A 121,896-nucleotide genomic window follows, 5' to 3' on the forward strand; every position below is an offset into this window, starting at 1 on the left:
ATTGTCCCGCAATAAGACGCAGACGCGAGTGGAGTCTTCTGCGGTAAAGTTTATTGCGCGCACAAAGATGAGGAAGAGGAAGGGGGGGCCCCAACCCCGGCAGGCTTTCTACTCTTATGTGCTGACCGGCCCCGCCTCTGCCGATGATAGGTCGGCGTCATGATCACGCAGGGTCCTGGGCGACCGGATTCGTCAGTCCCCAGTGTTCACGTGCCGGCCACACCGCGGCTCACTGCGCATGCACTAGGCGCCTGCGCAGTACCGCGAAGGCTACGTGACTTCCACCACGCACGAAGGTGAAGGTGTGGTTTCTCCGGCCGGCGCCATTTTAGGCACAGCATGTGGCCAGTGCATACAGATGCGGCTTGCAACAATCATCCTTGACCATTTCCAAAAGTATGTTTACAAAGACTTAAGAAATGTGTGGAAGCAAAGAGAGTAGATGAATTGGAGTCTAGTTCTGAAGGGAGCTGGCATTTCCAGCTATTTGCTTTGGTGGACCCATTTGCCAGTTTGGCCTCAAAATATAAACAAACAAACAAACAAACCATATATTGTAGACTAACTTTAAATAGAATACTGTTTAATGAAAGACTTGTTGGACTCAAACCAGCACAGGATGATAGAAAATAAAAGGAATACGCTACATAATTATTACCCAAAAGCCATATAGCCATATTAATATCAAATGAAAAGGTTTATAGTAAGAAATGTTAAGAGACAGAAAAGATCAGTTTGTCAAAAAGACAATTATTTTACATTTTTATTCAATGAAGCCATCCTTAAATCTAACATAAAGTATGTGTTAATTGATCCAGAAGTAGACAGAGACAATCCAAAATAAAGTTGGAGACTTTAATACATCCTTGTCCAAAGTGACAGGAGCAAGGAGAAAACAAAAAAATAATAAAATCTTGGCTGATCTAAATCTAATATACACAGTTACCAAACCTTACACCCAGCAAACCATGGAACACACGCTGCTATTCAGGTTTCCGCGGAACAGACCATGTGTTGGGTCAAAAAAATTTCAGAGCACTAAGGACATACAGAAATAATTATCTGGACATGATAGAATTAAGTTTGAAATCAATAACATCAATAATCAATACGCATCAGCAATAAGCAGACATTCCTGACTTCCTTGACACACACATCAGGAAAATGAAACCAAAACGACACATTTCAGATATTTTGAAAGTTATGAAATAGAATTTCTGATCAAAGAGAAATATGTACCTTTTTAAATTTTATTGGAAAGTCCAATATACAGAGAGGAGGAGAGACAAAGAGGAAGCTCTTTTGTCTGATGATTCACTCCCCAAGTGGCCACAACGGCCTAGGCCGATCCAAAGCCAGGAGCCCAGAGCCTCTTCCAGGTCTCCCATGCGGATACAGGGTCCCAAGGCTTTGCACCATCCTCAACTGCTTCCCAGGCCACAAGCAGGGAGCTGGATGGGAAGTGGAGCTGCTGGGATTAGAATCGGCGCCCATATGGGATCCCGGCATGTTCAAGGCAAGAACGTTAGCTGCTAGGCCACCACATCGGGCCTGAAGTGTATACCTTTTAAAGAGCGTATTAGACAAACAAAAGCTGAAGTTCACTTATTTAAGCCTACTTCTTTTCTAAATAAATTCTACAAAATAAAGAAGCAAATTAAGTTCAAATAGAAGAAAAAAATAAAGCTAAAGCAAAAATCAGTGACACAGAAAACAAAGTTATAACAGAAACAAAAATCAAAAAAATCAACAAACTGAAAGCATAACCACTTTAGAAAACTGGATATTTCATGATATGGCAACTCCATTCCTGTGAGATACATCAAGAAAAATGAGTTTGTATGTACTTTGAAAGAAAATAAATGCAAAATGGACTAGATATGCCTAAAAATGTTTATCATGCTTAAAAATATCTGCATCCTTCATCCTAGTGCCCAGGCTTGATGCCCAGCTCTGGCTGCCTGCTAACATACACCCTGGGCAGCCACTGTGTGGCTCTGCAGCTGGGTTCTTGCGACCCGTCTGGGAGACCTGCAGTGAGTGCCCAGTTTGTGGCTGAAGCTCCGTTTGGTTCCCAGACACTTGAAAAGTGAGTCAACAGATGAAAACTCTCACTCTGTTTCTTTGTCTCCCCATCTCTCAAATAAGTGATTTATAGCAGAATTATTTATAGCAGCCATGAACAGAAACAACCCAATACCCTCTTTAGAAGATTGAATAAATAATTCACAGTATCTGATGATCTTTTTTTAAGAATACTATGTAGCAATGAAAAAGACTTCATGCAATAACATGACGAACCTCGCTGACATAATGCTGAGCAAAATTAACCAAATACAAAGGGTTCATGCTTGTGTTAGTTCACTGAAATGGAATTCCTGATCAAGCCAGGGCACTCCATGCTGCTAGAAGTCAGTGCTGTGTTTCCCAAGAAAGACTCAGTCTCAGCTGCAGGCAGCGCTATTGGCTAATGGCTTAGGCTGTCCCCCGTTTGGGGGAAGGAACCAGCAGCCAGGGCTGCCTGGAGCAGGGGCACAAAGATGGGGACATTCCAATGTGCCCCCATAGCCTGTGCCAACCGCAACGCGATGTCTCCTTGCACACTGCCCTGCTTCCCTCTCTACTTCCCATAGTTACGGAGCTCAAAAGTGCTCCACACGAAATGCATCCTGGATGCCGACTGCTGTCACAGCATCTACTTCTGTGAGAACTCGACTTGCAACATGAGGACACAGGAAGCCTGCTAAGGGGTCAAAAATACTCTGATTCGAGAGATTGGCCTGCAAGCGGGGACAGCCACATCTCCTATTAGAGAAGCTGCATTCCAGTCCTGACTCTGCTCTGGTCCCAGCGTCCTGATGTTGCAGCATCTGGGGAGAAGCAGGGGACGACTCAGGCAAGCAGGTGTCTGCCACCCACGGAGCAGACCTGACTTCCCTTCTCTCATCCCAGCTCTGGTTCCTGTGGGCATTTGCAGGGTGAACTAAGGACTTGGGGAAAGCACCCTCTATCTCTTTCTCTCAACCTCACAAACAGATAAAATACAATTAAAAAAATTTTTTTTAGTAGGAAGCAGGAAAATGGGATTGACTTAAACACGAAGCTGATCTCTAACTCAGTGGGCAGAGAGACACATCTGAAAGCGGCCAGTTTCCACTCTGCCTTAACCCTGGAACAAACAGAGAATTCTAACAGCTTAAGAAGATATGCAAGTAGGTTACTCCTTTTAAGTCAGGAAGGCTGGTTCAAAGTTCTTACGTGTATGACGCCATCAGACTGACCCTACACAGTCTTGCCACTACTTCTCTCTATTTCCAGAAGTCTGGTCTTGGGCATGTCAGGTACATAGACAAGATGGCATAAAGTTTCCAGCTGAAAATAAAAGGAGTTGGTGCCATGGCATAGTAAGTTAAGCCTCTGTCTGATGGGCCAGCATCGGTTTGAGTCGTAGCTGTTCCACTTCCCATCTAGTTCCTCGCTAATGTGCCTGGCAAAACAACAGAATATGACCAGAGTCCCTGGGTCCCGGCACCCACGTGGGAGAGCCAAAAGCTCCCGGCTTTGGACTGGCCCAGCTTTAGCCATTGTGGCCATTTGGGGAGTGAACCGGTAGATGGAAGATCTCAGTCTCTTTCAATAAATAAATAAGTTAAAAAAGAAAGCAGCAGAATGGACTGTGAGTTGAGGTCCCTGATGGTGTCGTCTCAGAACTCTGGCAAGCAGCTCTCCCCCAAGCAGCCAACGTGCGCATCCCTGCCCAAGCCCTACCAGCCCAAGCGAGGGGCTGCTCTCAGCCTCTCTGGCAAGTATTGCTTTTTTCTGGAGCCCCAGAAGTTGGCTTCCAGAAGGACGTGTGATCAGCTGAGCGTGGGCCATCAGTTGGTTCCTGGCTGTCTCCACATTGTCACCTGTTGAGCCATCCGCTGTCCTCTGGGAAAGAGGCTCGTCTGACTGTCACAAAAAGAACTGATGGGAATCGATATATGACTTCAACCCATATTGGAAAAAAAAAAAGTCAAGATTTTTAAAAAGGGTTACTTAATTTTTAAAGATTATTAATTTATTTGAAAGCAAACAGAGACAGAAAGACAGAGAGAGGCAGAGAGACAGAGAGACAGAGAGAAGACCTTCTGTCCGCTGATTCGTTCCCCAAAGGGGCTAGAGCAAAGCCAGAAGCCTGGAACTGCATCTGGGTCTCCTGTGTGGGTGGCAGGTGCTCACGCACTTGGGCAAATCTTCCATTGTCTTCCCAGGGGCATGGGCTGGGGAAGTGGAGAAACGGAGCAGCAGGGATTCAAACCTGTGCTGTGATAGATGCTGGCATTACAACCAGCTACTTAACCCACTGCTCCACACTGCCAGTGATGGTGGTCAGCATGCCCTATGTTAATGCGTAAACTGTGCTAAATTCCATTCGAAATATGCATAAAGCAGTCATTTTCAAAGGGCAATGAGAGTGCGCTCAGCACATCAAATATTTAAATTAAGTATAAACTACACACGTTAAAACAGGACGTACAGATCCGTCAGAGCGGGCTTCAACAGGAGGCCTCAGGACGCAGCACAAGTTGCCTTCCCTGCTAGCAGGGGAGCTCATTGCCTAATGAGTCATCAGAAAGTGAACTGGTGTCTTTTCAGTGGCTAAGTGCTTGGAGAGCTGGTGAGCGCTGGGCACCCATGTCAAGTCCGGGAGTCCATCACATAAAATTCGGTCGACTCAGCTCCCGCTGAGATCTTTTCCAGCTGGAATGTTCTGCAGCCAGTCTCCACGGAGATGCTGCTGTTTCTGCTCTTCTTTCTCCAAGCTCAGTCCAGCGGTGGCATTTGGTAAATCAAAACAGCAAGACAAAAATAAAAATAAACTTGTCTGGCTTTCTCTCTTGGAAGAAGGAAGAAAGATGACTGAGCTGGGGCCCAGGCAAAGCCGCCAGGGCCTCAGGGAATCTTGGAGCTGGTTGACATGCACTGTTTGTTTTCAATGGGAAATTACTCAAAATGTAATAAGGAAATATTTTGCTGAGTAAATAGATTCGTTTACATCTTGCGGCATGGACGGTTAGGAAGAATGCTGGCTTTTCAACTCAATTGGCTCAAAACCCTCACCAGAGAGAACGATTTCTCTTTTCAACAGGATTTCTGTCTTTCCTAGGGGTTCTTCCTCCTCTCTCTGAAATCAGATATTACCAGGCACTTGGAACCCAGCAAGGTAAAGAGTTCTCGGTTCCCTGGCGCTGGGCGCCGGGCAGCATATCCAACTGTGCCTCCTGGTTACACTCTGATCCTGCAGCTCCAAGAAATCAGCTTGTCTAACCCAGCCTGGGGGCTTCTGTAAGTAGCCTTGGGACCAGAGTAGGACAGAGATTGGGGTGCACCTGTGAGGTCCCAGGGCTTGCATTGGAAAGGGCACGATGGCTCCTGAGACAGACAAGAAAAAGGAGGGAATGTGGAAGAAGGAAAGACTTGGGTTGTGGACAGCGTTTGGCCAGAGAGCTCAACTGGGACACAGTGAGGGGCACTGGGATGTCAGGGGCAAATGCCAAGAGCATAGGGGATTGGCTGTAGATGAAAAGGGCAAGTTTCTCCACATTTCCTAGTGATAGCTCCTCCATGTAGAACTCAGCACTGCCTTCAATCTCATGTTTTATCAGGGTGTGGTTCTTTGAATGAAAATGCAAGTTCTGAAACTTCAATCGAGGGGTCTCCCCATGGGCTGTCATACCCGGCCTTTCCCAGAGGGCCCTTTGTTGTTGCCTTGCAGAAGGGATCTCCTGTCCCATGCTCAGGGGCCTTCTCTCTGCAGGACCCTGCTCGTCTCTGATTCCAGGAGTCCTCATCAGGGAAAAAGCACATTTTTTTAAAATAGCAATTTGGGGGTGGATGCTGTGGTCCAGTGGTTAGGCCACCATGGGGTGCCAGAATTCCACATCAAAATACCTGAGTTCAAGTTCTGCCTCGGTTTCCAATTCAGCTTCTTCCTCATGTGCAACCTCAGGATGCAGCAAATGGGGCTCAGGTACTTGGGTCTCTGTCACCCACCTGGGAGAACCAGATGGGATTCTTGGCTCCTTGCTTTTGAGGATTGGACCAGCAGATGGAAGACTCTCTCTCTCTCTCCCTCTCTCTCTCTCTCTGTCTTACACACACACATTTCTCTCTCACCTGACATGCTCACACACTGGCTATCCATTGACATGGCAATGGTCCTTCTAATTTCTCAACACCCTGGTTTACGACAGGGATGTGCAAGGTTACAGCCTTGTCTTCTCATATTCCGTTTCCTGGCCTATAACAACTGTGCCTACAGCAACACGCAGTTCAGGAACCGCTCCACAGGGGCTGGAGCTGTGACTCAACTGGTTAGGCTGCTATCTGTAGGACCAGAATCCCATATGGTCACCGGTTTGAGTCCTGGCTGCTCCATCTGTGATCCAACTCCTTACGAATGCACCTGGGAAAACAGCAGAAGAAGGCCCAAGTGCTTGAGCCCCTGCACCCAACGTGGTAAACTCAAAAACTCCTGGCTCTTGGCTTTGGCCTGGCCTAGCCCAGGCACTGTGGCCATTTGGGGAGTGGACCACTAGATAGAAGATCTCTCTTTCTCTGTCTCTCTCTCTCAATTCTGCCTCTCAAATTAACAGGTAAATCTTTGAAAATAAAAAGAACCAGGGCACATTCATGAAGTTTGTCATCTCGAGGGGACCTTACATGACAGATGGTGATGAAGGCTGAGAGTTAAACAGTGAAGCAGGGACAAGGGTTGGACACAGGGTGAAGTGTGATGTGGGCTGGCCAGGGGAAGGAGGCCTCACTGGAAAGGAGACTTTGGAGACACTGGAGAAAGTGGGAGCTGGAGTTTCAATGGAAGCCGCTGTCCGAGAAGGACTGCAGGTACCTGTCATTATTGCTGGAGTGGGCTGAACAAGATGGAATAGAAGACGATAATTTCCGTGTGGGCTGCATGGAGGGGAGGGGAAGAGCGTGTGGGGCCCCTTAGCTCATGGTGAGGATGGGGCAGAGTGCCAGTGGTCGGAGAGATTTGAATGGAGACTGTGTACAGAGTTGGGCTGTGGTCTAGATGAGCAGGCATGGAAGCCTATAAGCAGAGTGGGTGCAGTGCAGGTGATGGGAACAAATTTCAATTTGCCTTAAGGAAATACCGGTTGTACCATCCTCTGCTGTTTCCCAGAGCGTGCGTTGTCAGGAAGCTGGGTTGCAAGTAGGATACCTGTCAAACTTTTGCAAACCTGAAGGTTTCTGATAAGAAATCTGTGGATAAAATTAAGAAAGTCCTTGTATGTGTTTCATTTTTCTCTTCCTGAATTCAGCACAGTGATATTGCCTCTGGATGATTTGATCATAGCTGGTTTCAGTGTGGTTTTGAGTTACCACATGTGGTTTTTTATTTTTTTTGTAGGCAGCAAATAGATGGGTCTTATTTTTAATCCATTCGACTAGTCTGCATTGTCTAATTGGAGAACTTTGTTAACTGCAAGGTAACAACTTGGTCCTACCATTTTCCCATTAATATTCCTATCTTTCAGCTTTAGAGTTCCTTGCTACTTTTACTAGGTTTTCTATCTTCACATTCTTTCATCATGCTGATTATAGCTCTGTGTTTCTCTGTGCAGCACATCTTTGGAGGCTTCATTTGTAAGGCTGAACAGGTGCCAGCAAATTCTTTCGATTTCTGTTCGCTTCAGAAGGTCTATAATCTGCCTTCAGTTTTAAAGAGAGCTTTGCCGGATGCGGTATTGAGAGTTGGCAGTTTCTTTCTTTTAGGACCTGGATTACATCTCCACACTCTTTCCTATCCTATAGGGTTTCTGATGAGAAATTAACTGCTTGCTTATTCCTCTGAGGGTAATCCGGTCGTTGTCTCATGCACACTCTAGAATCTTACGTCTGACTGTTGGAAATGTGACTAGCATATTGTGGTAGAGATAGTATCTTACTGGCATTCTGGGTTTCCTATACTTGAAACTCTCCTTGTTTATCCACATCAGGAAAGTTTTCTACTATTATTTTTGCTGAAATAGTCACTTCTAATCCAGCAACTGGAACTCCATCCTGGTCTCCCTCATAGGTAGCAGACTCCCAAGTACTTAAGCCATTTCTGCTACTGTCCTGATTGGATTAGCCAGAAGCAGAAAAATCTGGATGCCCTAGAAGTGGCTTAACCTCCCATGCCACAGTGACAGTTCCTCTCTTCCGTGATTTCTTTGGGGGTGGTGATGGTTAAAAATAAATTAAAAATTTTTATGACCAGAAAGATAAGAGATTTCATGTATTCCATATTCTGAGAAAATAGCCATGGCGCCTCGTTTCCCTGCTTCCCTCAAGACCTCTTCCTTTGCGAATTATTAAGACATCACCTTTCAGCCTTTTAGCGGAAATCAAGTGAGATTTAAGACACTTGTTTTCACGTCTTCATCCAGACATGCTCATTCTTTTCTTTGAACAAAATGGACGAGACTTTCCTACTTCTTTGTATACCGTGTGGTTTTTGTTATTTAAAGATGTGATTGAATCACTGCGTGGTACTCAGGTGATCAAGTGGATCTCTTACCCTGGGTTTGCTATTTGGCTGGGGTTTTGCTGGTTTCTGTGTGTGTTTGAATGGTGTGGCTATCCCTGTGGTCAGACTGGCCTAAGGTACTGGACTTGGGGGTCCTCTTAGGTCTGCCCTGAGCCTCTTTCCTTCCCTGGACATGCGTTCTAAATTCTTTCTAAATTCTAAGACTTTCTAAATTCTTCCCATACACAGTTTGTCTAGGACATCCTCAGCTGGAAGTGTCTAACTGCGGAAAGCGGGAAAAGGAGAAATGAAGGTGGGAAAGCCAGGTCTGTGTCTTCACCCTCTCTCTCACAGCTGTGCCATCGGGCAGATGGGACTTGCAGCAACGGCTGCTTCTGTCATCAATTGTTAGCCCTTACAAGTCACTGTGGCACAGCTGATTGGCACAGAGCTGGGCGCAGAGCACCACCTGCAGAAATGGGCCGCCGACAGTTCCAAATCAGGGTCCGCCAAGGTCACTGCTGCCTGGCTGAAGAGCAGTTTTGGGTCTGCCGCCTTCCCTGCTGTCTTTCCTCTACTCCAAAGGTGTCTCAATGCACACAGCGTAAAGTACTGTAATACTGTTCTCACTGAGCCTTTTCAAGTTCTCCGTTGTTCAATCCTCATAACTAAAGCATCCGACACGCACTGTAACTGTTGTCTGTTTCAAAATGAAGAAACCAAGGTTCTGTGCCACATCAGTCCATGAGCTAGCAGGAACACAGGCCAATCCATGGCCAAGAGACCTTTAAGCATGGCACTGTGCTGCTTCTCTGTCTTGGCTCAGGTGTGCCAGGCACCCGGTGGCTCTTAGATTTGTCACTTTTATTTGTTTTGCTGCAGGATGTGCAAGATGGACAGAACTTGAAGTCACCTGGACTCTAGGGAGAAAACTTACCCTAGAAGGACCCGTCTTAAGTTCCGAAGGTGGCACCTCTAATGCCAGGGCTATATTTAAAACTTCTCTGTAAATCTAGGGCTGGTGTTGTGGTGCAGTGGACTAAGGCCCTTCCTGCAATGCTGGCATCCCACATGGACACCAATTCTACTCCCAGCCACTCTACATCCAATCCAGCTCCCTACTAACTCACCTGAGACAGCACTGGAAGATGGCCCAGGTCACTGGGACCCTGCCACCTGCAGGGGAAGCCTGGGTGGTGTTCACGGCTCTGACTCTCACCTGGTCCAGCCCCAACTTTTGCATTTACCTGGGGCTTGAACCAGTGGATGGATAATGTCCCTCTGTCTCTCCCTGCATCTGTAACTCTGTCTTTCAAATATTGAGAGCCTCAGAGACACGCAGATGGATTTTTGGGGACCACTGAATGTAGTACAAGATAGAGAATGTTTTCCAGGAGAAAAAAACTCGCCTCTCCTGCAACCGTTCAACCCTTTCTCCCATGGTGGCCTTGGCACTTTTCTCTCGGGAAGCTGAGTCAGTGACAGCACTGGCCTGGGTTTGCTGGGCTTTCCACTCCCGAGTGAGAAAGCTGTTGTAGATAGCAGGTGGTTGGGCCACATCATTCTCCCAACCGCTTTCCAGTTTGCAGGCTTCTAAGACCTCCATCTGGCTGCTGATTGGGTCCAGCCAATGGAGGGGGCAAAGGAAAGAGGAAGAAGCAGGTATTCCTCCCTCCCTGAAGTTGCATCACTTCCATCACCACTTTGTAACTTTGTAACCTGCCACCACTTGCAGGTCTCTGCCTCCAAGCCCCCACAGCTCACTTCTCACCGGATCCCTCCAGCTTTTCTTTCAGGAACACTGTACTCATCTGGGGCTTGGTGTCCTAAATAACGTGGCTGACTCCTTTATCTGGGCATCCTAACTGATTCTTGAATTGCCTTGTCCCCTGCGGGCACCAGCTGAATGCCAGGCCACAGCTCCCAGGGCTGCACCCAGGGTTGTCCTGTTATCTGCCACAGTTCCACCCGATCTGCTCTTGCTCATCCCCTGAGATTTCATCGCACCCACTGTGTTCCTCCAAGAGCACTTAGTTCCTGCTTCTATGAACTCTGACTCCTCCTTGTGTGACACTCTAGCCTGACCACCCATTACTGGCTCCTTGTCATTTGGACTTAGGTAAGACATTTCTTCAATGGATTAAAAAAAAAAAACCTTATTTTACTTATTCGAGAGACTAAAACAAAAAGAGAGATTGACCAGCAAAGAGAGGGATCTCCCATGTGCTGATTCACAAAGGTTGGGGCTGGGCTAGGGCTGGAGCCAAGAAACCATCACTGGGGTGGCTGGAATCCAATCGCCTGAGCCATCACTGTAACCTCCCACAGTCTGTGTGTTAGCCGGAAGCTGGAGCTGGGAGCCGTGGCTGGGCACTGGGTCAGACACTGAGCAACTATTTCCTTTTTCTTTCTTTTTTTTTTTTTCAAGATTCAATCATTTATTTTCATGGAAAAGGCAGATTTACAAAGAGAAGTAGAGAGAGGAATATTCTCAACCTGCTGGTTCACTTCTCAAATGGCTACAATGGCCAGAGTTGAGCTGATTTGATTCTAGGAGCCGAGAGCATATTCGGGATCACCCAAAGTGGCTGGCTGCAGGGCCCCCAAGGCTTTGGGTCATGCTCTGGTGGGAAGACTACAAGCAGGGAGCTGGCTAAGAAGTGCAGAAGTCTGGACATGAAGCAATGCTCACTGGGATGCCAGCACGTGGAGGTGAAGGGTTAGCCAGTTGAGCCAATGCAACAGCCTCAGATACTAGGTATCTTCATCAGTGTCTTAAAAAAGCTAAGCCAAAGGCCTACTCGTCCTCAGGAGGGTTCTTTTTAATTGATTTATTTTTCTTTAGGCAGAGTAACCCTCAGAGACAGAGTTCCATTCACTCCCCAGATGGTCATGATGTGGGGCTGGACCAGATTGAAGCCAAGAGCTGGGAGCATCATCCAGGTCTCCCACCTGAGTGACAAAGCCCCAAGCACTCAGGCCATCTTCCACTGCCTTCCCTGTCATGTTAATGGGGAGCCAGGTAAGAAACAGATCCGTCAGGGCTAGAACCCGTGCTCCTACGCAGGATGCTGGTGTGGCAACCAGCAGCCCAACCTGCTTCACCCAAACACACGGCTCCTGTAAGTGAAAGTTTTGAACCAAACAGTTGCAAACAGTGTAACTGCGGACTCTGCCCCAATTCATCCCATTCATCCCCCGTCAGCACAAGCTGAGATGGTTTTGACCATTCAGTTCTTGTTTGGTTCCTCTCACTCTCTGTCTCTCTCCCTCGTAGGAGGCCCCATGGCCAGCTCCTCACAGAACCTCAGCGGTGCTTCTGCCGGGGTGCTGCGTGAAGCCACGCTCTGCCGGAGGGTTGGCTGGGACACCTTGCTGAGAAAGGTTACCCTTGATGCTCGCAGCTGCAGGGGAGGCTGTTGTTGCCAAGGTGCCCAGAGAGGCTGTTTGATGTCCCTCAGGCGGGCTCTCTTGGAGACAGTCCCCACTGGGTCCTGGTCCTCCAGGGATCCTACTTTCCAAGCTCTGAGCTGGCCGCATTGCCTAGGGAAACAGCTTTGCTCGCCCTGCCAGGCAACTGTGAGCATAGGGCTGCCCTGGAACACAGGCGGGCTACCCATTACCCTTGCCAGGTATTTGAAAGTTGTGTTCCAATGCTAGGAAACTGCTGGCCTGTAAAATTATGAATAGGTGACACTCCCAGGCACCTGCTTCTCACACTCATCGTCTTTGTTATTTTTAATTTAACTAGTGAGATTCATTTATTTGAGAGACAGAGAGGAACAGCTTACAGCCCAAGGAGGGCTAGGATGCAGCTGCGAACCCTGAAGGCTTCCAGGTCTCCCATGTAGGTGGCAGGGACCCAACGCCCTGAGCCATCATCTGCTGCTTCCCAAGGCACTGCCTCCAAGAACTGGATATAACTCCCTGTTTAAAATGTCCAGAGTCGGGGTTGATATGTGGCTCAGCTAGTTAAGCTGCTGCCCAGGACTCTGATATGCCATATGAGTGACAGTTCAAGCTGGGGCTGTTCCACCTCCCATCAGCTCCCTGCTAATGTGCCTCGAAAAATGATAGAAAATGACCCATATGCTTGGGTCCCTGCCACCCACGTAGGAGACCTGGAATTCCTTCCTTGCTCCTAATTTCAGCCTGGCCTAGCTCTGGCCGCTTGTGGTCATCTGGGGAGTGAGTAGGCAGATAGAGAAGTTTTTTTTCTCTCTCTCTTTCTCTCTCTCTCTTTCTCTCTCTCTCAACTCTTCCGCTTTTCAAATAAATAATTAAATATTTAAATCAAAACCAAACAGTAAAAAAGAATTAAAGCAGCGGCATGGGTACCATTGTAGAAACCGTCTGGATGCTGCATACACTGTTTTGGGGGGACAACAATGGCAGACAAGGACAGGCAGGTGATATGACGCCGAGAACTTCAGCCCCACTTCCCTTGTGATGATGACGCAGGATGTGGCCGCGTCTGCCCGGATTGAAGGCATCCAGGAGCCTTCCTTCCAGGACATGATGCTGAATCACTGCCTCCTTTCTGAGAAGCCCTCAGGAGCCAGCTCAAAGCCAAGGCACTTTCTCCTTTGGGTGATGATGAAAGTATGGAAAATTCCAGACAGTGGATAGACAAAAGCCTCCTGATGACTGGCTTTGGAGTGTGTGTCATGTGCCGTTCTGTTTTTCAGGAGCAAATTTCCTTCCTCAGGAGGTTTTTTGCTTCAGCTAGCAAGCCAGTCCCCACCTGCGCCGCTGCCCAGCTGTGGCTCTGCCGGCACAGCCCTCACTTCCTGCCTCTGTCACCTGCTCCTGCTGAGCTGATAAATGCAATCACGGTCTCTTCCACAGGGCTCCCATGCACAGCACGGGAACCTGGAGTTCTGCACCATGAGCAGGTAGAAATCACTTTTGCATACACAGACCATATGAATGACAGCTGCATCTGCTTGACAGTGGCCATCTTCCCCAAAACTCTGAGCATAAGCTTGGGGGCTTACTGGCTCCCCATTAGGAGTAGCAGCTGCTTATCCATCACCAGTTTTTAAAAGTTTTGTTGTTGTTGTTGTTGTTGTTGTTGTTGTTGTTGTTGAAAAGCAGAGTTGCAGAGAGGGGAAAGACAAAAACTTCCATGTATGTTTCATTCCGCAAATAGCCAAAATGTCCAGAGCTGAGCTGATCCAAAGCCAGGAGCCAAGAGCTTCTTCTGGTTGTGCTTGTAGAGTCCCAAGGCTTTGGGCCATCCTCTGCTGCTTTTCCAGGCCATAAGCAAGGAGCTGGAGCAAAAGTGGAGCAGCCAGGGTAAGACCTGGTGCCTATGTAGGATGCCTGACCCACAGGCAGAGGCTTCACCTACTAAGCCATGGCATTGGACCTCAAATTTCTTGAAAGCAAAGACACTAAAAATTGACTTGCTTAGGAACTGAACAAGTTCTCTCAAAGTTGCTGGCTTCGTCTTGGTCTTTGCCCACGTGTCTGATACCACTCACCTCTGCTTGTCACTGGCATGGAGAGTTCAAGCAGGGGAGTGTAGAGGCTTTGCTGTCCAGGACATGGCCCACTGCCTTCTGCACCTGTCCCGTGTCTGCCTTGGTAGCAACATCTACTCCTGTTTCTCTGGTGTTTAGGTAAAGGAGGGATCTAGGCTTTAAATTGCTCGATTTAGGCCACACCACTGTTCCCCTTCCCTATCCATGGCTCCTATTTCTAGCTATGGAAAGGTCTTTGAAGGACGTAAGACTGGGTCAGAGATCAAAATGTCCCCAGATCAGTTGGTGCCTTGGTGCCCTGCTACAAGAAATGTGGCCTGGTCCCTGAGCAGATGAGGGGTCCCAGAGGTCCAAAGCCCTCCAGGGGCACCTTGGCTCAGCAAGGAAGATGCTCAGGGCAAGTGAGGGGAGTGGCAGGGAGAGAGAAATCTGGGCATGGAATCCCTACATGCATGTGTGGGTGTCTCATGTGTCTGAGTGTGTGCACGCATGTACGAGTGTGTGTGGTTTAATCTGAGAGGCAAAGAGACAGAGACAGAGATGATCTTCTACTGCCCAACAAGAGCCAGAATCACACCAGGCTGCAGCCAGGAGCCTGCAACTCTCCCGCATGAGGAACAGGGATCCAAGAGGAATCTCATTCCCCTCTATACTGGAATAATACTGAATGTGTCTTGTAAACATTTTTATTTATGCATTTGAAAGAGACAAAACAAGCAGATAAAGCTCCCATCTGTTGGCTTACGGTCCAAAAGCCTGCAACAGCTAGACCATGCCAAAGCAGGGACTTGGAAATTCAATCCAGGTTTTCCCCTGTGGATGGCAGGCAGCCAACGCCTGAGCCATGCCTGCTCTGCTGCTTCTCAGGATGCACAGTAGGAAGTTGGAATCAGGAGCAGAACTGGGACTTGAACCCAGGATGTGGTTGTCTTGAGTGACATCTGAACTGCTATGCTGTTAATAACAACTAGGTTTTGCACAAACCAAGAATACATACATGATGGACCACCCAAAGCCATGGAACTAACTGAAATATTTACCTCAAGACCCTCCATAGCTTGGGCTGGGGCGTAGAATTGCCACCTTAAGGGATCCAATCTTTCCTTCCCATAAGCCCTCCATCCCCTCAAGAAGTGGCCACACTTGAGCTTGAGCAGACTGGGAAGAATGGTGTGGTAGGGAGTTGCCTATATGAAGAGACAGCCCTGAGTCCATCTTAATTTCTGTTCATGCCTTAATGAAGAAGAATTTTTCCTAATTTGTGGTTATTTACAGCACTGTAAATCAAGCAAATGCCAGCACATTAAAAAAAAAAAATCAGACTCAAATAGCCAAATGCTTAACAGCAGCTCATAAAATGAGGCTTGGCAGTTGTTAGGTAGTTATGGTTAAATTGACTGTCCTTCAGGGAGTTAAGATATCCAAAAAGCAGAGGTAGTTAAGACTGTAGTGATAAATGGTTTGGGCTCGTTGGTTGAAGAAATTTTATGGCACACATTTAGGCTTACCCGCCTGTGAAAGGGTGAACAGGAAATAGAGGCCATTGCTTCTTCATAGCTACTCCATTCATTACCGACCTCAAGGGGGTCTCATGACACCCCAGGAAAGTCAAGATGGAGCCTTTTTGAACAAGCAAGTCATGTCTAGGTAATGTGATACTGTCAGGCAAAACAAGAAATAGTGAAATTGTTAGAGTTTTGTAGATCAAACAAGAGTACATCCATGAAGGTTTTAAAAAAAAAAATGAGCTATGAGAACAAAATTTTTAAGACCATCGTAAAGAAAACTAATAAGAATGCAATTTCCCCAGAGACTTCTGACGGAAGAGGGAGGTGTGGTATTCAGGCTTACTGTACTGTTTGGGACTCCTGCTGACAGCAGTGAGTACAGCGGAGTACAGCAGGGAGACAGAGGGTGGAGTTCCATCTTTCAGACTCAAGCACATAACAAGAACATTCTCTCTCCAGCGCAGTGAAGCGCTGATCAACTCAAGAGCTGATGCCCACATCTCCACGTTGCTCTCAGAGTCATCGAGAACAGATACCAAATCATCCGACTAATGCTCCTGACACAGATGGAGGCAGAGCTCATGCATCGGATGAACCACTCTGCAAGCTGGGGCTGGATCAGAACCCGGGTCTCCCCCAGGGCGAGCGGGGACCCAACCATCTGTGTCATCATCTACTGCCTCCCAGGAAGGAGGCCAGGAGTCCAACCCAGGCACACTGACAGGGGGAACAGCTGCATCCCAAGAGGAACCCAAGCCACTGCACCCGGCGCTCCCTGCCTCACACACACAAGGGTCAGAGGATGCACAGTGGAACTTGAATGTGAGCCTCAGAAAGGAGAAAGCAAGTGTAACAAGCAAGAAACCGCATGAAGACAGGATTTCTGACCATTTAACCCAAAAGTGTTAAATAAAAACTAGGTTTTGAGAAGCTAGTTCAAAGGGATAAATATTGCCATTAGCAGAGAGGGGGACTAATCCAAAGGTAGCCTGTCAAGGACAGGAAGGACATGGAAGAGAGTTAGAACAAGATTGAACACAAGATCCCAGGGATATGAAAATGCCCAGGCTGATGGTGTTGCATAGCAGCAAAGCTGTTACCTGTGATGCCAGCATCCCCTTTGGGTGCTGGTTCAAGACCTGGTTGCTCCATTTTCAATCCAGTTTCCTGCTAATGCACCTGCAAAAGCAGGAGAGGATGGCCTATGAGCTTGGAAGAAGCTCTTGGCTCCTGGTCCAGGCCTGGCTGTCAGACTCATTTGGGGTATGAGTCAATGGATGGAAGATTCCTCTTCCTCTCTTTCCATAATTTAACCTTTAAAAAAATACAATAAATCTTAGGAAAAAATAACGCAAAGAAAAGTTGATGTGAATAAAAAGTAGGTCTAAGGGATAGGTACAGAAGATATCACTAGAATTTTACTACAGTTCTGTTTAAATCCCTAAAGGCTCAACAGCATGGTAATTACAGCTGAGAGTGGAATCAATAAATAAAACAAATGGATACTTTTGAGAGAGACAGAAAAATTTAGATGGAATATATTTTCCTTAGGAATGGATTTGAATCTGAAAGTGCAATGTACACGGACTCGCTCAGACACAGCATGGTTAACTTGCTGGACTTTGTGTGTGGATAAAGAATTGTACAAGAACCTTCCCCAAGAGCCAGAAACCTGGCAGATAATGGATGCGGGAGGAGAAGAAGCCAGCATCAGAGGTTCAGCTAGTATCACAGGGCCAGGTGTTCGACTGCTATCGCACATGGCAGGGAACAGGCATGGGTTCAACCTGACGGGGTACAGGCTCCCACAAGCAGCAAAAGCTCCAAAACGTTGCTGACAAAGAACATCACTGAAGCCGAGAGCGGGAGAGGGGTCGCGCAGTGCACAGCAAACGTTCCAGCCATCGGCAGAGCGATGTTTTCAGGGACGCATTTAAGCAGCATAAATACTGGTGTTGTAAAATGGTCACGTGACATTTTCTTCTTTTTCTTTTCTTTTTTCTCAGAGATCCTCCAGCTTTAATTGGTTTTTACATTTTCACTATTATTATTCATTTTATGATACAGTTCCATATTTCCTTTTCCCCTCCCCAGTTCCCTTCCCCCCCCCCACCTAGTTCCTCTATATCATTACTAACATATAGTCTTCATACACAGTCATATGTCCATCATTGCGGGCATGGACAATGGCAGAGAGTCCAGAATCCTAAGGTCAAGATATAGCAAGCAGTTTCATTGTAAATCCATCTTTGTCTGGAGGCAGAAAAGCATACTACACTGCATCCTCACATCTGGATGTTAGTCTCCATTTCACAGTTACTGTATATCCCCTTATATGAAAAGTCATGATACAAAATCAACAGTAATGAGAAAAATAGAAATTTACAATGCCACGAAGTTAAATGACATGTTACTAGATATGACAGACTCCATTACACAACTACTGTACAGTCCCTTAAATGAAAAGTCACAAAACAAAATCAACATCAGAGGGGGAAAAGAAATTAACAACACCAGGAAGTTGAATAACATGCAATTAAATAACTAACGTGTAGCTGAAGAAATGAAAATCAAGAATCTTGATTTTAAAGAAAATGATGCTATTCTATGATCTACTAGTCATTGAATGATTTACCCAGAAGAAAGTATTTTGAAGAGATGAAACCAACAGAAAAACAACAAAACCCATGCAATATAGTTTCCACTGATCTCACTTGGTGAAGTGTGTCTCCTCCAGACAATAAACAGATGGGTTTTGCTTTTTAATCCAGTCTACTAATCTATGACGTTTGATTGAGTTTAAGCCATTTACATTCAGAGTTTAACATGTATGGGTGGTATATTGGTCCTGTCATTTTAGGAAAGGGTTGTTCATTGGTTTAGTCTTCTGTTGTCATTTTACTGGGATGTTCTTCACATTTGCCTTTGGTTTTGGTAGGTGCTATTTCTCTTCTCTGTCAAGAGAACATCTTGAAGTATCATTTGTAGGGCAGGTTTGAAAAAGGCAAATTCTTTTAGCTTTTATTTACTATGAAAGAATTTTATTTCATTTTCAAAGACGAAAGAAAGCTTTGCTGGATGTGTTATCCTAGGCCAACAATTTTTTTCTTTTAGAATCTGGAATATGTCACTCCATTCTCTTCTGGTCTGTAGAGTTTCCTGTGAGAGATTTCCTGTGAGTTTAATTGGCATTCCTTTATATGTCAATTGATTTTTTTGTGCACATTGAAGGATCTTTTCCTTATTTTCAATTGAAGAGAGCTTGATAATCATGTGTCTTGGTGAAGATTGCTTTTGATCAAGCCTGTTGGGAGTTCTGTGTCCCTCCTGGATCTTGTTTCCCAATTCTTTCTCCAGATTAGGGAAATTTTCCTTGATTATTTCTTTAAATACATTTGCAAACTCAGCTTCTCTTTCTGCACCTTCCAGGACTCCCATAACTCTTATATTTGGCCTCTTAATAGTGTCTTTCAATTCTAAAATACTTTTTTTGACCTGATTCAGCTCTGCTTCCAGCTTTTGTTTGTTTCTCCCTGATGACAGGAAATATTTTCCAATTCTGAGATTCTTTCTTCTGCTTGCTTCATTCTATTTTGGAGATTCTCAACTGTACTTTTAATTTGCTCTACTGTGTTCTTAATTTCTGATATATCAGCTTTGATTTGCTTTATTGCTTCCTTAAATTCTTTGAACTCTTGCATGAGCTTCTCATTTTTGATGAGAATCTTCAAAATGAGTCTTATGGATTCTGTGTCCCCCATTTTCTCGATGTCTTCCTGGGTTAACTCTGAGATTGGCATAGGGTTTTGCTCCTTTGCAGGGGAGTTTTCAGTAATATTCATTGTGCTTTTGTCTCTTCTTTCGCTCTTGATCATTGTACTTCTGGCTAGCGGGGTCTTCTCCTTGGGACAGGTTTCTAAGCTGTGTCACCCACAGGTCTACAATGTGAGTTTACTTATTGCAGTTGGTACATGGCTCTTTGCTTGCAGCCACTTATGCCACAACCTCCAGCGAGTTCCAGGTCTGGGTTCTTAGGTCAGATATCCACCGTGGTCTCCACAGCCCCAGCTCCTGGCTCATCAATCTGCACCTCCTATGATACCGTGTTGAGGCTGCACCATTGTCTCTGCAAACTTTCTTTCACTTCTGGTTGGATCAGGTCCCAGGATTAGAGAGACACCAGGTGTCCTATATAATTAGGTTGTTGTGGTGCTGATCTTGTTGGAACATGCTGGATGTTAGGTCTGGGTCCCACACAGACCTATTTTGACTGGTACGATCCCACAGTCAGTATTATTTTCCTGTGGGACCAGTGCAATCCATGGACTCGCAAGCTCAACACATGCACAGTTCACTGTTGTCCCCTGCAGTCCTAAAGCTATTGCCACAGTGTGCAAATTGGCGCCTGATGTACCACTACTACAGTTCTTGATCTGCTGGCCATCAGATCTGAGGGCTACCCAGTCCTGTCTTGGGTGGAACCTGTAGAATGTCACGTTGCTGCAGTTCACTGAGTCAGAAATGAGCTCACTCCCAGGTCACTGTATGCTCAGTCCTTTCCCTTGCCTTTGCCTCCTTATGCAAAATGGTGCCCAATTCAGCTCTAGGGGGCTGACTGGGCTGTGAAATCCACCCTGTTCTCGCACTGCCCGTCTAGTATCTGCTGCTCTGTCTCTGCTCCTGGTCAAATCAAATGGACCAGCAGGACGGACAGTTCTTTGTCTGGGTTCGCCTCCCAAGTTCCCAGTGAAAGTCCCTTCCCACCTGGTTGCTAGTGGAGTTCTGGCTGCTGGTGGAGTTCAGATCACAGGTTAGCTGAATGCCGCTGGAGTATCATTCACTGCAACACCACATTGCTGTGTCTGCTCCTTTCCTGTGTCTGTCAGTCTCCAGGTACCCCTCTGTTGTTCTGTTCTTTCCTACTTCCTGAAATATGTCCTCTCTGCTTCATCCTGATTAAATGTTTTTCCACCCATTTAAACGTGTCCTTACCCTATTCTGCCATGTTGATTCTCCTCTAGTTTTAGTCTTTGACATTCTTTTCTTAACCTTCTTTCTTTGAGACGCACATTGACACTCTTCCACTGCTGCGACTGTCAAGTCTAAACTGGTCGAGCTCAGAAGTCAGGAACTCCACCTGGGTCTCCCTACATGGGTGACAGGGACCCAAGGGCTCAGAGCATACCTGCCTTCCCAGGTATGTTAGCAGAGAGCTGGATCAGAGGGGATCAGCTGGGTCTCAAAGCAACACTGCAATGTGGGATGGTGGCACGTCAGGCCTTCATTTAACTAGTGGCAACATGGTGCATGCTCCAAGAAGAAACTTTGAGAAATGGGCATATACTGAGGACTGCACAAATAGTGCTTGTAGTGTGAGGCTCAGGAAATCATCCCTGTGAAAATGAGGGGCTGCCTGTGCATTCCAGCTCCCAAGTGTCTCAGAAGCAGAAGAGGAGGAGAGAAAGACAGGAAGGGAGATGACGTGATGGTTCTCTCTGTGGAACAGAATCTGGACTGCTGTCAAGTCTGCAGAGACAGCTCCCTGTTCTCAGAGAAAGCATGGCTTGTGCCAACAGAGGTCTCTGAGAAGAAGGTGGCAGCTCCTACTCCTCCGAGGACCGCTGGCTGAGCTGGGCTCTTTATCAAATTCTTCCCATGGGGGCCGTTAATGCAGCAGGGAGAGCAAAAAGGTCTGAGGCTGGTCTGTCACCTGACAGACAGTCTGCAAAAATGGGTCCCAAACCCTCTGCTTAGTACAGCCACAGGCTGTACCCCGAAGCCAGCCGTCAGCATGCAATGAAAGGGTGATGGAGCCAGCAACAGAGAAAAAGCATAGCAATACTCACACAAGCCAAAGTAGGTGATTTCTTCTGAAAGATGTGTTGGAGAAGGACCACACCTTAGCATAAGAAGAAACAGACTAATCCAACAAAGGAGTTCAACAACAGATTTTTTTTTTTTCTGGAAGATGCTTGATAAGTACACCAGTGCACACATAACATGTATATTCACACTCACAGGTGATGAGTCATCAAAATGTCATGGAAGGTGCACTTTATAAAACTGCACAGGGGCTGGCATGGGGCCTGTGAGCCAAGCATCCCATAGGCATGTCCGTTAGAGTCTTGGCTGCTTCACTTCTGGTCTCTGCTGGCTTATTCAGGAAGGAAGCAGAACATGGCCCGGGTCCTCGGGCCCCTGTAGGCCACTGCGTGCATGTGGAAGTCCCAGAGGCGGACTTCAGACTCACCCAGCCCTGGCCACTGTGGCCATTGGGGGAGTAATGGAAGATCTCTATCTGCAATGATAATTTGGCTGCTGAGTTCTTCCCTCGGTCTCTTACAGCAGAGGAAATGTAAAGGCCTTCTGTGCTAGTCCTCAGAACTTTCCTGGCTCTTTATTTTGGTTTGTTTTGTTTTAAAGGCAGATATATAGAGGAGGAGAGACTGCGAGGAAGATCTTCCATCTCCTGGTTCACTCCCCAAAGGCCGCAACTGTCAGAGCTGAGCCAATCTGAAATCAGAAGCCAGGAGTCTCTTCCAGGTCTCCCACGTGGGTGCAGGGTCCCAAGGCTTTGGGCCGTCCTCGACTGCTTTCCCAGGCCACAAGCAGGGAGCTGGAAGGGAAGTGGAGCAGCTGGGACATGAACCAGTGCCCCTATGGGATCCAGGCACATGAAAGGCGAGGATGTAGCCACTAGGCTATCGTGCCAGGCCCTTTCATCTCCATCAATATATACACAATACTTCATGTGGCCATCCCTACTCGCTTCAAAATTATGCTGGTATTTGTGGTGGCATGAATATGTACATTAGTTTACACTCAGTTTTTGTCCTCCATGTGATCACAAGTTTTAGTTTCCTTCATGTTTCCTATTCATTTTATGCTTGCTATTTATTTGTTATGTTCGTCTTCATAATTTTTCCGTTTTTGTAGCATCGTCACTATCATCTAGTTTTAGGCAAACCACTGATTTTCTTAAAATTCTTTTACATTTACTCATCTTTTAAATTTGAAAGATAGATTTACACACAGAAAGACAGAGAAAGAAAGAACTTCCATCACTGGTTCACTCCTCGAATGTCCGTAATGGCCGGAGCTGAGCTGATCTGAAGCTGGGAGCCAAGAGCTTCTGCTAAGTCTCCTATATGGGTGCGGGTGCCCGAGGACTTGAGCCAAACCCTGCTGCTTTAAAAAGGCCACAAGCAGGGAGCTGAGTTGGAAGTGGAGCAGCTGGAACACAAACCAGTGCCTATATGGGATGCTGGCACTTCAAGGTGAAGGATTAGCCTGTTGAACCACGGCACTGGCACCTAAAACTCCTTTCTTAAAAACCATCCAATTAGGACCTAGCATGGTAGCCTAATGACTAAAGTTCTCACGTTGCATGCACCAGGATCCCATAGGGGTACCGGTTCTAATCCCAGCAGCCCCACTTCCCATTCAGCTCCCTGCTTGTGCCCTGGGAAAGCAGTCGAAGACAGCCCTAAAGCCTTGGGACCCTGCACCCATGGAGGAGACCTGGAAGAAGGTCCTGGCTCCTGGCTTCAGATTGCTGCAGCTCCAGCCTTTGTGGCTTCTTGGGGAGTGAATCATCAGACAGAAGATCTTCCTCTCTGTCTCTCCTCCTCACTATGTATCTAACTTTGCAATAAAAATAAATAAATCTTTTTAAAAAAAAATCCAATTAGTATTCCAGCTTTAAATTAATTTTCTGGAGGTCTTCTGGTGTACAACCATATGTTTATCAGTAATGAAAAATTACCTATCCCTAATATTAATATTAATTTGGGGATTCTCTTATTTCTTTCTCTTTTTTTTAAGATTTACTTTTATTATTTTTTTATTGGAAAGGTGGATATACAGAGAGGAGAGACAGAGAGGAAGAGCTTCCGTCCGATGATTCACTCCCCAAGTGAGCGCAACGGCCGATGCTATGCCCATCCGAAGCCAGGAGACTCTTCCGGGTCTCCCACGCGGGTGCAGGGTCCCAAAGCTTTGGGCCGTCGTCAACTGCTTTCCCGGGCCACAGGCAGGGAGCTGGAAGAGAAGCGGGGCTGCCGGGATTAGAACCGGCGCCCATATGGGATCCCAGGCGTGCAAGGCGAGGACCTTAACCACTGAGCCACTGCGCCGGGTCCCTATTTCTTTCTCTTACCTTGTGGTATCTACCAATATTTTCAGAGTAAATTTTAATTACAGAGATGATAGTCCAATTGTGTATTCTTCTACATTAATGGGCTCGCTTACCAATTTTAAGTATTTATATCTTAACAGAAATATGGAATTAAAGGGTAAGTTCATCCCAATTTACAAAAGGTTTATGTATTTATTTTGAAAGTTAGAGCTAGACAGACAGAGAGAGAATCTTCCATCCACTGGTTCCTTTTTTCAGATGGCTGCGACAGCCAGGCCTGGATCGGGCGTTGCTCAGGAGCCAGAAGCTTCATCTGGACCTCCACGTACTTACAAGGACCCACGAGCTGGATCAGAAGCAAAGAAGCTGGGATGTGGCCAATCACAACACTAGAGATGAGTTTATCCTAAATCTATCAATCATAAAAACGGTAGAAAAGAGGGGTAAATCTTTCTGCAGTCTTGGCACTACCAATATCCTGGGTCCTGATGCAAGTGCTTCATAGCTAATACTAACAGGATCCTCCCAGCAACACTAGGAAATTGCTATGATCGTGCTCTGCGTTTCACGGCTGTGGAAACTGAGGCTGAGATGGAGGAAGTACCCAGCCCACGGTTCTAGAGAGAGTAAGCAAGAAGGAGCTGAGCAGCAGGGCACTGGTCTGTGCCCTGATACATGGAATCCCACTGCTTTACACTACAATCTCCCCCACACACCTGTGAGTGCGCCCAGCCCCGCACGTGCAGGGGCCTCCCCTATACACACACACACACACACACACACACACACACACACACCTGTGAGTGTGCCCAGGCCTACACATGCAAGGGCCTCCCCTACACACACACACACACACACACACACACACACACACACACACACACACACCTGAGTGTGCCCAGGCCTACACATGCAAGGGCCTCCCCTACACACACACACACACACACACACACACACACACACCTGTGAGTGTGCCCAGGCCTACACATGCAGGGGCCTCCCCTACACACGCACACACACACCTGAGTGTGCCCAGGCCTACACATGCAAGGGCCTCCCCTACACACACACACACACACACACACACACACACACACACACACACACACACACACCTGTGAGTGTGCCCAGGCCTACACATGCAGGGGCCTCCCCTACACACACACACACACACACACACACACATACATACACCTGTGAGTGTGCCCAGGCCTACACATGCAGGGGTCTCCCCTACACACACACACCTGTGTGTGTTCCCTGCCATGCACATCCAGGGGCCTCGTCTACACACACCACTCTTCAGCACTGTTGAATTTTTCTACAACTAATGTTAAGTGACATTTCTGATGGTTAGAACGCATCAGCTTGTTGCTGCAAACTCACCAATATTCTTATCTCAAAAGCAAAAAGTGCTTTGGGACCTGCACAGGGCCCAAGTTAAGCTACCGACTGTAACACCGACATCTCACATGGGTACTAGTCTGAGTCGCAATGGCTCTGCTTCCAGTCCAGCTCTCTGCTGATACCAATGGGAAAGCAGAGATGGATGAAGTCCTTGGCCCCTGCCATCTGTGTTGGAGGCTTGGATGGAATCCCAGGCTTCTGGTTCCTTATGACCTAGCCCATAGGAAGCAGACCAACAGAGATAAAACCCCATTGTCTAATTTTTCCTTTTAAAATGAGTAATGACTGTGGCCAATACCCAAATTTTCAGTCCATCTTCAAGACTGGTCTCAAAATGTCAAAGACAAAGTGGGTGGATCTGAAATCTATCCCTAAATGTGACAAAGTATAGGACCGTCACACCCTTGGGACTTCGATTTCCAAAGGGTAGACCAGGACACATATCTGACAATGCTGCAGGGCTTACAGCCTGCCCAGAAGCCCTAGTTCAGAGGACCAGGAAGGGCAGGCCACGGGGCCTTTTGACGTGCTGTGGCACCTTCATTGTGACTGCTGGCACAGTGCCACACGCAGCATGCAAAGCACTCTTACACGTTGTCCTGCTGGAACTCCAGCCAGATCCTGGAGAAGGTCTTCTTCCAAGAGACAAATTTTATTGATGCAAATGCTGGGCATGGATGACTAAAATCTGTAAAGAGAGCAGCAGCACTCTACACTGCGTTCCACATGGCCCATCTCCACTAGCGTCTGGTCGGCTCACTCTCACACGCTGTGTTTATTTGCACGGAGCTGGAGGAGTTTAAAAGCAGACCACGGCTGTTGCCACTGTTTGCTAAACACTGCTACTTGGAGCAGGCAGAAAATACAGATGGCAGTTTGAGCTTCTTAATAGTCATCCACAACACCAAGCAGGACAAAGCAGAGGAAATTGTTTATCCAAATGAAGGAAGTTACTGAATGCGCTGTGTTTTCTATCAGTCCATCTGCCCTTAACATTTGCTGTTACTTTACGCTTCCTCCAGGAAGTTCAAAATGATGGCAATAAAATGGCCTTCCTCAGAGTACACCCTAACTGGAGCTTTCACCGTTTCACCTTCCCCAGGCACCCCATTAAATGACTCACGGTTGGGGCAGACACTGTAGTACAGAAGGTTCAACCACCCTTTGGACACCTGCAAACCAGTCCAAGTTGCAGCAACACTGTGTCTCAGCCAGCTCCTCACGGATGTGCCTGGGAAGCACCAGCTGCGGCTCAAGTGCTTCAGGCCCTGCCACCCACCTGGGAGAACCTTAGGATGCTCAGGGCTCCTGCCTTTGGCCTGGATCAGACTGGGCTGTTGGATGAGGTGACTGAACCCATTAATGAAAGATCTCTCTCTTCCCCCCACCCCCATTTCTCTGTCCCTCTGTCTCCCAAATAAATGCATCTTTTTTAAAAGCGTAAAATAAATGGCTCGTGTCTCCTATTCCACTTTATATCTTTCTGGTACATAATTCTTGTATACAGGAGCTGTAATTATTGATACTACCAACCACTTACTGAGCACCTGTATCTGCCAGGGGGCTGTGGTAGGTGTTTCCTCTACTCTTTATCGTCTCAAATTTGCAACAGACTCCCCAGGTAATCTGTCTAGTTCAAAGCCAAAGGTTTCTCTCCAATACCAGACGTACTGGCGAGGACGCCTACTGTATCTGTTTCTGAGAGGAAAATGCAAGCATGTTCATTTTAAAGTTGTGCATTTTAGTAGTTGCATCAAGTGTTCCTAGGCCCTCCAAGGCAATGTTTGTTGGTCTCAGGTGATGAAATTCTAACCCAGTATGGTCCAGACCTCGCCTTATCCCACACCTCTCCCACCAAGGGGGATAGGAGCAAACAAACCCCCCCTCCCCCGTGTCCCACAGCTTTCCCCAACTCACTGCTATCCCAAAGGAAAACAAAATCCAAAAATCCAGAGGGCCATTGTGGTCTAGGAATGAACTTTTATTTCCAACTTGTCAAGAACTCTTGGCATGTCTTCATTTTATTAGCATGATTACATTTGGCAAAACCAGGGAGAGCGGTCATTCTCTTTGTCTACCACATAAAAAAAAACAAATTAAAGCCTTGGCTGCTGACTCAGCATCACGCAAGATTCTTTGAAAGGACTGGGAATTAAAAAAAAAAAAAAATGTCCAAAGCAGCAAAAAGATAAAATAAATTAAAAGTAATTTCAATGGCAGAAATCGCCAAGGATGTGCTAATTATAAAATCTTCTTCGATGTGTTTCTAGGCCAGACTCCATGCTTTGGCATTTAAAAACCGAATTCATCTGAGTTGTGGTCCTACACTGCCCGTCTGTGCTAGTGTGTGACACAAAACACATTTTGTTTCTTTTTCTTTCTTTTTTTTTTTTTTTTGGTAAAAGATGACAAAAATGAACCATGACTAATTCTAATAAACTACAAACAGCAATCATTCATCTAACGGAAATATGTTAGAAAAAAACACTTTTATTAAAATACTTAATACCAGAATAACTTACAATAGTATGAAAAAGAGTGAAGTATTTGTCCTTAGTCGTCGTGAGCATGCCCACACGTTTGGAAAAATTGTTTGGCAAAGATTTCCAAGCTTTTTTTTTTTTCCACCATTAACGTCTAATTATTTAAGGAATATAAACCAAAAACGCATACTTCACATCTCATCATACAGTCATAACTTACGTATCTTGCTTTGCATTGACTGTCACTGCAAACAGCCATTTAGAAAAAAAGTCAAAATATATATGTACAAAATATTTTATATCAAATTATCTTCATGACACTAAATAAACTCAACCCCCAAAGGCTATGTTACAAGACAAAGTGACCTACGATGCATATCAGAATGACATTGTCCAGACGTTAACTAGAGCAACCTTTGGTTTGAAAAATTTTGCTACCAAAAAAATGTCACCAGGCCCGCACCACCGGTTCCTCTTTCACACTCAACAAAAAACATTTTTCAGGTTTTTTTTTTTTTGTAATTCAAAATAGATGCCCGACCCAGAAAAAAAAAAAAAACTCACTCTAAAAAAATCAAATCCTTTTTTTCTATTTCTGCAGCGCATACACGCTGTTCTAGTTGGCGTCGCCACTGTTTAGGTTTCAAGTCTTGCCGAGCTGATCAGAATGTTATCATTTGACTGGCAAAGATCCCCTTCTGTGGGCACTGACGCTTCTTACTCGTAGTCTAATTTAGAAACAAAACGCTCATTCTTCGAATGCATGATTTCACTCAAGTTCCACTTCCGTGTCCTAGCTGGCAAAATTCAGAGGCCGCTCCAAGTTTTGCTTTCCGTATGTTTTAAATGTAAAAACCAATTGTATGCACGTATATGACTATTGGCCTAGAGATGCGTTTCTTTCATTGTCTTGTTCTCCTGGCAATACAAATTGTCCATCAGCAGTTTCAATTTGAACTGAACCAAACGAGAAAGTTCTTAGCCATTTCATATGAAAAAAAGTTTCCTTCATCAAAAAAAAAAAAATACAAAAACAAAAACAAAAAAAACCCCACAGAATTCCAATGCAAACAAGATTACAGCGTTAAAAATTAAACTCTCGTGTTTGGTTTTACAATGAAAACGTTCGGCTTTGTTTTGTTTTTGTTTTTTTCAAAAACTTCAGCCAAACCTGAGAAAGTGAAAAATCCAAATTAATTCCACAGCACGCTGTGGTCACAAAGTCCCCCGTGCTGTTGTACATTCGGCTGAAGGCATCGCTTCTCAGAGGCACACACCACGTAACCGTCATCTTGGAAATCCGCAACCTGTCAGAATCATGGGCCCCATACATGCATCAAATTCTCCCTGCCTGTCACTCAGCAAGGCATGTGGAGGAGCGTTTCCCAACAGCGTGGAAGTCTTCCAGGACGGGCGTTTTCCCATGGGCTGCCCAGATTTCCAAGCTGTCGTGAATATCCCAAGGGTTTTCGGCACTCTTGACAGTGCGAGGTCTGTCTGGGCTGACGCACACAGACAAAAAGCATACGCAGTTGGCATCTGGGACGAGGCAGCAAGGCACTTACTGGAACGGTAGCACAGACGTTTTATGCATAGTTTGAGTAACATAAATTAATACTTTCAATTAAAAGGAGGGTTTTTTTTTATAACTTATATGTCTTTTACAGAAGCAACAGAACGATATATTTAGGAAATGAAAAACAAAAAGAGGTTTTTTTCTAGAGAGTCACTGGGCTCTTCGGGATGAAGGCGGCCAGACCACAGGGGCTGAGGCCCTCAGAACGGCAGCACGGGCCCCAGCGGGACTCGCACAGTCTTGACCTCCGCGATGTGCGATGACTTCTGGATAATGCAGCTGGCAGTCCCCTGCGCGCTGTCCTTTCCCTGGGCCAGGTTGGTCAGGGCCATGGCTGCGTTGATCTCCTTCCAGTATGTGTCGTCCTTGTTGGGTCGCGTCCTGTTGGCTGCGCTGGATTGAAGCACAACAGAGAGGAAAACCATCAGACTCCTCATGGATCGCCCAGACACTGTCAGCCTGGACGAAGCACAAACGGCAAAGAAAGACATCTTGCTCACCTGTCACCCTTATTGGATCCATTTTCTGGCGTGTCTGTAAAGAGAAGCAAATATTCAATTATTTTTTTTCTCCCGCTTTTTTTTTTTGGTTTTGATCTCAAGAGTTTCACCATTGTGACCAGGAATAAATGATCATCAAGACAAATGGTGGATAATTTTTGTTTATGAAGATATGGCATTTTATATTAAGATGACAAATTTTTTTTTTTTTTGCCTTCTAAGGAGCAGCAGTTAGACAATAACTCCAAAGACTTTTGCAGATATTCAGAAACCTTAGCGCCATCTGCCAGGAAAAAATTGGGCCTTACTATACCGACCAGCCTACAGGCTGGAGAAGACACGCTGGGATCTGGCTTTTGCAGACCACTCACCTGCACGGTGACTCCAGACAGGTGATGAAGCTCCCTGCTATCTGAGAGTCGCTTTGCTCAAACTACAAAACAATGGGGTTTCTAGAACATCTGGAGGGCGGCTCTGGCTCAGGATTCCACAGGCATCACACCTTCACTGTAAGAGAAACCTGCAGGCACATCCCTCCATGGAGTTCATTAGCAACTGACCCCCCCCTCTGCTGGCAACGCAGAGCATCCTGGGATATCAGAAGAGCAGGGGAGTGGTCTTCAGGCTTGCAAGCCCGCCCCGTGCCACACCACTGCTGTAGCAGGTGCAACTGGGGATACGATCTCACTCCCTCACTTTCCATTTCTGCACTCTGCACACAAACCTTTCCCAACACTACAAAAACATAAAGATGGAGACAGGGTCTTTTTCATCTTTTAAAGTTTCTCTTAAAAAAAAAAAACCCTTTATTTCTTTGAAATGCAGAAAAAGAGAGATTGTTCATGTGTTGGTTTATTCGCAAATGTCTGCCCACAACGGGGGCTGGGCCAGGCCCAAACCAGGAACTCGGAAATCAGTCCAGGTCTCCCGCGTGGGCGGCAGGGGCTCGAGTCCTGAGGCATCATCTGTCGCCTCTCAGGGACACATTATAATCAGGAAGCTGGGGTCCAGAGCAGAGCAGGGCTTGAACCAGGCCCCCTCCTCCACCTCATGCGGCATGTAGGTATCCCAACCACTGTGCTTAGCAACTGTGGCCCGAGAGCGAGATCTCGACCTGGATTAGAGTTCTCTGGTTAGCTCTTTTGAGAATCAGATGAGAAAAACACCCCTGAACACTGGAGGGAGGCGTGTGGAGGGGTGGGGACAGCTCACCAATGCAGCCCAGCAACAGCGGTTGAGGCTGTCATACTCCAACAGCAGTCAGGGCTTGGTCCCTGCCTCCAACATCCTCGTTGTCATCCACACAGCAGTGACTTTGGCAGGCAGTGCCTTTGCAAAACCATCTTCTCTTCCCTTGTTTCTGCCTCCCGCAGTTGGATCTCTGCAGGCAGGCCTCTCCCCTCCTTCTCCCAGGGCTAGCGGAACAGCACATCCCTTCCTGGGCCAAGCCCCATGAGTCTTAAAGAAGCCCAGAGCAGGAGAATCTCCATGTGACCATAGCACTGAGGTATTCCCAGAAGTTCTGGGCCGTGGAGGTCAAAGGTCAGTTTATTTAGGAGGAAAAAAACCCAATAAAACACCATGCTTGCGAGGCAGCTCCAAAAAGCTAGCAGAAAATGAGTGTCATGAAATACAAAATACACGCAGGGTTTCCATATTTTGTTTCTTCACCAGAACAAACATCCTTTCATTCCAGGCTACCAGGAACTTTTTGAGGACTCCCCAAACAATGTAACCAGGGCCCTGTTTCTAAGGGAAGATGAACTTATTCCAGGACTCTGCGGATGAGACTGTTCTGCTTCCAAGTCCATCAGGCAGGCAGGGAACGGGAAAACCTGCCCATCTACCTTACGTGGAGCTGGCAGCACAGACTAGGAGATAATCCTTGGGCACTGTGAGCATGTTGCACAGTATTTCATGGAGGAATCCAGGGAGCATAAGACCAAAATCCTGCTAACAAGGAGAACACGGGCACTTGGTGAAGCAAGGACAAGATGTAGCGGTACCCAGTGGTATCCTCTGTGGGCCTGCCCCGAATGCAATGACAGTCATGCCTTCCATCTCCTCTCCCTGGGCATCCAGGCAGCACTTGATTTAGATTTTAGGAGGAAGCAGGTGGATCTGTCACCTTAGGATTTATAGTGAAAATTCCTAGCCCATCTCTCTCTCTCTCACACACACACACACACACACACACACACACACTCACACACACTTCGGCCTCTTCTGGTCAGCCTGCCTGGTTAGCTGTTTCTGATCATCGTGAAATGATAGCATCCCTCATGTAACAGGGGAGAAAACACAGCTACTTTTTTGTTTGTTTGTTTCCAGAGTTCTGACTGTTCTGCACTACAAAACACTGTCTCTATGCAGGGCGCCACGCTCAGTACTGTGTGCTTGGACTTGCTTAGCAAGTCCTTTGAACGTGGCTAGCCAAGTCTTTCCGTGTTGAGGACTGTTGTCTGTCAGTCTTTGCCTAGGAACGACAGGGACTAGATGCTCCCGAGACAGAGGACAACCCTGCAAGCCCAGCCAGTAACATTGGACACTTCATAGAGAAAAGAGAGGGAGGGAAAAAAAGAGTTGTTCCAATTTCAGCAATTTCATTGCTGAAGCGAAACAATAGATTATGCAGATATTCATCCAATGGGAAGACTTGGCAAATGGAGAGGCAGTCTCCTACAGATCCAATAACATAAGTCATAGAACACAATTGAACAAAGACTTTGAAAACCGATTCTTGGCCTTCAGAATCTTCAGGACTGACCCCAAAGAAAGGGATCAGATTCCACCCTCCTCAATCTGGACACTGGACCCCAAGAATGGAGCGAGCACCAAAGAGAGCCCGTGGAACATGGAGTGCATGGAGCAGGCAGAGATGCCCCCAGCACCTGCCTGCAGCTGCCACGTTCATCTGGCAGGAGTGGCAGGTGTTGCAGGTGAGGGGCAAGCTGGCGGTCGGGGGCTAACTCCTAGAACTTGTTCCACGGCAGCCAACTGTGAAATGACGAAGCTGGGCTTGCTCTCAGGGGCGGAAGTGACTGACACTTGGGTGCCTAAGCAACAACTCTGAAGTGTTTAAGCAGAGCCTGAGGCTCCCCTGAGGTTTGGGGATTCCTGAGTTTCCTTAATGCTAACAGTTCATTGTGGGTGTTGTCTCAGTCCTAAGAGGCAAATGAGTACCTCCTCCCCTGTCATCAGGTACAAGCTGGCTTCCTTTCCAGGAACAAGAAGGAAGAATTTCCCAAGAATGGAACATGAAGAAACATTTTGTCCTTTCATGAATACTCAATGCGGAGGGAAGGGCAGGCAGTAGAACTCAATGTTAGGAAAAGCTGACTCCAGTCCCCTCCCTTTCTTTGCGAGTAGGAATGCCTGTGTGCCAGCTCCCCAGGCTTTTCCTGCTGCTGTCTCTGGAGGCTGCCCATATGTCACTTCAGGATGCCATGGCACCTGACAGCATCCAAGAGCCACCTCCCTCCCGTAGGGCCATGATTCTTGGAGGTAGCAGCCAAGAGGCCACCAGCAGGCGAGGACCCTGGTGCAGTGAACCCTTTGTGCTTTCTGCACTGCAGACACCTGCTGACTGGGGAGTCATTTTCCTATCCCTCAGGCTGAGAGGTTCAGGACGTCGCAACTCTCTCATTAGAGAATTGGCATCATCCAAAGAGGACTCGGAAAATGGGCCTTACGGGGAAAAAAAAAAAGCATCTTACAAAATGGTTTCATGGGATGTTTGAAGGGGGGAAAAAAAGTGCTGGCTCTAAACCTAGTCCCAGGATCCATGTTTCAGCAGCAGTTTGCATCTAGGGTACCCCGATTTGGGGGCACAGGTCTCTGTTACCTAAGGCAACCACGTGACCTGAAGCCTTCTGCCCTTCAGATGTGGCAGCCAGGAGCACCCCCAAACAACGTGACAGGAGATGGCCTCTGAATGCTTGGGAAAAGCAGGCATGGGGCAGTGGGTGGTGGCTCCCAGGCACACCCCCACTTCACACAGGCCTTCCCACGGGGGTCGCGTGTGTCTCTTACCCTATTAGTAGCTTGGCTGGGCTGCCATGCCTTTTTAGATTCTCAGCTTTCAAAGCTCAGCTTCTCAGTCAATAATCAGAAGAGCAATAGGCTGGCAGGAATCAGGTCCTGAGCCCGCCAAAAGAACGTTTTAATACAAAAAATGAGAGAAAGAGAGAAAGAGAGAGAGAGAGAGAGAGAGAGTGGTTAGGAAAATCTCAGACATTGTGGAAACGCAAACCATGCTGGCATTGAAAGTGGGGCTACCCTCAGTTTGAACATGAGTTTCCTTATAAAGTGAAGTAGGGAAACATTAGATGGAAAACTCAGCTCGGCTGTAGCTCCCAAATAGCAGGCCGGGACTGTGTGGGTGAAATGTCCTTTCAGTGTCCACAAACGCGACTCAGAAGCACAATGCCTTGGATTCAGAGCATCTGCAGCTTACAACCAGACCCCGATGGGGCCAAATTTATCTGAAAGGTTTTTTTTTTTTTCCTCTCTCCCCTCTCCCAATTTTAATCAATAAGCCTCAGAATTAAGAATGTTTTAAAGCCTACCCCTTAAAAGCTAGTCACGGGCCCAGCGCGGTGGCGCAGTGGTTAAGGTCCTCGCCTTGCACGCCTAGGATCCCATATGGGCGCCGGTTCTAATCCCGGCAGCCCCGCTTCCCTTCCAGCTCCCTGCCTGTGGCCTGGGAAAGCAGTCGAGGACAGCCCAAAGCTTTGGGACCCTGCACCCGTATGGGAGACCCAGAAGACCCGGAAGAGGCTCCTGGCTTCGGATCGGCATAGCATCAGCCGTTGCGCTCACTTGGGGAGTGAATCATTGGACGGAAGATCTTCCTCTCTGTCTCTCCTCTCTGTATATCTGCCTTTCCGATAAAAATAAAATATATCTTTAAAAAAAAAAAAAAAAAAAGCTAGTCACAGCACTGAAATGTAAACACAATTAAGATTATCAGTATAGGGCCCGGAGCAGTGGTGCAAGTGGTTAAAGGTCCTCGCCTTGCACGCCCGGGATCCCATATGGGCGCCGGTTCTAATCCCGGCAGCCCCGCTTCCCTTCCAGCTCCCTGCCCGTGGCCCGGGAAAGCAGTCGAGGACGGCCCAAAGCTTTGGGAACCTGCACTCGCGTGGGAGACCCGGAAGAGGCTCCTGGCTTTGGACCGGCATAGTATCGGCCCGTTGCGCTCACTTGGGGAAAAAATAATAAAAATAAATCTTTAAAAAAAAAAGATTATCAGTATTTTTCTTGAATGAAATAACTGAAAAATCATGTCATGAATATTTTCCTAAATTAAAGCCAAAAGAGCACAAGGCAGGGCACGTGGGCATCATAAGAAGGCAAGAGGGCTGAGTGGCTATCAGAAGTGGTCCCTGAGGCAGTGCAGCCCTGGGTGAGAGAGGAAAGGCAGTGGGGATCGGCGGAGTGGAGGTGGGGAGGGGCTGCCCCGTTCAAAGACAGGCGAAGGAGGTGCGGTCGGCCTCCTGTGCCCACAGCTCCTGCACCTGCAACTTGACCATCAATAGACTGAAAGCATTAGAAAAACTAAAAGCAGGGAAGCACTGTAACGCCGGCATCCCAAGTGGGCACCAGTTCAGATCCCCTTGGCTGCTCCACTTGCGCTCCAGCTCCCTACTGAAGCACCTGGGGAAGCAGCAGAAGATGGCCCCAGTGCCTGGGTACCTGCGCCCACATGGGAGACTTGGATAGAATACCAGTCCTTGGCTTCAACCTGGCCTGTTCCCAGCCATTACACCCCTTTGGGGAGCAAAGCAGCAGATGTCAATCTGCCTTTCAAATAAATCTTTCAAAGCAGATTTCCCCCTGCACTGAACGTGCTGACTTTCTGGTCACTGTTGTCTACACCATCCAGTCCAGCAACCTCTCACACAGCGCTTGCATCGTCTGAGCGTGATTAGTCACGTGGAGGGGACTCTGGGTACACAGGAAGAGGCATGTGGATGCTACACAAATAACATGCTATTTGGCATCAAAGAGACTTGGGCATCCCAGGATAAGTGGCCCCTGTGGTGCACTTATCTTGCTTACCCATTGGGCTGGCCAAATTCCACTGCAGGCAAATGACAACCCTGTGGCTTGTGACCATGACCCAAGGCCATAGCCCCAGATGCCTGGGTACTGCACCAGGGGTGACAGGTGATGAACAGCACGTGTGGACACCCCGAAGCATCTGGGACACACCTGTCCATGGGATGACTGTAGGAAAGAACAGGACCCTGGCAGGAGAGGCAGTGTGGAACTTCACTGTAGTTTCGAAAACATTGCTTACTGCAGATCTGAGCCTCAGCCAAGCCTCCCAGGACTACTGTCCCCTTCCCAAGAGGGGACTTGGAAAAGCCTGTGGGAAAAGCAATTGCAAAAGGGACACTTTTCTGTAAAAAACAAACAAACAAAAAACCGATGGAACATCACGCTGGTTATTCTCCTCAGATGCATTTTCCATGAGGTTCAGAAGGCCCATGTGTCCCACCCAAGAGCTGCAGGCTGGGCTCTGGTGACCCTCACCTCCATGCGTGACTGCACCTATGACCGCATGCTTCCTTACTGCACAGCATAGCATGTGCTCTTCTTTAGTAAGAGAATTACATGGCTGCGCTGCAGAAAATTAACGCCAAAGCGTAAAATAGAAAATGGAAGGCATTATGGGGTTTATGGCCTTCCAAAGAGGTATTGCACCCCTCTTAAAAAAGTAGGAGCTGTGGTGTAGCATGTTAAGCCTCAGCTTGCAAGGCATGTAATCCAGAGGAGATCATCTGGTAGAGTATCAGCTGCTCCACCTCGGGTTCAACTTCCTGTTCACGTGCCTGGGAGGCAGCAAACGAGGACAGCTCAAGCACTTGGGCCCCTGCCACTCCCAGGGGAGCCCCAGCTGGAGTTCCAGTTTCCCAGCTTTGGTCTGACCCAGCCCTGGCCAGTGTACCCATCTTGGGAGTGAACAGTGAACAGATGCATGCTCTCTCTCCCTTTCAAATAAGTAAGTATATTTTTTTAAAATGGGGTTTTCTCTGTATGTGTATAATGTATTATTTTTCCCCATCTGCCACATCCTCTGACAGTAAGTAAGAAAGCTACCCACCCTTTGGCCTTCGCCGGCGTGGCACGGGTTTTCCAAGAACTCAAAACTTCACTCCATCCAATTTAAACCAGGATACTGAGGTAGACAAATGGTGCAGGGGGGTAATCTTTCAAATAGCAATTGTTAACATTTATTGAATGCTTGTTCTTGTGCCAGGAACCACTGTAGACAGTGACTATGAGACAGCTCACTGCACACATTCACCGTGACAATGCCACTTAGGGAGGTCCAGGAAGTGCTGAACCCATCCCCACAAGGGACTGTCGCAACTCCAGACCAACTGGCAGCCAAAGGCCATTTTGGTTTTTTTCAATGTTTACTTACTTTTATTTGTTCTCAAGACAGAGAAGGGTGCTGTGGTGTAGCAGTGGTAAGCCTCCTGTAAGGTCAGCATCCCAAGTGGGCAACACTTCAAGTCCTGGCTGTTCCACTTCCAGTCTGGCTCCCTGCTTATGGCCTCTAGGAAAGCAGTAGAAGATGTTCCAAGTGCTTGGGCTCCTGCGCCCACCTGGAGGAAACTCCTGCTTTTGACTTGTCTGAACCATGGCTCTTGCAGCCATTTTGAGAGTAACTGGCAGATGAAAGAGCTCTCTCGCTCTGTCTCCCTCTCTCTGTCCCCCTCTCTCTGTCATTCTGCCTCTTAAATAAACAAAAGACTCATTGGAAAAAAGAAAGCAAAGAAAGATATACAGAGAGAATGTCTTTGATATTCTAGTTTACTCCCCAAATGACCACAACAGCCAGAGCCAAAGAAAGGAAGCAGGAACTTCAGTGGGTCCCCCACCTGGGTGGTTCCTGCTAGCTCCAAGGATGCTACAGCAGGAAGCTGGGATGGAAGTAGAATAGCAGACTTGAACCCAAGGAGCCTGATATGGGACGCTGATACCCCAAGCAGAAGCTGAGCCCAGTCAGAAGGTCCTACTTTAAACCACTGCATTTCATTACTTCCAGATGTAACCTGACAAAGCCATGCAATGATGTATCATTCACCCACACAGCATTGGCAATAACTGTTAAAACCCTATTTTCTCTCTCACTCTCTCTCTTTCGTACTTTCTGCTAGGATTTTATTTATTTATAAATATTTATTTTATTTGAAAGGTACAATTCACGGAGAGGGTGACATGAGAAGACAAAGCTATTCCATTGGTTGATCTACTCCAAGATGGTCACAATGGCCAGGATGGGGTTCCTGGCTTCAACCGGGTCTCCCATGTGGGTGTGGCAGGGGCTCAAGCACTGGGCCATCTGCTGATGCTCTCCTAAATAAACTAGCAGGGAGATGGACCAGAAGAACAATGGGGACTCAAACCTACACCCACATGGGATGCTGACATTGTAAACTGTGGCTTAACCTGCTCCATCCCATGCCGGTCCCTTTGTTAGAATTTTAAGTCACAGGGCTAAAAAAAAAAATCCTATTTTTTCGTGATGATGATCACGACATGAAAGAACCTGTCTAAAGGGCAAAACAGGGTCCCTAGGCAAGCTCTTGAGCTCTCCCTTACATTTTGATTGGGAATCATGCTTCAGAAGAGGCAATGGCCCAATATTCCCTCTTGACAGCCCACAAGACAACGTTGGCAAGCAGTCCTCAGCAGCAGTTGCCTCATCGCCTCTAGAGGAAATTTGTGGCTACCCCCTCATTGGGGTAAAGGAAACGGATGGACATGCCCAGCACCAGCCAGCAGGATACTGTGAGGGGCGCTCAAAACTCCTACAAGATGTTGCAAAATTGGGTGTTTTCTGAAAACAATATTTCTTTGCCAAATAGAGTTAAGAGATCTTCCACCAGCTTGGTTGACTTCCTGAATGCCTGCAACAGCTGAGGCTGGGCCAGGCCAAAGCCAGAATGCCCAGGATTCTATCCAGGGTTTAGACGTGGGAGGCAGGGCCCCTAGTACCTGAGCCACCAACAGTTCCTTCCCAGTGATAAGAGCCAAGTCTGAGCTGAGAATGGAAATGTCTCTGAAAGTCAGCTAGCAGTCTTCTTGTCCCAGTCTCGCACCACTGAAATCCCAGCCCCTTCCATGTAGATCCAACCTGGCTGCAGATTCGTACCCTCACTCTCCCATCATGCCCTGGAGCCTTCATTCCTCTCCAGTAGGAAGGCTATCACACTTTCCTAGCATGGATCTCTGTGCTGAAGCCCTGCCCCAAACCTGCCTCAGGTGCCTATGCAGTTAGGGTGCCAGCCCTGACATAGTGATTGTATAAGGGCAGGAGATGCCACCATTTCCCTGTGGGTTCCAGCTGTTATCTCTAAGTCCTGCCAAACTTTTTGCACCTTACCTGATGCTGAAGTCTCCAACATCAAGCCAAGAACCTGCCGTTAACCCAGCTGGGCACTCAATCCCTACAACACTAGCACATCAGCAGGAAACTGGAGTCAAGCCCAGAGCAGGATTCCATACAGGACGCAGGTATCCCAAGCAGTAGCCAACCACCATGCCATCCACCCACCTGCGAAGCTGTGTCAACAGCGAGAACTGCAAGAGGCAATCCACTTTATCTTCCAGCACGGATCTCATTGCTTCCTCTTTTGTCATAAACCAGCTTAACTACTAATCCTGGGGCGTCAGAACATCCCAAGCTTTCAAGTTCATTTTAGAGTTATGAAAAAAATCTCCCCAAATGGGGCCCGGCGCGGTGGCGCAAGTGGTTAAAGGTCCTCGCCTTGCACGCCCGGGATCCCATATGGGCGCCGGTTCTAATCCCAGCAGCCCCGCTTCCCTTCCAGCTCCCTGCTTGTGGCCTGGGAAAGCAGTCGAGGACGGCCCAAAGCTTTGGGACCCTGCACCCGCGTGGGAGACCCGGAAGAGGCTCCTGGCTTCGGATCGGCATAGCATCGGCCCGTTGCGCTCACTTGGGGAGTGAATCATTGGACGGAAGATCTTCCTCTCTGTCTCTCCTCTCTGTATATCCGCCTTTCCAATGAAAAAATAATAAAAATAAATCTTTAAAAAAAAAATCTCCCCAAATGAAGCAGCGTTTCCTGCAGCCATGGCTTCCTCACCTGGCCCACAGTCTTCCTGTGACCCCTCCATGTCATAATGGCTCATGGCACCCACATGGCCTATAGCCATGGAGCCCCAACTTCAATTGCTTTTCTTGCATCCAGAGGCCATAGCCAGTGCCACTTGTGAATCTGTGCATGGGCACTGTGGAGGACTCATGGAAAGTTGGAATGAGAAGATAGGTTAACTTATTGCAAAAAAAAAAACAAAACTGAAACCCATATGTAATTCTTTCTCAGTACATATTTTCCATGAATGTTTTGGAGATCCCTCGCATGCATGAATTTTTAAAATTTCTGCACCGCTAAAATCATAATTATGTTTTCCATGAACTTCCTAAAGTGCCCTGTGAACGTGCTGCTGGCGTCTTATCCTTTAGGGAGCCTGCGTCTTGATGGCTTTTCCTCAAGGGTGTAAGTCTGGTGGATCTGATGGATGTCTCACGGTGTCGGCTCCGGTGGAAGATACAGCCGCTCCACCCTACTCTGTCTGGACCATGGGCCAAAGGTGCAGAAAGTGGGATTTGCAACTTAAAAGTAACTTTTCAGAACAAAGAGAATACCACCCAGTGATCCTGTTTCAATTCCCTTCAAATCTTTTTCTGGAAACACATTAAATATTCTCCATGCCAAATGACTTGGCTCCCTCCTCTCTTCTAAGATTGTCCCTCTGATCTCTGAAGCACCATCGTCGCCTGGCCTCAAGTCTTCCATCCGAAACCTCACTTTGAAGATCAAAATGCAGTTGCAGTCTACAGGGAAGACAGTGACTGTGGGTGACCGGAAACGGGGCGGTGGGGAGCAGGCCTAGAACCACTCATTCTTCTGTTGTCTGCTCTTGGTGTCTTAACCATTATGGTGGTCTGCAGAGAGTTAGAGAGCAAGAGTTGGAACCTGCTCTCCCACCTGGTCTGTGTGTGTGTGTGTGTGTGTGTGTGTGTGTGTGTGTGTGTGTGTTAGAGAAAGAGAGAGAGAGAGAGAGAGAGAGAGAGAGAGAGAGACCTGCAGAGCTTCATTTTGCTGGGACACTTGTAATAAGGAAATAACATTACCAGACCCTTGGGCTGCTTATCAGGACCACATGACTTAGTGTGTTGTACACCCTTACATGGCACCTGGGCATACATACCAGCACTGTACCAGGCCACTTACAAGTTGATGGGGCTCAGATGTTTGGTACAGTGGCCAAGATGCCTTTTGGGATGCCCACAGTGTTGAAGTACCTGGGTTTGAATCCAGCCCTGCTTCTGATGTAAGCTTTCTGCTCATTCATACCCTGGGAGACAATAAGTGATGGCTCATGTATTTGAGTTCTTATGTGGGAGACCCAGGTGATCTCCCGGCTACTGGCCCGGTCCTGGCTGTTGTGACCATTCGGAGGAGTGAATCAGGGGACGTGAGAGCTCTCTTTCTTTCACACACTGCCTTTCACATAATACCAAAACAAATCAGTTAGTGAGGAGGAAGTTTGGGGAGGAATAAGGGCAATCCAAGAGCCTATGGAATTATATAATACAAAATAAAGAAATAAAACCAATTAAGTTCATGGAAATGCATATTATAAAAAGACTACTTGGAAATGTCAGAACTTTTTGTAGCAAAACAAATTTTGCTTATTTTTTAAGATTTATTTTATTCGTATTGGAAAGTCAGATATACAGAGAAGAGAAGATACAAAAAGAAAATCTCCACTCTGACGGTTCACTCCCCAATTGGTTGCAATGGCCAGAGCTGAGCCAATCCAAAGCCAGGATCCAGGAGCCTCTTCCAGGTCTCCCATGGGGGTGCAGGGTCCCAAGGCTTTGGGCCATTCTCGACTGCTTTCCCAGGCCACAAGCAGAGAGCTAGATGGGAAACGGGGCTGCTGGGACACAAACTGGTGCTCATATGGGATCCCAGAATGTGCAAGGCCACTAGGTTACTGCGCTGGGCCATATATTTCACTTTTAATGGCATCCTTTCCCTAACTTGCTACAGAACGCTCATGTCATTCAGAAAAAAACAGACAACAATCCAGGGAAATTGGAAGGGCTCTTCAATAAATGCTGTTGGGACAACTGGCTGACAGCCCTGGAATTTAGACCCATATCTTTTACCATACACTAAGATCAAATCTAAACGGGTAAAAGACCTAAACCTACATCCAGATACCTTCAAACTTTTGGAAGAAAATGTTGGAAACACCATGCAAGATTTAAGTGCAGGCCCTGACTTTCCAAAAAGAAACACCAAAAACAATAGCAATCAAGGCCAAAATAAACAAACGGGACTACATCAAACTATAAAGCTTCTGCACAGCAAGGGAAACAATCAACAAAGTAAAAAAGCAACCCACAGAATGGTAGATCTTTGCACACTACATAGGTTATAGAGGGCTAATCTCCAGAATATACAAAGATCTCCAGAACAACCAAAACTACAGAACAAACAAACCAGTCATGAAATGGGCACGGGAAATGGGCAGACACTTTACAAAAGAACAAATCCAAACGGCAAACAAACATATGAAAAATGCTCAAGCTCCCTGGCAATAAGGGAAATCGAAATTAAGACAAGAATGAGGTAGCACCTAACGCCAGTAAGATTGGCTCACATACAAAAAACCACCAACAACACTCGCTGGCGAGGATGTGGGGAAAAGTGAATCCTACTCCACTGCTGGTGGGACTGCAGACTTGTGCAGCCTCTATGGAAATCAGTATGGAGAATACTCAAACAACTGAAAATCCACATACCATATGACCCAGCAATAGCACTTCTTGGAATATAGCCAAAACACCTGTTACACAAGGAACCAACATGCACCCTTATGTTCATAGCAGTACAATTAATAATTGCAAATACTTGGAAGCAACTGTAATGCCCATCAGCAGAAGACTGGATAGAGAAACTATGGTTCATCTACTCCATGAAATAATACTCAGCTATTAAAAAAAAAGAAAGAAATGCATTTCTTCGTGGCCAATTGGGCCTAATTGAAAACCATTATGCTAAGGGAAATGAGCCAATCCCAAAAGGTTAGATACCACATGTTTGTCTTAATTTAAGATGAAATGATATCAATCCTAAAAATAATACCTGTAAATTGTAATATTACACCCTCAAACTGCCTGTATCACACACAATAAGATATTGTGATGTAACCAATGAACCAATAATCAATGAGAGACAGACTGCTTATGATCTACATCAAAGAACTGAAAAGCCTGATATGCTTTTAATACCCTATATTATTCCGCAATGGGTTGGGAGAGCAGAGAAATCTTCCACCTTCTTAGAGTGTGTGAGGAAGATATTAAGTATAATCTATCAAGATTGTAACAGGTAACTTACAGACAGCAGACTCGAATCTGCGTTAGACATGAGCAAAAACTATAAAGACATACAGTGGGATCCAAGAGTGATCCTGACAGCCACTTAACAGGAAGTCATATGCACAGAGCAGGAGGGGACCCTAGGAGGACAGGAGGAGGCTTGTATCCCAACCCTGGAGACTCCAGGTACCTCACCAAGGACCATCAGTATGGGTACCAAGGATTATATCCCAACTGCCAAGGAGACCACAGGGAACTGGACTGCCCTCATAGGCCAAGAACTCTGAGGTCAATCGTTCCCTATTGGATCTCAAACACGGGATGGAAGAAGCCCAGAACCCTCCTCGTAGGGTCTAATGTCATCGGAACAACAGCCAGGAGCCCTAAGCGGTCCTCAGAAACAGAACAGTACACTTCCTTCGGGACTCAGGAGAGGAGCGTTTTCTGGTCCTAAACTAGCTCCAACTTTGGCTCCCCACCCTCTCTTGCAGTGACCGTCAGGGTCGCTCCGGAGCCCCCAAAATTAGATCAAATAGACAGAGACCAATAAAGAAAGCTTAGAACACAGAGGAAAAAGTCAGCTTGGACTACCATATACCTTACTAGGTAGGACACAAAGATCAGTTACTCCTCACTGAGGCATGGAAGATTTCTCTGTACACCCCTCCTAAAACTGTTCTGCTCCTCAATCGTTAACATACGGCTTGTTAGAGTTATAAGCCTGTTTGAACTATCTTAAAATTCAAGAAGTTCAGTAAAAATCACACTTGAATACTAAAAGCTGTTAAATATAAATATGAAGGAAAAAAAAGACACGATACAGCTGAATAGTACCTACCCTATAACCATTTTAAGGTTTATAGCAGTCGGTTATGTATAAATTAAAGTTGAGATGTCAATGAAATAGTCACAGGATGTGGTTAAGAATGTGCATTTTCTAACACATTGGTCACTCAGTACCACATCAATTAACTTCATGATGTTGTAAATTTCCATATTTCTTCCTGTTGTTGAATTTGTATTGTGGCTTTTCATTGGAGGGGATGATATTCTGCCAGCTCTACTCTCAGACCAGGGATGGACTCCCAATGGAACTGTTGAATTTATCTGGACAATAAGATGCTGGTCTCTCTGCATGATCCATGCCCGCAATGATGGAATTATGACTGGTTATAAGCTGTACTACTGTAATAATATAGAGGGAATCAATATGGGTGGAGGGCTTGGAGGAATCCCAGAGCCTATCAAACTGTGTCATAAAATGAAATAATAATTTTTAAAAAGCAGAAAAAAGAAAAATCAGCCTCTTCTCTCACTTTGTCTCTACAAGCAGAAAATGGGAATTGATACTGTCACCAAAAAAACTATTCAGTAATAAGAGATGTAATGTGAAAATCAAGAGGTAATAAGGGCAAACTACTGTAACTTTGGGCAAAGCCCACCAGCTCAGAATGGGTTCTGTATGCCAAATCTACCCTCTCCAAGAAAAAACTGCTGGTGAGGTGTTCCTCTCATGTTCAAGTGCTACCAGCTGTCAAGACCGAGTGCGCTGGGGCTGTAGGCTAGACCATCCCCCGATCCCAAGCATCGTGTAGATTTTACTACTGTGCTTTCCTCAAGGGAACACTGAAGATGTTTCCTCTCCGAAAGCCAGGTTTCTAGCTGAAGTCCCCCAAAGTGACTTGCCAGCTACGTGTGCGTAACTTCAGGGAGTGTTCCTGTGGGGTACGGAGAATCCACTGGGAGGACAGCTCCATCAGGGGCCAGCGCTGCAGCCTAGTGCGTTCAGTTGCTACTTGTAACGCCAGCATCCCAAACAGGCACTGGTTCATGACCCAGATGCTCCACTTCCAATCCAGCTCCCTGCTAATACACCTGCAACGAGCAGCAGAGGATGGCCCAAACGTCTGTGTTGCTATACTCCTGTGGGATACCTGGATGATGCTCTTGGTTCCTGGTTTGTGACTATTTGAGAAGTAAGCCAGTGACGAAATATATCTCTGTCTCTCATTCCCTCCCTCCCTTGGAGCTCTGATTTTATGTAAATAAAGAAGTAAATCTTTGAAGAAAAAAAAATCAATTCCCTCTTCTTATTTATTTTCATCTTATTCGCAAAGCAGAGAAACAAGAGAGAAATCTCCCATCCACTGGTTCACTCCCCCAATGCCTGCACTAGCCAAGGCCAGCCAGGCTGAAGCCAGGAACCCAGAGCTTTCGTGGGTCTCTCACGTTGCTTTTTTAAATTATTATTATCATTTCTATTATTTTATGGGAGAGGGGTAAAAGCATTCCTTTTGAAACAGCCCATCAGCCTACTGGTTCTAAAGCCTGTGAATACATGTGATTTGCCCCCCCCCTTTTTTTTTTTGGCTAAACCTTAATCCTGTCCTCACACCCGAAAACTTGCTGCTCACCCACCCAGGTCTTCAACAGCTCACAAGGCCCCTTCTGCCAAGACCGGCTCTCCAGCAGCCACACTGCCTCCCTCTAAGCTGATTTGCCTGATACATGTGCCAACTGAATGGCGTTATGCTATAAAGCAAGGGTACCACTTTTCTCAGCAGAGAGGCCTTCCGGATGAAAAAAAAAAAAAACGCGCCTTTGTAATCATCTGGGAGCTGGCTGGAAAGTCTGGCTCCACCCGTGATTTTCAGAATTTTCTCTATCTCTGAACGATAATCCGAAAGTCTTTTCTCTTTGATACAGAAACCGCAGTGTAGCTTTGCATTGGCTCCCGCGATAGCCATGCTTCTCAGAGATGACCCTTCCGACAGGGAGCCCGTGGTGTGAAATCTGTCTGGATACACACAGTTCCCGGGCTGTCTTTCTTTATCAATTTTACGTACATGATGAAGACCATCCCCAGTCCTTTCAACACTGCAGACACGCTCCAGTGTTCTTAGTAAACTGCAACTTTCAGTCTCTCCGCGGGGAGGTGACATTGTGGCACAGCGCGTTAAGTGACTGCCTGTGAGCTCCATTTGAGTCCTGGCTACTCCACATCTGGCTTTTTTTATTTTTTCAATTTCTTATTTTTGATGATGCTTATATCATCAAAGGGTGAGACCACTGTTCCTAAATCTTCCTCCCTCTTCCTCCTGTAACTGGAGGTAGGGGGGATATGGGAAGAAGCCATACCTAACTTCTCTGCCATCCCAGTATCCGGGTTTGGGGAATGGCCACCCGATGCCACCCTAGGGGCCCTGATACTCTGCTCTGAGGGTTTCACTCAAGTAGTTTCGATAGATCTGAAATGCTGTCGATCTTGCTGATCAAAAAGATGAGGAAATCCTTCCAAGATCCATTTGCTGACACAGTCCACCGCAGGGTCTTGATTCACCCAATTATTTGCTGTCAATGCTGGGCTGGGGTAGCTGGCTGCCACAGCTGATGCAGCTCCTTAACACAAACCTGGGAGAGCAGCAGAAAACAGCCCAAGTACCTGCGTCGCTGTCACCCACACGGGAAAGCCTGGTGGGAGACCCACAGCTGTGGGCTTTGGCCTGGCTGAGCTTCAACTGTTGTGGCCATTTGGCGGAGTTGAAATAGAAGATCTCTCTCTCTCTCTCTCTCTGTAACGTTGCCTCTCTGACAGGTAAACACATCATTAAAATACCAACATGCACTATTTGGCCTAGCACTGGCCCCGCTTCAGGGTTCTATGATTCTGAATTCAGAGACAGCACGGGCAGTGCTATGAACCTGTATGGGGGAGAGGGTGAACCCTGCATGGAGCTGAAGGACTCCGGAGGAGTTGGGGAGCACCAGACCCAGAGGTGAGGTGGCCAGGAGCGCCTCTCGTTACTCCTTCTGAACACAGGATACCACCACCAGGAGCCCCTCCACACTGGCGAAGCCAACCCCAAAATGAATGTGTCTCCAGGGAGAGAAAGAATACTCAGTACGGCTGCAGGCAGTGAAGCCCTGTTCTAGCTGAGAAGCCACACGTGGGTGACAGGGCAGCTCCTGCTAATGTGTGAAGCAGCAGCATTCTATTATTCTATTATTCCTTCCCTTTTTTACTTATTGCATATGTATTTATTAAACTCCAGTGGCATACAGACCCGACTCCATTGTTATCATCTGAATTTAGAATGGGGTCTGGGCTGGCGCAACGGCTCAATGAGCTCATCCTCCCCTTGAAAGCGATGGGAACCTGTACGGGCACCAGTTCATGTCCTGGTTGCTCCACTTCTGATCTAGCTCCCTGCTATTCAACAAAAAGACAGATGAACCAACTGCTTGGTTCCTTGCCACCCACGTGATCTTGAGATGCTGGATGAAGTCCCTGGTTCCTGGGTCTGGCCTTGCCCAACGCTGACCATAGCAGCCATTTCAGAGTGAGCCAGCAGACAGAAAACCTGTCTCTCCCTCTCTAATTCTGCTTTCAAATCAATCAATAAATCTTTAAAAAAAAAAAGAAAAAGAAAAAAATCCTCATATTTAAAATAAATATATCTAGAATATTAGAATTTTCAAAGCAAAAGGAGAGAAGGCAATAAGACATTTATCAAGGTAAATTGATTTGGGAGCGGGGGTGGGGAGGGAGGAAAACAAAAGCGTTTTCCATATCAGAAACCACCTGCTCACACAAACCTTGGCCTAAGGCCCAGGGTTGGTCCCAGTTCACAGAGCGGCGCCTGGCTTCTTGGCCCATGGTTGGGTTGTGAGTCCCACACAGCGACCGGAGCTGCATGCCACGCTCTGCAGGCAAGAGGCCCCTCCAAGTCACTCCTGACCCTGGGCTTTCCTGTCACTCCTGAGGTCTCTGACACAGCTCTCTAACGATCTTTAGTGACGAGGACTCTGTTTCCTGGGGCGGGAGGGGGCTTCTCAGAGGAGCAGCTTATTGGATTATTTAGGTCTCAGACATAGCCTGCCAACCCACACCAGAGCAAGCTGTTTGGTTGTCCTGACCCAGGAAGGGTCAAGGGAAGGCCAAGTGAGGAAGCTGCATGGTACAGAGATGGCAACCAACAATCCAGTGGGAATTCCTGGGGGGGTCCCATCACCGCAGCCGGAGGCGTAGGGAAATTCCCTATCAGGTTTCCAACTTGGGTTGGAACGCCAGCCTTCACCTCAAGTTGTTGATCCCACCTTCCTGGGAAAGGGAGATTGGATGTTTTTTAAAGGAAGCCCTGGAGAAGATGCTGCGTCAGAGCCTACGTCATGTGTCAGGAGTGCTTTTGTTCCAATCCCAGCTCTGTCCACGCACGTGGGGGACCTGGATGGCCTGGCCCAGTCCTAGTGGATGCAAGATCTCTCTCTCTTTCTCTGTCTCTCTCTCTCTCTCTCTCTCTCTCTCACACACACACACACACACACAACTTTTCCATGCATTTCTTTAAAATATACGTTTTTTTTTTTTTCCCAAGAAAATACTGTTAAAAACGGTTGACTCTACTTCAAAAATCGTTTTGTTAGCTATCTTGGCTTAATCTCGGATAGGCTACCACTAAAAATGCTTTGGGTCGGAGGGTTAGGACACTTTACCTGATCTGCATTATCGCTGCCAAGTTTTCACAATTTCTTTAAAGATTTAGTTTTTATTTTTATCTGAAATGTATAGTTAGAGAAGGAAAGAGACACAGTGAAAGGGAGATCTTCCCTCCACTGGTACACTCCTCAAATGTAGCTGGAACCGAGCACCTGGGTCTCCCATGTGAATACAGGGACCCAATGACTTAAGCCATCCTCCACTGCCTTCCCTGGCCACAAACACAGAGAACTGGATGGGAAGTGGAACAACCAGGAATCAAACTGGTGGTCATATGTGATGCCAGCACCACAGATGGAGGCTTAACCCACTATGCCATGTCCTGGCCTCAAGTTGATATAATTTTCACTATGGTAGGGCATGCTATGACAATTCAGGAACAGTCATTATGAACACAGACTTGGGAATAAAAGAGCCCAAGATTTTTGTTATCACACATCATGTAGTCTTTCAGAATCATTGCACACACACCTCCTCCTTCTGCCTGGACTAGCTTAGCGCATAACACACCATTATCCAATCTGTGTTTTCTGCTTTGAAAATGAGCCTGTTGGCAGTTCAGTACCGCTGTGATAGCAGGCTTTTTATTTTTGTTAATCTTCTAGGGTTTTTTTTTTTAATTTTTTAATCTTTCCTCTGGGAAAATAAGGCCACGAGTAGCAATCCACACGGGGTCATCAGAAACTAATTATCCAAGTGAACACAGCATTTCTTTCTAGGGTAGGAAAACAACTTTTTAAAGACAAATGAAAGCAAACTAAAGTTTCTACTCCTAGTGCAGAATATCTGGTTCAGGGCTTGGAAAGAGCAGAGCGTGGTTTTGGTATACACTGATACAGCGGATGGGCTGCAAAGAACTGCGTTATTTTTCATCTGTTTCTTATTCGTTGGATGAACAGTGGTGCCACACAGAGACATTCCTGACAGGGCCCACTAGGGACTTCATACTTCCAAACATCCCAGTACCCAGAACCCGTGGGCCAGAGGGCACTGTCACAGTTGGAAGTTCGTGTGCTTGAACTCAAACTCCCAGGGCTATGGTGGAGTGTAGGCAATAGCAGGTTCATGGCGCTCTTGTTTTCTGCACCCTCTGTCTCCTCTGTCCAACCTCAGCAGATCCCTTGAGACTGACTCTGCAGCTCTCATTACTCCGAGAAACTCATTTCTCTTCTTTATCCATCACCCAGACTGCAGGATTCCACTGTGAGCAACAGAAGGCAGGATATACTGAGAATTGAATGGCTCAAGATGCCATCTCAAAGCCACCCAGTAGATCCAGGGACACGAGTCTGGGCTGTGAGACCGATTTCTGGATCAGCCATTGGACAGTGAGGCCAAGCTGTTTCCTCCTCCAGAGCTTGAGGACCCTCCTGCCCTGGGACCGCCAGGCCATTGGATGACCAAGCATTGCACCCAACAGCTGCTGCTTGGAATGCTGGCCTCCTAGATTAGAGTACCAGTTCAAGTCCTGGCTTCCAACCCAGATTCCTGCTAATACACCTGGAGAAGCAGCAAAAGGTGGTCCAAGTGCTTGGGTCCCTGCCACTGCCATGGGAGACCTGATGAAGCTCCTGGCTCCTGGATTCGGCCTGGCCCAGCCCTAGCTACCGTCATTTGAGGAGCAAATCAGAGAATGCAAGATCTTTTCCTCCCCACACCCTGTCAGTCTTCCATTTGCATAAATAAATAAATCTTTTTTTAAAAAAAAGCAGATGTTGTAAGTCTAAAACCGTAAGGCTCCATATTGGAGACATAAGAAACATAATATTCAGGCAGGCATTTCTGTGGGCCTTATAAGAGACTGCAAACAGACTTGAACAGGAATAAAAGTAGTATAAAGAAAGAGGGAGACTGCATGAGTACTCCCAGTGAACTCAGAAAGAAAAAGAGCTCAGTGACTACCTAGTAAGCATTACACATTAAAGTACTTGCAAAGCTAGTTCATAAAAATGTGTAAATACTAATGTACTTGAAAGGCAGAGTGGCAGAGAAAGACTGAGAATCTTCTATTCCTGGTTTACTCCTCAAAAGGCCTAATGGCCATGGCTAGAGACTTTACCTGGTCTACCCCATGGGTGGCAGGGACCCAAGTCCTTGAGACCACCATCTCCTGCCTTCACAGGAGTGTTAGCAGGGAGCTGGAGAGGCAGGAGAGCAGCTGGGACTCAAACTGGTGCTTGACATGCCAAAACTGGTGCTCGCACATGCCAGTGTTGCAAGCAATGGCTTGGTTGCTGTAGCACAAAGCCAGCCCCCCACAGAAATTCACACACCAAAGAATGGCACGTGCATATCATGGTGTCACCAGCTGCTGTGAATAACCTAGGCATCTCTAAAAGGGAAACATTTGTTATTGTCGTCAGAAGGTATTGATGTAGACGGAGGGACAATGAGCAGAACCCAGTTTTTGGAACAAAGCAAGGCTCTGTTATTGCTTCTCTTTCTTATCCTTTGTCACATCTTTGGATGGCTTAGGGAGAAACGTCTTTTAATAATGACTAAAAATATGCAATCTTTCCAATTTTAAAATAAATGAGAGAAAGAGAGAGAAGGCAGCAGGCTGTGCAAAACACAAAAACAAAAACCAGACATGTCCAGAACAAGCCAGATCCACCGAGCCACACTTCCGGGGTTTGGTGATGGAACAAACCGTACACATACTCAAAAGTGACTTAGAAATTAGATCTCCGATTCTAAGCTTCTCCAGACACCCAGAAGGAGTCAGTGAATGAGCAAGCAGAAACAGAGTGGTTTTTGCCTTGAATCAAAGTATTACACAAAACAGCCTGGCTTGCACACATAGAAGTAAACAGACTGCACAAATTGCCTTTTTGTCTTCAGTAGCAACAGTATTGAAAAGCCTACATTCCTTGCAAGATTCCCATGTGCTTACACGCATGTGGTCTTGTCTCCCTCCCAGCTGGACATCAGGCAGGAGGATGTGAGATGGAACAGGCTAGCAATGAAGTCCTCTGAACCTGAAGACACACTCCAGCACCAGCACCCGCAATAACCTCCCTCTGGTGTTGGCCTGCAGGTTTCAGGGACTCTCCAGTCAGATGCTCCCCTCTACCCTCCCATCCCCCACCCCCGCCCAGTGGCCAGCAGGACTGTGCCACCCTGCTGAACACCCGGTCTGCACATGGGCCCAACCCAAGGGACTCAAAGACATCTACTGCACAGGGAAGGACAGCCAGGCCACCCACAATGAGAGCTGGACATCAGATCAACCACACATGAAGATGGAAGTTGTAGCCCCAGGGTGCTGCTTAGTCCCACAGACCTGGCGAGAAGAGGGGAGGCAGGAAAGGAGACACAGTTTTGAGAGTTTTCAAGGAACACAAAATCTTTCCTTTTTCTCAACTCTATCTAAAAACATTGTCCAATTCACTTCAATTGCTCGAAGTTGATAAAAAAAAAAAACATGCTGTATGATGGCCATTTGTTGGGCTATTTAAGGTTTCCACTCTTGGAAAGACAGGAAGATGCACATAATATTTTCTTTTCTCTTTTTTTAAGGATTTATTTATTTACGTCGGAAAGGCAGATGTTATATACAGAAGAAGAGAGATCTTCCATTCTCTGGTTCACCCCAAACAGCTACAAAGGTTGGAGCTAAGCTGATCCAAAGCCAGGAGCTTCTTTTAGGTCTCCCACAGACAGCAGGGTCCTAAGGCTTTGGGAGGCAGGGAGCTGGATGGGAAGTGGAGCAACTGGGACACAAACCATTTATGTAGCTATATTAGATCACTCTGACGGTCAGGTGCCACCAAAAGAGAACAGATTAGGGATGTGAGATAGAGAGACTCGGGTCTTTGCTTCTGTTTTCCTCAACTTAAACACAAATGTAAGAGCAGGCTGGCGCTGTGGCCGCCCGCACGCCAGCATCCAACATGCTCAGTGGTTTGAGTCTAGGCTGCCCCATTCCTTATCCAGCTCCCTGCTACCGCACCTGAGAATCAGAAGACAGGCTATGTACATGGGCTCCTGTCATCCACGGGGGAGACCTGGATGGAGTCCCAAGCTCCTGGCATTAACCTTGGCCCAGCTCCAACTACTGCAGCTTTTGAGGAGTGTACCAGCTGATGAAGATCTCTCTCCCTCTGTCACTCTGCCTTTCAGATAAATAAAAGCTTAAAAAGAAATTAGGACTGATGTAAAAAACCAGAAATATTGGAGCTACCAGGCCCCCCTTTGACTCAATGACAGCGATGGTTATTTCATAAAGGCTGCCTTTGTGGCGGTAGGTTTTGAAGACTTGCCCTGACCTGGAACAAATACCAAGTAACAAACACAATGCAATGGCTTCTGGGTTTGAATTGTCTAGTTGGGTCAAGGTCAGCAGTGTTACACTGTGTTGCTAGGGTGTGGTCAATTTTCAAAAACACAAAATCCACATATTCTGCGGCTGTCCGTTCTGCCACAGTGTGGGGACGGTCCCTTGGGTAGGCCGTTGTGCTTCTGCATGGTGAGGAGCCCCAACACAAGGCTGGGCTCAGCAGCCAGGACTGAAAGGTGACCCCAGAGCACCTCAGCAGCCAGTCCTCAGCTCTACCCAGGAGACCGGTGCGTGTGACAGCAATGTGTCCGGAAGCTTACACATCACTCACTCAGCTGTGCAGTCACAATCTTGTACTTGCTTGGAGACTGTGTTAAATGTGGAAGTCCTTACTCAAGACACAGTTCGGCGTCTGGATTTGGGGACTCTTTCTTGGAAGTGTTAAAAGCTTCTTCTCTCATTTGTCAATATGGGGCATGTCTCCCCAGTCTGAAAATCTGAACTCCTCCAAGCCCCTAAATCTTCAACTTTGTGAACCTTAATCTAATGCCCCAAATAGAAAGTTCTGTACCAGGAAACTTAGTCCTAGGCAGAGACAAGTTTAAAATATTTTGTAAAACTTCCACCAGGCTTCATGCATGGCAGGGATTCAGTGTTCTGATATGGCCGCCATCTGCTCCATGTAGATGTTCCCAAAATTCAAACCCCCCAACACCTTTGGTCTGAAGAATTTCTGATAAAGGATATTCAGGCTGCAAGAATTTTGCTATGAAGATTATCTTGTGTATAAGGACAGGTGTGTCCTTATCATGAAAAGAAACCCTTTCAATGCAAGTTACCTTGATGACTTTGTATGGCTGCTCATCCTAAACCAGCGTGTTTGGCACCCTTCAATTCTCAAGCTCAATGCTGTAGGAACGTGTGGGTTATTCCAAATGGGTCTGATTTCTGACAGTCACAGTTCTTCCCACTGCCTAGTCGACGGGGAAGAATGCTGGATTTCCCTTAAGAGTTTTGTTCTGTTAGTCGTTTCTGGATGCTTTTCGGGAGAAGGCGCAACCACATGACTGCATGTGACCTTACCCAAGCGAAACCAAACTGTCAGCTTCTGCATCCCACACGGGGGACTGCACTTTGTACACAGAACGTGCCTGCCACTGCCCTCCCAGGTAACTGAGGACCGGGTCCCTGTGAGAACAAAGGTGCTCTCCCTCTGTCTTCCGGGTGCCCACCCCCAGGGGAATGGGTCCTTGTGTCTGCTAACAAGAGGGGAGTTCTGAAGGTGCACCACCCCAAGACGACCACGCTGGGGAGCAGCAGGTGGGATGTCAGGCTGAGCAGACTGGTAATTGGTTTTAGTTGGGGGCCAGGATGGGGGAGGGGCAGAGGGCTGGGCACACAATTTGACTGGGGAGGGTGGAGTCTGAGAGCTCTTAGGGGAGGTGGGGGAAAGCTCTGAATAAGAAAGAAATGCAAATGCTACTTAGCAACATCCATGGGAGCGTTTTGATACCTCCTTCTCAAAGCAGTCCTTCTAAGCTGGAGCTTTAGTAGCCAATGGGAGGGAATTGGACTTTCTATGAATCTAACTGTAGAGTCACATCTTCACACAGATCTAAACATCCTCCCTTATGCTCAGTTAATGCTACTCAACATAGGTCAAGACGCAAAATAAACAGGATAAACGGTTTTGCGCAATGAATTATTTAAAAAGTTGTATTAGTCATATGCTCTTAATTCACGCTGAATTTGTGCTCACAGGGACGTGGACACCCAAAAGGTCAAAGGGAAAGTTTCCTTAAGGAAGAGAGAAAAAGAAAAGAGAGCAGGACCAAAGAAGCATCTGGAAGAGCGACAGATTCAAGGCAAATCTCTGCTAATCCATCATCCAGCCGCGTTCTCACGTCAAGTCCCAACTTTGGACAGAAAATATTTAATAGAAACTTGAGTCACAAAATGCTCTTAAATTCTAATCTTGGACTCCATACTCAGATAAAGAAAGAAGGCACTGGGTGAGTGAAATGACATGTGTGTTTTATTTTATTTTATTTTGTTTTGAAAGAGAAGGGGAAGAAAGCATTATTCACCTCCTGAGCATCCCGCTTGGAAGTCAGTGCCCACACGGGGGCGGGGGAGGGGAGGCTGCTTGGCTGTCATGGAGGACAGAGAGGGGGTGCTTTAAGGGTGGTTACACCCCGGGAGTCCTCTGCCCAGGGCCCCGAGGAGCTGTAGCCCCAGCCAGGCAAAAGGGCACTAAGGCACACATCACGGAATGAAAACAGCCCCTCTTGGCCAAGGGTTTCTTGTAAAAAGCAACCCTGTTTAGCCAGCTCCCACTGTGGCACTCTGTGGCTCGAGGTGGCTCTGTGCTGGGTGCATGCAGCAGCTTCATTTATCTTGCCTCAAAAAATTAGGAAATCATCACTTGTTAATTCCAAACAAAAAGAATTCTTTTTTTTTTTTCATTGAAAGCAGATTGTAGTAAAAAAAAAAAAATCAGCCTTCTCCAAGGTCACACGCTGTTGGCAGAGCTCAAGCAAACCTTGCAGTCCAGTGCTGCTTACGCTCAGCTGTGTTTACTTAAACTTAACCAGACAGAGTCTGCCTCTGATTACCCAGGCCCACAGATAGATATGACACAAACTTTTGGCGGGAATGACATTTGGTCTCCCTCATCTTGGAAAAATTCACTGCGTATCCTCAGCTTAAAACACCAAAATGACTCACAGGATTTGTTTTTGGCGGGTGGGGAGGGGGGCGGGGAACTGCAACAACAATCCCTTTCGTCTTTTTTTTTTTTAAGGGAGGAATCAGCTTGACCTTGATGGATTGGGGGTGACCCACTCACTGAGGATGGTACCACTTTGCAAGAGTTGGGTAACACTCACTTCAGTCTTTTCAATAACCATCACGATTTCCAGGAACGTTTGTAAACAAACTGTCACTTAAACAAAATAACTTTCCATCAACTTCTTTCTTTCTTTTTTTCTCCCTCTCGCTCTCTCTTTTTTTTTTTTTTTTTTTTTGCAATGAGTCTCCAGAACAGAACATGCATATAAAAATAACAGTTAAGTAAATTATTCCCAGAGCCTGCATCTCAGAGTCATGTTTACACTATCGCTGGAAACCAAAGGCTCCGTGTTTTACCACCGTGTCTTATCCTGCACACAAAATTGTGCTTTGGGGGTAATGTGAACCATTCCCAAGGCATGGAGTCTGGTCATATTTACCCAAGACTCGATTCTGGCCCATCGTGTTTACTCTGCTGGCCCTTCTGTTTATGAAACCAAACCGAAGCCTGTGAGAGCTGCACAGCGGGACACAATCTCTATGGTCCTTCCGCCAAGCCGTCAGCAGTCTCTTAACTGCATTTTGCTACCAGCCAGTGATACAGTAGGGAACTCCAGGGAGACGGCGTGTGTCTTCTGACAACACATGCCTGATGAGAAAAAATAGGAGTGTCACTTTTGTTATCCATTTTAATTCATACTATTCAAAAGGGTTTTCTCGCATCGAAACTAGCATCCCGCCATCCTTGATTCTTTTCTTTGCCACTCAATTAACGTAGTTTGGATAAAGTCTTTCATCTGCAATACTATGGAATAAGAGAAACTTCTAGAAGTTGGGGCTGTGCTGTTAAGGGGTTGCCTCTGGGCAGATTCATGAAAGTTATTCATAATTTGGTCCTAATTTGCTCCATTTGTATTCTATAATTAAATTAAGCTATAGTATAAATTAGGCTGCTGTAAACAATGACAGTGCTACTGCTGGGACAACTGTCACTTAATTGTAAGAGACCAAGTTCCCCCCCAAGATCCTCCCTTTGGAGAAATGCGCTTGCTGCCTCTCTGTCTCCCCTCTGTCACTCTCAAAGATGGTTGTACACACAAGTTGACTTCCACGATAATGCATTTAACCATGCCGACAGACACTAAAGTACCCTGGGCAAAATGGAGTTTGAATACAAATGCAAAAAGATTTTGCAAATCCAGGCTCAGTTTTTGCACGAGGTACATTTTACCAGGGACTTTGTGAAGACACCCACATCTGAGTGAGTCTCTAGATTTGAGGGTGTGTTGAGTGGGGCCACCGCATCTTCCCTTTTCATTCCACTTTCCATAAGCTTTCTGATGGGTCATGTTTCACCAGGCCTACATTGGTTCACACAGGCTCGTCCATTCCAGAGAGGCCGGATTCCTCAGCACCAAGGAGTAGTCATGAAACGGAATCCAGAAAAACGAGGCAGTATGAAATAGTCTCGCACATTCCCCAAGCCACCCAGAGTGGGGAGCCATGGGAAGAAAGAGGTGGCGGGGCCCGGGGGACAATCAGTTTTCCTGGCCCAAAGAACCACCTGCAGGGAGTGCCAGGCTCTCAGTGCAAGAGCACCTGCCCAGGGCAGGAACACTGTGGCACCCTCCTGCTTAGGGGACCTCAGGGGACAAGCAGGCCAATCCAAGACAGGCAGCTGTTGTTCCAACTCACAGCAACTTCAACCACGAGCTGGGTGGTTTCTCACAAAGGAAAAAGTCAATTTCCCAGTGTGATCAAGCTGGCCCCAAACACGGCACCCCGAAGAGGTTCCTTTCACAGTCCAGGCCACAAGGTAAGAAAGGAGAAACGGACCACCAGCCAGCTTTGCAGCCGGCAGCACATCCTGTCTCCCAAACCCTGGAATCAAGCTGAAGAACTTCAACGGGCACCCCCTACCCCCACGCCCAGAAGAATCAGCATGGGGAACATCTGCCATTGACACAAACTTACATGACCTTCTTACCGTCCACTAGAGCACCAGGAGGGGATAAAAACAAGCAAGCTCTCAACCAAAAATCTTGACCATTTCCCTGTATTTTCTGCTTTCATTTTTTTCCCAGAACTGAAACACCACAAATAACACCCCTCCCCACGCCCTCCTGCCCCCCCTCCACTTCCAGTTCAGTCAGGAAGCATGGGGGCACATAAACTTTTTATTTTTTTAAATTTCACTCTTTTACAAGAAGATGGCCAACATTTTCCTAGCCTTCCGGAAAGTTTCAGGTTTGGAATATATTTTGGTTAAATGTCAGCGAAGGAATTCGCTCATCGTTCAAAAAAACACTTTTCCTTTCCAAGCTTGGACTATACATGTAGAGGCTATGTTGTGAATGGAATTACAAAGAGGCTAGGAGCCGCAGGGGGAAATCCAGGCTTAAAAATTCCAGAAAGAGTGTGGTGGAGAAGCATTCCTCCAGAAAGGTGGGAGGAGCACAGGGCACCCACTGGACCAGCCCGCCTGAATTTCACAGCAGTTCCCCCTCCCAAATGTGGGGACTCCTTTTTTTAAAGATTTATTTATTTTTATTGGAAAGGCAGATATACAGAGTGGAGGAGGAGAGACAGAGAGGAAGATCTTCCATCCGATGATTTGCTTGCCAAATGACCGCAATAGCCAGTGCTATGCCAATCCGAAGCCAGGAGCCAGGAACTTCCTCCAGGTCTCCCACACGGGTGCAGGGTCCCAAGGCTTTGGGTCGTCCATCTCAGGCCACAAGCAGGGAGCTGGATGGGAAGCAAGGCTACCGGGATTAGAACCAGTGCCCATTTGGGATCAAGGCGAGGACTTTAGCTGCTAGGCCACCACGCCGAGCCCAGGTGGGGACTCTTGATCCCTATGTTTATACCAACTCTTCATTTACTAAACAGGTGAGTGAGGAAGATTCTGGACAACAGATCATGAACGTCTAAAACCACAATTGGAGTAGCCATGGATTGAAAGAAAGTGGACGTTTCACTGCAGAGGTCACTGGAGGTACAGGCTCCATGCCGTGAGCCATTTGCAAATAGTAGACTCCATATTGGCAAAAATGAGAAACACATGTATACCTGTGTATACGCATACAAAAACACAACAGGACAGAGAGCCCTGAGTGCAACAAGAAACCAGCAAAGACAAAAAAAGCTTGAGTAACACTTTGCTTAAAAATGTACAGGTCGGTCCTAGGTGGAACATCCAAAACCACCAGGGAAGCCGGAACTCACATACCCAGTTTCTGGATGAGATAATTCTACACCCTAAAGTACCTAAGTATATTTTATAAACAGTGCACAGTTTCATTGAGACCAACAAAGAGGCTTTATTTTGTGAATAGAGGACTTGGTTCTAAAGTGTATACACACACACACACACACCCTAACAAGCACAAACAGTTAGAAACGCTATGAAAAAAGAACAGTGAGGGGGAAGGTGAGTATAACCAGATATTAAACACATCCGAAAACCTCAAGGGTTAGAACAGCATAGCACTGGAATGTGAACAAAAGAAAATCAGCAGAGAACAGAAAGTCGAAGACAGTTCCTCTTAAGTTACGATGTTTCTAACCAGAGAGGGAGGAGAGACATGTCAGCAGTGTTAGGATAACTAAATGGAAAAAATAGTTAAACGTTTTCATCACACCATATTCTACCAATCCCTGAACTGACATACATTCCAAATATACAATGCAGAAACTGAGACTATAGAAATGCTAACTCACGATGGCCCTTTGGAGTTCTTGGAATGAGGAACTGCTTTATATCATTGATAATCTAGAAGTTGGCACCAGTGTGGTGATTCAACAGGCTAATCAGTCACATGTTATCACTAGCATCCGTATAGGTGGCAGTTCACGTCCTGGCTGTACCACTTCTGATCCAGTTCCGGGGGATGCACCAGGGAAAGCAGCGGAGGGCAGCTTAGTGCCTGTGCCCACATGGGAGACCCAGATGAGGCTCCTAGCACCAGGGAAAGCAGTGGAGGGCAGCTTAGTGCCTGTGCCCACATGGGAGACCCAGATGAGGCTCCTAGCACCAGGGAAAGCAGTGGAGGGCAGCTTAGTGCCTGTGCCCACGTGGGAGACCCAGATGAGGCTCCCAGCACCAGGGAAAGCAGTGGAGGGCAGCCTAGTGCCTGTGCCCACATGGGAGACCCAGATGAGGCTCCTAGCTCTGGCCAAACACAGCCCTAGCCATTGGGGCCATTTGGGAGGTGAATCAACAGATGAAGATTCTCTCTCTCTCTCTCTCTCTCTCCCTCTCTTTCTCTGTAACTGTACCTTTCAAATAAATAAATAAATCTTTAAAAAAAACCTGAAAGAAGAGAATACCTTCCATGTATTATTTTTCATTTTATGATATAGTTGCATAGGCCCTGGGATTTCCCTTATCCCTTCCTCACAGCCATTCCTCCCAAACACTGATTTTTCCTATATTATCACTATAGTATAGTTCTTCAAAAACAGTCATAAGTACAACATTGCTGACATGGACAATGACAGGCAGTCCAGCATCCTATTGTCAAGATGCAGTAAACAGTTTCATTGGGAGCCCATCTTTGATCTGGAAGTAGAGATGCATACTGCATTGTATCCTCACATCTGGATCTGATAGTCTCCATTACACAGTTACTCTACATCCCCTTAAAAGAAAATCAACAACAGCGAGAAAAATGGAAATTTACAATGCCACTAAGTCAAATAACACACTACTGAATAACTAATATGTCACTGAAGAAATGAAAAAGAAAATCAAGAACCTTCTTGAAGAAAATGATGCTCCAGTAAGACTTATGAGTCACTGAAGAATTTAATGAGAAAAAAAAAAAACTGTTTTTAAGAGATTAAACTTAAATAAAAATCCATGAGAAATTGTTCTTGCTGATCATTGTTGGTAAGATGTATCTCCTGTGGGCAACAAATAGATAGGTTTTATTTTTTAGTCTAGTTATTAATCTGTTTGATGGGTTTAAGTCATTTATATTCGGGGTTAATATGAATAGGTGGCAATTTGATCCTGTCATTTTAGGAATGGGTTGTTCATTGCTTGATTTAGTCTTCTGTTGTCATTTTACTGGGATGTTCTTCATGTTTGCCTTCGGTTTTGGTGGGTGCTATTCCTCTTCTCTGTCAAGAGAACATCTTGAAGTATCATTTGTAGGGCAGGTTTGGAAGAGGCATATTCTTTTAACTTTCTTCCCTGTGGAAGAATTTTATTTCATTTTCAAAGACAAAGGGAAGTTTTGCTGGGTACATTATTCTGGGCCTACAATTTTTTTTCTTTTAAAATCTGGAATATGTCACACCATTCTCTTCTGGTCTGTCGAGTTTTTTGTGAGAAGTCTCCTGTGACTCTAATTGCCATTCCTCTGTATGTAAACTGATTTTTTTTTTTCACAAGCACATTTAAGGATCTTTTCCTTACGTTCAATTGAAGAGAGCTTGATGATCATGTGTTGTGGTAAAGGTTGCTTTGGTCATCCTTTTGGGAGTTCTGTGCCTCTCCTGGATGCTGTCTCCCAATTCTTTCTCCAGATTTGAAAATTTTCATTTCTTATTTCAATTAAACACCTTATTAAACCGAGCTTCTCTTTCTGCACCTTCTGAAACTCCATATATTTTGGCCTGCTAATAGTGTCTCTTAATTCTTGAATACATTTGTTAGCTTGATCCAGCTCTACTTCCAGCTTTTTGTTACCCACTGTGACAAATAATATCCTCCAATTCTGAGATTCTTCTGCTTCCTTCATTCTATTATGAAGACTTTCTACTGACTTTTTATTTGCTCTATTGCTTCTTTCATTTCCAATAATTCAGCATATTTTTATTGTTTCAGTGCTGCTAGTTCCTGTGTGACACACTCCTTAAATTCCTTGAACTCCTGTATTAAGTGCTTCTCGTTGTTGATAATAAGCTTTGTAACAAGTGTTTTGAATTCTGTATTCCCCCATTTTCTTGATGTCTTCCTCAGTGAACTCTGAGGTTGGTAAAGAGTTTTGATCGTTTGCAGAAGAGTCTTCAGTAATATTCATTGTGCCTTTGTCTCTTCTTTTGCTCTTGATCATTGTACTTCTGGCTAGCGGGGTCTTTTCCTTGGGGCAGGTTTCTAAGCTGTGTCACCCACAGGTCCACAATTCGATTTTACTTATTGCAGTTGGTACACGATTCTTTCTTTGCAGTCAGCTGTGCCATTCCTTCCAGCCAGTTTCAGGTCTGGGTTCTTATGTCAGACTTCCACCATGATCTCTGTAGCCCCCAGCTCCTGGCTCACCACTCTCCAGCTCCTGTGATACTGTGTTGAGGCTGCACTGTTGTCTGTATAACCTTTCTCCCACGTCTGATTTGAGCAGTTCCCAGGATCTGGGAGACACCAGGTGTCCTAAATAGCTAAGTTGTTGGTGGTGCTGATCTTACTGGAACCTGCTGGCCATTATGCAAAAATCTACAACATACACTATCACATGAGGAAATTCACAGTAAAGTGTATTCATATAATCAATGTGAAGAAAGGTAATTAAAATTTTTTTGATATCTTGACAGAATACAAGCTGTTACTCTTTTTTTTTCTGGTTGTGAAATAAAATATGCAGTACATTCTATTCTGAGTTAAAGGCATAAATGGTCCTCTCTACTTTGAAATGGTTTCTAATAAGGCCTTCTCCAAATTTGTGGCAAGATGGACATGATATACAATTTACCATCTCAGGCCTTTTCTTTTCTTTTTTAAAATGTATTTATTTTTATTGGGAAGGCGGATACACAGAGAGGAGGAGAAACACAGAGGAAGATCTTCTGTCTGATGGTTCACTCCCCAAGTGAGCACAACGGACGGAGCTGAGCCAATCCGAAACCAGGATCCAGGAACCTCTTCCGGGTCTCCCACATAGGTGCAGGGTCTCAAGGATTTGGGCCGTCCTCAACTGCTGTCCCAGGCCACAAGCAGGGATGGGAAGTGGGGCTGCTGGGATTAGAACCGGTGAGCATATGGGATCCTGGCACGTGCAAGGTAAGGACTTTAACCACTAGGCTATCGTGCCAGGTCCTTTTCTAGCCCTTTTCAAGTGCACATTTCAGTGGCAGCATCATTGAAGTTTCTTCATCCTCCCACACTGAAGAGGAGCCCTTGTTAAGCAAGAAGTTCCCATCCCTTCCCACCTCCTTGCACCTCCATCGGTTAAATCTATGAGTCTGACTTTGACACCTCACCAGCTTAGTTCACTTCACGTATGATCGTGAAGCTTTTCTCATGCTATAGCATGTGTCAGAATTTGTTCTTAAGGTGGAATAGTGTTCTGCACAGGTAGGAATTTAGCACATGTTATTGTTAATGGACATTTGGGTTGCTTCCACCTTATGGCTAGTTTGAATAAAGCTGCTCTGAGTACAAGTGTACAGACTCTTGGGTCCCTGCTTCCAGTTGTTCTAGGTACATCATTAGACATGGAATCAACTGCATGACAAAGAAATTCAATTTTCCATGGCTGGCATGGTGTGTAGCACACTCATCCTCCACCTGTGGGGCCAGCACCCCATATGGATGCCTTTTGCTCTGCCTTTCCAATCAGAAAGAAAGAGAAAGAAAGAAAGAAAGAAAGAAAGAAAGAAAGAAAGAAAGAAAGAAAGAAAGAAAGAAAGAAAGAAAGAAAGAAAGAAAGAAAGAGAAGGAAAGAGAAAGAAAGAAAGAAAGAAAGAGAGAGAGAAAGAAAGAAAGAGAGAGAGAAAGAGAGAAAGAAAGAAAGAGAGAGAAAGAGAGAAAGAAAGAAAGAAAGAAAGAAAGAGAAAGAAAGGAAGAAAGAAAGAGAAAGAAAGAGAGAAAGAAAGAAAGAAAGAAAGAAAGAAAGAAAGAAAGGTAGAAAGAAAGAAAGAAAGAAAGGTAGAAAGAAAGAAAGAAAGAAAGAAAGAAAGAAAGAAAGAAAGAAAGAAAGAAAGAAAGAAAGAAAGAAAGAAAGGTAGAAAGAAAGAAACAGAATGGCCTTCTTAATGGGTCTCTCACTGTGTTTTTCATTTAAATTTTTGTAACAGTGAGTACACTTAGCCTCTATCCATGCATTTATTCCCTACTGATGTCCCTTTGGAGAAACGCTTTTTAAAGTTCTTCATCCATTTTAGCAGTTTTTCAGTTGTTGAGTTGAATGGTCCATTTTTATATGAAATTGGGGGAAATTTAAATTCACATTTTCTCTTCACTCTATCCAAGTCTCTACAGCTATGCAGTAAACGTTAACTACTTGTAACACATACTTAGAAGAAGGCCCCTGTAATACATGGTGCCGAGTCCTGTTCTTCTGTGCAGCATTTGGCATATTGCTTTGTTCAGTGTTTGTCTTCCTCCGTACACTGCCTATCCTAGTCACTGCATCAGCCCCAACAAGCACTGGAAAGGATGCTCAACTGTCAGATTACAAAATAATCATTTTGGAAAGCAAAGCAAAAAGGCAAGGGCCGAGGGACCCAGGGCTGGGCTTCCTGATGCATTCTGACTTGCAAGGATTCTGGGGAATTGAGCCTCAATGGGCCTTATCACTCACAGAACATGAAAGTTACGTTTTATGACTGCATCAGTGTATACATGTATGTACCCCAGGCTTGTTATATATATATATATATCTCATTGTTACAGGCATTCTTTTGAGAGAAATTGATGTGGAATCATCTTTAACGGTCCTTGGCATTGTGCTACTGCACCTGAAGAGAAGTTGCCAGAGAAACTTCTTCAAGGAGAAGAAGTACTGGCCTGCCGTGTCTGTTGGAGAAAGCAGGCAGGCCTCTGACACCAAATGCCATGGTGCTGGGTGATTGCAGGCAGCCTGGGGACTCCAGGAGACAGAAAAGCAGCACAAAATCCAACTGCTGCAGTTTGGCACAGCAACTGCCTGGGACACTGGCATCCCATATCCGAATGTCTAGACTCAAGTCCTGGCCGTGATCCTGACTCCAGCTTCCTTGCTGACACACTCAGGGACGCCACAGGTGGTGGCCCAAGTAATAAGGTCCCTGCCACTCATGTGGGAGACCTGGGTGTAACTGCAGGTTCCTTGCTTCAACTTGTGCCAGTCCTGCCTCCTGGCAATGCAGCTGTTCTTGCCTCTGTTGCTTCACCCCACCATACACGCTCCGCCTGTTACTGACTGCACCCCTTGTCATCGTTACAGCACAGGGTGGAAGCCAATTCTGAGACGCAAACTCAAGTTTTACGTTTCAGAGAAAAACATAGAGCTTTCCTTCCTCCCCACCTCCAATGTTCCTCTAGTTGATGCACGTTGAATTTTCAAGAGAGGTTTGTTTTTAAAAAGCATGTTTGTGTAAATAGAAGCTTCCATCCTATAAACACATTTACTCTGAAAGCCAAGTGCAACAAGTCACACACATGCAGATTAAATTAAACTTGTCTCTGCAGCTTTCTGTAAGAAAAGAACAATTTAAACCACAGGCAATCTCATAGATATATAGGCGTACGGCTGATGATTGCCTGCCTGTGTTTAAAGTTATGCTAATTTGAAATGCAGAGCTACAGAGATGGCCAGAGAGAGATGGAGACAGAGAACTTATTATTCTTCACATGCAATGCCTTCAATGCCTGCCGTGACCATAGCTGGACAAAGCCAAAGCCAGGCACCAGGAAGTTCCCCCTGGGTCTCCCACATGGGTGACAGGGCCCCAAGTATTTCTCTATCATCTGCTGTTCCCCAACATATCCATCAGCAGGAAGCTGGTCTGGAAGTGGAGGTAGATTTAATCCTAAGGACTCCAATTTGGGACGCAGGTCTCTAATCCTTGCAGTGAGGACTTCCTGCTTCCGCCTGTTTTGTCCTGCCTCAGTTCCCAGACCACCACACAGCCTTCAACCCTATAACTGACCCCCCAGAAATCCATAATGGCTTCTTGTGCACCATAGATCTATTGCACCACCCATTCACCCATGCATTTCAGATCCCTTTAATACACACACATCCAAAACCAGAGAGACTTAACATACCACATCATACGTGAAAGATACACAAGACAACCCATATGGTCAGGTGTCATAATTCAGAGTGCGACAAGCTTGATCTTTCCATCTTGTGAGAGGTCTGGAACCAGGAATAGGTGAAGAGTGAGCTGCTATGGGGATGTGGCTGGAGCCATCTGCAGCAAAGGCCTTGAAGGTAATGGAGCTTCCTGAAGGCTTGGAATACAACTTGATCTCCTTCCCTGTCACATAGAGCTGCAACAGGGTAATTCTGTAACTGACCTTCAACTGTCACCCATCTGGGTGGGGAGGGCCTTGTTACTGCAAGGCACTGTAGGTCTATTGAATTATGATGTGAGCCACAAGGGTATAGCTTACAATTTTGGGATGCATGCACTCAGAGTTGGAAGAAAAAGATAGTTATTTTTCACAGAAGATGTTCAGTCCACGATATGCAAGGGAGTCTAACATGTCATCCATGTAACCAAGACCAATGAGCTACTTTCCCACGTGTTTAAACAACCCGGTGGGACTACTTGCCTATCCCATGCCCAGCTGCCTTTCGTGATCATTGGCTGTCATCCTGGATAGCACAGCCCTAACTGACCTCTCGAGGCAGAATGGACACATGAACCACTCCACAGGGACCATTCTTTAGATCTCACAGAGACAAATGGCAGCCCAATGTGTCAAAAAAAAAAAAAACCACACAAATTCAAAACCAGTATTCCTGTAAGATCAGAGATGCCCAGAAATGTAGAGGTGGAAGCCATGACCCTTAGCTTCCGATTTCTAACCTCTGGTTCCTGCTCTCACAGTCCAGAGTCGTGACTCACTGCACTCAGGCACTTGAGTCCCCTCTTACCAGCGCATCTTTAGCACAAGATGCACATCTTACATTAGCACAAGAAGACAGCTTACCCTGATGTTGCCAATGCAATGAGTAACTCATCTCTCATGTGGACAGCACCTCCCCTTACTCACGGACCTCAGAATGTGGACAAGATTTAACCACAGGACCACAGAACTCAATAAATAAAGATGCACCTTGCCCAAAGATTCAGCCAGAACCACTCGACATGCAATCTACAAATTCCCTCAGGAGCCTCTTCAGACACAAACATGTCAATAATGAACCACAGGCAAGTGGGATCTGATGCTCAAATAAGATCTGTTATCGGGCCCGGCGCGGTGGCGCAAGTGCTTAAGGTCCTCGCCCGGGATCCCATATGGGCGCCGGTTCTAATCCCGGCAGCCCCGCTTCCCTTCCAGCTCCCTGCCTGTGGCCCAGGAAGGCAGTCGAGGACGGCCCAAAGCTTTGGGACCCTGCACCCACGTGGGAGACCCAGAAGAGGCTTCTGGCTTCGGAATGGCATAGCATCGGCCGTTGCGCTCACTTGGGGAGTGAATCATCGGATGGAAGATCTTCCTCTCTGTCTCTCCTCTCTGTATATCCACCTTTCCAATTAAAAAAAAAAATCATAAAAATAAATCTTAAAAAGAAAAAAATCTGTTCTCTTGGGAGCAAGCAATGTGGTGTGGCAGGGAAAGTCACTGCCAGCCCAGAAACCCTTTGGGTGGCTGCTCCAGTCCTGGCTGCTCCAACCCAATTTCAGCTCCCTACTAATGCATCTGGGAAAGCATCAGAGGATGGCTCCAGTGCTTGGGCCCCTGCACCACTCGGAAAGGCCTAGAAGAACCTCCTGGTTCCAGCCTGGCCCATCCCTGGTCATTGCAGCCATTTGAGGAGTGAACCAGCAGATGGAAGATCTTTCTCTGTCTCTCTGTAACTCTGTCTTTCAGATAAAGAAGTAAATATTTTTTTCAAAAGAACCATTCCATTTTACATTGCTGTTTTCTTATTCTTCTAGCTCTGTCCCTTCTCAAATGAACTCTTTTTTTTTTTAAAGATTTATTTTTATTATTATTATTTTTTTTATTGGAAAGGCGGATATACAGAGAGGAGAGACAGAGAGGAAGATCTTCCGTCCGATGATTCACTCCCCAAGTGAGCGCAACGGGCCGATACTATGCCGATCCGGGAGCCTCTTCCGGGTCTCCCACGTGGGTGCAGGGTCCCAAAGCTTTGGGCCGTCCTCGACTGCTTTCCCAGGCCACAGGCAGGGAGCTGGAAGGGAAGCGGGGCTGCCGGGATTAGAACCGGCGCCCATATGGGATCCCGGGCGTGCAAGGCGAGGACCTTTAACCACTTGTGCCACTGCGCCGGGCCCCAAATGAACTCTTTTAACAACTTTTTCTTCTATGTCATTCTAAGTCTTGATGCTTCTCCTTTAGATTTTCTTTCCTATTACTGCTTCTTCTCTCTCCTTGCTTTACCATTATTTGTTATGATATGGAATCATATTCACAACGGCTAATTTGATTTATCTCACACATAGTCTAAAGGTACCCACATTCAAATATTCAATGAGAAAAACCAACAGACCAGGGGCTGGCACTGTGGGACAGCAGATTAACCTGGCCTATGACATAGCCATCACATTGTAGCCTCAGATCCAGCCCAGGCTGCTCCATTTCCAACCCATCTCCCTGACAATTGTTTGGGAAGGCAGCAAAACAAGTTTGCATTAGCCAGGAAGTCCGATCTGGAGCCAGGATTTGAAACCAGATCCTCTCATCAGGGAGGCGGCATTTTACCACCACGCAGCATCACTCCACGCACCTCATTCTCCACAAAGGATAAGCAGCGGCTACACTAATAAACAGGAACCGAAGTTGTTTTGGTTGGAGTGGCTGGTTTTCCTGTTCTCTTTCTAGACTTTTTGCATGCCATCTGTTTTTCTAGGCCAGTTAAGGGAAGAGAATGAACAAGTCTACCAGCATGGGCTTCCACAGACCTCCACACAGCAGCTGTCCTGAGATACAACCTTGGAGTGGTCAGAACAGCACGTCTTCTAATCATCAACTCTGCTCCAAAAAGAAATCCTTCCGGGACTGGACTAACCCCACACGGTCCCTAAAGGCCTGGCATACTTGTGCTATCTCCCATAGGGACCACGGGGTATGGGCAAAACGGCTAGGATCAGAAGATCCTTGAAACCCCTAGAATTAGAGGTGGAAGTAAAGGGCCATGTACCCTCATAGGTGCCTGCAAGGAAACCCCTTAGCATGGCTCAGCATTCACGTGGATGATGGCTCAAGTCCACAGAGGTAGAGGAAATGAGGAGCTTAACAAGACTGGATGAAAGAGGCCACAGAATCCCCCATAGGTTGGCCGATGAGCACTTAAGAACAGGGGCACGCAGTGTCCAGGGACAGTCAGCACACTACTATGACCAATGATCCTCCTTCCTGCCTCACCACTGTCCACCAAGTCTACTGCATGGGAGAGCCTGGGGAGACTGCATATCCTCCTGGCCTGTCTGAATCAGTGAGAGGCACAAAAGAGGCCCATGCAAGCGCAGGCAAGGTGCCCTGGGGAAAGAGCTGCAGCTGGGGAAGGGAGCAGGACCACTCCCTCTGCAGTAAATACATACCCAAGGGGGCCGCACACACTCTCTGAACCCCTGGACATTTTCAATCTCCCAGAGCAGAGAGGCTCAGCTCATTCAGATCTTAAAGATCTGATGACACTGCCACAAGGGCCACCCAAACATCAGGGCAGGGAAGGACACAAGCATTTTTCTGGGGAAGGATCCAAAGCTGTTCACCCCATTTGAAAGCAGCCCACGTACCAACAGAATAACCGCTGGCTGCAGAGTTGCCATTTTAGAAGAAGCTGTATTCCATTAAAAAAAAAAATTTTTTTTTTTGAGTGCACTTCACCAGGATGGAAAACACAGTAAAAATCAAGTGGAAAGAGCCTAAACCAGGAGCTGAGCCCGAGCCACATTTTTTTTTTTTTTCTGACTGCATGGCAGAGCTGGGCGGCAGCCAGCGACTTCCGCACCACCTCCCACCCTGCTTGCAAGCCGGTGGCAATAACTGTCCTTATTTTTCATCTCACAGATCTGTAACCTGTAATGAGGATCAACTATAATAACCGATTTGCATGCACTTTCTGCAGATATTCTGATAGACAATCTGGCAGTAGCTCTCCTCATCTGAGACTGGAATTGTAAAGAATGGAAACAAACTTTGGATGACCTGCTTTCTCTGCCTGGTGAACAATGGCATGTTGTGTTCTAAAGGACATTTTTCTTGCACATCCAACCTGCGTAGTTTCATGGTGCTTGAGGACACCTTGACAGTTCTTTCTTTCCTTTTTTTTTTTTTTTGAAGATTTATTTATTTTTTTGAAAAGGCAGATCTAGGGCCCGGTGCGGTGGCACAAGTGGTTAAAGGTCCTCGCCTTGCACGCCCGGGATCCCATATGAGCGCCGGTTCTAATCCCGGCAGCCCCGCTTCCCTTCCAGCTCCCTGCCTGTGGCCTGGGAAAGCAGTCGAGGACGGCCCAAAGCTTTGGGAACCTGCACCCGCGTGGGAGACCCGGAAGAGGCTCCTGGCTTTGGATCGGCATAGTATCGGCCCGTTGCGCTCACTTGGGGAGTGAATCATCGGACGGAAGATCTTCCTCTCTGTCTCTCCTCTCTGTATATCCGTCTTTCCAATGAAAAAATAATAAAAATAAATCTTTAAAAAAAAAGAAAAGGCAGATCTACAAAGAGAAAGATTTTCCATCTGCTGGTTCACTCCCCAAATGGTTGCAATAGCTGCAGCTGAGCTGATCTGAAGCCAGAAGCCTCCTCCAAATCTCCTACACAAGTGAGGAATCCCAAAGCCTTTGGGCCATCCTCTGCTGCTTTCCCAGGCCACAAGCAGGGAGCCGAACAGGCAGTGCAGCAGTTGGGGCTAGAACCAATGCCTACCTGGGATGCCAGTGCTGAAAGGCAAGAGCATGAGCCTGTTGAGTCACTGCTCAGAACCCAACCATCTCTGCCTGGTGACTTTTGGGCCTCACAGCCCTTCCCTCCTGGAGCTGAAGACACCAGGGCTGGGTAAGGGCAGCAGAGCCCTTCTCGCCTCCTGCAGACATTTGGTCGTCCACAGGCGATGAAATCATCCACTGGTAGTTCCCCAGGGGAGGATTGGCTATAAGAAAACAGCTGGCCACGCTGCTCCTATGACATTCAGACAATCATGACCATTTCTGCCATGGTGACAGTTTGCAGTCAGTCTGGCACTTATGATTCCAACTGCAGCTTCTGCGGTTTAGAGAAAATGTATGCCCTGCAGTTCAGAGTGGTGCTTTCAAATGTTCTGTGCTATTTTAGTTCAAGGACAAGGTCTTCCAATGAAAAGAAAATGTTGGCTCTAATTACGGATCAGGAGGGAAAGTTGTTCAAGGCATGCTAGGGGAGCGGTCCTCTTCAGAGGGTGCATGTGAGGTATTTTGCAAAAAGTTGACTTCTTCTCTTAGATTCTCATTAGCACAGGAAGATCAAAAGCCCAGCGTTGACGCTCCCACACAAAGCAGCATTTTTGTGGTTCTTAGTCTGTAACCATCACACTCTGGGCTCTTATTTTCTACCGATTCCAGCTACAGTGTGTGAGCAGGACACAGTGTTTTCAGAGGCATTCCTGCTCACATAGCGACACAGCTAATACAAGGCAGATGATGGTATTGTTGGTTAAAGTGGGAGAACCCAGCAGTGGCACCACAATGTTCCTTCATGACCAGATTACCAGGAGACACCAAGTGTGGACACTGTCCTTAGGATAGACTCCATCGAAAACCTATGCTTGGGAAATTTCATCTGTTCCAAGGAAAATCAAGGTGCCACTTACTCACTGGGTTTATAGAGCACTGTGACGGAGATGCCTATGTCACACATGGACAAGCCGAAGCAGTGATGGAGGCTTAGACTCAGGGTAGAACAGCTCCTCCTGTCCCTGACAGGCTGGGAGCTCCTGACGCCTCGGTCCCAGAAGGACTCTGCCTGTGGCCCTGGTGTTTGCTCAGCAGATCTGCAGCACTGTTCAAAGCTCCCTCAAGTAAAGAGCCTGTTCACCAAATGGTTCACCAACTTCATCGCAGCTCCAGATGCCACAATTCTCGGGAGAACTGCGACAGGTGGAAGCTGGCCTCAAGCTAGCTGCTCTGCCAGGTTCCCGCATCCCCTCCATTCTCTCCTCACTCCACTGGTAGGCTGGCCTCTCTCTAGATCAATGTAAAAAGCAAAAACAAAAAAACCAAACAAACAAAACCCACTTTAATCTATTCCATTATTTGAATGCAGAGAAAGACATGTGAGATAGTGTTCACATTTGATGCCATGCCCACAACAGGCCACAGGGCCAAGAACTCCACCCAGGTCTCCCACATGGGTGGCAGGGACCCATGCACCTGACTCATCTGATGTTGCTACCCAGGTGTGCATGAACCAGAAGCTGGACTCAGAAAAGGGAGTCTGGAACTCAAACCCATGCACTCCAAGTGAGGATATAGCATCCAAGGTGTTAGGTAACTTAACTGTTATCCCAACCCATCACGCCAGTGCTACCCAATCCACTTGCTGGGATTCTAAGGCCAGGAGGCCATCGGCCTCCCTAACTACATGACAGTCCCATCCTTTAAGCATTGCCTCTACTCTCAGGCCCACTCTGGGGCTCCAAGGAAAACAATAAAAAACAAGATCGGAGAGCACAAACTCTAGACTGAGCCAGACATAAGCTTGCCATGGCTAACGAGCTTCTGAGATGAGGAAAGAATCAGGATGGCCCAAGGCAGCCCAGACAGCTCCCTTCAACTCCCCTCATGGCCAACGCCTTCCAGACTTAGATGGCTGACATCAGATGTGCAGGAGACAGAAGCCTACAGTTCTTTTTCATGTTTTTTTTTAAAGATCTATTTATTCATTTGAAAAGCAGAGGTACAGACAGGAAGAGATAGAAGGACATCTTTCATGTCCTGGTTCACTCTCCAAATGACAGCAGTGGCCAGAATTGGGCTGGGTTGGGCTGGGCCAAAGCCAGGAGACAGGAGTTTCTTCTGGCTTCCCTGTGAAGTACAGAGTTCCACACTCTTGGGCCATTCTCTGTTGTTTCCTCAGGCACATCTGCAGGGAGCTGGATCAAAAGAGGAGCATCTGGGACTTGAGCCAGTACCCATATGAGATGCTAGCACTGTAGGTAACAGCTCTATCCACTATACCACAGTGCCAGACCCTTACGTTTTGTTTTTAAGACTTATTTATTTGAAAGGCAGAGGGGATAGAGGGAGGACACTCACAAGAGAGAGAGCAGAAGCAAGCGAGAAGTCCTCCCACTATTGATTTATTCCCACATAAATGCAATGCTGAGGAAGCCCGGAGACTAGAGCTCCTTCTCGGTCTCTCCCATGTGAGTGCAGGAGCCCTGGCACCTGAACCAGCAGCTGCTCCTTTCACAGGCGTGTTAACTGGATCCGAACCTGTGCTGACACAGGATACTGCCATCACAGGTGGTGGCTTAAGCCTGCTGCACCACAATACCAGTCTGTTGCTTTTTTTGGGTGAGATTTATCTTAATTATTTGAAAAAGACAGGGGAGGGACATAGATATCTTCCTTCTGATGGTTCACTCTCCCAGATGTTTCAAAGGCCAGAGCTGAGTCAGGACAAAGCCAGCAGCCTGGAACTCCATCTGGGTCTCTCATGGGCGTGCTAAGGGCCCCAGCGTCTCCCACTGCCTTCCTAGGCACAATAACAGGAAACTGGATCACAGGAACAGTAGCCAGGACTCAAACCTACAATCTGATATGGAATGAAGGAGTCTCAAGCATTAGCTTAACTTGTTGCACAACATGAGCCCCAAGCTGGCAATTCCTGAACAAGATATGGACAATCATGATCCCTGGAGGACTGAAGCAGTGAAAGACCAACCCCGAGGGCTGGGGAGGAGTATAGCTGAGGACAGAGGTTCCACAGGGGATACAGGAAAAGGAACCAGCATGAATATTTCCAAAGAAATATGAAAGGGCCTTGCAAAGATGAACAATCACCATTACAACTATACCCAGTGGAGGAAAGGACCAGGGGATGTGGTCAGGGGCAAGGTGTTACAGTCAACCGTGCCCACAATGGAAAAGGACCAGGGATGGTCAAGAGTAAGGTGTTACAGTCAACTGTACCCACAGTGCAAAAGGACCAGGGATGGTCAAGAACAAGGTGTTACTATTAATGGCACCTGTGATGGAGTCTCGGCTCTGTAACCTCACACCTCACAGAAGCGCAGAATGCTTTTTCATCCCCAAATCAAGTCAGTAACACCCACAGTGGAGAGCTGCTAAGAGGTTTGAAGAAAGCATATGGCTCATTTGCTTACATGTGAAGATGCCTACTACAAGTTATGGGATAAAATACACCTAACTTGAAGGAAAGCAAAAGCAACCAGCTGTATAAAGAGGATATGTAAGGGGACAGACCTTCTGATGCAGAGGGTAAGCTGCCACTGGATGTCTCATATAGGGGACCTGGTCCCTGTCCTGGCTACTCAACTTCCAGTTTCCTGCTATTGCCTTGGAGGCACTGATCAACAAACAGCCCAAGTATTTGGGTTCTTGCCACCCAAATGGGAGACCCAGATACAGCTTTTGGCTCCTAGCTGTTGCCTGGTCTAGTCCTGACTGTCGTGAGCATTTGGGGAGTGAGCCAGTGGATAGAAGATCTCTGCCTGATTTGGTGTTTCAAATCAATCAATCAATCAATCAATCAATCAATCAATCAATCACTAGTTTCAAAAGGAGAATACATGTGTGTGTACCCATATGTAGATAATTAAGTGAGTTCCTGCTAACATACTTATGTAGGATTTTATTATGTTGTGTATAGATTATACACATTGAAAGGAACTGAAGAAGTAAATCTTTTTATACTTTAAAAGATTGCAGTGGTGATCATGTTTACTGTTTACACAATTAAGACCGAGTAAAAGTCCACTAAGTACCCTGGCTCCACACTGCAATGGGTTAGACAGAATTGTGTGGCCGTGACTCACACTTGTACACTCACCACCATTCTGTCACATGTGAAAAGAATTGATCAGATGTATTGAAAGTTGGCAACCATCAGGCTGGACTATGGCATTGCGAGTTACAGCCACCACCTGCCATGCTGGAGTCCATATGGGCCCAGTTTGTGTCCTGACTGCTCCATTTCCCACATAACTTGCTGAGAAAGTAATGGGACATGACCCAAGTGTCTGGGGGCCTTACCACCCTTCTGGGACACCTGGATGAAGCTGTTTGCCTTAACCTGGCCAAGCACTGGCTGTGGCAGGAATCTGGGAGTAAAGCAGCGAATGGAAGATTTCTCCCTCTGTTTGTAGCTCTCTCAAAATAAACAGATGTTTATGCAAAAACCAGCAAACATGGACCTTTAAGACATGGAGGTTGTGAAGCCAAGAGCCCTAAAACACTGAGCTCTCCTCTGGTTGCAGGCAGAAGGGTAATCAGATTCAAGCATGAACAAGACTCAACTACCTGTTCTTGGTTCCAACTGCAAGTGCCAGGTGCCATGGCATCACATGTTAAGCCTCTGCCTGGTACCTGCATCCCATGTGGGTGGTAGTTTGAGTCCCAGTTCGTCTAATTCTGATCCAGCTCCATACTAATGCCCTTGGGAAAGCAACAGAGGATGGCTCAAAAGCTTGAGCCCCTGCATCCATGAGAGAGACCTAGAGAAAGTTCCCAAATCCTGGCTTTGGTCTGGCCCAGTTCTGGCTACTGTGGCCACTTGGAGAGTGAGCTGGCAAATGAAGATCTCTCTCTCTCTCTCTGGATAATTCTGCCTTTCAAATAAAAAAAAAAAAAAACTTTTTTTTAAAAAAAGAAAAAGAAACTGCAAGGGCCAGGAAAAAGGGATGCTGCTTTTTTTCTGAAGCTGAGAGGTAAGACATGTGGACCTTCCACTTACCACCAGAAGGAGAGAAAGGTGCTGGGATCCCAGGGGGCGTTTCTGAGTGGGCTACTCACCAATGTCAACAATGGGACACCCTGTCATCTCAGCAGAGAATTCCACCATGACCTACAGAACTGTGAGATGACAGATGGGCGTCATTCTAGGCTGCAGAACTTGTGATTCTCTGAAATGCAGCAAACAGAAGACCACCGCATGACCCTGAGAACTGCTCTTGGTCTGCAGTGCTGGCCCTCAGTTTTGAACCTGACACCATTCGTGGACTGAAAAATGCTACTGGGCATTTGTGCTGCTGAATCTAAACTGTCCCTCCCTAGTGATGGCTCTGCCAGGCTGCCAGGCTGGGTTCTGAGAACCTGCATTACCAAAGTGTGCTAGTGTTTCCAGGAAAAGTTGTGCAGGGAAAACAATCAGAAAAGACACCCTTCGGGATTAATGAGCAATCAATATGTAACAGAACCTGGAGGAGGGCAAATGCCAGAAGAAAACATGGGGTGGGGGTGCAGAGGACCCCTAGACACTACAATGCAGAGTTGAGGGTACAGGCGAGAGGGCACAGGAACGGGGGTTCAGAAGTCAGCTCTCACCCCTAAGCTTGCTTCTCAGAGGATGATGCTGAAAAGCGCTGGCAACATTGTCCTCAGAGGGTGCAGAGGCACCACAAAGCAGCCAGAAACCACGGGGCGCACGCGCAGTGTCTGGGTGTGGAGAAAAACACCTGCCTGTCCCCATCGCCCACCTTTCCTGCACCCTAGACACTCCCCTCACCCTGCTTTCAAACCCCCGCAGACTACTTCCCAGGCAGGCAGTTCTCTAAGTTGTGCCTCGACACTTTCTCCAGGACCTGCCACAAGCAGGAGCCACTGCTGCCTGATGGGGATTAGCCGGTGATGCCCCAAGCGGATGGACCGCTTTATCCAGAGTGGCTTCTTGAGCCAGTGAAGCCCCAAGCGGACAGTGTGACTTCTCATTCTGATTCCCAAAACACAAATAATGGGATAGACGGGACTGAATCAAACTAAAGGTCTCTGCACTACAGAGAGAACAGTTATAAGTAAAAAAGAACAGCTGCCAACCACACAGCAGGCAAGGGGCTAGGGTCTGAAACAGACAAGGAACTCAGTGTAGTCAATGAGACAGCCCTATCACAGCTGGACAGAGGACATGGGCAGACATTAATGCAAAGATACCAACAGCCCAGTGATACTCGGGGTGGGGGGGGGGGGGGACACGAAGCTCAACATTTCTAATCACCACAGACATGCAAATTCAAACCATAAGAAGATATCCCCTTACACCTGCACAATTAGGAAAAAGGTGAAAGGTGAGTGTCAGCAAGGATGCAGAGGAAAGGCAGCCCCTATGCAGTCTTGGGAATTTTAAGATTGTATAGCCATTGTGGAAAATGGCATGCAGCTTCCTCCCTCAAAACAGCAAGGGATCAACAAATGACTACTCTGCCATCTCACCACTGGGCTTCTACCCAAAGGAACCGAGATCAGCATGTGAAAGAGAAGCCTGCATTCCCATGCTCATTGTAGCATTAGTCCCAAGAGCCAAGACGCAGGAAGAGCCTATCTATCCAGCAAGAGATGAACAGACAGTGAGGTGCGTACTCAACCTTAAAACACGCACGGGGATCATTTTTTTTTGCAACGTGGATAATTATATTAAGTAAAATAACCCAGGAACAGAGAGACAAATATTGCATGACCCCACTTACATGTGAAAAAGTCAAGGTCACAGGCACAGAGACCTGGGGTAGGGGACAAAGGGGAAATGCTGGGTCAATGGGTACAAACAAGGCTTCCATTAGACAAGAAGAGTCAGTCCTGGCATATTCTAGAAAGTTCTGGCAAGTTCTTAATGTTTCAAATCAGCTGAAAGTGACTCTCCAATATTTTCATAACCCCCCAAAAATGACAACTCCTTGTGATGGATCTGCTCGTGGCTTGATCTAGACATTGCACAATACATACAAGTATCAGAACATCACAACTGTGCCATAAAGACATGTAGCTTCTATCAACCAAAACTAAACGAGAAGGAAAAAAGAGTCTGCACCCCGTTTCCCCTGGTGATGGTGTGTGCTGAAATGATGTAGGAAGGTATCAGGCCTGGACACCTGCTGCTCACGCTCTGTCCAGCGGTGTGACAGGCCAGTGACGGGCAGCCAAGCCTTTCATCTTCTATTTCTTTATTTAAAGAATTTTATTTATCTTTATTGGACAGCCAGATATACTGAGAGGAGGAGAGTCAGAGAGAAAGATCTTCCATCCGATGAATCACTCCCTAAGAGGCCACAACTGCCAGAGCTGAGCCAATCCGAAGTCAAGAGCCCCTTCCGGGTCTCCCACGTGGCTGCTGGGTCTCAACACTTTGGACCATCCTCAACTGCTTTCCCAGGTCGCAAGCAGGGAGCTGGATGGAAAGTGGGGCTGCTGGGATTAGAACCGGCGCCCATATGGGATCCTGGTGCATGCAAGGTAAGAACTTTAGCCATTAGACTATCGCGCCAGGCCCCGATCTTGTGCTTCTAAGGATGTGGCAAAGCATTTTCTGTGGAAGCCGGGGAAAGGTCCTGCCAGTGTTATGGGTCCTGCTGGCTTCAGTGAAAGGCCCCTGCAGGCGCAGGACCGCAGAAAAGCTTGGTGCTAGGTCAAGGAGATCGCTGGTCCGGGCCGAGTCTCAGAAACAGTGGTCTGCTTCGAGTTCCTTACCACACAAGCAGTGCGCCTGACCAAGGTACAGCCACGTTTAGTAAGAAAACTCACAGGAAAAAAAAAAAAGTCTGGGGTTATTCTACCACTGCCCAGAAATATACAGGAGCGCCTCAAAAAAGTGCTGACCAAGTGAATTTATTTTGCTTTGGCATTAGTTTCTGTGGATCTAAAGATTTTTTAAAAACTGTGTTGTTCCCATAAGATGCAGTTCCTGTCAACTTCTTAAAGACCTCGAGTCTGCATACATTTCAAAAATCGTGTGCAGCAAAATAAATGCAGCTTTTTATTTCCTTCGCTTTCATTATCCAACTTTCTGAAAGACCTTCCTGGAAGTGTGGTGCAGTATTCAGTGAGCTCTGGCACAGGTACCGGGTGAAGGGAGAACCGGAACAAGGGCACTACGGCACACACGGTGCCTTACCGCAGAGGAGAAGGAAGGAGGGCAGAGAGAAGGATGCTAATGATGAAGCCACTTTCCAAATACACCAGATCTGCAAATTTAATGTGCACTTTGCTGGCAAGGTTCTACGAAATATGATAATTCAGTTTTTTATTTTGAAGCATGATATTAGTCAGCTGTATCTGCCATACCAGGTTAAAAATTATGAAAGCAACAAAAGGATAAAAAGGCAACACAAAGCCTAGGCTATTTAATGCTCTATTAATTGATAATTCTGTTCGTAGGAAAGACGGGTAAAAAGAGTGGAATTCTTAGCTCCTGGTTTTTACTTCAAATTGCCCAGCAGTACGCACTGAAACAAAGCTTGTTAAGTTTTCCACTGGAAAAGACAAAAAGAAATGAATTCTAACGGGCCCTACTCCACACTTGAACTCAATTTTTTAACTACTGAGAAAACAGTATCCATTTAGACTCCAGTTACATTTCAAGATGGTAATATTTATTATCTGTACAACCGCCAAGGCAAACTATATCATATTATCATAATTACAGGCATAGTTTTATTTGAATAAATTATATCGAATTCTTTATTTCAAACAAGCACTGTAGTTTAGGAAGCTCACCTCTCACAAGCTGACACATTTATGCACAAAAACTGTAAATTCCAGCAAATCTTCTGTTTCATTCTATGTATGGTGATTCTGTAATACTCAAAAGCTGTGTGTCGTTCTGAATGTGTGCAAATTCTTGCTGAAACAGCTTTCATGAGAAAAACATCAATTTCAAGTCCGTGTCACAGTACTCCCCTTCAAGGGCATACACGGAACCAACTCCATTTCTCCTTCAAAATCCCAATCCAAACTGCAGAATTGACATTTTAAACCAAATGCACGCCCTACGTTGAAAACAATAAGGAGTATCACAGCCAAGTCAGAAAAATCAAGACGCTCATCAAAGATAAGACACAGATGGCTTGAGTTGTTAGGGAAATGTAAACACGGAACCACAGCTCAACACGGGGGGAGGGAGAGCTGCTCCCCCACGCAGGGACGGAGCACTTAGCAAGTGAGGACCAGCGGGCCAGGGGAACGTTGGACAACTACAGACCTCGTGCCTGTTCAAGGAGCAGCACAAGGGCCAGGTTGCCTCTTTCAAGCCCCCATCCCACCCCCCATTCCATTAAGAGCCTGTTGGTTTCAAAGCTTAAAGCAGCTGGGGCTCCCAACAAAGACTTTAAAACTATCACCAAACAAACAAACAAACAAAAAGTGTGCACAGTAGGGGCTCAGGTCCCTCTGGTCTGCACCCCTCCCAAGAGCCAAGAGGAGCGACAAGATAAAAGCAGACAGGAAGATGTCAGGGACAGCAGAGGTGAGCGGTGGGGCAGTAGCTCATCCTGTATCAGACACCTGCATCCCATATCGAAGTTTAAGTCTCAGCTACTCAGTTTCAGATCCAGCTTCCTGCTAATGCATATCTTGGGAGTTAGCAGGTGATGGCCCAAGATTGCCATCCCCTTGTGGACGATGTCGAGGGAGTTTCTGGCTCCTGGCTTCAGCCTGGTTCCTTGTTGGGCTATTGCAGGCACCTAGGGAGTAAATCAACAGAAGCAGTATCTCCATCTCTGTGTGTGTGTATGTGTGTGTGCGCGCGCGCCAGTCTTTCAAATAAAAAGGAAAGTGAATACACACATTTAAAAGAAGAGAACATGTGTTGTGGCACAGCAAGTAAAGCCGCCAGTGCCCTCTGTAAATCTTGTCTGCTCTGTTTCTCATGCAGCCTACTGCCAATGCATCCTGGGAGGCAGGAGATGGTGGCTCAAGTGTCAGGGTCCTTGCCACTCAGGTGAGTAACCCAGATGGAGTTCCTGCCTCCCTGCTTTGGCCTGGCCCACCTCCAGCTACGGCAGCCATCAATGGGAGGTCTCTCCATGTCACTCTGACTTTCAAAAATAAATAAATAAAAATGTATTAGGAAAAGCTGAAAACAAAACCAGTAACCCAGAAGGTGAGGTTGAGGAAACTGCCACTAGAAGAGAGATGAAAAATGTGAGTGCAAAAAAACCCAGACATTCCAGGTCAAGGCCAGCTCTCTCAGGTGAAGGTTTTCAAACATCCACAATAGTGCAAGCACTAATCCTGATTTCATTTGCTCACAGAGCAGAAAAAAGATGGGAGATTTTCTAGATCATTCCAGAAGGGAAGAGCTCCAATACCAGAATTATGCAAGGGAGAGTATTAAAACTGTATGCAAGCCTCCCTGAAGGGCTTTGACACAAAATTATTAAATAAAATGTTCGTGAATGGAATCCAGAAATACACACGGAACAAGATTGTCCTAAGAATTCAAGGTGAGGGAAGCCTGAGGACGTGTGTTTCGGTAAATAGCATCAGTAGGCATTACAGAGCTCAGCTAATGCTGTCCCCCACAGTGCAGGAATAGCACTTGACAAATGAGGAACCTGTTGGGTGACGTGTGTGCTTGGGGGAAGATCCTTCTTCAGTAATGCAGGCATGAAAAAAGACTCCCTAAACTCGATGAAGTGATGCTTCCAGAGGCCTCCTGTGACATTTTCCTTCATCATGAAAGATAAGACAAATTCCCTTTAATGCTACGAATCAAGGTTGCTTTGACAGCATAAAAGGGAGAAGGAAGGGAATGAAGCGAAAGAAGGAGCGGAGAGTACAAAGTGGTTAATCTTTGCATCGGCTTGAGCATTCTGACCGTCTACCATATGGAAGAAAACTACACAACACGTAACAGCTGTCATGCACCTCGGTCCTAACAGAGCATATGATGGGCAGGACCTAATTACGGTAGAAATAACAAAACCAACGACCTAGTGAGAAATAGGTGACTCTTACATAAACTATAAAATCTGACTGGATGTCACAAAGATGACCTGACTCTATGGAGACATGTATTATGTTCCTGAGTGGGAAAAAAAACTCAATACACAGACAAAATATTCCCCCAAACTCACTTATTAATCCAATATAACCCCAGATTTATTAAAAGAAAAAAAATGATTGAGTTACACGGAGAGAAAGACAGAGATTTTTGCACCTGCTAGTTCACTCCCCAGATGGCTGCGTTGGCCAAGGATGGACCAGATCAAAGTCAGCAACCAGGAGCTTCCTCCAGGTTTCCTACATGACTGCAGGGCCCCAAATGCTCCGGCCACCTTCCACTGCTTTCCCAGGATTTGTAGAGGGCTGGATCAGAAGAATGCAGCAGGGAAATCAACTGGTACCCACACAGGATGCCACCATCATCGATGGTGACTTTATCTGCTATGCCACAATGCCAGCCCCACCAACACGAGTATATGCAAATAAAACTTGTCAATTTGGGTCTACCTGGAAAAGTAAATTCCAGAAGTAGATACTGGAAGGATCTGTCCTGCTGTAATTAGATAGAATTTGAAAAAATGGAATCACACACCCTGCCATAAATTAAAATAACACGATTACTAATAGCAATTTTCAAATTTGATAGAGGGGATAGCTTTTTGTGGCAGAGTAAATAAAGACACTGTCTGGGTCAATAACATCCCACATGGGTGCCAGCTCATGTTTTGGCTGTCCACTTCCCATCTGCTAGCTGTGAACAGCCTGGAAAAGCAGAAGAAGATGGCCCGTGTGTTTGGTGCACCTGCAGTCAGGTGGCCGACCCAGATGAACTCCTGGCTTCCATCTAGCCCCATGCTGCCTGTTGTAGCCAATTGAGGTGTGAACTAGCAGGTGAAAGATCTCAGTGCACTTGTGTCTTTTTTCAAAATAAACAAATCCTTTTATAAAATATTTATTTTGGGGGGGGAGACAGATTTACAGAGAAAAGGAGAGAGAGAAAGATCTTCCGACCGCTGGCTCACTCCCCAAGTGGCTGCAATGACTGGAGCTGAGCTGATCCAAAGCTAGGAGCCAGGAGCTTCTTCCAGGTCTCCCACATAGAAAGGTACAGGGTCCCAAGGCTTTGGGTGGTCCTCTGCTGCTTTCCTAGCCACAAGCAGGGGGCTGGATGGGAAGTGGAGCAGCTGGAACATGAACCGGCACCCATATGGGATCCCAGCATGTATAAGGCTAGAATTTAGCCAATAGGCTACCATGCTGGACCAAAATAAAAAAATCTTTTAAAAGTTTATGGAAAATAGGCACTAGAGTTCAGAAACAGATGCATGTGTAAAGTGAGTTAGTACAGAATGAAGACAGCATTTCAAGTCAATAAGACAAGTACTCAGCGAATCGTGTGAGCATACGTGACTACCCTTTTGGGTGCAAACAAAATTACTTCTTGCAATTTTCAGAGTAAATTATCAGGTCATATGTATTTAGCACACAATTAAAATTTGGGGGGGGGGAGAAATCTGGGAGCGTACTTTCATAATCTTAGGCCAGAGCATGATCAAAGGCACATCCGATTGAAGAGGCCACGGGCTGCTTTAAACACGGGCAACTTTGCTTGGCTCCTCAGCCACCCTATTTGAACCCACCCCCAGTAACGGCTCTTACTCAGAGCCTCAGTTCTGTTTCTAACAGAGATACTGGATACCATGCTTCTGATTACTCCTTTCCCTCCTAAAACATCCCTCGGTGCAGATTATCGCATCAGACATCCAACATCATAGCTGCAGAATCCGAGGCCCTGGTTAACAGAATCTCTCACCCTGTTCCCACAGACACGACTGGGTAGGGGGCTCCTGGGTTCTAAGGCATGGGCTCTGCTCTGTCTACACCACAACTGCCTGGGCACCTAATCTGCCATGGAGCTGTTTCATGCCAGGTCCAGGGATTAAGGGTAGAGAAAAGGGGGGGGCCCAGCTGAGTCATGTCCCAGGCACAGCCAAAGCGACAAGAATTTAGTTACAGTCAAAGGGCAGAGAAAAGCTGCACGGCTCTGGGTGCACCGGTCCCACCCCGTGCTACTAGGAACTACACTGAGAGGCAGCGAGCGGGCACAGCTGGTGGACACAGCGTGTTTCTCTGTGTGGCCAGCTTCTTCTCGAGGTTTTTCAGAGTGCTGTGTGTGTGTGAGAGAGGGGCTGGGGATTAGACACAATATTTGGGGGCTGCTAATATGTCATGAAATCATAAAGTTGAGCTTTTTATATTTTCCTAATGAGGGGAAAGTTATAACAACTATAAACTATATTTTACTGCTTCAACCCTCCTAGTAACCATGAAATGGTCCTCCAACATCTTTGAAGATCGTTGAGAACTGCTATTCCAGATGACTTACGTTTATACTTTTCCAAGCACAGTTTGAGAAAAAAAATACACAGACATTTAAAAAAATCTTCTATAAAGAGAAAAAAGCACACGGGTTAGATACACTGCAAGCCCCACGGGTTAGCGAATCAATCTGAATCGGGGCTGTATTTCTGGAAAAGCCTACAGCTCAGGAACCCAGGAGACATGATATAAACCAACGACAGTGTTACTGGCAAGGCTGTGAAACACCTCCTTGGTCTAGCTGGATGGTCAGTGGCAGCCCAGAAGAAACTTGCCATAGAGGGGGAAACACACACACACACACACAGCAGCAGCAAGAATAGATGCAACTAACAGGAAACCATTCTGCCACTCAACCCTGCCATGCCCTTGGCAAAGCTGCAAGGAGCCAAGTTCAGTATCACAACCATCCAGTTGCACGCAGGGACGGAGACATCACTGCACAGCTACTTGGCACCCAGCAACTCCTGGCTGGGGCTGTCAAGCTTAGAAATGAAAACCCAATGACATTCAAAGGAATTCTCACTTGTGCCAGCTAGCCATCCTCCTACCCCGAAACTATGTGACAAATGATCCTGAAAAACGTTTTTTTTTTTTCTTCCTTTCTTTCTTTTTTTTTTTTAAGTGCATCTGTTGTCTAAATCAGCATAGACACTGAAATGGCAGCTTCTGAATTCTGGCCCTCAGCAAAAGGGTACGTTTGAGCGTCATAATGAGAGTCTTGGCAGAACAAGGCATTCTTGCTTGAAATGCCCTGACACACCAAGAGACCTATCCGGCACAGGCCAAGGCCTGGCTCGGCAGAAGGGACAACCAGTCCTTCGGACGTGGGTGAGTACACGCGATTGCAAAGAGCAAACCGTTCCTTGGAATTCTCACTCCATGAATGCCTGTCTCTGTCTGCCTTTTAGGGTTTTAAAGGGTTTCATTTTCATCGGTGTTCTTTGTTTTTCCATTTTAATTTTATATCACCAAAAGATTCCTCTCCAAATCTTTATTGTAAAAAAAAAAAAAAAATGCTGTTCTCTTTACTTAAATGAAATTTGACCAAAGATTACATTTGTTTCATGTATAGCATTTGTACTGTCTACACACACACACACACACACACACACACAGAACTTCCAAAAGTTCAGGAAAAATGAAATTAAAAGAGAGTAATTTATTTGGATGCAAAATAATTTAAAATCTTTGCACACAAGGGGTCTTCGAAATAGTCATAAAAATGCCCATTATGAAAAAACTACGCAGGAACTTCAAAATACTGGCACCAAAATGAACTTTTCTTTGAGTTCCATGATTCCATGAATGTTAATTCCTAAACGTATTTGCAAGTCTGAGAGACCAAGACAGAAAGTGGTTCACTCGCCAAATGCTCAAACCAGGCATGGCTAGTGAGGCCACATCTGGGAGCTGGAGACTCAATGGAGGCCTCCCATCCAAGTAGCAAGGACTTGAGCCACTGCTTGCTCACTCCCAGGAAACACACGGCCACGGGGCTGGAATCAGAAGGGAACTCCAACCCACAGAGTCTGACACTGGGTACAGGTGTCCCGAGTGGTGCATTTGTTGCTGTGCCAAATGTCTGCTCTGATTTGGACATGAACTTTCAAGCAATTCTGTGCGCATGTGTGTGTAACAGTATCAAAAGAGAACACATTGCTTCTACCAAAATTGAAGTTCAGATCACTGCATGGAACATGTTTCAAAGTGAGGCCAATGAGCAACGGGCGGTTTTCTGCCTGTCTGCAGAGATTCCGGAAAACACAAGATGTGCTCGGGAGCACGAAGGCTGCTGTGCCAGTCCCAGGAGTGCTGCCTACATCTGGGGAACAGTGCAGTCTCAAGTTCAATGTTGATTCCCCCAGTGCCATCGCCACACTCACCCTGCACAACAGCGTCCTACAGGGCTGGGGAAACAGCTCATCACTGACTCACTTCCATCACTGGAGAGACTGAGCAGGGCTGGAAGCAGAGGCGTGAAGCTGTTACTTAAAGCTGAGGCACCTTTCCCAGAAACCCCTTGCAACCGGTCTGTTGTTCCAACTTCTGACTGCTTTGCAAGAACAGCTCTGAAGACCTCAGGGATACCCCCAGGCAGATGGGGCGGTACCTTTATGTAGGAGGACATTGTGACCCTGGAAGGTCAGCGAGCACAGGTTTGCAGTTCATTGGACAGTATTTGCATGACAACAACCGAATGGCTACCTTTGGTATAAACAGCATGTAAATGAGAACACCTGGTGGAATATACAAAACAAAAGGAATTCCAATCAAGAGAGGGAAACAGTACAGACTCTCAGTGTATAAAGTCTGAGGCCCCTAATAAACTTCGGCTTTGACCATCAGTCAGGGTCCACGCGTTATTATCGGCTCCGTGCACCAAGTCCGTCGCTGCGGGAAGCGACACCTTTAATCCTTTTCATAGCTCTTCTGTGCCCTCAAGTGTGTGCAACTTGTAGTATACTGCTGTCACGACTACACCCACACCTGCGCTCCAAGGACCCCGGCCTCTGGGATGCACTACCAGAGACGTGCTGTAAACCACGCCCGTTTCCTTGAACAACCAGAGAGGATGGTGCCTAGGGGCTGGGTGGCTTATTACAGTCTGCCATCTAGAACAGCAGCTTGTGTGAAGGCGCCTCCTCTGCAGCCACTAAAAGAGAAAGACATGATGAATGTACACACTCCCACAGCTAGGTCTCGCGGTGCGATGCTGCTCGTCTGAGTCAGTGGCAATAGCTGGAGCTGCCCTGAGCCACGCGTGTGGTGTTACCACAGACCGGGACTGCACTGCTGAGCCACACGACGACGCAATACACAGCTGGAAGGCAAAACACAGCCCCTCACACCATTCCCTGGCCTGTGAGATTAGGGGAGCCTCTGAAAGAGGATTCTTGTTTGTTTCTTTAAATCCCAGGCTACACACCTCTCATTACCCCGAGGCCGAGAGCAAATAGGCAACACAGCTGGCACAGGGAAGAGGGAGCAGAGATCTGTCAGACAGCTGTCCCTGAAACACGCCACCCTTCCTTGAAACGCAAAACCAGGGGGACACAGTCAAACGTTGTGCAGGCAGCTGGACGAACTGGACCTTATGACCTATTTGCTCTGTCAAAGCTCACAATTAGAAATTATGTCATCCCCCAAAAAAGACAGAAGACAGAACAGGTCAGCCAACCATCTCAGCTATATCTTGGCAATGAAATACGGGGCAAACAGAGACTTTATGATGGACTATGTCAATCAGTGGATTCTTCAAGGACCTCATAGTGCTTGGAGTGGCAAGATTGGCAGCAATTCATAACTGTTGAAATATCAAACCCACTTGAGCAAGAACCTCAGAGAATACCCTACATCCGGGACCTGGGGGGGGGGGGGTGAGAAATTGGGTGGGCCTTCTCCCTTAATACCCCCCTTTAAACATGAAGGAAACAATATGGAAAAAATAATAGTCTTACCCACTTTCCTGTAGCCCTTGAACCTTTTTACCCTAATTAACTATGTAAAGATTGTCAAAATATTAAAAAATAATAAATTTTAAAAAAATTTTTAAAAAAAGAAATTACGTCATCATTTACATTAGAAAATTAGGGCACAAGCCTCCATGATGGCGACACACCCACATTCTGGCGGGGAAAGAAACATGCATTTATCCCGGATGTAAATTCCATCATAGCAGGAAGACGCATTCTCACATGTAAAAACACACGTTTAATTTTAGAAACAAAGTAAGGAGACAGAAGGGGAAACCAGCCGCACTAAACAAAGAGAAGGAACTTCTACTGGCATCCAACGGCGGTCTTGCTATTTTCACCAACTCTCTGACCTCCTTTGGCTCGGGCTACACACTGACAACGTGTGAAAAGCTTACAAGTCTCACTAAATTTAGAATCAGTGAGATGTGGCACTTACACTCATACACGGGAAAAGAACTTTTTAGAAAAAGACTCTCGCGTGCCACCTTTGAACTTGGTCTGCATCCTTGTGGATTATTGAGTAGATGCAGGGAACAGAAAGCTTCGTAGTGGGACTATTTTTATATAATGACACGAACAAGCTCGGCTTGGGACCGGGACTGACAACTGTAGGAAAGTCAGAAAAGCTCTGTGCATCCAAAAAAATCAATCACAGCGGGAGTGCTGACCAACACCACAGCCTGGCCACAAAACAGAAAGGCACTGCTCAATCCGGACTGTCCCAGGGCGAACTTGCTTCCTACAGGAAAATACGCAGAGTGCATGGAGTCTTGCCTCATGCACACGATAACACGTAAAAGGCAAGGTGTCCGTGGGGACTCTCTCCGATGCTGCTGTGCGATCCAGAGCTGTGTGAGTCCAAGTCGGACTCGGGGTTCTCCAGCAATGTGGCACCAGAGTTTAAATGAGTGGGTCCCTGTGTGGTTTGCTCCTCAAGTTTCTCCTACTTGAAGGTCGTGGGCCAGGTATACACAAATAATAAGCAACATCAATGATTCAAGTCAAATTTCGATGAGCTTCCTGTTGGAGGGCGTCTTGGTTTGGTCTAATCTACTACATTTTCTGTTCTTTGGTGGGTTTTCTCTAAACCAGCTAAACTTTCCCACTTGCTATCCTTGCGTTTCCCTGCTTTACTTGAAAATCAGAGTAGTTATATTTTACAAAAGTGTTTATTTTGAATTTCTTAAATGTTTTAAGCTTCAATTTAATTCTTTCCGTCTTAATGTTACAGTCTTCTTCCTTTTATTATTATTTTTCACTCATGACCCTTTTCTTCTTGTTGTCATATTCTCAGAGGTTCACACATACCCATGTGCATTAAAATGAGCCTTGGACGGCCCAGTGCGGTAGGTAGCCTAGCAGCTAAAGTTCTCACCTTGCAAGTGCCAGGGTCCCAAACATCAGTTCTAATCCCAGTGGCCCCACTTCCCATCCAATTCCCTGCTTGTGGCCTGGGAAAGCAGTGGAGGATGGCCCAAAGCCTTGGGACTCTGCACCTATGTGGAAGACCCGGAAGAAGCTCCTGGCTCTAGGCTCTGGATTGGCTCAGCTCCGGCCACTGCAACCATTTGGGGAGTGAATCATCGGACGGAAGATTTTTCTCTCTGTCTCTCCTCCTCTCAGTATATCTAACTTTCCAATAAAAATTAAAAATAAAAAAAAAAAAGAGTCTTGGATTTAAATACCAGACAGAATAAATGGGCGAAACACTAAGTCATTCAAAGACACTGTCCCAATAGCTGGGGGGATGGGTGGGAGACTACAAACGCTACTCAGGATTTTGGAGAGCTTTTCATTCGCAAATGAACAACTGGAGAATCCAATGCTACCTGATTTCCAGCCAGGCAGACAGAATCAATGTTGTTCCCCAGGCTAGGGACCCCATGGACAGGGCCATAGCTGTGAGCATGGTTGCTCTGCACAGCCTGTTAGTCTGAAAGACACACGACTTTGCAGAGTTGCACACGTCAGCATCTCTCAGCATCACAGCACCACACATGATGGGAAGGGAGCCAGCGAGTCAGCTGCGCTGGCTGTCACCACGGCAGCCACGGGTGTGATGTCATGCAAATGATACAGCCAGTCTACCAAGAATGGGGGTCATTTTCAGAAGCTGGAGGCATCCAAATTTCGGGACCACCCATGTGCGTGGGCCATGCTGTTGTCACCATGGGTGAATGTCAGGTAAGGATGAGGAGTGTGTGAAAGAGAGCTGAGGTCCTTACCATGCAACAGGATCTCTGTGTATGCCCAAAATAACAATCTGTAAGGCACTTTGAAAGAAGGAATTAGGAAACGTTTCTTTTTAAGAAGGGTATCATCCTTTGCTTAGAGAAGCTGGAGGTACATTTGGGATTGGGGTTACCCCTTAGAGAGCAGGTGTACAAGGGGCAGAGGTACTGGGTGAGAGGTACTGGGCAGAGCTGGATGAGAGAGGGCCAGGACACAGTCCCAAAGCTGTGCTTCCCCTCATACAATAGAGGCTAGCAGAACATTCTTTTCCTTTTCTTTTTAAGATTTATATATTTTTATTGAAAAGGCAGATTTATAGAGAGGAGACAGAGAGAGAGAGAGAGAGAGATCTTTCCTCTGCCGGTTCACTACCCAAGTGGCTGCAATGGCCAGAGCTGAGCTGATCTGAAGCTAGGTGCCAGGAGCTTCTTCTGGGTCTCCTACACAGGTGCAGGATTCTTTAGGCCATCCTCTACTCTTTTCCCAGGCCACAAGCAGGAATTTGGATGGGAAGTGGAGCAGCTGAAACATAAACCAGCACCCATAAGGGACCCTAATACAAAGCAGGAATTTAATTACTAAGGCATTGCGCCAGGCCCCAGCTATTCTTTCTTTGTAAACATGGACACTTGAATTTCTACTGTAAGTATATTTCTCCAAAGGAAAATATCCCATTTCCAAAATGATGTTTGGAAGGTGAGGGAAACGGAGTGTACACTGGAGACCCATCCTGGCTGGACTGGCCAACACAGCGCTTTACTGTTCTCTGCTGTAGTCCGTCACCTGTCACTTACACACCTGGACAGGAATGTTTGGCACATCCCAAGCAGCAGAGCTACACACTGTCACTAAGAACAAGAAAGTGACAGTGCCAACGGGGAACTAAGACACAGGGATCAGTGAGTTGTTGAGCAGTAAGCTGGTCCAAAGCAGACCAAAGCAGACTCACTGATGAGCAAAATCCCAGAGACACAGCAAGTACACAGCTACCCAGGCACGTGGTCCTTGATGCAGTTCCTGAGGCTATCTGCCGTGAGACTTTACTGTCTGAGCTAGTGGGGACTCAGACCAGGGGGATCCTGCTCGGCTGAGCTCATGCACATGCCTGCCATTTGTCATGGGAATTTCCAGGTTAGGTACTAAAGTGCACTGCCGTGCAGCAAGACAAACAGGAGCTCTCCCCAAGGAAAAAAGCTTCGGAAGGCTGATTCTCCCAAGCTCTCCCTTTCCTTACCACTTCCTCCTTCCTCAGGTATCCCATTGCTTCCTTCTCACCTCCTGTTTCTGTTCTCCAGCTCTGACAGGCCGTGCCACCGACCTTATTAAGACTTGGGGATACTCAGCTACTCCAAGCAGAGGGGACACTCCCTGGGCCCATTCGCACTGACATGGAGCAGGGTCCTACCTACTCAGATGATCTGGCTGGGTTAGATGTGTCTCATTAGATGTAATCTCAGACAGTTGACCCAGATGAAGCTGAAAACACTCAGGACTCTTGAAACAGATTCATAAATTATAGTCCAAATGGGCTTGGAGAGCAGCTGTGCAAATGATCCGCCTGGATGATTTATGAGCTGACCATGTGTGAGCCACCTCCGTGACATCAACATCCCACACTGAGTGTGGGTTTAAGACCCAGCTGCCTGGCTTCAGATCCAGCTCCCTGCTGATGAGCCTGAGAAAGCAATGGAAGATGGCTCAAGCACGCGGACTCCTGCCACCCACATGGGAGGCACAGATGATATTCTATGCTGGGCTTGGGCATCCAGAGAGGACTAGTTGGGAGATGCGAGAAGGATGATCCAAGGTGGAGAACTTGAACACTGACCCCAAAGAAGTAAGGTGGACACTGTGGCCAGAGCCCTTATCCTGACACCCAGGGAGAACACCCACCTGCCACGTGAGCTCATGCATTTCAACTTTACCATCAGTTCAACCAACATCAGACACATCATTCAACAGGGATGACCCTGAGTGACCACGTTTCCCTGAGTGAGACTTAATGGTATTTGGAAGCAACGGTTTTAATCATATGAATGGATTATAATGGCCCTAATTGCTTCTGTCAGAAATGCTTCCTCTGATCTTTATAAAGAGGCTGTTATGCCCCTGACACAATGTTAAAGACTGCGGGTTACCACAGCACAATGAATAAAAATGGGGCTGATTCAGTGGTATGGTGGATAAAGCTTCCATACGTGATGCCGGCATCCCATATGGGCACTGCTTTGAGTCCCAGCTGCTCCATTGCTGATCCAGCTCCTTCCTATTGCACTTGGGAAAAGCAATGGAAGATGGCACCAGTACTGCCACTCACACAGAAAAACTAGAAGATTCTGGTTCCTGGCTTTGGATTGGCCCAGCTCTGGCTGTTGGGCCCATCCAAGGAGGAAATCAGAGGTCAAAAGTCATTCCCTTGCTCTCTGTGTAACTCTGACTTTTCAACAAATACATAAACAATTTTTTAAATGACAAAAATGTGTTTGATAGCTTCTAGAAGTATCTTCCCTTGAGATTACCATTTCATAACCTTCCTAGAATTTAGTAAGAAAAACTGAGATAAAATTCACTGATAGCCTAGTATCTCATCCTTCTTGTCCCCTCCATATCCACTTGGCTTTTCACTCCAAATACTTGATGAAATGCATAATGAGATCGCAGTTCTTTACAAAGTGGTGGATAAACGGACAAATTCTCAGCAAAGATAAAGGAGTATGTTCTCAAAGCACATCTGAATCTAAAACATCTTTGCAGTGCGGTAGCCCTGGGCTGGGTTGGGCGTGTTGATAGTTGACTTAAGAGTAGCTCTATTTAGGTGAGGAAAGAAAGATGTAACCATATGGAATCAGTGGAATTCGGAGTACGTCTGTATGCCAAAACAAACCACAGCAGTTACTCAGAAAGTGCTTCTTTCAGGCCCCCATTCCAGTGTTTATCCATGCATGGCAACCCAGGGACAACTAGGCATCCTTGTCACTTTGTTTCCATGGAGATGGAGACAGCCTCTGGTCTTTTTTTTTTTTTGTCAGAGACTGAGCACGTCAGCCTTGGGCCACTAGCCTTTCCTAACTCTCCACCCAGAGAAACAGCACATGTAGTCTGTCCTTTTTTAAATACAGACACATGCATGAAACCCAGGAGTTTATACATGCCTAGGTTGTTTTCTCAAGTGGAAAGAAAAAAAGGCTCTTATTTAAAAATAGAACTTGGCGAACAAATAGTCCATAATACGGACCAAGTGCGTTTGGAATGCTTTAATAAGAAGCAACAGCCAAAATATTTCACTTTGAAAAGCAGCCACTGTCCAGGCACGCCGTTCCTTGGGACAGTATAGTCTGTCACCTTTGAAAAGAGAAACACAGATTTCCAGAAGACCTTGTTTTTACTGGGCACCATAAATATGTAAGAAAAAGCTGTTTGTAAATAATTCACCAGTCCCCAGCTGATTAAAATTTATTTTTTCAAACCAAGAATCCTGTTTTCCCAAACGCGTACTGCATTATTGAAACGATATTCAGTGCTTCACAACTGTAAACTTGTTTCTTACTATTACATTCTACACGTCTCGTGCTATCCCACATGTAGTTGCATTTTACACACACAAAAACTTGACTTACACGCTCTTAGTTTGGTTTTCAGACTGGAACATTTGTATTTCAAAAAAAAAAAAACTGACATACTTCCCACATTTCTTACATTTCAGAAACATGGATATGAAACGTGGGGATTAATTATTTCTTCAAGGTTTGGGGAAAAAACTCACAGTGGATTCACCAAGCCACACATTTGGAGAATTGGACTAGCTATAACCTTGAATTGTTCCTGAAGGACTGACTCTTTAAGACCTTCTTGTTTGTGAATTTACAATTTAATTTTTGTGAATGATACCAATACAACCCACGTAACACAAAATCATGAGAGCAACTGTTTAAATATAGCATAGTTTTAAACAACTATGCATTATAGCCTTCATAATTCCCAGAAATATTTTTATTCGATAACTTTACTGGGTACTGAGCCTCCTTTGTCACTTCCAACTGTAAGTATGACCTCTGCTCATTTTGGCTTGTTTATTATTGTTTTCAGAGTCAATTTTTGACTGCTTTCCAGCTTTGCATTATATTTTAGTGCTCGTTTCCAATTTTTAAAAATTATCTGTTTCTTTTAACATCTCCATGTATTTTCCTTTCTTGAAACAGAAATATTCATAAAGCTCTGAATGACCACCAACTTCTCCTCTGGGCACATTAGGTAGGTGGCAATATGTATTCCTTTCATTTGATCAACTGGGTAAACAGCCTTTCATTTTGGCTTTGTCCTGGAGCCAATCATCGCTTAGATTATTTTTGCATCTCTGAGTGCTGGAATTGTTTTGCTAGAGAGGCAGAAAAAAAAAAGTGGCTGATTTCATAATTTCTCTGACTGCTTACAGATAATACGTCTTATACAAATCTGTGGCCTCTTGTATGTCAGATTTCTGGCTGCAAAGTCTAGAAAGGTAATCACCAGCCAAATTTAGATTCCTTGAAAAAAAACCTGTTGCTCCCCCGACCCAGCTCCCGTGCGTGATGACCACTTCATGCGGTTTTTATCAGACTGCTCAGTAAGTAACCAGAGATGTGCGAAGATCAGGGGCAGGGGCAGTGGCTCCCAGGAAGGACAGCCTCCCACCTGTCACACCAGGAGAAGAGTACTGAAACCTGGTCTGGATTTCCTTAAATTGGTGACATTTTCCCTGAAATGGTTTCCAGGTTTCCATTCCAAATCTCACTCGTTGGCATCCCCAGGTCCCAGACTCATCCACACCAGATGTCGGTCACGCGTACCCCTTTCTGCCAAGCCATCTGTGCCAGCGCTCCTTCAGAGCAAATTCTCACTGGGAGCCGAAGCACAGACAGGCAGTTCCTACCACACCCGCTTGCGACTCCTCCTGAAAGTTTTGCACAGGTAGAAATGGATTCAGTATTTGGGGAATGGAAGCAAATGTTTCCAAGCTATTTCCTGGCCTTTTTGTGCTATCCAGGAATGAGAGTAAAATTTCCAAAGCAACTGAAACCAGATCTGTGCTTTTCCTTCACAAAAGCCTTCATGTTCATTTATGCTCATTTCCCATCACTATTAGCAATCACATCAGTGCAAAGACGGAATTCAAGGAATTTGCAGGACTCGAGCAATTCAGCACGTTATTCATAAAGGCCAAGAGGGGAAACTTCTTCATGTTTCAGGTGAAAGTCATCCTTCACAATGAAAATTCTTACCCTTATTACTGAAACCGAAACGCTCTCAGGACCTGTATGATCGTCCTCACGACTCCACCGACAGCTACCGTAACGAAAGCTCAAAGCTGAATTATGGGCAATAGCCAAGCCAGCTCATTTTTTTTCAGTTTGGGCTTAAACAAGGTCTTGCCATCATCACAACCGAGAGCGCGCACTCACCTGTGCGATAGACAAAGTTGCCCTCCGTCTCTGAGGATGACGATGGAGACACCAACTCTTCCTCGAACTCATTGGAGCTAAAAGATCCCGAATGGTTTCTCTGCCTCGTTTTCCCCACCCTGGTGGTGTTTGTGGCCATGACATGTCTCAAAGAGTCGTTGAGGTAACGGTTCAACAAGCTGCTCTTGTACTTCGGGGGTGACACGTAGTCGTCGCTGGCCCGTGACTCTGGCCTCACCCCAACTTGGACAGCTGAGCTCTCACTTTTGGTCACAGTGTGATGACCTGGAGCAGGATAGGCCCCTTTGTTCATGTGGTCTCCTGGAGGATTCTCTCCATCTGAGAAGGAAAGATATCATTTTATGCATTTTCGTCTCAGTTGCCTCCTTGTTCGGGTCAATCCCTAAAAAATGCAGATGTGCAATGTAGAAAGTACATAAAACATCTTTGATATTTATGATTAACTCATGGCCCAAAGAATGCAGGAATAGGTGCTGGTATTGTGGCCAGTGAGTTAAGTCATCAACTGCAATACAAGTATTTCCTATGGGTGCCAGTTCCATCCCCCCGGCTGCTCCCAGATAGCACATCAGGGCAAGTCCTGGCAGCTCAACTTCCAACCCAGCTCCCTGCTAATGCAGCCGTAAAAACAGCACAAGACGACCCAAGTGCTTGCACCCTTTGGCCACCCTTGTGGGAGATCTGGAGGAATCTCCTGGTTCCTGGCTTGGGGCTGGCACAGATTTGACCATCGAAGCCATTTGGGAATGAATCAGCAGGTGTAAAATTCTCCCTCTCTCTCTAACCTTGAATTTCAAATAAATACATGAAATCTTTTAAAAAGGCAGGAACTCATTTAATTTTAACATATTTCACAGAAAATATTTTTTCCCCATGGACAATCAATCAATAAGCAAGAGGGGAGGTTATCCTTGGGGTTGTTTATATAATTGTGAAAATAGTATCATCTCATGTAATGAAACAGGAACTGTTATGTCACCATTTTTATTTTGTGGATTTCACCTTAAAAGCAGCCACTGAGGAACTACGGAGGTAAAGCCAAGAAAGTGTGTAAAAACAGGACAAACCTTCAGAACAAGAATCGTCGCTGCTCACGCTGAGCCGCTCAGCATTGCCTTGCACATACTTGTTGTACAGCTTGATTCTTAAAGCCCAGCTCAGATCTGGCTGCCGCACAGTGTTCTTCAGCCGCCGCCTCGCGTTTGCAAACCAGTTGGACACCTGCAACAGTACTGTGACTCAGTGAACAGCACACAGGACATGACTGTCCTGTGACTGGTGGGAACTGCTGATGGAGCTGAGCCTTTCTCAGCACCTCTGACTGGCCAATGTTCTCAGGATAGGAGAGGACTGCGCACACCATTCCTTCATTCACACACTAAACATACAACAGGTACACAGCAGAAATGAGTATCCTCTGCATCCTATTAATAAGCCAAAGTAGAGTTATTGCTTGGGACAGCAGCATCCAACATTAGCGCACCAGTGTAAGGCTGGCTGCTCCACTTCTGAGCCAGCTGCTTGCCAATATGCCCGGAACAGCAGAGCCCAAGCGTGTGGGGCTCTGTCGCCCAAATGTGGGAGCCCTCATGGAGTTCTTGGTTTCTGGATTGCTAGTGGCCCAACCAGGCTGTTGTAGGTAGGCGTTTGGGGAATAAACCCGCACCTGAGAATCTCACCTTTGCTTTCTGTCACTCTGCCTTTCAAATAAGTAATTAAAAAAAGAGAGAGAGATCATGGCTAACACAAAGAACACCATGAGGAAAGGCATGTGGACATTAAGAGGCAATGAGAAGGATCCAAAGGGAAGGTGGAGTAGTCTGGTGGATAGGTGACTACAGCCTTCTGGAGGCATCCAAACCAATCTTGGAGGAAAGTCAGGCAGAGAAGTAGATACCTAGGAAAGGAGACATGAGAGCAAATTGAATTTCGATTTTCCAGTGGCACCCTGGAGGATGGGATGAGGGAAGACAGAACAACGCCCCAGAATCGTCAGGCTTATGTAACCAAGAAAAGGAGAGACTACTTGGAGGAAGACGCGATGCATGACTTCTCTGACCACAAAAAAGAAAGGTTGGGTTGGGGAACATCCACCTTTGGGCTACACAGTGACAACTGAGTAGCGCAAATGGAAAGATCAAAGGCCAAACTTGAGGGGATCCTTCAACCCAGAAAACAAAGAAGGGCTGTCCAAACAGGAGCTGGCAAGACACACACACACACACACACACACACACACACACACACAGTGTAACAGACAGAGAGGGCGGGAAAGAGAGAGATCAGAGAGGCATGTAGGGAGGAGCTGAAAATCAGGTGTTTCCTAAGCAGACAGAAGACAACAAAGAAAGAACACTCCAAAACAAAGAAATGTGATTTCATTCTTGTTTTTTAAAGTACTACTGTATCTACTAAATTGACATCTGAGGTTCCCCCCGGGGGTGGGGGGGTGGGCAGGGGAACCAGGCTGTCACCAGTACACAGACTTTTCTTTAAAACAAAACCAAAAAAACCTGAAAGCACAATATGAGCTTTTATAAAAATGAAGCACGGGAGGAGAATGAAATCTTTCTGCCAGTTGGTTCCCAAACCTGCCTTGGGATAATGGTTTGTGTGGTCATGTTTGCACTGGAAGTTTCCTTTCTAAGAGTGTATTATAAATATGTAACTTTCACACACTGCTCAAGGCCTAATTATTGGATGGAATTGTGGTAAATTCTACTTTAAATGCAAAATCCCATTCCCCCGTTTTTCTCCTGAGGAACACATGGTAATTCTCCCACATCTGTCCAGTGTGCCTCAACCGAAAGTCACCATCCTTTTGAGTCCAGGTGTACTGGTGTAAGAGCTCACGGTGGCAGGTTGGCTGGCTGTCAAAGAAGCTGGCTTTCAGTACTGTGACTCAGTCTCATTTTGCAGCCTGTCTGTTACAACTTCTGGCAATACTCACTAATGTACTCAGAGGGGTAATCTTTGTCTCGCACTTTCTGGAAGCGCTGGCAGTACAGCATTAGAAACCATCAACCAGGACACACATGAGTATTCACTGTGGAAGCATCAAATGTCTGGCCCCCTTTGTTACACCCTCAAACCTCCTTCCTTCACTGACAACATTTTCATCCAACTCCTCACTACTAGTAACTACAGATTCTAGAACATTCTTCTCATCTTCTCTCCAATGGATCTTCACCAACCATCATCAAGCTCTAATGCTGATGCACACTTTTGATGGAATCTAGTTTCCAGGTTCTGAATTTGCCAGTCACAGTGTGTGAATTTAGCAAACCATTCGTCTTTCCCCAGCCTCAAAACCTTCATTGACTATGACACACATTTGATGGGTTCCTAACATCCCTATCAATGCCAAAGATCAATTTCTGCAATGAATAGCCCAAGATCTCCGGTCATCACTAAGCATCCTTCTGCTCTCCACTGCCACTCTCCAGAAATCCACCACTTACGCTTAAGTCCGCCCTGCCCTTTCCCACACACGGTGGACAGTTGCCTCAACTTCTGCCCCACTTGCACTGCTTAGAACCCAGTTCAACAACACTGTTACATTCTTAACAGCACGTACATCAGACTAACCTTAAACTTTAACACATCTGCCACAAAGCACTCATACAATGTAAAATGCAACTCTTGAGATGAAATTTCTCATGCAATTCCACCTGCAAGGGACTTCGGATCTACAAAGAATTAACCTGCTGTAACTGTAACACACACAAGTGTGAAGGTTTTCACGGGGGCTGGCTGTTTTTCACAGGTCCTACTCTGTTTTTGTTTAATATACTCAATCATAGTGCTTACTGTATTACAATCCTTGCACACTAGATTTTCCAAAACATCTCGCAGTATTTTAGCACCAAAATGTCATAGTACAGCCTGGCAGCTAGGTCCTGCAAACAGCAAACAGGAGGCTAACAAATCTGCATAAATGGTGTTCTGCAATTTTTTTTTTCCTGATGAATGAAATCAAACTCCATGTTTCACTGAGGGTTAAGGTGCTAATTTTATAACTTCTACGTACTATAAATTCCTTCAGGTTATTGTCAACCGTGTTTTCTTTGCATCGTGCTTTACACGTAATAGGCCTCCTCACCTAGGGTAGATTCTAGGACAATATTTGAGTGTCAAGCCTGTTGCTTAACAGAAAAGAACATAAAATAAACAAAACAAAACAAAAAATGAGTATATGGAGCTGAAAGGAAAAGCAGAGTGATTCCTGTCTCACGCCAACAGAGGTGTTTATATTCAGTATATTGATAGAGCAATCAGTACAGGGAAGCGAAAGGAATGTAACTGGCCTCCGTCCGCTGCTGAATGCTATCAATCCACAGATTGATTCTTGGTTATTCGGCGGTAGTCCTGAGTCCTTCAGTTCCACAATGTATAGTGTGACACTTGGACAAGGCAGAAGCAGCAGTCTGGGTTTTGCTGGTTACTGAAGCGCTGCCACAAGCCCCGCAGTCCATAATTATAACAGATATTTTTGCAGAAGCGGTCAATACCAAGCCAAACGCAGCCATGTCAACACGGGGATAGAATCTTGCAACATAGCAGCGTTAACAAAATGGTAAATTGACACACCACATGAAATTAAGACTTTTAAGAGAAGGAAGTGTGAAGAGGGAAGCTGCATTTCCTGCAAAATACAAAAACCCTAACTGCTGATCACCTGTTTATTCACCATTACACAATTCAGTTATGCTATGAAGTTAAGCTATTTTTGAAACGACACAGTAAATTTTCATCTGAGCAACGATCGGTCTTGCGAATCAAGGACTGTGGAATATTTGGCTGCTTAAGATCAAAACACATGGCCTGGCACGCTAGCCTAGTGGCTAAGGGTCTCACCTTGAACACACCGGGATCCCATATGGGCGCTGTTCTGATCCCGGCAGCCCTGCTTTCCATTCTGCTCCCTGCTTGCAGCCTGGGAAAGCAGTCGAGAATGGCTCAAATGCTTGGAACCCTGTACCCATGTGGGAGACCTGGAAGAGGCTCTGGGCTCCTGGCTTCAGATTGGCTAAGTTCCAGCCATTGTGGCCGCTTTGGGAGTGAATCATTGGACAGATCTTCCTCTCTCTCCTTCTCTCTGTATATCTGACTTTCCAATAAAAATAAATAAATCTTTTTTTAAAATCCCTAATTAAAAAAAGATCAAAACATATGCACATATAAGCAGTCATCTCCCCCACTCCTTTTTTTAAAAAAGATTTATTTTTATTAGAAAGGTAGATTTACAGAGAAAAGGGAGAGGCAGAGAGAAATATCTTCCATCCATTGGTTCACTCCCCAAGTGGCCGCAACCCGATGGCCAGAGCTAAGAAATGCCGAAGCCAGGAGCCAGGAGCGTCTTCCAGGTCTCCCAAGTGGATGCAAGGTCCCAAGGCTTTGGGCCATTCTCTACTGCTTTCCCGGGCCACAAGCAGGGAGCTGGAAATGACGTGGAGCACCTGGGACAGGAACTGGTACCTATTTGGGATTCCATTAGACTAACACACTGGGCCTCATCATCTCCCTTTTATTGTCACAAAAACACAACTCGTTAAGAAATAAGACGTCAAATCAATGGAGCAAATACTATCAGTTACAGAAATTATGAGGCACGGGCACGGGCCCGGCGCGGTGGCACAAGTGGTTAAGGTCCTCGCCTTGCACGCCCGGGATCCCATATGGGCGCCGGTTCTAATCCCGGCAGCCCCACTTCCCATCCAGCTCCCTGCCTGTGGCCCGGGAAAGCAGTCGAGGACGGCCCAAAGCTTTGGGACCCTGCACCCGCGTGGGAGACCCGGAAGAGGCTCCTGGCTTCGGATTGGCATAGCATCGGCTATTGCGCTCACTTGGGGAGTGAATCATCGGACGGAAGATCTTCCTCTCTGTCTCTCCTCTCTGTATATCCGCCTTTCCAATAAAAAAATAATAAAAATAAATCTTTAAAAAAAATTATGAGGCGCTAACAACCTAGAGAGTAGAAATAAACAAAAGCTGAATATCTGTTTCTTCCTGCCTCATTTTCCAAGAATAAAAAATGTAGGTGCTTGTGAATGGCTTCGGATCGACTTATCACAAAGCATATGCTCTACGAGGGTTCCAGCTTTTTTATTTCTAAGCTTCGAAGCACACTGCTAGCCAATCCTTACATGCTTCCTTACTAAATGTAACAAAAAAGTAAAACTGATCTACATCAAAACGCTGGCACACAAACCAAAGGAAAACATCAAAGTGCAAAAGAAATTCTTAAAAGGAAGTTTTGGAAAGCTTACAAAACACCAGTTATGCAGTTTGTTCACGGCATGAGAAAATGAGACAGGCAAGCCACTGTAGGAAGCAAGGAATAGAAACCAGGAAGACACCCCATCTTTGTCCACCAGCACAGACACGCCCACGATTGTCTGTAGAACATCTTACAGGGTCCCAGACCAGGAGCCGCCCTCTGCCTCCTACCGATACAGTTGACAACCTACTCAGTTTCCAAGACTTTCTTTATTGTGACAAAGGTGCCCCGGGAACTCACATGGTGATTCTAACGCTGTTTGCGAAAGGGACGCTGTCCGCTGTCCGCTAGGAGCACACAGAAAGCATCATGTTTAGGTGATGTAGCACACAAACGCACCGTCACTCTCTCGGCCCCTGACTCCGTGGGAGTACATTTACCTGCTGGGCAGTGTGCCTCACTACGCAAGGGTCTACGCTGCAGAGATCAAAAGCTTTATTCAGATCACCATTTTATATATTTTTTCCCTTTCCAAGTGTAAACTATTTACGTAATTTGTTTGCAACCCTGCAGCAGCATCAGGACTTAATCTGGATCCTGAATTTAGGTCTGACTTATACAAGCCCCCGTGTATTATATATTTTAGGTGTGTTTGTCGACATTTGGATTTATTTTTGTGATTTGTGTATTTGTGTGTATGTTACATGTATATAATCTTTCTCACATAGGCATCCCATTATACCTCGCTGAAAAGAACGGCCTGGAGCAAGCCTTGAGCCCGGTGGTCAAGAGGCCTGCATCCCATCTCAGCATGCCTGGTTTGAATCCCTGCGCTGCTTCTGAGCTAGCTTAATGCACAACCTGGGCCACAGTGGGTGATGGCTCAAATAGGTGGGTGTCTGCCCCCTATGTGGGAGACACAGACTGAGCTCCTAGTTCCTGGCTTGGGCCTGGCCCAGCCCCTTGTCCATCCCTGGTCCAACCCTGGCCGAAGTGGAAATCAGTGGGTGGTAGCTCTGTCTCTGCCTTTCAGATAACTGAAAGTAAATCAATAAATAAAAACTAAAAGGAAAGAACTGGAACTGAACTCAATTCTGTATAGGGTTCACTGTAAATTCCATTACATAGATTTTTTTTTTTTCCGTAATTATCCTTTTGAAGTTCCATCATCGCATCTTGTTTCTGGTAAAACTGAAAATTAATATGAGAGGGCTTCAAACATCTTACAGAAAATGTACATTTGAAAAAAACTCTGCATCACTTTAAGAAGTTTTTGTATCAAATATTGGTTAGCTGTAACACATTTTCCACACTTTCAAGTGGCCTTCGACAGATGTAACATTATAACTACTCAATCAAAAAATCACACATTCTGTCTATTCCTACTTTCAGGGGGGAAAAAAGAGGTTTTGAATGGAAATTCATATAAATTTGAAATGCTAGCTGCTTTTCCCAAGATTTAAATGTAAAAAGATTTATTATTTACATTTGAAATACCACTTCAACTTTATTTTAAAATAGCAACTGTTTGTTCTGCAGCTCAACAAAATAGCTGCCTAGGAAAATGCAAATCCCTTGCCTAGTGATTCTTCATCACCAAATGTGTTCTAAAATGTGCAATGATTTTTTAAATTTTTTTGCAGTGGCAAGCATTCAACGTGGAGCCACAGGCTCAACTAACACCGTCTTCGTTCCTGCTGACATCACACTGTGAAATGGTCCAAGAACTGTGAGGACGTAGGAGTTTCCAAGATAAACAGCCCACCTGTTTAAATTGAAATTTGAGCAAACACACTCATTTTTCTTGAGTTTCTCCTAACTAGAATAATCCATGCAGTATCTACCTTCTGTAAATCACAGTCAAGTTCACGGTTTTATGTCACACAAATAACAAGCCAAGAACAGAACAACCTGTGCTAACAGTTAGGAAAGTGTGTTCTGAAAATCAGCAACTACCTATCGGACCTCTGATAAGCTTGACCGCAAGTCGGCTTTCACTGCGTCAAACTTTGCAGCAATTCCTAAACGTCTATTTAACACATTCTGGAAAACTTACTTAACAACAAAGTTTATGGACAGTACATTTGCCAGAATGGTCCAAAATCCACCAAGGAAGCCAGTGGTTCTAATGCAATGTATTATGCTGCTGCCTCTTCCGGACCCCCTCCTCTTCCTCCTGCATCCACTGGTTGTGTGGTACAGTTACAGGAGGCCATACCACTTCAGTTTAAGAAGAAACCACGGTGCGACCAAAGCCAGCACTAGATTGGGACTGACTTAGTTCACGCTCCTGACACTGAACCTTGGAGTCGCGGTCAGCTCCCGTGAAAAACGTGGCTACTCAATGTTTGCCTTCGCCCTGCTTCTGGGAACAGCCAGTAAGATGCTGTTTGCACCAGCGACTCCCTCGCTGGGGCAGTCAGAGACAAAACCAGGTCAGACCATTTCTCTTTTCACAGAGTAGCCCGCCCATCCCAGCTGCCTCCTCTCTTCAATAAAAACCTATTGTGGGGGGTTGGGAGGGAAGGAACCAGCAAAAAAAGTGCTGTGGGTTCCAGCTAATATCATGATGTTTGCTTTTTAAGGTGAGATTGGGGAGGTGGGGATGCAAAAAGCCACCTCTTGCCTTTCCATTCCCACTCCTATCTGGGTCTGCAGAGACAGTTAATCAAGGTTAATTCTGTACTTGAGCGGCAGGCGGGCATTCTTCAAGTTTAGGCCCTGCCCCCGCAGCCTTCACTGCCACCAACAACCGGAGATGCACCAGAAATACAATTGGCCGCTGCCACGCACCACGGCCGTGTTGCGGCACCCGACATCCGGAAATGCCTTGAAAGTGTTTTCAACACTCCCCGCGGGCAGCAGCATCCCCGCACCTTCCTACAGTTCTTTGGTGATTTTCCCCTTTCTAGCACTTAAAGAGCGCTTGACCAACTCCCAGTCAGGCGCAGACCTTCCCGCACTCCGGAATTAGCACTTGGCCCCTGCCACACCTCGGACGTCCCAGGAGGTAGCGGAGGTGGTGGCGAGCAGGCCCAGCACCCGCACTGATGGCTCCCGGCGTGGACGGCCCCTTTCTGGCCCCGCACGCAGTGCATGGAGCGCGCAAAAGCCTCCGCCCGGCGCGGGCGCCCGAGGGTCAAGGTGGGCGGCTCCTTGCTCACCTGCACCAGCGTCATCTGGGAGCCGAGGGCCAGGAGTATCTTCTCGGTCTTGGTGGGGTACGGGTTGTCACGGTGCTTGTAAAGCCACTGCTTGAGGGGTCGCGCCATGTCCTGCAGAGCCTGGCGCTTGTGCCTCACCTTGCCGCCGTTCTGCCGGGATCTGGGACACGGGGAAGGAGAGAGGAGCGGCCCGGGTGAGTGGCGCTGACAAGGGGCTGGTGGGTCCAGTTCCTCCAAGTCCCGTGCTCCTCTGGGTACGGAGGTTCTGCGGTGCGCCAGGAACGAGGTGAGCACGAAGCACGGGGTGCTGGCCTCATCCCGGCACTTCCGAGCGGGGACACCTCACCCTTGCCTTCTGGTCAGGTAGGGTTGTGAATGCTGGGTTTATTTCCCCAAGGCGGAGGTGCGGGGAATGTTCACAACGCAGTCAAGGGTCACTCCAGGTGCAAATGGGGCGGCAAGGCCGCTGGCGGTCTAGCCTGCCGGCTGCAAGCCCTAGAGCGCCCCAGGGTCTCGGAGGGCGGGTGGGCAGTAAAGCAGAAGGCAGTCCCAGTTATCTGCCCATCGGCCCTCACCTATTTCCTTGGCTCCTCTGAATTAGAGAGAGAGAAACACCACAGCAAAGCTTCCCAGGGGAAAGGTGTGCAGAGTGAGGCTGCAGGCCTTCCAGGAGCCCGCGTCCTCCTCTGGAGACTGGGGGGACCCGGGCGCTGGGTGCTGCGCTGCGCTCCCTGGGCGCTCCGGGAGGTGTCGCCGCCGCAGCGCCCCGGGCTCGCGCCTCCCTCGGCTGCGCTCCTCTGGGCTCCTCTGAAGCCACTTTTCCTTGAACCCACCCTCATCCATCTGTAGTTCCCGAACCAGCCACGCCGCAGGACAAGCAGCTGACGCAATCGCTCAGGTGCGGTGGTGGACCTGGATGGCCTCGCCTAAGCTTGCCCAGGCGCTCCCCCGAGTCTCCAGCACCGGGTAGGCCCGACACTTGGGGTCCGCATTTCATTCCATCCCATCCCCAACACCCCCAATCCGCTAAAACGAAAGCAGCGGCCTCCCCTCCGGCCTCGCAGCGGACCCCGCCCAGGCGGGCGCCCCAAACCTCCGAGCTTGAGAGCAGAGGCCAGGGCTGCTCGGGGTCGACCTGTTGATCCCAGGCTGCTGGACCCTGCCTAGGACCTGTGCAGCCGGTTCCGTGATTTCAGCCCGAAAAACGGGAGCAAGGAACCCCCTACCGTAAGGTTCAGGGAGATGAGGGGCCGAGGGGGCGGCTCCTGGACTTCCCAGCAAGCCTCTTAACAACCCCGGCAAGCTATTCCTATTTTGAGAAACTAGTCCCATACAGTGGGAAATACTCCTGTCGGAGAGACGGGAACCCCGGGGTCCGTGGCCCGCGCGCCCGTGCTCCCCACTGGACCCCTCGCGCCGCTCGCCCATGGCTGGCACCATCGCACTCCTCGTCACCCCGCGCGCTCCGGCTGGTGCTCACCCGGTCCGTCGGTGTCGCAGGCCGAGGTTGTCCTTGAGGGGCGGACCGTCGGGGAGGCCCACCTCGGGGCGGCCGAGGGGACTGTCCAGGACACTGCCGCCTCCGAAGGGCCGACCGCCCCTCTCCCGCTCCGGAGCGCCTCGCTCCTCGAAAAGCACAGCGCCACTGAGCTTGTTGAAGACGATGGTGTTCATGGTGCGGGCTGGCGGGGGCGCACGGTGCGGCCGCAGCGCCTCGGGGCCGAGCCGCCGGGAGCTCCACCACCGGACTGGGATTCTGGAACACGAAGGGGGCGCATCCCATTACTCGCCCGCAGCCCCCGAGTCTCCGAACTCAGCCGAGGGGGAGGAGCGGGCGGAGGGGCCAAGGCGGGACCCACAAGCCCCCGCCTTCCCGCACCTGGCCCACCCTCCTCTCCTTGATGGGCCCCTTTGCTCCTGGCCTTAGGCGGTCCCACCCACGCCTTTCCTCCGGCGGACTTGTATCCGCGAGGCCACCGTAAGCGATTTTCAGACGCACCTCCTGGTGGCCGAGTGCAGCGCCCCAAGTTGCTAGCCGGTCAGGCACCCGGAGGCGAGCATTTGGAAAAGGAAGATTTGGAGTAAAAGGGAGAGAACCGCGTCCCTTGGGCGCAGTTCGTGAGTCCTGGGCCATACCGGGATATCGGAGGCGTCATTGTTTTCTACATTCCGGGAAGGTGTTGGCTCAGACCCTCTGCAGTCTGCTTTCCACTAAAGTCTCTTGGTGTAGGGACAGGGAGGCGGCAAGGGACTAGGGATTTTAGGAGCAGCCTCAAGAACTGGACAGCCAAATGGCATCAGGGACAAACGCGCCTCTTCCACACCTCTCTCTCCCCCTAGCATTCCTCAGATCCCTGAGGACGCTCTAGGTTGCAGGCAAGTCCAAGATGTCCCAGTGCCCAGAGCCATGGAGTTGGGATGACTTACATCGCAACGCGTCAAGGAAGCACTGGTTCAGAGCCCCCTCCACACCTACTCCTCCTGTGGGGGGCTTGGGGAGAACCTCGGACACCAAGCAGCGCGGTCCTCGGACCTGGGCGGACGGCCCGCTGCTCACCTGAGCGGTGGTGGCAGCAGTGTCTCCTCGCGGGCGCACAGTCGTCCGCCCCCCGCATCTGCCCGCGAGGCGCCTAGGGGCAGCTCCCTGCGGCCTCCAGCTCACTGCCAGCGCCCCCTGTCCCACGCGCGCACACACACACACACACACACACACACACACACACACACCAGCATGCCTCTTCCTTGTGCCTGGCCAAAGCGCCCCGCCCCGCCCCACAGCTGCCTGCGGGACAGAAGGCCGGTGCCACAGCGAGAACGGCTCCTGCCAGTATTTCTGGGGGGGTGGAGGGGGGACAAGTCGAACCCCCGGCGCCCAGCTGCGAACAGACAGGTTCGTGCCCAGTGTGTGCACACGGCCCTGGCGACCAGCATCCGAGCCCATATGCACGCTCCTAGCCACCGATCCACCGTCAGGACTCGCTTAGTTTCCCGTTTTTAAAGCACTGTGCTTAGTGACGTGCGCGCACACTGCTATCCTCTGCCAAGACACCCTGCCCCAGCCCCTCCGTCTGCCCTCACCCCAGCCTGGTCCCCCACCACCCCCTCACTACCTCCAAAGCAACGGGCTGTTCTTCCCAAAGAAGGATGTGGACCCTCTCGCTTTCTCCCGGCTGTCCCAAGGCAAGGGAGCAGTCACGGGCGCGGCGGCGCACGCCGTCTGAGTCTGCAGCAGCAGCGGACGCCCCGAGGCAGAGGCCCGAGAGCTTCATTCTGCACGGGGTTCCCGGGGCGTGTGAACCGCAGCTCCGGACGCCGGCGATCGTCCCCTACGCCCGTCTCTCGGCATCGCAGGCGTCCCGCTTACCGCGACGCGCTCCGAACTGCGGCTGTGGAGTTCAGTCCCCGCGGACCGCTCCGCCCAGCGCCCGCCTAGCAAAGGAGGCGCGCGGCCAGGTGGGCTCGGAGGCTCCCGGTACAAGACAGTGGGCCCGCCTCGGCCTCCGCGGGGCCGCGTCCCCACCGGATTTTCGGAGGGAGTCGGGGAAGCGCGAGGAGCGCCGAGGTGCTCCCTGGCAAAGGGGGAAGGCGCGCGCTGGGACCCCGGCGAGCAGCCGCCACTGTGCCCCCGGACTGCACCTTACCTGGGGCGGAGGGGCCGGCGGCTGGCGGCGGGGCGGCAGGCTCTCCCCGCTCGAGGCTAGGCACACTCCCATCCCCGCCGCATGGTCTCCGCGCCGGCTGCAGCGCGCTTACCGCCCGCACCGCCGCCGTCTCGGCTTTATTTACCCAGACAGGCGCGCGCGGCCCGGGAACAGGAATACGGAGGCCTTCTCATGTTTCCTGACTGCCCGGCCCAGCCGGCGAACATCCTGTGGGCGCGGTATCCACGTTCCCGGGCCGTCCACCGCCGAGCCGTGCGGGGGGCTGCTGTTAACCCCTAGCAGCGAAGACGCCGCTGGAGATGCCTGCTCTCATGCCACCGAGGTTACCTCTCCAGGCCAGGGTGACTCCCAGATCCCACCGCCTAGGGAAAACCCCTTTTCCTTTTTGCGCTGCGGGGAAAGACATTGGAGAAGCCGCCGGGAGCGCTGGGTTTCAGGAGCAGGAGCTGGAAGCTGGACCGAGGTCTTTTGCTGTCCCAAGCGCCCTAGGCGGGGAAGGTGACTGGGACGCTGCTCAGAGATGTCCCCGCGGTTAAGGTTGGAGGCAAGTCAGGACAGAGCTGGGCTTGGCGCCTGCAACGTAACTACGGGGCGCGCGAGCTGCCTGTCTGAAAGCTTCTGTCTGCCCTGCTGCCTCGCACAATTCAAGACCAAGCATCCACGCTCCCCTCCTGGGACGGCCTGGCAGTAAGGTGGACCGAAGACCAGGAGGGAAAGAGGTGAGCTTAAGTGACCAACCTGCGGCGCCCACAGGTATGAAAGACAAGGCGCCCCTGGAGCCGGGCATCTGTCTGCGAGGAGCAGAAAGGGGTGCAGCTGGGGAAGACTCCAGAGCAAATGGTCTACGGTCACGTGTTGCTTCCCACTGCTGCCCCAGATGCCCTGGAAGCTGGGGGTGGGGGGAGAGTGTTGCAGAAGGGGGGGAGGTCGTCTGCCTTCCTGGCCATGGCCCTGCTACCCCACGCCCCCCAGACCTCACACCTTCCACCATTGTTCCCCTTCAGAACGAAAGAAAACTTCCGGACTCCTAGGTTGACTGGTCAGCCCCAGAGCAGCGTTCCACCTAAGCGAAGTGTATATGGGCTGGAAGTGGATGCAAACAGAGATTGGATCTATCATTCATGGATTATTCCTAAAAGGAGGCAGACGCTTGCATGCTACAACAGGCCAGCTCCCCTACCACCCAACAGCGAGCCCCTTGCAGCCCGCAGCGCCTAAAGCCAAAAGGTGGGCAGCACTTCAGCACACGGGATGCCGCGCTGTCTGTTATCCCTGCATCCTGCTCTCCCCGGGGCTTCTCGCGTTTTGTAACTTGCACTTCCTTGCACGTTGCTTTGGTAAGCGGAGCGAGTGGGTACAGAAGACAAGCTTGGGACCGCGGACTCTAGGAATTCGGAGCTTCCTATCCTGATTTTCAGCGACTGGCCAAGCTGCATAGTAGAGGCAGCTGTAAGGAGAGCTGGGTGAAGGGGGCATTCCCTCTGAGGGTCTCTGTGAGTGATGGGACTGGCTGGACACTGTCAAGGAGTCAACCAGGCACACGCCCCGCCCACGCAATTTCTGATCAGCGGGGCCGCAGTGTGGTAAGTAGTTGCTTGTGCTTTCACAATGTTCCACTGATTTATTAAGCTCTGCTCTGGTCCGTGCCACTGGAGGGGAAAAAAAAAAATACATTTTGTTGTTTCAGCTCCTAACTATTTACACAATTTAAAAAATGCACCAAAAAAAAAAAAACCACTTTGATTTACCTGGAAAGTTTTGGGTTTTTTTTTTTTTTTAAGCTTGAATCTGTCTGCGAAAGCCTTAAAAAAATTCCTGCGTTGGAATAATAGTTACCTTGGTCAAATAAAAAATCTCAGGTGAAGTCACTGGAAAAAATATGAGCATTCGTTGAGACCATAGCTTAATCACTGTAAAATGAAAAAGCAGTGGAGGATCCCTTCTGAAAACGAGGCGGCGTGAAAAAGTCAAGTGCACATTTGCTGAGTGAAAGGCTCAGATTTTATCTTTGCCAATTTTCTCTCCTATGGAAGAGGGAAGTCTCCATTTTCAGGCACCATTGAAATGCGTGTATCGTTTTGTTCAATTTCACCGTACGAGAAATGGATTTTGCTCAGCTTCTCCATCTGTATGCCACTGTCGGCGTAGGAAGTGCTGTGTTGTGACCCTCGGGAGTGGAACATGTGGCTTTAGCCGCCACTGCTGGAACAGTTCAGAAAGCATCTGCCCTTTGTGCTAGGTGACACATGTCGGAGCAACACAAAACGTAAGCCAAGTCAGCCGACCTGAGCCCTGCGCGTAGCATAGTAGTTCTGGTTAATTTGACTTGGGTTTAGCCAGAATTCACTACAGTGTAAAATGAAGATCCATTTTCCGTAAGCTTGCCTTACACGATTATTCCAGTGTATTTTTTGCTATGTGAAATCCCATACTGTTCTTGCTGAAGCTAGAAGGGCGGCAAGGACACTTGACAGATACATCAGTCCACTGTGTTGCACTTCAAATGGTATGTGAAGTTTTCTTCCTGGTAAACAAAGAACAGAGAAGCTTTCAGTCAGAAGTTTTGTAGTTTTTTACCCTGGTACCCCAACATTTCAGAATAAATACTGGTCAAAATGAACACAGTGTGTTTAAAACTCTGTTCCAGTTGTGACTTCCAATCTGGTAACGACCACGACTGGCTGCTCAGCTGGTGGAAAAAAGCCACTTTATGCACGAAGCCGGTTTGCCTCACCTGTGGCCAGTTTGCCTCTCATCTATACACAAGGGTCTTCAAAAAGGGCAAGAAAAATAAGTAGTGGGTGTGTGGGGAACCATGCATGGATTCCAGCTTTGGGGGAGCAGGGTGTACCAAAATAAGCATCTTTTAGTTCCATCTTTTTCCAGGAGTATTTTCGGTCTCCCTCATGAATACGGTTCCTCTTGCCATTCCCTCTTCTCATCCCCACACACAGAGGAGTGACTAAGCTGAGAGATGTTAAGTGCAGAAATGCTATGGGCGAACTAGGAGGCAGGGCGGCCCCCAGGTATCTCACTGGGCGTGTCTGTGCTTTGGTTGTAATTTCAGTTGCGCAGCTAGCACCTGCACATGAAGCCCTCTGGCATCTCCACCCGCAGACCGCCAGCAGAGCCACCAAGAGCAGACTACCACCCGACGGATGTCCGTCCTTGGCTCTTTCCCTACGCTTGCACATAAAGGAATGCAAACAGAAAATTATGTCTTGATTTGTGTGAGTTTTAAATAAATGGGACCACACTGTGTACACCGTGTGGATACACACCCACACGGCTGTTAGCCAGCGACTTGCCTGTTTACCCAACGGTTTCATGGAGAACTTTCGTGTTAGTCTGTAAAACTGTAGCTCCTTCTTTCTGTGAATTAATGCCCCACAACCTGTTTAGCCATTCTCCCCAGGAACAGTTCTATCTTTTCAATTTTCATTGTTATAAATTGACCACATGGTTCTTCTTGTGCATGATAAGCATTGTTGTGAAAGCAGCTACAGAGAAGCAGAATTTCTGGGTTTTTCAGGTTTGCTGCAGATTGCTAGATTTCCCTCCAACTAACGCCCAGGCTGACATGGGCAGGCCCCATAGCCTCATACACTACCTAGAATTCCATATGTTCAGTCTTCATAAAGTTTTCCTGGATGATGATTTAAATCGAATCGCATTGTTGGAGAACTTTTTCCGTTAATTTGCATTTGTTAATCAACTCACTGTTACTCTAGTCCATCTTAGCTGGCCTATTGATTTATAAAGCTCATTTGGAAACCATTGTCTCCTGATTTGTGTGCTAATGTGATTTGTGACATGCCATCTGTTGATTTTGGCTTTGTCCCATGGGAGGTTTAAATGTGAAGACGGGAACGTTTCTTCCTTTTGGGATTCTAGGTTTTGCATCTTGGCCTGCAAGACTTTTCCCCTATCTTCTTCTAATGCTTTAAAAAATCATTTGGTTCTTTAATCCAGCAGGAATTCATTTTTGTACATTGGGAGGTGGAAATCTAATTTGATATATGTTTTTTTTTTTTTGGTTTCCTAGTTCAAAAATTGATCATTCCTGGAAGACTTTTTTTTAATGTGATTCTCCCCTACTGATTTGAATCAAACATACACAGTGAACTCTTATCCAAGTGCAGCTCGGTCCAACAAGACTTTAAAGAGTTGTTGCAAATACCCAATATCCTGCAAGCCCCTTTCGGCTTTCATCCTTGGAAGTCATCTCCAGTGTTTTAGTGTCTGCACTGGCAGCGTGCGTCAGGATGGCTGTCAACACGCAGTGCTCAGGGAAGATCCAATCACATTCTCAACCTCAGTTCTCAGCTCAGAAGCAGGTGAGCAGCTTCCTGTAGCTGCACTCTTCAAAGTTCAATGTCCGAAGTTCAATGTCCGAAGTTCAATGTCCCTGGCTTTTCAAACACGTCATGTAATGAAGACATTAAAAATATAGAGTTATTTATACAAGCTGATGAATTCCTGGACCATGGTTGGAACAAATAGAACACATCTTTCTCCATTGTGTGTGAGATGTGAGTGAGATTTTTTCCTTACAACACAGCTAGTCGGGAACCCTGGATGATGGTTATTGAGGAGTCAAATTCATTGTCAACAACAAGTACACATATTTTCGAGTACAAGTAGAAGCAGTAAACAACTAGTCTGATCTGGATGGGTTGAGATCTTGTTCTGTCCCCCTAGAACAGAATCTGATGTCCTCTGGAACTGACACAACTCATATTCTGTCTTGTTCCAAAAGTGTCTTGAGTGATCTCCAGCAATGACTTCGACGCAAGCAGGAAAACCCACTCCACGTGGGGCACGTACGAGCACCTGCAGGACGCCCGCTGCCTGTACAGACTAAGGCTCACCTAGCTTACAAAGTCAGTTTGCCTGTATATCAGAATGCACATTGGGCATAAACTCAGGCAAAACTTGTGACTCTCAGGGGGAAGACCCGATAGGCGGGATCCAATGATGTCAGGACATCAGGACCTTTTCAAGATTTTAACTCCTCTTTGTGCTTCAAACTGATCTTTTGGTTGTCTCTTCCCAAGTGCTGCTTTAACCTTTGTCTGTGTAGCGTATGTGTAAGCTCGCTTCAGCCTAGCGGATGCACTGCCTGTACAGCTGAGCTGAAACGCAGTGGTTCCTGGAAGACCTGGACCCTTCAGAACACAGAGCCCTGGAAGGAAGTCGGAGGGGGATCCCATTCTCCCGCTCCCCTTCCTCCTGAGGCCGCACTGCCAGCTATTGGCTGCCCAGCCTAGTCCTGTCCAACATTTTTTGGATGCTGTGTTTTCAACTTAAGCAGACTCCCTCCTCTCTCCTTCCCTTCCTTTCCCTCCTCCTTCCCTTTCCTCCCTCCTGCCTTCCTTCCTAGTTGCTGCTTCACCTTTAGGAACAGTATTCACATTTGGGTTCTGATGCTTGCATTTTTTTTTTTTTTGCAGTCATGGAAACACGGTGATTAATTTTGGATAATGATTTTCTGGCTGACCCCCCCCCCCTTCCTACCCTGCCCTGTCATTGCTCCAAGAAAAAAAAAAAAAGCTTCTATAAGATTGGAACTTTTTTTTTTATTGTTTTCTTTTTAATAACAATGGTAAATATTTATGGGTCCCTTGCATGCAAAAGCTGGTGCCAAGAACTGGACCGAATTTGGTGTTAAAAGACACAATGTGTTGTTAGGGCAGCGCTAAACAGATCACCTCGCCTAAGGCTTTGAGGGGGTCTGAGATACACATTGCTTCACTCCAGTGCATCTGTAAATCACCTCCGGAAGTGCACAATGGCCCTTTTACTTGTCTGCTAAAAGTTTTGTGACATACTACCAATATCCTTCCTGAAAACATGCAAAATGAGTGCATTATTTCACAAATTTGAGCCTGGTTGAAAAACAGCATTATTATTATTATTTTACCTTATATCATATTTTTCCTTCATGTTTGATGCCAGAAGCCTCTGGATTTTAAGAGAGAGATTTTAGGGCTTCCAAGGAGGGGAAAATGCTAACAGGAAATGCCCTGAGGCTGGCTCAAGATCTTCCCTGCCTTCCTGCCCTCACACCCTCCACTTGCACACTTTTCTCAGAGACAGTGCTGTGGGGAGAGGGAGGTCGGAGGAGAGCGGTGTTTGGGTGAACTTGTCCAGTGTGGCAGCGGGGGAGGTAGCAGGGCACACAGAATCCACAACATGAAGAGACTGGCTATTGGCCAACGTCCTGGCTCCTAGAACTACAAGCCTGGCAGCAGGTGCACAGGCAGCAGCAGCCTGGTGTGCCATGAGCCTGAGTGATCAGCCATCTTTTTGTCTTAAATACGCTCTGTGGTTGTCGGCTGCCATGAGTCCTATGTTCAAGGTAGTTTAGACTGTGAGAAAGGGAAAAGAAAACGAAAGTGTTAGGCCAAGGAAGTGTGTGATTGAAGTCGCCAGAAGTCGGCGAGCGTTTTGTGCTACCCGAAGTTCAGTTTCTTCTTGGACTTGCAGTAACAGTCAGCTCAAGATGTCCCTCCTGCTGCTCTTCTAGACGCTTCTACAAGACGGTGTGGTAAGGATGTCTTTAAAGTTTTTCCCCCTTTTGGATTGCATGGCTACTGCTTTCGCTGTGCTCATGTTGTCTCCCAAGCCTGTGACTCCCTGTAATTCCTACCAGTACCCTTTGGAATGCTTCCACTCAATGCTGTGGAAGAAAGTACACCCGCACAGAATTGCCCTAAATCAGCAAGTTGATGTGTTTTGCGACTGGGATTTGAACTTGATCATGGCAGCCAGAGGGGTTTGCAAGCAGACTTGCCTTTGTATGTTACTTTTTAAATTATACATAGGAAGATGAGAGAAAGACCTGTTTAAGTCCTTGACCCCAGAATTATAGGAGTAGCTAAATGTGTGACTGCAGGCCATTTGACTCCTTGCTAAACAGCAGGGAAACCCAATATCAGTGCATTTGAGGTTTTTAAGAAAAAAAAAAATCTTATGTATTTGCAAAGTGGGGTAGAGCTGAGGGAACCTTCCATCTGTTTGTTCTCTCCCAAATGCCTAGCGAAGCTAACAGCAGGAACCCAATCACTTCAGTCATCATCTGCCGCCTCTCAGGATGGGCATTTGTAGGAAGCTGGAGTGAGGAGCCAGAGCCAGGGGTTCGTCCTGGCACATCAGACATCCTGGAATGCCCGCATCCCACATCAGCACTGCTTGGAGTCCTGGCTGCTCCAGCTCCCATCCAGCTTCCCGCTCATGGCCTGGGGGAAGCAACAGAGGATGGCCCAAATGTTTGGGCTCCTGACAGCCGTGTGGAAGACCTTGATGCAGTTCCTAGCTCCTAACTTAAGTATGTCCCAGTGCCGCCCACTGTGGTCATTTGGGGAGTGTACCGGCAGATGGAAGATTCAGTCTCTCCCTGTGTCATTCTGTATTTTTGCCTCATACTTTATAAATACTATCTATAGTCATTGCTGAGTTCTCTATGGACCCTGTCCACCTGCAGAACATGCTTGCCACTGGACAACGGAAACCAGCTGTTCTGCCACGGTGATCCTGTAGCATCACTGGCTGCAGGCAGGTGGACACAGAGCCTGACTGTACGAGCTAACTTAGGTAGTGGGTGCGCTTCTCCATGTGCCTTACTTTCATTTGTCACAGTCGTCAGGCCTGCCCCTAATGTTTGTGGAGCCCCAGGCAAGAGAACGCCCACATACCATATGTCCAAATAGTTCAAAGCAATAAATCAAGGGTGCACTGCCAGCCGAAGTAGTCCTTGTCGGTCTACCTTGGCAAACAAACCATCACACTGCAGTCAAATACAGCGTGTCAAGTTGGGAAATATCAAAGGCAAATTTTAATCGTTACTGCACTTGCTAGGATATTGTGGTGTTGGGTTTCTGATGTGGAGATGAGTCACAAAAAGAAATGGATATCATTCGCAACTTGTTACGTGTTTAATTATTTTTCTTGTCATTTTAGCAAAAACTACTCGTTGTGTCATTTCCATTGGCATTCTCTCATTAACTGTGCTTTGAAAGGTTACAATGAAATGATATTCTAAAACTGTCCAAAATTTGAACACATGTTCATCAAAAAGGCACTTTAAAATAATATGGAGACATTTAAATTAATTATTGCTAAAATGTTATTTTCATCCTAAAATATCTAAATCATTTGTACCACTAAGAAGAAACATTATCGTTCATGAATACAAAATTCCAAATACAGTTGAAATCTTATGGAAAATTTATCTAAAACATTTGTATGCAAATATAATGTTTTTGTGTTGCTGTTGTTTAGTACACAGCTGGTTTCCTTTTTTTTTTTTTTTCCTAAAATGTACTCACTTGAAAATCTGGATTGCAGAGAGAGAAATAAGAGTACAATTTTCCCTGTGCTGCTTCGCTTCTCAAAATGGTTACAATGGCCAGGGTTGGACCACTCCAAAGCCAGGAACAGCATCACCTGAGTCTCCCACGTGGGTGGAGGGGCCCAAGTATGTGGTCCAACTTTCTCTGTTTTCATTAGAAGGCAGCTGGAATAAAAGTGGAGCAGCTGTGTCCCCACCCGAAAACCTTATGGGATACTGGCATCTCAAACAGAAGCTTAAGCCTCTGTGTCACAACACATCTTTGTTTGTTTGTTTGTTTGTTTGTTCATTTTTAAAGATCTGCTATACTTGGAACAACACCATAATATAGCAGCTTAAGTCTACCTTCAGAGCCAGCAACCCACATGAGCACCCGTTCAAATCCTGGCTATTGCACTTCCAATCCAGCTTTCTGATAATGCACCTGGAAAGGCAGAAAGAGAGAATCTTAGGCCCCAGTACCCAATGTGAGGAAGCCAGAAAAAGCTCCAGGCTTCACACTGACCCAGCTCTAGCAGTTGCAACCATTTGGAAATAAAAGATCTTCTCTCTTTCTCTCCTCTCTCCTCCTCTTCTGTATTTGTAACTGCCTTTCCAAATAAAAATAAGTCTTTAACAATTTCTTAAATTTGCTACAAGGTTGAATCAAAATGAAACCAAACTTATCAAAACCTTAGCATGAGTTTATACCCATGATCCCCAGCCCTGCGAGGACAATGGCAGGTTCACTGTGCAGTCTCCCCAGGGCAACCTGTGTAATCTTCTATTTCCACACTTTAGGGAATGATGCCTCCACGGAGGCTCTGTCAGTTCTTGGCTCAGCAGGACTAGAAAGAGGGCCCTGTGTGTGTCGGGTGGGTGGCCTCCTCTTCCACACCTGTCTGCTTTCCCACGCACCACGATGCTTGCTAAAATGCAGCCTGTGATCTCCTCAAGTAAGGGGCACTTGATGGACGCTCAGGTACCGGTCCCAATCACACACGCTCAGGGGCAGATGTTCTGGGTTGTGAACTGGTGGTGATGTCGATCCAGTGCTTCTCCAGCCACGTTTTAAGAAAATGGGGCTATAGCAATGGGCTTCACAATTTTTCTGATTGAACACTTTGTAGATGATACAGGCACGGTATTGTGCTAAGATATGATGTCAATTGTTTAAACGTAGCCAAATAGTGTTGGGGACAGATTTTGTGACACAGAAGGTTAAGCTGTCGCCTGGGGTGCCTGTCTGCCACGTTGGCGTATCAGATCAAATCCTGGCTCCTCTGCTGGATTGGAAGTGCAGAGGCCGGGATTTGAACTGGCACTTAATACGGGGTGCTCACGTCCCAGACAGCAGCTAACCCGCTGCTCCACAATGCTGGACCCTGTTTTAATCTATATTGGGTGAATCCTATCAAAGTATTGTGCTCACTGCTGTAATTGTTTTATCTTTCCACCTTCATATTGAAGACATCAGCAGTTTACACACACTAGCACCAATAGTACCAGTTTTGTAAACGTTTCTTTCACAGGGAGCTTCATTTTCTCATGTTGATTACTAGTTAGCCTCCCTTCACAATGCTTTCAGTTCTAAAAGGCAGACTTTCAGGAAAAGCCACAAATTTCTGCCTTTATAGTTTAACTTTCAGCTCCAACCACAAATTATGCTCAGGGTTTGCTTGAAATTATGCTATTCCTTCTTCCTGGATATCAACCAGCTGCCATAAATTAATTATCACCTTCTTCTTTTCAAAAAAAAAGGGACATTTCAAATTTTCTGTGACTCAGCGAGGTTTCCAAACAGGTCTGAAAATTCTGTTTGCATGACTGTAAGGTGGAATAAGAGTTTCAAGGGGCAATATAAATTATATATGACACAATGAAGCACATTTCCGGGTCACAGTCAATAGCTACTTTCTCACGTTGCATGTCACATTACCTGAAGGGGGCAGATAATGAATACTCTGTGTGTGTGAGAGAGAGAGAGAGAGAGAAAGAAAGAAAAAGAGAGAGAGGGTATTAAGTAACCGTGGGTTAGATTTCCATTGGCTTTCGAAACCCTTGGAAGGTGAATCAAGTACTGAGACTTGAGCCTGAAGCTTAGGAGACAAAAGGGAAATGTGCAAACTACAAGACTGCCCAGAAAGGGGCAAAGCCTTGATGTGGGAGGTAGCGTCCTACAACAATGGCTTCGGGGCTCATCCGATGAAAATGGAGTTGTCTCACTTGGCAGCTCAGAGCACCTCAGAGGGAGGGATGACTTGGGGCTGCTGCTCAAGCTGGACTCTTCCCTGTGACAAGGGGTGACTGGGATGGAGCACCCAGGGGTCAGGCACCGTTCAAGTGTGCTGGTCAGTCTTCTGCAGATAGGAGCTTGACGTTCCAGCGCTACCAAGGAGCCTAGTGGGCTTGGATAATGACCATGACCTTGTAGGTATGAGCAGTGAGAGTGTTGGTCTGGTCCTGGAGTACAATAACCAATGATCCCACCTGGATGATTGCTCTGTTTCTTCCTCTTTTTATAAAAATCGTTATTCATTTTATTGGAAAGGTAAGTACAGAAAGAAGGAGAAACAGAATCAGATCTTCCATCCACTGGTTCACTTCACAAATGGCCATCAACAGCTGAACCGATCCAAAGCCAGGAGCCAGGAGTTTCTTCCAATTTTCTTATGCAGGTGCATGGTCCCAAAGCTTTGGATTGTCTTCTGTTGCCTTCCCAGGCAATAAGCAGGGAGCTGAATGAGAAGCAACTGGGATACAAACCGATGTCCACATGGGATACTGGCACTTGCAGGGTGCAAGTGTCATTTAACCATTGAGTCATTGTGCTGGGCCAGACTGCCCTCTTCTGAGACAGAGGGGGTCGCGTGGCTGCTAAAGGCTTCGTATAGTGGAGGTCTCCCTGCCTCCTGTGGAAGCGGCAGCCATCTGTCTGACATCTGCACACAGTCCAGAGGTGGACCTCGCTGAAGTCATTAGGGATCCTGCAGAGCACTGGCTTCCACAGCAGTCAGTCTGCAGACTTCTTGGCAAGGGCCGCCCAGCTGCATGTTTGTGTGTCGCTTCCTATGCCACTGATAGATACGGAAGCAGCAGCTGGAAGTTTTCTTGGACCAATGTAAATATTAGTTTGTGTTCTGGAAGGCTCCGTGTGAAGGCATCTGACCGTGTTAGGCACTCGATTAGATTCTTAAGATTCAGTGTGTCAAAGACCAAGAGAAAGCTACAGTCTAGCAAGAAACTGCAAGTGGATAGGCAATTAGTGCGGTGAGTTGAGATGGCATATTGCTGCTGGAAACAGCTGTGCAGCATATTGAAGGAGACAGAGAAAGCTTCCAAGAAGGAATGGTTTGGAGCTACTCAGGGGCAATAGTATGGTAAGAGGAGACATCCTGGGGAGTTCTCCTATATTGATTTATCCTAGACTTATGATATATACTCATCAGTAAATATTTTTAAAAGTCTATCGATACAAATTGGATAACACTTTTGCAAGTTGTTTTGTTATCTGCTTTATTTAGAGATTTGTGTATTCATTTCTTTGAAACTATAATATAGAGGGACACACACACACACATACACACACAGCCCTAATATCTTCCATCTGCTGATTTACCCCCTAGATGGCCTCAACAGCTGGATCAGGGTGAAACCTAGAGTTAAGAGCTTCTTCCAGGTCTCTCATGTGAGTGTCAGGACTCCCAACTGTTGTGCCATCTTCTATTCCTTTCCTAGGCAAAATACCGAGGAGCTGGATTGGAAGTGGAATAGCTAGGACTCAAACCAGTGTCCATGTGGGATGCTGGAATTGCAGGACGTAGTTTTGCTTGCTATGCCACAATGGGTTTGTTTTCATTACAACGTTTTGTAACGAGGACTGTTTCTACAGACTATTTATTGAACAGGAATTTAAAAGGCTCTTGAGAACCGAGATAATCCATATTTTCACATCCAGCCAAGGCCCCTGTTAAACCAATATTTTTAAAATTAAAAAGAAGTATTCCAGAGGCAGAAAGAAAAGAGATAGAGAAATCTTCCATAGACTGGTTCACTGCCCAGGCAAGAGCCAAGGTCAAATCCAGGAGTCTGGAAGTCTGGGTCCCCCCTGTGGGTGGCAGGGACGCAAGAACTTGAGGCATCATATACTGCCTCCCAGGATAGGCATCAGCAGGAAGCCGGATCAAAAACAGAGGCACTGAGACTGGAGCCAGGCACTCAGCTACGACACGCAGGTGTCCAAGGGCTGGCGTACACTCTACCGTGCCAAATGCCTGCCCCACATATTTGTAAATGCCCTTGGTGGGCATATTTTATGATGAACAGTATGCCTGACCTGAAATTCCAGTATTTTGTGAGATTTTAAAAAACTTTTTAATTGACGCTAAGAATTTTGAATAGCTGGAAATCATGTTTACTAAGGGTTTGATTAGGATTTTAATTCAATGTGCACTGAACTTTTCAAAATTTATATCATCACATTTGGAGTTACATCTGTGAGGAGAAATTTTTCTTGGAAGAATTTCTACTTTACAATGCAGGTTTTTATGGTCCTGAAGTTATATCACCCATGAAGTTGACATATATATATATGGTGAACATTATATTAAATAGCATTCTCTTCTGCAGAGCCTTAGTAAAATGTTTCAAGCAGTAAAACTATTGGATTTATTTAGTAGAGTTTAACAGACTCTGAGAGAGCTACAAACTCCACACTTATCACATCTAATTTTTAGGATTTACCACTGAAAGCCTCATTCTTCAATTTCAGATCCAGAGATGATCCTACATGCCAGATGCTTTCCATTAACAAGAGGTGTTCCGAACTCATAAAAGTGAGAGAAGTTGATGCCCATGAGGCACATATTTCAATCGTAGTCCTTCTGCTAGTTTGGGGCTTGGCGGATGGTTTAGGATTCCACAAGTGTCGTATTTAGATGGTTCGTGTTTGGGGGGATGGAAAGAAGCAGGAGAACTAAATGGACACCTGCTGCTTGCCGTCCGTGCAGTGCTGAAGAGCAAGACCCTCAGACGGTGGTGTGCATAAACTCGCTCGGGAGAGTTGCTCAAATCTCTCCAGCTCAGACACTGTTGCCCCGAGATCCTCTGCTCCTCCCAAGCTCAACGGGGGTCTGCCAGTCCAAGGGCCAAGCTTCGGACAGCAAGAGTGGAAAGAATTCAGGGAAAGTTTCATTGGACCCTTATTTTCATGTCTTCAAAAAAAACAAATAGCACCCAATGAAATGCTCCTAAGGATGATCTTGGGGCATTATTTGGAGAACTATTTCTTAAGCCCAGAAGAATTCTATTTCTGTCACACATCTTTATAGCATGACTATAAGTAAAACACTACTACCTGTAATGGCAATTTAGGGCATAATTGTTGAATTTTTCTAGTGATGAATTTTAATACAACCTTTGAATTTTCTCCACTACGCTTCTTCTTCTCTTCCTCCCCCTCCCTTCTCTCCTCTTCCTCCTCCTCCTCCTTCCTTCTTCATAATGACTGCCCCCTACACAAGAGATTCAGTGAAACTTAGCAATGGATTCCAAGCAAACTAAGAACCAC

General features: G+C 46.9%; 1 protein-coding gene across 1 annotated transcript; it reads right to left on the reverse strand.

Moving 5' to 3' along the window:
• Positions 1–29,312: 29,312 nt before the first annotated feature.
• Positions 29,313–106,007, reverse strand: MKX (mohawk homeobox). Its single transcript, XM_040992616.1, has 6 exons — positions 105,814–106,007; positions 104,334–104,493; positions 96,017–96,170; positions 94,929–95,267; positions 29,613–29,646; positions 29,313–29,505 (listed from the first exon to the last, which is right to left on the reverse strand). Exons 1-6 carry the CDS (start codon positions 106,005–106,007, stop codon positions 29,313–29,315), a joined length of 1,074 nt encoding a protein of 357 aa, XP_040848550.1.
• Positions 106,008–121,896: the final 15,889 nt, after the last annotated feature.

This window comes from Ochotona curzoniae, unplaced genomic scaffold (genome assembly GCF_017591425.1).
Source record: "Ochotona curzoniae isolate NIBS_2020 unplaced genomic scaffold, NIBS_Ocur_1.0 contig_78, whole genome shotgun sequence".
Classification (NCBI taxonomy): domain Eukaryota; kingdom Metazoa; phylum Chordata; class Mammalia; order Lagomorpha; family Ochotonidae; genus Ochotona; species Ochotona curzoniae.

What these genes read in the sequence shown, in the direction of transcription:
- MKX (XM_040992616.1), bottom strand. Translation starts at nt 106,007, where the DNA reads ATGAACACCATCGTCTTCAACAAGCTCAGTGGCGCTGTGCTTTTCGAG. An exon ending in CCCAGATGACGCTGGTGCAG is followed by an intron (nt 96,171 to 104,333) that starts GTGAGCAAGGAG and finishes GTACTGTTGCAG; the next exon opens with GTGTCCAACTGGTTTGCAAA. An exon ending in GGATCCAATAAGGGTGACAG is followed by an intron (nt 29,506 to 29,612) that starts GTGAGCAAGATG and finishes GCTTCAATCCAG; the next exon opens with CGCAGCCAACAGGACGCGAC.